The 128,345-nt window shown below is 33.9% G+C and overlaps 4 protein-coding genes across 4 annotated transcripts; 1 reads left to right on the forward strand and 3 right to left on the reverse strand.

Annotated features, from left to right (window-relative positions):
• Nucleotides 1–454: 454 nt before the first annotated feature.
• On the reverse strand, nucleotides 455–41,272 carry Alk (Anaplastic lymphoma kinase). Its single transcript, XM_090117205.1, has 29 exons — nucleotides 40,072–41,272; nucleotides 24,997–25,085; nucleotides 24,536–24,654; nucleotides 23,542–23,746; nucleotides 22,385–22,466; nucleotides 22,023–22,089; nucleotides 21,468–21,780; nucleotides 20,938–21,104; nucleotides 20,211–20,398; nucleotides 19,568–19,727; nucleotides 18,002–18,149; nucleotides 17,442–17,588; nucleotides 16,975–17,134; nucleotides 16,247–16,426; nucleotides 15,550–15,695; nucleotides 14,801–14,912; nucleotides 13,977–14,078; nucleotides 13,115–13,322; nucleotides 11,257–11,472; nucleotides 10,434–10,601; nucleotides 9,731–9,925; nucleotides 9,035–9,153; nucleotides 8,069–8,175; nucleotides 7,321–7,410; nucleotides 4,975–5,036; nucleotides 3,760–3,854; nucleotides 3,082–3,202; nucleotides 2,336–2,474; nucleotides 455–2,032 (listed from the first exon to the last, which is right to left on the reverse strand). Exons 1-29 carry the CDS (start codon nucleotides 40,790–40,792, stop codon nucleotides 1,355–1,357), a joined length of 5,304 nt encoding a protein of 1,767 aa, XP_089973331.1. The 5' UTR covers nucleotides 40,793–41,272; the 3' UTR covers nucleotides 455–1,354.
• A 780-nt stretch (nucleotides 41,273–42,052) lies between these two features.
• On the forward strand, nucleotides 42,053–59,687 carry LOC149896921 (transmembrane channel-like protein 7). Its single transcript, XM_090117300.1, has 5 exons — nucleotides 42,053–42,244; nucleotides 49,571–49,758; nucleotides 50,366–50,473; nucleotides 55,892–55,992; nucleotides 57,255–59,687. Exons 2-5 carry the CDS (start codon nucleotides 49,584–49,586, stop codon nucleotides 59,232–59,234), a joined length of 2,364 nt encoding a protein of 787 aa, XP_089973426.1. The 5' UTR covers nucleotides 42,053–42,244; nucleotides 49,571–49,583; the 3' UTR covers nucleotides 59,235–59,687.
• A 7,257-nt stretch (nucleotides 59,688–66,944) lies between these two features.
• On the reverse strand, nucleotides 66,945–71,597 carry LOC149896922 (uncharacterized). The gene is made up of 6 exons (XM_090117302.1): nucleotides 71,249–71,597; nucleotides 70,768–70,867; nucleotides 69,731–70,295; nucleotides 69,141–69,297; nucleotides 68,133–68,267; nucleotides 66,945–67,057 (listed from the first exon to the last, which is right to left on the reverse strand). Exons 1-6 carry the CDS (start codon nucleotides 71,595–71,597, stop codon nucleotides 66,945–66,947), a joined length of 1,419 nt encoding a protein of 472 aa, XP_089973428.1.
• A 566-nt stretch (nucleotides 71,598–72,163) lies between these two features.
• On the reverse strand, nucleotides 72,164–81,700 carry Tbce (Tubulin-binding cofactor E). Its single transcript, XM_090117194.1, has 7 exons — nucleotides 81,253–81,700; nucleotides 79,105–79,211; nucleotides 78,388–78,567; nucleotides 77,510–77,924; nucleotides 76,940–77,071; nucleotides 73,003–73,159; nucleotides 72,164–72,637 (listed from the first exon to the last, which is right to left on the reverse strand). Exons 1-7 carry the CDS (start codon nucleotides 81,598–81,600, stop codon nucleotides 72,324–72,326), a joined length of 1,653 nt encoding a protein of 550 aa, XP_089973320.1. The 5' UTR covers nucleotides 81,601–81,700; the 3' UTR covers nucleotides 72,164–72,323.
• Between the last annotated feature and the right edge of the window lie 46,645 nt (nucleotides 81,701–128,345).

The following is a 128,345-nucleotide window of genomic DNA, read 5'->3' on the forward strand; positions in this document are numbered from 1 at the left end:
GCACTACTGTTACAAACATAAAATATATTTAAAACTCAACTCTTCAACTCTTCTTAATCTATCTTAAAATTTAATTAAAGCATCCATTGTGATTTAACACATATCTTGATACATATATCAATAAATATTATGTATATTCGAATTTTTGACTTTAAATTGCAGGTCTGGCGGGCGTTGGCGTAGTTCAAACAAGTCAATAACTGCGTTAAAAACAACCGACTTCAAACTTGCACTTGCAACATTTACAAATACAGACAAAAATGCTCATAAAATAAAAACTACTGGGCCTATCCGAATAAAATTTTTATGGGACCAATTCGACACCATCCCGCATCGAACAAAAAAAGAATCACGTAAATCGGTTCAGAAACCACGGAGTAATCGGTGTACATACATAAAAAAAAAAAAAAAAAAAAACATACCGGCCGAATTGATAACCTCCTCCTTTTTTTTGAAGTCGGTTAATTAAAAAGAAAACACAATATTGCCGTCTCTCTCTATGCGTATACCAATGTATTGTGATAGAAAGAGACAACAATGTTTCAACTTCGTACCCGCGTAACACATAATATTACACATGCAATTAATATCTACGTTACAACTACTATGACAATCTTGTGTCTATTTTTTCACATTTTTAGGGCGGATTTACACAATTCACTACTTTTTATTTTATGTACAAATATTTTAAGCACTACTTAAATACCTATTTAATTGTGGAGATGTGCGTCGATTTGAGAAACTTCGACGATTGATAAAAATAAAATATAAAACATTAATTTCTAAACGTTTTTCAGTATTTTTTCGAAGAGTTCTCAAACCAATAATCCGTGTCATAAACGATGGAGATTTCGTCAGGCACTAATATTAAATATTTGATGCGATGTGCGTATTCGTATTGATACAAAACATTCATTTATATCTCTACACCGCTAAATAATACAAATGCTACAAGCGAATCAATGGTTATACAAAAAAGTAGAAAACAACGTACACGTAGAAAATTTTTATTGTTCTAATCTTTATGCAAAACATTGAGCAAATTGAGCGTCCACATAAAACTATTTATCTCTATAAGCAACAGGAAGCCGTCGTTTAACTTAACGATAAACAATTTGTACAATCGTTTAACAAAAATATATTATGTATCGAAATCAAAAATGATCAATCGATATTTACAACGAATCGTCTTTGCAACGGCAACACGGCGCCAACACGACACTGACAGCTGTCAAGCGGCCATCTTGGGACGTTTGACGTTTACTTTTTTTAAGTTCGGCTTTTGACATTTGACAGTTTGACGTTTGTCATGGGAGTTTGACGTTTCTTTTTTTTTAAATAACGGCAAAGGTTTTTAACAACTGATTTCGACATCGACCTTATCGCCTTCACTACCCTGTTTCTTTACTTTATTCTTGCTATTCACGATGTTAATGTCGGGATAGCTTTTGTTTCGTGAATTTCCTTGTATGCTTCCGGAACCGGATGAGGTGTTATCGCTGCTATCAGCGTATGGCACATCCGTTAGAGGTCCATTTAGTAAACTTGCAGCTGAACTTGACAGTTTTATCTTTTTATCTTCATTTTCCTCTGAAGGTAGGTCGTGAATAACTGCCTTTTTCGGGTCAATTTGAATAGTTTTTGACTCTGATAGTTTGTTTGGAGTGACAACATTTATATATGGGGGTAGGATATTCATGGTTGTTAGGTTCACAGATCCGCTGTTCTTTTTAAGTGCGTTTAGGTTTTGTTCTAGTTGTGCTGCGTCGAGACATAGAGGTTTTGGTTTTGGGATCAATTTGGGTGGTTCTTTGGCCCATGCGTTGATTCGCGGGGGGTCTGGTGAAGCGATGGGAGCGGTTTTCTTCTCAATTGTGAGGGTATTTGGCTTTTTATCTGGTATTTTATTGTCTGGTATTGGTTTGTTTTTATCGGGTGATATTTTAATGTCTGGTTTCGATTCTATGGCTAGTGAGAGCACATTTTCTGGTGGTTTCGGTGAGGTGGGAGTGATGCTGATAAGCTTTTCGACCTGTGGAAATATGGTAGGTTAGGAAGGTTGAGAAATTTAACTATGTGCTAGACTGATAGGAGAAATAAATATTCCTATACATTTTGCATAAGAAGATTTACATATTTAAACTTAGCATTACTACCAAAATTGTTAAATACGAATTAATTAATAAGAAACTTATCATCTAGAATTCCATCATTACAATCAATATTGAAACAAAATTTAGAAAAAAGAATTACCATCACAAATCTAAACATATTTTTTTTTTCAATTTTTTGCCTTTTATTACTAAAACTAGATCTAAAAAAACATTGATCTCACAGTGGGTCCAGGTTCGATGCTCGGTGCCTTCTCTGAAGCACTTTTCTTCTCGATAAACGACGTCTCCCAGATGGTCGGCTTGTCGCTGTCTGTCGGTGAGTCTTCGTCCATTGATGCCACTTCTACTGAACTTAGCAACCTGAGGATTTATGCATTCAATTATAGTTCAAAAACATATCAATATTTTACTTAATTTTTGTTACGAGTTATCGTGGTAGTTAGGACTTTATAATTAATCGAGTTTTATAAAATTAGTAACTGTTGAGATAAAATTGAAGTGTAAATGTTTCTTCCTCCCTTCTAGAGAGAAAGAACATATTGTATCTCTATCGGACATAAAATCGAAAAATGGCAGGATTAAAAAGACGATATAATTTTCAGAATCTTCAGAAATAGATAAGCATGGATCACTTATCATCAGATCGTCTACTATACTGCATTTTTCGTAACATAAAGATGAATTAAATATACTCATACCTATAAAAAATACTTTTACATTGTACCCAGCAAAATAACACACATTATGCATTTGTATGTAAACAGGTAAATACAAAAAAAGACGTGTGTCACTCGGGGACTGCCGCGGTAAAGCTATTGCATGCTATGCCTTCAAGCCACACCTCCGCGCCCGTCCCCGTGGGGAGCGTGAGGTTTTTCGTTACTAAATTTCTGGATTCGGTCCCCGCGCTCAAGGCCCGCGATAGAAGCTATGCAATAGCTTAAAAATCAAGATAATGAATACAAACCTATCGGTGGAGTTAGACGGCAGAAACTTTGTCCTCGTCTCTCCGGCGGAAACAGCGGAGCCCTCGCGACGTGCGCTCGCGCCCGCGGCTTGCGCCCGAATGTTGCCATAGCCTGGTGATGCTGGTAGAGTGCGGGTAGTTTTACATTTTGTAATTTTGTATTAAAATTTGTGTGAGAATGTTGTAATATAAATTTATTTTTGGAAGTAGCTAATTCTGTCTTTGTTGCTTTTGTATAATTTGGAATTTAATATTATAAGTTCGAATGAGAGTAAGTAGGGAGTATATTCATTCTTTCTTTCTTAACCTTGTAGTTAAAACACCTGCGGGTACTTGTGTTTAGAAACATTACAAGTTCATTGTACATGAATACGGAAAGTCTCGACATGAGTTTGGTATTTTGTAACGCTATTCCTGCGATCAACTATAAAGAGCCTGATGCACATAATATTTAATTTGTAACACCAGTGATATGAGTTACGATACAGTAAATTATATCTATCAATATAAGTTATTAAGTTTGTCTGTCTATAAGCAGTGCCTAAAATATTATTTCTCTCTGCTCTTTACTCAAGACTAGACTTTACTGATAGTCAATAATCGTTAAAAATTGTACTCAAACCACAAATAATATAATGTATTATTCAAATTCAAACTCAGAATTATTTTAAATCTTACCTTTCAGTAGAGGTGGATATGGTGAATCCTCCATTTCTTGGCTGTCCGATGTCGCCGTTGGCGCTTTGCTATGAGGTACCAACGGTTCCGTTGGGCTATAATTGATTTGATTCTATAATATCGCACTTTTATTGAACAAAAATAAACTTTAAAGCCTTTAAAAGTTGAAAAAAATGCACTGCTTGTTTAACGATTCTGACCTATGTTTAAAATTAAATTTGTAAGAATGATATAAAAGTGGGTAATTTTCAAAATTCTACCCTTCAAATGATTAAACCACCTTTTTTGTCTAGTTAAATCACTTTTAGATTAATTGTATTAGTCTGACCATTTATTTGTTAGTTTAAAGGCTGCAGGGTTTCTAGGCATTCCTGTTTGCTCTGTCATATGAGCTATATTTTCGTTTCTAAATTTTCCCAAATTTATAATTATTCGAAAATAAGTTATATCAAATCAAAATAATTTTAATTTTCATATATTGGGAAAGTTTAGTTTTATCCTATTTGCTGGGCTATCTTCTAAATTATTGATTAAACAACACACGTCTAAAGATTGTGGAAAAGATAATAAAATCTCGATTGAAAGATGCAGGAAAAAGATATCTCAGCATATCCTAGTTAGCTAAACAACATCAAATTGTAAAGGGAGTGCCAAATGTATTTGAGAATGTTATTGAATAAGAAATATTAATAGTTAATCCCGTGAAACGCTGATGACTGCCAAGAATTGATGTGTAACGTTAAATTTAATGATCATTGCCATTAGTGAAACGAAGAAATTAATGTGGACCAATGATAGATCCTTGAGGAATGCTTCATTTTCGTCTTGTAGAAATCATACAAAATATTGATCTCAAAGAAAATTAAAAGTAAAATTTGATTGTCTTGGTTATTAGAAGACTATTTCTGAACAGTAAAAATATTAGTTATGCTTTCATAATTACAGCCTTATTTTAATCACTTTTCAGAAAACTTGTTAAATTATTTTAATGTATATTTTTGTGCTTTCCAGTTTTATTATGGACAATTTGTCCAATCTCTGGAGATATAACGACTTTTTGTTCAAAAATTATCGCGAGTTTTTCTAAAAATCCTCTCTAAATAAAATGATACGACTGTTTTTTTGAAAATTATCGCGAAATTTCCCTACGCCCTTTTTTAAAATCTCATTTATCTGAAAAAAAGGCATATAATCAGCGTCCCACAACAATATTACCTATCGTCCGTCTGCTTCCCCTGCGGCACCGTCGGCACGAGGTAGTCACACGCTGACGACCGCTGCCAACACAGCGCACGTGAATATGCAGGGAGGGCGAATAGTCTATGGTCTTGTTTTAATAATTGGTGTTTGTAATCTGTGGTCTTGTGTCAGAGTGACATTGACATTGACAGTGACAGATAGAATATTGGTGTTTAACTATATGATGTACAAGCTGCGCTCATCGGTCTATTAATGTTAGTTTCTCAAGCGTGTATTATCTTCCCAACGTGACATTGGCAGAATTGTACTCAAACAAAATTGCCACCCTTCGAAAAATTGAAGCTGCGCTCCGCGGTTTCACCCGCGTGGCTCCGCTTCTGTTGGTCCTAGCATGATGATATATAGCCTATAGCCTTCCTCGATACGTGGGCTATCCAACACCGAAAGAATTTTTCAAATCGGACCAGTAGTTCTTGAGATTAGCGTTCAAACAAACAAACTAATAATAATAATATACTTATTATTCGATTCGATTCTCTGTCAAGTAATCTCTCTAGGTTTTGTGTCGATCGCGATGGCTTAGGGTGCACTCACACACATCAGTCACCGTCACGGCACGTCACCGGACAGGATTAAAAAAAAATATGTATCAATAGTTCTAGTATGACTCTGTTCCCACACGACAGTCGCCGGCACGAAATCTATCAGTGACGTCACCGGTCAGGCACGTCAAATAATCTTTCCATACATGTATCATACTTTTATCCCCACTCACCCGGTGCCGTCACGTCTCAGTTCAGTCAGCGTCATGCTACCGTCAATAATTGCTACATGTTCTCTAGCGTGACACACGTCTAATCACTGACTAACCTGATGTATGTGTTCAATGATTCAGTCAAACCGGCGACGTGACTGACGGACAACATGACGGTGACTGGTGTTTGTGGATACGTACACAAACCGTCACCGATCAGTCATCGGTGACTTGACGGTGACTGATGTGTGTGAGTGCACCCTTAAATTGTGAATTTGAATTCAGGCTTGTGTTTTTGAATCAGAAAAATTTGCTTAAAATGCGATTTTATTTAGTTATTGTTATATTATTTCTGTTTTTAACTTTTCGTAAGGTATTCGTATTCGTGTATTAAGGTCGTTTAAATGAAATGTATCCGTAAAGATACAAAATATATACCTATTGAAAATTACGATAAGTAAGACCATAGACCATTATTTTTTTGACCTCCCTATATCTTCACTTTAAAACTAGTCGTGCATTAGAAAAACATCAGGCTTTATAAAAATATTTTATTCTATTTCTCTTTAAAATGCTATTTAAATTTCATATTTAAAGTTTTATAAAGCTCGATATTATAGGGTTCAAAATACAGGTAAATTCCCGCTATAGCTACTATGCAAGTAAACAATTACTTTCTCAAAACCGATAAAAGAGATACTTTGAAAAATGAAATGGTTCGTGTTAATTCGATTTTCAAAATGACCGTTAATTTAAAAACCATGCAGTGACGTTTCAACGTATCTCTCTAACTACGGGGTTGCTATATCTATGCAATTTTATTACAAGGAAAGGGCGGGAAATTGAAAAGTTAAAAAAGAAAAAATTTAAGGCAAGTTCATGCGCCACTCCCAAGCCAATCATTTACGCTAACATCGATTTTTATATAAAAAGACGCTATTTACTTGCTTCTAGTAGCCAGAGCGAAAACGTTTGGAAGAAAAACACGGTTATCGATTAGTATGTTTAAAGTTTCATTTTAATTATTGATTAATATTAAAAGATAAGTGAATGTATTCATGATTGTATGATGTAAAAATCTGTACAGATAAAATATTAACTTGAACTGTCAAAAAATTGTGATCAAATTATTCTATTATTCATTTTGGTTTATTTCTAAAAGAACTGCTAAAGTGATTTGGTTGTTTATTATATATTATGTTCTCCTTTTCTGTGACTGGGCTGTAATTTGTTATCTATTTGAGTAACAATTACAGGTATATACTTAAAACTAAAATACCACAAAATCAATTCTTTTTTGTTAAAATTTAAATAACGTCGAAAGGACATCTTCTGTGTCTTATTTAAACATTTTACAATCTTAAACGAATGTTCTCTCTCAAACATCTATGCTTTCCTATCTCTAAATTTGTGAAAAGTCAGTTTTCTTAAAAATCATTTAATAACTAAATGGAATCACCACGGGAAACAGAAATCTAACACACTGTGAAATCCTATAACCTAAAAATTTTACCACACCGTGAAAATCTAACTTTTGACATTTATTAGCAATGTTGCCATCTAAAAAAATACCAAATCACTTTAACTCAGGATAAAGCTGTACATACCGGCATTCCGTTGAGATGGTCGAAGTAATCGTTAGTTAGAGGCATTAGTGACCTCATCATTGGTAGGGGGGCGCTTGTTATTTCTGGGTCCTAGTGAAATAATTATATATAAGATATTTATTAGGCAAAGAAGTTCCACTTCTGACACGTGTGCTTGGAACACACGGTGTTTTTTTTCGATTTTAAATGTCTTACTGAGGGGCTCTTACTGTTTCGTAAACCAACGTAAATGTAATAAACACAAAGAGAAATAAAAAGTATACCACTTTTTTCAGTAGTAAGTAATTGAGTTGTAAGAAGCATTGGAATTATTAACCAAGATCTAGTGTAGAAAGATTTATGATTATGTCATTTTAATGCGTCGTAAATGACCAAACCACATGTACATTGTACATGCAAAGAACGACAATGGTAAAGTAAAAATTCCATGAAGCATTTGTATCAATTTTTAGAAAAAGACACAATAAGAGTTCCACAAGGTTCGACTCTTGGTCCATTAATTTTTATTGATGATGTAAATGACTTTTGCAAATCTTTTTTTTTAATATCTATAAATTCCTTGACGCTAAAATTAAAAAAATATTAAACTCCCATTTGTTCGATTATTACTGGAAGATAGTTTAAACACAAGACGAATAAATAAAATATTTTAACCTTAATGTTGATTTCTTTATGTTTTTACATTAACTTGAATAAATTAAGTTCAATTTATATTTTATTTTAGATTATTTACGAATTGTGTTATTACCTGCAAGAATCTCTGCAGCCTGTCAAACATTTGCGCAAATGAAGGCCTCTCTTCGGGATTTGGATTCCAACATTCGCACATTAGACGATAAACATCTGCTGGACAACCTGCGAAAAAAGAGACGGGTTGCACTGGGGGAGTGCCGGCAGAAGTGAAAACTTGATTATTAACGTTGAGCATGTTTGTTATTTTGGAATGGTATCCGTCTTACGCTTTTTCGATCAGGTCACGTGTCCTGACGCGAGTTTAAGATTTTATTTTTACCCATTATAGAAAAAGTGCTCAATGCCGCTAAAGAAGTTTTCACTTCAAAAATTGAAACACCCCATTTGAATACATCGAAGGAATGGAGCAATAAAAATGACATTGCATAGAATGTGTTAGGTAGAATAGAAAACGTATAAAATACGACTGATAGATTTGAAGAAAAAATCTACTGCAGGTTTTATAGTAAAATATCAAAGGAGCTTCGTTGTTCATCTGTATTGTTTTTTTTTGTTGCTTATTTTTGAAATACTATTCCACTCTTATATATAACTTTTCTTACGAACATAACTATAACATTTTAATCTGAAAAAGCACATAAAACACATAACAGATAAATAAAGAAACACTGGCATACTACATAATACTCACAAATGCATATTAAAAGGCCATCAAAAAATGTGTTTAAACACCTTGTTTTGTTTTGATTATACTAAAACTCTGCCTAATACGCGCGTAGGCAGAGTTTTGCTCCGGACATTTTTTAGCGTGATTGTAAGTCCAGTTGTTTATTGTCGACTAGCTTACCGCTTTGTCTAAAACCTAATAAATTATATACTAAAACCTTCCACTTGAATCACTCTATCTATTAAAAAAACCGCATCAAATCCGTTGTGTAGTTTGAAAGATTTAAGCATACAAAGGGACATAGGGACAGAGAAAGCGACTTTGTTTTATACTATGTAGTGATGATGAACATACCATAAGGTTTATCCAGCCGCCCCCCACCAGAGACAAGTTGCATCACTTCACGGTTGGAACAGCCCGTGTAAGGCATCACACCCAGTGAGAATACCTCCCAGAGGAGTACTCCGAACGACCTATTATTTAAATAAACGGCTATAATTAAGGGTTGGAAGACTCTGAGAAAAAAAAATGTGTGCGTGTACTAGTGTACACGCATAGAAGTGAAACTTCTTTATGACCTTATTTTTCAAAAAATAATTTACTATATGCAACTTTACAGAAATACGTCGAATCACGCGTGGTAGGGATAAGAAAAAGATAAACGGAAACGATTCCGCGAAAAAGATTCCGCGTAACGGAAAAATGTTACACTAAATTTTTTTCCAACCCCGATAAAGAAGTTTCACTTCAAAAAAGACGTGTGGCACTCGGGGACTGCCGCGGTAAAGCTATTGCATGCTATGCCTTCAAGCCACACCTCCGTGACCGTCGGAGTGGGGAGCGTGAGGTTTTTCGTTACGGAATTTCTGGATTCGGTCCCCGCGCTCAAGGCCCGCGATAGAAGCTATGCAATAGCGAAAAATAAATGAAAAATTCTTATTACCACTCAAGTCAGGCACACATCCCTTTTCGGTAATTAAGTTACTTATAACAAACATACAAATATTAGAACACCCAACCATACAAATATCCAACATCCACCTTACTTACCACACATCAGTTTTGACAGTAAAAACACCATCCATATAAGCTTCTGGTGGCATCCATTTTATCGGCAACATGGCTTTCCCGCCCTTCCGGTAGTAGTCAGCGCGGTAGATATCTCGCGCCATACCGAAATCTGCGATTTTGCACACACGGCCGGGTCCGCGGGATGTTAGTAGGCAATTTCGGGCTGCTATGTCCCTGTGATACAAAAAGTCAAAATAATCCATTTTAATTAATAAAAAAAAATGGTTCTTTGATAACAAAATGTCATTTGTTATATTTTATCCCTGATATTTGCAACTGACCTAATCTATAAAAAGGTCCAATATATACACGATAACAAAATCACAACAAAGAAATTGATGGATATTAATAAGCTGTTCATGAACTTCCTTTGAAATATGAAACAGGCAATTTTACAAAATGTTTAACTTTTCATTTTTAATTACTTTCAGCATAAAACATAGAGTAAAACTAATAACTATTATATATTTATTTGTTAATGAAAAAGTCTAAAAAAACAAATCCGGCTCGAAGGACCAACCTGTGTATGAACCGCTGCGACTCCAGATATTTACATCCCTTGAACATATCCATCGAGCCCAGAAAGTCCTTCATAACTAATATAAATCTATCATATCTTCTTTTTACAAGTTAATTTACAAAAATAAAATATTAAACTACAAATCCGTCTCGAAGGACCAACCTGTGTATGAACCGCTGCGACTCCAAATATTTGCATCCCTTGCATATATCCAACGAGCATAGAATAAGGTCCTTCATTGTAAGGGCACTGGCTCTATCGGGTTTGGGTCTATTGTCCCGGAGGAATTGTTTTAGATCCCCCCCACCGAGGAGTTCTAATACTATGAACCTAAAAATAGAAAAATGTGTGCATGTACTAGTGTACACACGTAAAAAGTGAAACTTCTTTATAACCTTATTTTACAAAAAATAATTTACTATATGCAACTTTACAGAAATACGTCGAATCACGCGTGGTATGGATAAGAACAAGATGGCGCGTAACGGAAAAATGTCACGCGTAACGAAAAAATGTTACACTAAATTTTTTTCCAACCCCGATAAAGAAGTTTCACTTCAATAAATGTTAACGTAAAGATCAAAAATGCGCATTGGACGAAAAAAATTCGCATGCATTTGTTGTTAGTTTATTTTTAAGTTAGAAAGATGTTACTTGTTTCATAAAGTTTAAATCAATTTAAACTGATTCAGTATAGAAACACAAAAAGTCTAGTCTACAAACTATCGCAATGCCCACTTATAGTGTAAAACATGAATAATTACTTTTATACAATACCTTTAAATTTAGAAATTTACTTTACATTTCCTATGTAATGTAATTTAACTCATTATCTACTATCACATTTTTTACTTTATTTTTATTATGTGATATTCAATCAGTTCACCTCCGAATTCAATTTTGCAACATTTACATATAAACCATTATTTTTATTGTTTTCTCCTTCTTATATTCACATTATAAATTAATTATCTTCATAACTTACCTCGGATGTCGATCAAAACACACTCCAATAATATGCACGATATTGGGATGATTAAACTTCGCCATAATAGCGGCTTCCATCAAAAAGTCGGACTCTGCCTGACCAGTAGATAGTTCGGGCAGAGTTTTAACAGCTACCGGCATTTCTACTGTGTCACCGGGTTGGTGTTTGTAGAGGCCTTGATAGACCTCTCCGAAGGCACCCTGACCAAGAGCCCTAGGAAATTAAGGAAAAAAAGATTGGATTTTTGAAGTGAAAACTTCTTTAGCGGCGTTGAGCATTTTTTCTGTAATGGACCGTATAAAATCTTAAACTTGCGTCAGGACACGTGACCTGATCAAAAAGCGTAAGACGGATACCATTCCAAAATATCAAACATGCTCAACGTTAATAATCAAGTTTTCACTTCTGCCGGCACTCCCCCAGTGCAACCCGTCTTTTTTTTATGTAGTAGAAACTGTCCTCAATCCTAAGAAAATGACCAAAATTTTAACGTTGTAATTTTGATATTATATTTAAGATTTTCCGGGCATCTTGCTTTAATTTTTCTTATATCTTTCTTATATATTCTGTTTTACGAAAGTCTAAAAAAATTTGTCTTATTAGCGATTCCAGAAGCAATAATTATAAGTTTTATAAGTTTGCATTTCTACTGTGTCACCGGGCTGGTGTTTGTAGAGACATTGATAGACCTCGCCGAATGCACCCTCACCAAGGGCCCTAGGAATTTTGGAAGATAAATAATTGGATTTAAAAAATTTTGAAATTAAGTCAATATTTTCCCTATGCCCTAAAAAATTAACAAAAAATGTTTGTTGACCATTAAAAATTTGTAATTTTGATATATTTATGATTTTCCTGATATCTTTCTTTTGTCAGTCTTATGAAAGTCTTAGATCTTATTTTCGTCGATATAGGAACTTATAACAGCTACCGGCATTTCTACGGTATCACCGGGCTAGTGTTTGTAAAGGCCTTGATAGACCTCTACGAAGGCACCCTGACCAAGGGCCCTAGGAAAATTAATAATTATATTTTCAAAAATGTTAAAATTAACGATAATCGTCTGAGGTGCCACATGTGGGATACTAGATTGAAACAAAGTTCCTTTTGTTTTTGAAATAAGTATTATAGAAGGTATTATTACATAAATTAACAATATTTAGGAATTAAATGATAAAAAAATAAGTCAAGGAATGCTTTAATAGACTTTTGTAACACGCTCTCCGAGCGATATGAACTATAACATCATGGATATTCGTAGTCTCTAACTTAATTAACTGAACTTGTTAACTGTCTCTAATTTCTGAACGACATAATTTCACCGGACATTCCCAGACCCCAGTGCCCCATATGGGCAATACAGCTTTTATGAATTGTATCGTCCTATTCTTCTCATGCACTTAATCAACAATTGTTTTGAGTTCAATTGTAGTTTTTGTAGTTTTGTGTCTGGGGCAGAATGATTTGCTCCCGTAATTGTTGAACGCCATGCCAAGAACCCCATAGGGTATATCACTATTTATACTTGATCAACCAATTCTTCAAATTTACTTTTTAAATAACTTCAGCTATCGACCCCCAAATGGTAAAACATTTCCCTCCCGTAGTAGAGATTGAAGGGCATGTTGAGTGCCCCATAGGGGTAATATCACCATTTTAAATTTTGTCCTAATATACATATTAACTTACTTGATCAGCTTAAGTTTCTATCTAGCAACTTGGGGCAATCCCTTTACATCTACCCCCAAGGGGCAGAATGTTTCACTCCCGTAGTGGGGGTTGAGGGCCATGCCAAGAAACCCATAGGGGCAATATCATCAATCTGAACTAAAAGTCCTATTCCTCTTGTACTTACTTGATTAACTTCAGTTTTTCCCTAGCCACTTGGGGCAATCCCTTTACATCTACCCCCAAGGGGCAGAATGTTTCACTCCCGTAGTGGGGGTTGAAAGCCATGCTAAGTGCCCCATCGGGGGCAGAGGGCAAATTGTGTAATTGTACAGCTTGTTCACGGAGACGCTTTTGGTGTAATTCTGCTTCTTTCTTGCGTTGGTATTTGTTATCTGTGGAAAAGGCTTGGTTAAGAAACTGTGTAAACCTATTTTAATTTTAAATTAGGTTTAAAATTAAAATAGGTACTGATTTTATATTTGTAAGCAAATTATAATCAAGTTATAGCTGCATATTAACATATTATAAATCATTCGGTCATTCTATATGTTATGGCACTAAAAACTCTATAACATCTTTCCTTAATCCATTTGAAAATATGCGTACTTCAATAAACAATGTCACAAAAAATAAACAATTACGTTGTAATTATGTTTTTACAACTTTTAAACAACATATAAACATCTGGACCTATAACGGTACCTTGTGGAACACCTGTATATTAATTCAACTGTAATTGTCCAATAAATCTATTATAACTACGATTTTTTATATTATTATGAATATTTACACACAACTTGAACAATTTTTATTATCCGTACTAAAATAAAATCCCTACTAATATTATAAATGCGAAAGTAACTCTGTCTGTCTGTCTGTTACGCTTTCCCGCTTAAACCTCTCAACCGATTATGATGAAATTTGGCACAGACAATCTCTAGACCCTGAGAAAGAACATAGGCTACCTTTTATCAAAACACTACGCGGGCGAAGCCGCGGGCGGAAGCTACTTCCTTATAAATAATTTTTAAGCTAAATAAACTTACACAAATATAAACAAATGCATGGCACAGTGACCATACAAACAACTCCAATGACGCACAGCACGATGATCAGAAGCCACCATCCTTGGGACCAGGTTTCTTCCACTAAAATAAATATTACAGGACATTAAATAAATAAAAAGAAATATAGTTATACATTTTTATTAAAAAAAAAAATATTTTTTGGTGATATAATATGATAATACTGGATTCGATAACAGTAGCTGAAATTTACATACTGATTTTGTAGTAAATATTATAAAAAATACAGAACTGAATCATACCTAAGTATATCAAAAGGATTTGGATAAATTTTATTTTGAGAAGACAAAATGTGTTTACGAACTAAAATTATGTTTGTTAAATAAAATTATAAACATGAAATTTAGTTGTTCATTATAAAGACCTTTTCTACCTTTTCTCAAGACTCAAAACTCAAACTCAAACATTTTTTTATTCAATTAGACTTCTTTTATAAGCACTTTTGAATCGTCAGGAAATATAATATCATCTAAAAATATTTTCTTTATTTTTTTGATAAATAAGTCCCAATCTAACATAAAACTGAATCTCAAAGAAAAAAAAAGTGTGCGTGTACTAGTGTACACACGTAAGAAGTGAAACTTCTTTATGACCTTATTTTTCAAAAAACAATTTACTATATATGCAACTTTACAGAAATACGTCGAATCACGCGTGGTAGGGATAAGAAAAAGATGGCGCGTAACGGAAAAATATCACCCGTAACGAAAAAATGTTACACTAAATTTTTTTCCAACCCCGATAAAGAAGTTTCACTTCAATAATTAACTACTAAATATACTCACAAATACATTTAGTAGCATCATTAGCATCTGTAGCCCAGGACGCAGGGCAGTAGCATTTCACTTCGCTTCTATATTCGTTCATGGCTACACAGCGGTAGTTGCAACCGCAGGCCTGGAAGTATTTAGTTGTTTTGGTATTTTTGTATCTTTTACAATAATTTTGGTATTATTTTTGGATTTTTCTTCAGGTGTTGATGTTATGGGAGGAGATTTGTTTATAATTATTATAGTAGTATAGTGTTTTTAGTTTTTTTCATCAGGTATAGATTTTATGGATGAATTTATATTTGTCTAATTTTTAATGACTTGGTTGTTAGTTATTTTAAAAACATTTGAAATACAAATTCGAAGTATCATTTCTGAAATTCATTTTGACTAATGTCTTCAGAATCATAAGTATTTTCGATACTGTCTAATTAATCAAAAGGCTTTTTCAAAACCAAACCATTACTTACATTTCTACATTTTGCATAACTAATCAGCAAAAATTTAATACTGATGAATTATCAATTTAAATTATCTATATATTTGCAATTTCTTTAACTTTTACGTACTCAGCTAAAATTTGAACAAGATTACCGTCTTTCTCTTGTATTAATTTTTCATGTCTTACTAATGTTATTTCTTCTATTTCTAAATCATCTACTGCTGATATTATATCTATACTTACTATTTATAATTTTGTAAGCATGTAGAATAATTTATGTGATTGGGCATTGTGAGCAGAAATAAATAAATTAATGACTTACATGTATAGCCGGTATTATAAGTACTTCCCCTGGGCCTGTACGTAAGGCGACACCAGCAGAACTATAATCTTTGATAGCTCTTATATTATCAATATAGGACCAGCCGCCTTCACCGTGCTGGCCTACACCTTCGTGGGTGCTACCACCTGGAGAAATATGGTTTATTATTTCTTTTTTTTTTTGTTAAATAAATTGTTTATTCATAGTTCTACTATAATTTCAAACTTGTACTTGTACTTGTGTTCTGATTGGTGCTAAATAAAGTATTTTTATTGTTCTTTATTGTGTAGGTGTGTAATATATAATAGGGTATATTGTGTGTCTTTATAGTTAATTTCTGCACTTTTATCTGGTCGCTTTTTATGTAGGTACTATTATTTTTTGTTGCCTATTTTTGTGTCTGACTATTATGTCAAAAAAGGCTGTCTCTTTTTTCTTCTCTCTATTTGTTTACGTATCTTCAACGATATAAGCATCTTCATAAACTAAATCACAAGACCAATACGTTAAACAACAAAATAGATTGAAATTGGAACAAAGTAACTATTCTCACGTATTCTGATCTACATTCAATTGTTTGTTACATTTAATATAATTGTCTAAAATGGACAATAAGGCATCAATATAAACTGTTATTTAATTAATAAATGTTGTGTGTTTCTGCATTGCAATAAATGTATATTTCTACTCTACTCACCTAACCACCCTCCACCCCCTCCACCTCTCAAACACCCCCCACCCCCACCACCGAACCCCCCGTCCGCACCCCCAGTACACGCCCGACCCCCCGCACCCCCCTCCTGTAGCGCCCCCCCACGGACGATTTCGAACCCTGGGGTTAAAGGTCCCCTCCGACCTGTCCAACCCCCGCCAGCACCTAGAGAAATATAAATACACATTAAGATACATAATAATATATACAGGGTGTCCCACTATTGGTATACTAAGCGCGAAGATTGTAGTTTAATATACACTGATCACGTAAAAATACTTAAACAACAAAATTACGTCAAAAATTTATTGATAAATTTTTCCTGAAAATCCATGTTTTCTTCTCTAGCTTCGCGCAGCCGGCATATATACCACTTCGCTAAAGTGAGCATTTTGTCTATGAAAACATAATCTTAAACGATAGCTCACGTCGTTGGGCGGGTTGTTTGTTAAGGGTGTACACATAGAGTTCTAAGAATTCATCTATTTGAAAAAAATGCGTCTGGAATTTTATAAGTATTTTTTACGAACTTAGCGTATGCAAAACTATAACCTCCTTTGAGCTTAGTATAACAAAATTGTGGGACACCCTGTATAGATATATAGATGAATAAATAATCAACAAGTACAGCAATCAATCGATCAACCGCGCAATATAACAAATATTAAAAAAACTATTTTTTTTTCCAAACTCAAAAATATCTCCAAACTTACCAGAAGTCCGTCCCGGTTGTCCATACATATACCCCGATTCCGGGGTAGCGTTAGTTCTTCCCCGGGCATGTTGGGAATTATCATCCCGGAACACCCCCACGGATATCCCCCCACCCCCACCACCCACTAGGAGGGGTATGGGACGACCGTTTTTGCCCAGCTGTAATAGAAAGTTTAAAAATGTATCAAATTCGTTATATTTATTTAAATCTATACTATAATAGTAAGGTTAGGTTATTTTTTTTTCATTTAGTAAATTTACTCTTTATTTCGATCTTTTTGATGGTAACGAGATGTCATAATATGTATAGTTTCTACACCTTTGGCAATAAATGGACGTTAATTTCTAAATCTTTTTCTTACTGCACTATCAGATTTTCCTACTTGTATATTTTTACATGTTTTGTAAAACCTAATAAAAAATCTTCTTTTTCTATTTCTACATTATCTATACTACGCAAACTTACCAAAAACACATAAGTAGCACCCCCTCCCCCTCCCCCACCATCGACCACGTGCGTGTTTCTAACTTCGTGTGTTTTGCTTGTAAATATTTGGTATGTATCGTTGGAATCTCGACGAGAGCATTCGTGGCTTTCTTGAGCTGATAATGTCTATAGAAAGAAAATTGAAATTAACAGATGAATGAATGATGGATAGTTACATTATTCGTGTAAATACGAAATAAAATAACAAAATAAACACATCTTGCACAATAGACGATCTTATGGCTACATAACTATCCGGTTACAGGTTAAAAATTATGATTGAAAAAAATGAACAGAAATTATGTTACTCAATAGGGAAAATATTGCAAAAATTGTTATTTAAAGTATCAGAAACAGAATTGCACAAAAAATCAAGTTGATCCTTCGAGCCGGATCTTAAACACAATTAGACTTTAAACTGAAAATAGATCTTTATTATCTTTAAAAATTTACTCTATCCCCGACATTTTAACCAAACATAACCTAACTTAATAATATTACTTAAAATTATACTTAATTTTATCAAATTAATTTCTAACCTTTTTACAAGCATTCTGCCCCTGTTGCCCCACGAGCATATATATTTTCTCAGCGCGATGCAATTCAAATAGACCTCTTGCCTGTGCCCCGTGAGATACTCCTGCCCACATGGAGCCTAAACCACCAGATGCCCCAGTGGCTATTATCCTAGAAAAATAAGTTTAAATAAAAAAAATGAAATGATAAGTGAAAAGTGAACATTGACAGACACTAAGCATTAAGTGACAATGGATACTCTTCGCATAAGTTATTTAGAAATTTAGGTTAACTTAAAATTACTTGTTACTCTTGTTGGCTAGATTGTAATTTATATAAGGTGCTATTTTAAATTAGCAACCTTAAAAATAGAAATAAAATAATTTGGAAAATCCAAAAGTGCACGCCTCATAATTTTTTTTTAATAATTATTTATTAATTATTATTTTTGTTTATTTAATAACAATTAAACCACATCGAATCAGACCCTGAAAAATGAAAGGGTTCTATTCCTGAGCATACTCAAGCGTAAGAGAAAAAAAAAGACTCGATTAGTAAAGTATTTTGGTCGCTATCGTGTTAACAAGAAAAAGGATCCGCACATACAGACACACGGACGTCCAAGACAGAACTTTTTTAAACTGTTTTTTAACTAGTTTAAATAACAAAAATGACATCAAAAATATCATGAACGTTAAAAATAGTGTTTTTTCTTAATATATGTGTGTATGTATTATCTTACAAGTGCAATGCATGATACATAAAGACATTTTAAGTTTGAAAAATCAGATGTTTTGCGCGAAGCGACAGTAGTACCCACCTCAACGCTTCGCTTATGAGGCGTGCAATATTCTCAGAACTTAAAAAGAAACATTGTTAATACCCTGCAGTATCGTACAGATTTTGTTTTATATCGTAATCACAGTCGTAATGTATCGATATCGTAATCCATATCATACGATATTGTAGAATCGTAAATAACCTATTTTAACAATAGAACACAATAGAACAAATGAAACGTTAAGCCAAACATTTAAAACGTATACTAATAAAATATAAATAACCGTCTATTTTTAACTTAAGCTTTTTCACATAATTTGTCAACAAAAATAAGCATCAATTGCAAGTATAATTTGTTTTCCTATTAAGGGGTCCCTCAAGGATCAACACAATGTCCAAAAATATTTCTGTCATTAACTACCCATAAAATGCGGTGTACCCCAAGGTTCTACACTAGGTCCTACAAAACTTTCTTTCACTAACTTCTCATAAAATTTGGTGTCCCCCAAGGTTCAACAATAGGTCCAAAAAACTTTTTACATCTCATTTAATAATATTTTTTCGACTTACGTATACAACCCCTCATTAGGCACCTCCCACACTTGTATCCCAGCATACGGCGTACTATGTACCACGCTAACGCTTACAGTAGTATTGTTTTATGTAGTATTATACAATTATCTGTTTCATGGTGTCCCTCAAGGATCAATATTAGGACCAACAAATATTTCTATCACAACTTTGGTGTACCCCAAGGTTCTACACTAGGTCCAATCAAATTTTCTATTTCTAAATATTTTGATACTTACGTATACAATCCCTCATTAGGCACCTCCCACACTTGTATCCCAGTGTACGGCGTGGAATGTACCACACTAACACTTACAGAAGTGTTGTTATATGCTATATCACACATTGTTTGGTTCGGTCCATATCTGCCCGTCGCACCGCATGTTGTGAAACGGTACACTGTAAGGGGTTTTATTGTTAGAGGGATAAGGACTATTATTGTTTGAAAATTAATGGCAACTACAATTTTGTCTATTTGATTACTATAATATAGTGTTACAGTGTCACAATTTTGTCTGTTTGATTACTATGTATATACCTAGTAATGTTACAATGTCATAGTTACGTAATTATTTAGTAATCTATCTATTTATCTGTAACTCTACTACTTCTGTTCATTGGATTTACTTATTAAGTTGTGTAATATTTCTTATAATTATGACACTTGAATACTTTATTTTGAGATATTATTAACAGCTATACGGCTAATTTTTTTTTCAACATTAATTCACAATAACTCAACAAAGATAAATTTAACAACAAAGCAATTTCATTCTGAAAATAAATGATTTAAGTAAGTATGTCAACAATTTCTTTTTATTACCTTACAATTTATTTTATATTTTTCTGTAATATCTATTACTATATTTTTAATTAACTTACTAGTAGATTCAGCAAAATCTTCATGTGGTGTGGTTTTTTCCTCAAAAACAGGATCATAGTAATTATAATCTCCCAGTTCTGAAGCGTTTATATTTAATCCAAAACATTCGGGAGACATTGAGAAGTCGTCTATAGCTGAATCCGAATATATCCTCATTCCCATTCTTGTTTTGAATAGGAGATAGTACCTGGGAAATGAAGACAAAATAAATATAGGTAATGTAGAAATATCTACAAGAACTTTCCAGAATGAAGGCTGGAATTTTTTATAGAAATAGAGCAATTGTTTTCAATTAATTCGTGAAAAATAAAGTAAATGTGGTTGTATTTGTAGCTATTGAATCAATAAGATACCTGCAATTTAGATAAAAATACTTCTACCTTAACATGCAATTTACTTATCCACTTTTTTTTTGCATCAAGTCTAAGTTTAGTTTTATTTCTACCTACCCTCTTTCATTTGACTTTTGGTTCTTTACACTCGCAAAAAAATAATGTCAATTTTATTTTCATTACTCACAAAATTATCAATAAAATCAAATAGATCATTGTTACCATTAAATTTGAAAATAAACAACACTATTTCAGTATTCATAAGATTTGTAATTTTATTTATTGCATCATTCTAATTGTCAACATTTTTTCTAATTTTATTTATTAGACCATTCATATTGTTAGTATTAAATTTGAAAATAATAATTAAGACATCATAAATACAAAATCTCACCTGCTAGTAATATTAGGTAAGAAAATGGCGGCTCTCAACCAATTCTCCCCTTTGTCCTTAGTAGAGAACCAAAGAGAAGTAGTTATATTACCTCTAGAGGTAAGTTCTACAACGTCAACGCTTAGGGAACCGTAGTTTCGACCATTTTGTTGGTAATAGAAACGTATCTGGAGAAAATTTGGATATTTTAGAAGTAGATAATTATAAATTAGAAGTCAATGATTGATAAAAAGAAAATGCCAAAGTAGTTATCGTTATTGCATCACATACATATGCAGAGGTAAAAATTAAATTTAAGTATAGGAAAGTAGAAGTTATATCGTCATACGATTCTATAAATGGAACAGATGTTATATTGATAATAATTTCTAATAATTACAGAGCAAATTCTGAAATAAACAAAGTCAATCCAACAGCTTTACAAGATATTAAATATCTTAGAAAAGGTTGACTTAAAATTTTAATTTTTTGAACTAATCGCAAATTTTACATTTACTAAAAATAAATTCCATATCAATAAAAACACTTACCGTACAACAATTATAGTATCTCGACGTAATATTCCCATGCACTTTAGGTGGCGGATTAAAAATGACAGTTTTCATAACTGCAGTGGACGCGAAATCCGGTTTCTTTTTATTCGGCCCAGTAACATTCATATTGACGAAGAAATAATATCCCATACAGACGGATAGAGAATAATTCCTATGTGCTGGGGATAGTGGGATAATGGGACTCGCGGTCGTATATAAAATGTTTGGAGGACCACACGTGTGGTCGTAGTTTGGACCTGTTTTGTCGGTTGGTGTTGGACCACTGTGTCTGGACCATTTTAGTATTGGTCTGTAAGGGAAGGTTGAATTAACTTTATCGTTTAGAAAAGTGATTAGATTATTACTGTATAAATTATTGTTTCGGGATGTTTATTGATAAAAAGAGTCTAGGTTCAAAAAAGAGATAAAAGATTAACAAAATGTTCAAAGATTTGAAATATTCTACGTTAAAATAATTAAATTTGACATATTTTTAGTTAAATATGAGGGTATAATTGTAAAATTAAACATTAAATAGACAAAAATACTTACTGAGGGACGTTTTCGAAACCACAAGCATCTTGTTCAAAGTTACAATATGACCCATAGGGCATTTTATCTGAAATTAAAAAGTAATTAAATTCACATGAAATTACAACAACGCTTAAAATTAACACTTGTCTCATAACTTATTTCGCGTTTAAATAAACTTAAAACAATATGAATGACATCACATTCCAGGTAGGTTAACCTGATAAAAACCTTTCTTAATATCATAACAAGCCGTTTAAAAAGATGAAAAAATTTAGTACCTATTAAGTATAAAAATATACAGAAACCTCCTTTTTGAAGTCAATTAAACTTAAGTTTATATGTATTAAATAAAATTTCTTAAATAATAATTTCTAACTCACCACAACTCTGATGTTCGTCAGAGCCATCGTCACAATCCTTTACCAAATCGCATATCTGTTGCATCTTGATACATGACTCTCTCTGCAAGAATATCATTGCATTATAATGAACAACTTAATAAGAATCAGTAGATAGTATAGGTAAACCAGAATCTGATGGCAATTAGGGAAATAAAAATTTTGAGTGTGCAACCCTAGGGAAAATGGACTGAATGATCTTGATACTGCGTATTTTTTATTTTGCCCTCAATATCATTAGTCACATTACACAAGTGGATAATACTGTAATTAATAATGAGATATCCACGTAATATTATGTAGGTACTTATTACATGTATAATATACATTTACACATACCTATATTTGAATATATAATATTATTATGGCATGTGAAAATATGGATGTAATGATAATGCAAATCAAAACTTATTTACTATATTTAACGATTGTTAATATTTTTTTATAAAATAAAACAATAATAAAATAAAATCATGTTTATTTTCGTAAGTAATACACATTATAAAATTGACTTGTACACCTTGGACTTGACAAATAGCCGAATTGGAAACTCCTGTAATAAGTTTCATAAAATTATATTTTAATCAACAAACAATATTATAGTTACCTATTTATAACATTTTTAATTTAAAGTATCAAAACAGGTAAGTCCAACTTAGCAATAAAATCTTACACGCGCTTTAAAATTGAAAATTGTGATGTGTTTGACCCTTCTTCATCGAATATTTTTCTATACACATTGTAAACAACACCTATTGCTTGTGATCGCAGCGGTTTTATCGACATTTCGAAGATTTTGAAGACAAAATCCTAAAAATTAATTATCAACACAAGTAATTTGACAACCAATTTGATAGTTGTCAAATAAAGTTGCCACATGAAAATCTTTTATTTTTTAAATATAAATATGCCATCAGATTCTGGTAGACCTATACTGACCTGTATGTATCTTTTGTTTATTTGTTTGTTTATTCAAAAGTAAATTATATCAAACCAGTTACAAACTATTAAGAACTTCAATAAACGACACTTTTTACAAATTCACCAAATAGACAATATAATTCCCAATTCCGAAGCCCCCAATCATTTTACCATCGATAACTTCGTAAATATACATAAATTACAAATTTCCAACCTACCTTCATAACTCTGCATTTCACTTGTCTAAACTGACACTCCCCGTTATAAACCGGCGGTTCTGGCAAACACTCCACCATGCGAATGTTATCTATCGCTATATGCGGCAATACTTGGGACACGCTCACATAATTTGGTCGGGTTATCTCTATTATAATCCTGACCTCTTGCTGTACTTTGCCTATCATGAACCTCATTGGTAACCACCTGAGGATCAAATTTAATAATTGAATCTATTTCCTTAAAACAAAGTAAAGAAATAAACTCACAATTCAAAAAGTTTCCGAAGCAAAACTCTGCTTACGTATGTGTTGGGCAGAGTTTTCCAATTAACGATTTATGTCAATCGTCAAATGACGTATAAAAAAAATGTGTGCGTGTACTAGGTAGTGTACACACGTGAGAAGTGAAACTTCTATATGACCTTATTTTCAAAAAATAATTTACTTTAAGCAACTTTACAGAAATAATCACGCGTGGTAGGGATAAGAAAAAGATGGCGCGTAACGGAAAAATGTCACGCGTAACGAAAAAACGTTACATTACATTTTTTTTCCAACCCCGATAAAGAAGTTTCACTTCAAAAAAGATTCACAATTCAAAAAGTGTCCGAAGCAAAACTCTGCCTACGTATGTAGGTAGTTTGCGAATGAGCGATACAATAGACTTTGATCTTCACGAAATAAGGTTTAAATTACAATGAATGTTTTATACAACGCTCGGACATTTCTTGACTTGATGACTTGATTGTGAGTCTAGTTGTTTACAGTACGTCAATGTTTATAAAAAAGTTCAGAAAGTCTTTTGTATAAACAGTACCATAATTATATTTAACACCTGTTGCATCGTTACAAGAATATTATCGAAATTGCCAGATTTAATTCATAACAAATAACCATAAATGAACTCTAAATTTTTAGTAGGAAAATAATAAAAAGTCAAGACTAAAAAAACATCGGTACACTGAAATATCTTCTTATCTATTAGAAAACTCACAATTTTTCATTGTTCCCAGCATATTCCTGTAAAATCCACTGCACTTCAGAAAAAGTGGATTCGGAAACAAGTCTGATGCTTGCGTTTTGCATCTTGCTTTGATGCAATTTTACTTCGAGCTGTGAACAAGAGATTTATTAAATAATGTTTAGGATTAAATAAAGATTTGCTTTTGGTTTCGACTTATTTATAGTCTTGTATCTACAAATGTACAAAATATTTTCAAATTTTAAATCGTGATATTTCAATTGGAGACACATCCAACAAAACACAAATTATGTAAATCGGTTCTCGAGAGTGATGTTGTTTTATTATCACATGATGATTGCATGATGCCAATTATTCAAGACAAAAAATTTTCTGATATACAAACAAGAATCGATGGGACTGCAATAATTATATCTAACTGTAGGGTATTTTTAATTATTTAATTTTTCTCTTGTATATTCTCGTGACTGTACCTTGCAAAATTCACGAAGTCCCCGGAATGGCGGTGACTTTATCACCATATTCTCCATAGTTGGGTCCACGGGGAGATAAAGAAAGTGTCCTGTAAAAGAAGAAAAATATAATATACGTAAGAAGATAATTTCAATATAATCAATAATATCAATTCAATGTACAGTGGTAAAAACGTAGAATTAAAAGGCCCTCGGTTCGATTCCCAATGATCTATTTCTAATTTATTATCATCATCATCATCAATACATATAATAAAATCGTAGAAAAGTGATGTCTGTACAATGAAAATATTAAAAAAAAACTTAGCAGGTGTTATTATTAAATCGATCCTGAACCCAAAACTGTAGTTAAAAATTTTTGTCTGTTTGTCTGTTTGTCTGTATGTTCGTGCACGCTAATCTCAGAAACGGCTTATCCGATTTAGATGCGGTTTTCACTAATATATTGTGGTAAGCTTCACTTAACATTTAGTGTTTATTTCATGTCAATCGGTTCATAAATAAAAAAGTTATGACCATTTAAGTTATCACGGCGAACATTTGCTAAGGCATTCTATACATGAATAACTTACATGAATAACTTTATTACGTGAATTATACGCTAAAGTTATTCCTTGACATGTCCAGATGATCATATCGAAAGTACCGTGGGGTGGGGGGGGGTTTAGCTGAGAGGGTAGTAGGGGGATTAAAGGACCTTTATTTCGATTTTTGCTCATAAGTCTAAAACCTGCACAAATAGCATTATGGTTACTTTTAGGTAAATTTTCGAAACGAATTAGATGCGTTTTTTTTTGTTACATTAGTTGTTCTTAGGTATAGTGTATCAAAATCGGTTCATCCATTTATTATATATAGGGGTAAAAGTGGGAATGGAAAAAATGAATGTTGTCAGTTATACCCAAGTGATATCGCTGTCCTAGTTCAACAGTAAGATATCTTAAAAAAAAACAAAATTGAGATAAGTTTTGTTTCATGTGAAAAATTCGCTCTTCTGTCTGGTTCAAAACTCAGATATTTGTAAAACGCAACCAAAGTGCCCAAATTTAAATGTCTCACTGGCATATTTTTAACGACCTTTAGTTCAAGAATCTGACATCTTAAGATATCTTACAAAGTCAGGAAGATTTTTACTTTTCTTTTATTTCTACACAGAGACATCTTCAAATGTCCTTATATGGAATTATAAAAACATTTCTATGTTGAGACATCTAACTGCCAAAAAAAATTAAAATCAGCCAAAAAAACTGGTAAACCTTATACAGTCAATGAAATAGGTTACCAACAGATTTATGACTGGAAAAAACTGTCTAAAATGGGGAAAAATTTCAACTAAGACGAAAATGGACAAAAAATTGTATGGGGTGACATCAAATGTATCCAAGTAAAAATATACCGGCCGAATTGATAACCTCGTCCTTTTTTTTGAAGGCGGTTAAAAAAAGAAGATCCATACAAATTTGGCTACAAAATCTTCGCTTCACAAAGTCGCTTTCTCTGTCCCTATCTCCCTTTGTATGCTTAAATCTTTAAAAGTTAAAACTACGCAACAGATTTTGATGCGGTTTTTTTTAATAGATAGAGTGATTCAAGAGGAAGGTTTTAGTATATAATTTATTAGGTTTTAGACAAAGCGGGCGAAGCCGCGGGCGGTAAGCTAGTAATAGTTAAACTGACTTGTGCAAAAATAATAATAAGATTTTAACTTATAATATGAGACTGATTTGTGCAATTAAGATACTAGGTATAATAAATAATACATTACAAGCAAACTATTTCTCAGTTTTTAATTAATTTTCCTATCCCGTTACCAAACATTTCCGCGGATTTAGTCGGACAACTTACATTCTCAAATATCGATGTACTGTAATACTGAGATATCTTAAAATTGTGTCGATCTCAGTGGATTTTCCATAAGTTTGGAAGCTTGGTTGGATAAATCTTTAGTATTTCTTAAACAAAACAAAAAACAATAACTCTATGAATTACAATATAAACTTAATTTTTAATAAACCATTTTAGAGACAACATTAAAAATACAAAACATGTTTTATTTAGTCTGAGTTCAATATAAGGTTATCTTACTATTAAAAGCCTTAAAACTAATATTCAAATTATGTTATTAATATTGAAATATAAATAACTCCGTAACACATTAAACCAAACTATAGTTTTAAAAAATCAACCACATTTCAATAAACAACGAGTGAATTAATGACACTAAAATCATAAAAGTATGAATAACTCAAAACATACTTTGTTCAAAATATCTTACTGTTGAACTAGGGCAGCGATATAGGTATCAAATGAAAATAGACGACCTGTCAGAAACAATTAGTCAAATTTTATCAAAATCGGTTCATCCATTTATTTTATATAGGGGTAAAAGTAGGAATAAATAAATGAATTTTATCAAATATACTCAAGTGACGTATCTAATAAAAGACATGACGTGTAAAGTACAATAAGACATATTTTATCAAAATTGGTTCATCCATTTATTGGATATAGCCATAGGTATAAAAGTGGGAATAAAAAAATTAATTTTGTCAAATTGGGTATATTTGACAGTGGCATATCAAATGAAAGGGCATGACATGACGTGAGAAGTATAATGAGGCATCTAGGTATTTAATCAAAATCGGTTCATCCATTTATTGAATTATAGCGGTAAAAGTGGGAATGAATAATCGAATGTGATCAAATAATATACTCAAGCGGCATATCAATTGACGTCTGAATTACAATTAGTCATGTTTTATCAAAATCGGTTCATCTGTTTATTACATATTATAGGGCACCTTAGGGGTGATATAGTGGGGATAAATAATCCAAATGGAGCACCAAACGAAAGGATATGACGTGTAGGTACATATAGGTACAATTAGACATGGTTTACATCAAAATCGGTTCTGCCATTTACTAGGGGTGAAAGGGAAAAGTTGAAAGTCTGTGAAAGTAGAAGGATATGGGAGCGGGAGGATAGCCATACCCTGGAAATTTTGAATTCTTTTGTACCTAAGTTTTTTTAGCTCAGTTTAGTAATAAATTTTACTAACAGTTATTTTGTGTTATTATTTATTTTATTTCTTTACTGTAAAATAATCTGTAAGTACTTATAATTTAGTTGTTTATGGTAGTACGTGTTTCAAGACGTGTTTACTCAATAATTGTGTGTTAATTAGTAACTACTATGCAGTCACTATTCCACGCGGACGAAGTCGCGGGCACAGCTAGTCGTAACTATAACACAATACATAAATAGATTAACTTGGATTAACATAAAGGATAGGTTTTATCTCGGAAATCCCACGGGAACGAGAACTACGCAGGTTTTTCTAAACGCGGACGAAGCCGCGAGCGGAAAGCTGACCATCAGAATCAGGTACTAGCTGCTCCGCGCGGTTTCACCCGCGTGGGCCGTGGCTCCACTCCTGTTGGTCGTAGCGTGATGATATATAGCCTATAGCCATCCTCGATAAATGGGCTATCTAACACCGAAAGAATTTGTCAAATCGGGCCAGTAGTTCCCGAGATTAGCGCGTTCAAACAAAAAAACAAACTCTTCCGCTTTATAATATTAGTATAGATATTCCTGAACAAAAACATACAAAAACCATTTGCAGTGTAGATACAAAAACAAATCAAACGACGTTTGAATTGTACCTAAAAGCTCTAAATATAGCACAGGATTTCATTCCATACAATAGGTATCTAGTGAATGCAAATGGCCAATCCATTCCCTTTTTAGACTCATTCAGTGGCTAAAATAGATGGATCTGTGTGAAGTTAGCTGCATGTGCTTAATACGGTGAAATATGTGATATATGTATACTGTATAGTATTCCATTAATATTATAAAGTTGAAGAGTTTATTTGTTAGTTTGTTTGAACGCGCTAATCTCAGGAACTACCTACTGAGCCGATTTCAAAAATTCTTTCAGTGTTAGATAGTCCATTTATCGAGGAAGCTGTGGAGGAAGGCAGGCTATATAGGTATCATCACGCTAAGACCAACAGGAGCGGAGCAATGCGGACTACATAGTATAAAACAAAGTCGCTTTCTTTGTCCTCATGACCCTTTGTATGCTTAAATTTTTAAAACTATACGCAACGTATTTTAATGCGGTTTTTTTAAATAGATAGAGATAAGGAAGGTTTTAGTAGGTATATAATTTATTAGGTTTTAGATAAAGCGGCCGAAGCCGCGGGCGGTAAGCTAGTATAATATCTATAACTAGCTGCGCCCTGCGATTTCGCAACCGCATGGCTCCGCTCCTGTTAGTCTTAGAGTGATGATATTTAGCCTATAGCCTTCGTCGATAAATGGGCTATCTAATAATTTTTAAAAAATAATTTTTCAAATCAGAACAGTAGTTCCTTTGATTAGCATGTTCAAACAAACAAACTCTTCAGCTTTATAATATTATCATAGACTAGATTTCCGCCCGCGGCTCCGCCCGCGTTTTCAAAGGAAAACCCGCATAGTTCCCGTTCCCGTGGGATTTCCGGGATAAAACCTATCCTATGTGTTAATCCAAGTTACCCTCTAATCTCTATATGTGTGCTAATAGCTAGAGAGCTAGCGCAAAGCTACCTGTATGTATTTGACCAGACCTGCATTTTTGTGTGTTGATTCCCCTATACCTACTATACATGAGATGAGGAGTCACTAAGCCCAGAGTGGTGGACGGGGCGCGCGCTCGGGTAAGACACGTGGAAATTTTTGGCGAACTTTGAAACCATTTGACCACGTCTGCCATTTTGATATTTGAAAATAGATTATTATTACTATCGGAAAATAACAATGGCAGACCATTATCACGCGGATAACATTCTGGCAGACACTTATGAAAGTGCTGAAAAAAATACAATTTTGAAAGTATTTGACCAGATCTGCCATTCATATATTTTATTTATTAGGGTCTTAAAAACTTATTTTCGAAACGGCAGACATTTTCATTGCGTACAGACTTCAGCAGACAACAAAACTTTACAGACTTCAGCAGTCAACAAGACTTAGCTTCTACATGGTCAGATGTATATTCATCTTTGACGCCTCGGTCAAATCGTTAACATGGTCGTTGTATAAGCTCCGTATTTAATAATTATTTAGTGTTCTAAAAGTTTGTTAAAACAAGTTTTCTCTATAACATTTTTCTAAAATAAACTTATTGTGTACGAACAATAACAGTGCAACAAGTATTTAATGTGATTTCAATTAATTTAGTGAGTAAAGTAATTCTTTAACAAATAATAAAGTGTCGGGTAGTGTCCTGCGGCAGCATCTCCTTGCAAGCGATTACCGCACGTAAGTCCTGCGAGCGACCGGGTGATATCTCCGTGCGGCCGCTTGCCGTGCGCTACGAGTCGACGCGCGGCAAAGATAAGCTTCCGCAGAACTGACACGGAAGTATATTGTAAAAAGAATTACGCTGTTACAGTTAACATATTATTAAGTTAATATGAAGTGCTCCGGTTGCCTTAAATCTTTTAAAGATAACAACTTCGTCAAATGTTCGTCTGCAGTCTGTGGAAAAAATTTTTGTCCATTATGTATTGACGTGAGTGGATTATCCGCAGAACAGAAAAACATATGGGAGTGCCCTAACTGCTCCTCGGCTCAAAAGAGAGGGGGTGATAATAGTAATACCCCGGTGAGGTGCAGCGGCGATTCTCATTTTATTACGATGCGTAAAAAAGATACGACCGCTGCGACAGTGACGGGTGAAGACGTAAAGGAACTCACTACCGAAATTCGTCGTCTGACCCAGGAACTTTCCTCCGTCAAGCTGAAATTAGAAGACGCCACTCAATCGTTAATAATTTGTAACGAGCGCCTAGACAAACTTGAGGAAAAGGTTAATACTAGCGAATCGCGTATCAAACTACTGGAAAGTAACTCTAGGCAGATTGATGACCTGAAAGTCACTATATCCAATCTTCAATGCGAATTAAACTTACAAGCACAACAATATCTACGTAATGAAATTGAAATAGCCGGTATTCCGGAGACCTCTCACGAAAACCTTCAGCATATTACATTGTTAGCGGCTCGAAAAGTCGGCGTGGAACTAAGCGATGTAGACATCGACTGGGCAATGCGAGTGGGTCCCCGTATTTTGAAGGAGAAGGGCCCTAACAATACCAATAAGCTGTCCCGCCCCGTTGTTGTTCGATTTCTTCGACGTTCGAAGCGTGACGAGATATTGAAAGCCGCAAAATCAAGGAAAAACATTAGCAGTGCAGATTTTAATTTACCCGGAGATGCTTGTAAGATTTATATAAATGAAAGATTAACCAAAGATAATCGAATTTTATTTCGTGAAGCTCGAAGTCTATATAAGAACTTCGGTTATGCATTCTGTTGGTGCAGTAACGGAAATGTTTATGTTAGACAACGCGAAGGGAAAAGCGCAATTCATATCCGGTCACGAGAAGTTCTTGCCAATATTTTTAACACAGACAAACACGTCACCAGTCAGTCGTAGTAATAACATTATTGATTCGTTTTCTTTTAATTGTAAAAGTCTTAATTATTGTTCGATTAGTCTAATAAGAAACCTATTTGTCTTATATCTTCATCGAAATATGTTAACTGTGTATAACTTTGTATTATTTCACATAATTATGTATATATTACATTCTATAATTTATTTTTATATATATTTATTTTATTGTACTTATTATAAACATAAAATATTATATAATTTCACATTAATTTATGATAAAGAAAATTATAATATATTATTAATGCACTTTAGCACATACACAGATTTGCTACAATATTATCACCAGGCGAGAAAAAATATTTATCACATTTCAAAAAATTATTTTCACTTTTGTTCCCAATATATAAAAATACTCAAATGGATCTTAACAATTATTTTCAATGGCTGCGAATAACATTGCAACAGACTTAGATTCGTATAAAATAAAATGTAACACTGTTTCTAACCTTGAATCATGCAGATCTTATCTTACAAGTGAATATAATTTAAAAATCTTTTGTTTAAATATTCGTAGTATAAATAAAAACTTCGATAGTTTAATTGTAGCATTAAAACGTTTAAATATAGTGTATGATGTTATTATACTCACAGAATGTTGGCTCAATGATCTGTTGCAAATTCCTATACTACCTAATTACACTGCTTATAAAACTAGCAAGTTCATTAACCAAAACGGTGGAGTTGTGGCTTATGTTCGGAATGCCCTGAGCGTTTCAGTGTCGGAACCTTTAATCGACGATGCAAATTGTTTGCAGCTTGTGCTGGATGAAAAAACCTGCATATTAGGTATTTATCGCTCCCCGTCCTTCAGAAATCCTTCAATATTTCTTGGTTCTTTGCACATGCACCTTACAACACTAAATTTTCAATATTTGGTTTTGGCGGGTGATATCAACATCGACATTTTGCCACAGTCTGCAAACTCCTGGTGGCATGATTATTTATGTATCTTGGCAGAATTTGGTCTTGTTCCCGCGATTACACAGCCTACTAGAGAAGGGGCATGTCTCGATCATATTTTTGTCAAAACGAACAAAGCTGTCCTAGGATTAGTTTGTGGAACTGATATAACAGATCACGATACTGTCATGGTTGGCATGAGACTTGGGAAGATAAAAACTCAAGCACCAAAAATGTTTATGTTTAAAAGAAATATAGATCTCATCAAAAACGACCTAAAAACAGTAAATTGGTCCGAAGTTATGGCTATAAAGGATATACATACTTTGGTTGAGACATTTACAGAAACACTATTAACAATAATTCATAAACACACTCAAAAAATTTATTGTTCCAGGTCAAAATATATCTTAAAGCCGTGGATAACTCCTGGTCTTTTGCGTTGCATCCGTCACAGAGATCGTCTTCACATTCGAGTTAAACGAAACTCTCTTGATACAGTTTTACTCCACGTCTACCACCGTTATCGCAATTTTACTAATAATCTTTTGAAAAAGCTGAAACGCGAGTATGAAGCCAATATCCTAAGTTCTAGTGTAGGAAACCCCAAAAAGCTCTGGAATGCAGTTAAAAATATTTGTTACATAGATAACCACAAAAATAAACCTTCAGATCTTTTAAATATCAATAAAAATGGAACTACTGAATCTCTTAATATATGTAACGAACATTTCACCTCTGTTGGCGAATCATATGCTACTCGTATTTTAAATAACTTACAAATAACTCAAGATACATTAGCGTCAAGTATTAAATCGAACAATATCCCAGATAAATCATTCTTTTTGAGTCCAACAGACACATTTGAAGTTGAAAACCTTATTTTACAATTACGCAATGAAAAATCACCTGGCATTGATGGCCTTAATAATTCAATAATTAAGCAGATTCGGGAAGAAATCTTATGTCCTTTAACGTCAATTTATAATCGAAGTCTATCACTCGGTATTTTCCCTAATAGCTGGAAGGTTGCTGCAGTTTGCCCAATTTATAAATCAGGAACTCGTGACAATCCCAATAACTATAGGCCGATATCACTGTTAGGCGTTTTTTCTAAAATTCTTGAGAAAATTGTTAACTCTCGACTTACCAAGTTTCTAGAGTCCAATAATCTTCTATCTTCGCGTCAGTTCGGTTTCAGATGTCAAAAAAGTACGTCAGATGCTGTGAGCCTATTAACATCAATAGTATCTTCACATTTGGACAACAAAAACGCATGTCTCAGTGTTTTTCTAGACCTTGCGAAGGCCTTCGACACTGTTTCTATCCCACTGCTGCTTAGAAAACTTCATGATAAGGGTGTTAGGGGTCATGCATTGCTATGGTTTGAAACTTATCTCAGAGGGAGACTTCAATGTGTAAAGATTGGAGAGAGTGTTAGTGCCACGAAAGAAGTTAATTACGGTGTTCCACAGGGCAGCATCCTGGGTCCGACTCTCTTCATTCTTTACATGGATGATATTCACAACCTCCCCCTTAGCGGTGCTGATATTCTTTGTTATGCGGATGACACTGCTATCACTTTTCACGGTGGCAGTTGGGATGAGGCAGTGTTAGCTGCAAGGCAGGGAATGATACAGGTAAATTCTTGGCTCGAACGTAACTTATTGACTCTGAATCTAGACAAGACGAATTTTATCTGCTTTCATAAGACTGCTGCGTCCGCCTCTTGCCTTATAGAATTAATTAATATATCTCCTGACGGTTGTGCACCTCAATACATTAAAAGAGTTGAAGTTACCAAGTATTTGGGAGTTTTGGTAGATCAAAATCTGAGTTTTAAGAATCACATAAATCTTCTGTCTGATCGCGTGCGTAAAATCATTTTTATTATGAAGCAACTCCGCCGATCTGCCGACGTCAAATTACTTAAAACTATATATTTCGCGCTATGTCAATCTCTAATTACTTACTGCATTGGTTCGTGGGGAGGTGCCGTTAAGTCAAACCTAATTCGTATTGAAAGGGCTCAACGAGCGGTACTTAAAACTATGCTGCAAAAACCTTTTAGATACCCTACCTTTAACCTTTATAAAGACGCTAGTGTTCTTACAGTCCGCCAACTTTTCATCCTTGATAAAATTATATCTACGCACAAATGGGTGATTACCTCTCCCAATTACAAGGATTACGTAAGAAAGCGTATTTACAAAATACCAAATGTTCGTGTTAATACTTCTTTTGCTAAGCGTTTCAATCCTTTTGTTGGTATATTTATTTATAATAAAATTTGCTCCAATTGTAACATTAAAAACTGTTCTCCGAAAAAAGCAAAGATCATCGTAACTAACTTCCTTAATTCTCTGAACTACGTATCAACAGAAAATCTTCTTGCATCTTTATTTTAATTCGTGTATAATCGGCACTTATATCATTTCATAATTATTATATTTATTGTTATATGTATAGGTATATATTTATTATGTATATATTATTTTATTTATTTCATAATATATTATATTATTTATTTCATAATATATTATATTTATTTTATTTTTTAGTACCTTTAGTTTTTATTATCCTGTAGCATTAAAGTCATGGAATGCTTTTGAACGTGTTGTTATAGTTGATTATACCGAGGATACCTAGTTTTTTGTAAAATCGTCTCAGTGCCCACGATACAGGCTTGCCTAGTGTGGGTACTATTGGTAAACCTTTATTATAAACCTAGATAAAGCCAAATGTATGTAAAACGTGCAACATAAATACAATTGTAACTGTGTAAAACATATGTATGGTTTTTAAATAAATATATTTTTCATTTTTTCATTTTCATATATATGTATTACGTTCCCTGACCTTACATCAATGATTTACTTTATTAATGTTTTTAATTTTTATGGTCATTTACATTTAATTTTGAAAACTATGGAATAAAATTTATAAATTTGATGATACAAAACTAAATACATTCGTAAAGAATCTCAAATATAAAGTTGTGTTGCAAATAACAAATCATCATTTAAATATTTAGTTTATTTCTTTATTTAAGAAACAATTAACAATTACAAAACAACATAAAAAACACGCATGAATTTATTGAAATGTTCATTCATCATCACTATCGTATGGCGTTGTGTGACTCGTCTTCATAATCCATTGAATTGGATTCTGTAAAAGTAAAACGTAAATTATATAATAAAAGAAATGAGTAAAGTCAAAAATAATTATTAAAGAATTAATCATTATAAACTTACCTAGTAAGGCAATGCCTTTGATGTCGCACGATGCCGCCGCGCCGCCACTGTAGGTACTTCTGCTGCTACATGAAAATATGCAAGGGTTGCAACAAATGGGAAATAAAACAATTGTGATTATTACTATTATGATGTAATCATTTATTCATATGTACATTCAAAACAATTGCGATTATTAAATCTGATGTAATTATTTTTTCATAAATATATAATTATTATTAATTACATAATATATTGCACTGTGAAATATTTACGTATCACTTTATTTTTGATGTTCTTAATAATTAAAAGACAATTATTGTCTTTTATAAAATTTAAGTGACGCATTCGCATTGGGATCAACAATCCGATAAGAAAAGAATGGAGACAACATATACATAGCTTTGATTTCAATTCTACAGATACAAAATATACAATCTATCTAAAATGATACAACGGATGTTTCCTGCATTTTCTCGTCAAAATACCGAAAACACGTAATTATTGTATAGTAGTTGGGCGTGAAAGTAAAAAAAACAAATGAAAAGTGTTTTCCGTATGATTATTTATTAAATTTACGCGATTAAGAATAATTTCAACGATACAATTTAGTAACCGAGAATTCAGAGAAGGATTAAAGAAAATACCTGCCTGATCATTTTATCAAACTCTATAAGAATTATGGTTATTTCGCGTCACTCGGTTTATTAGTTCGGTAATAATTATTAAAGGTAGTTACAACCCTAGCCATTGAGTCGAACGGTAGGCAACACAATATCGACTTTGTGCGGGTACATATGGTACATTTCTTCTTGCTGTGATTTGTGAAGCGTAATTATTATTATGTATTAAGATTTTTTAGGCTATTTATAGCGTAGTAATTTTCACTTTTGCATGGAAGTGATGTATCTGCTAGCATCTAATCTGTACTGAAAACATCTGGCAATAACCGTTAGAGTGGGAACCGAAAAGAGGAAAGAGGTATAAAACCTAGACTATTTGAATGCTAGTAACTATATAAAATAAAAATACTATAGGCTAGAGTGAGAATAATATTGATATATATGGAAAAAAATAGCTACAGAGATAGTACTGTATGCATAGATCTGACCATGTAGTAGCTAGTTTTTGTTGTCTGCTGAAGTCTGTACGCAATGAAAATGTCTGCCGTTTCGAAAATAAGTTTTTAAGACCCTAATAAATAAAATATATGAATGGCAGATCTGGTCAAATACTTTCAAAATTGTATTTTTTTCAGCACTTTCATAAGTGTCTGCCAGAATGTTATCCGCGTGATAATGGTCTGCCATTGTTATTTTCCGATAGTAATAATAATCTATTATCAAATATCAAAATGGCAGACGTGGTCAAATGGTTTCAAAGTTCGCCAAAAATTTCCACCTGTCTTACCCGAGCGCGCGCCCCGTCCACCACTCTGGGCTTAGTGACTCCTCATCTCATGTATAGTAGGTATAGGGGAATCAACACACAAAAATCCAGGTCTGGTCAAATACATACAGGTAGCTTTGCGCTAGCTCTCTAGCTATAAATTTCATTGTAATCGGTTCAGTAGTTTTTACGTGAAAGAGTAACAAACATCCATAGGTATATCCTTACAAACTTTCGCCTTTATAATATACTAGACTAGATTTCCGCCCGCGGCTTCGCCCGCATTTTCAAGGGAAAACCCGCATAGTTCCCGTTCCCGTGGGATTTCCGGGATAAAACCTATCCTATGTGTTAATCCAAGTTACCCTCTATATGTGTGCTAAATTTCATTGTAATCGGTTCAGTAGTTTTTACGTGAAAGAGTAACAAACATCCATACATCCATACATCCTTACAAACTTTCGCCTTTATAATATATATTAGAATATTAGATATTAGATTAGATATACATATTAATGAATCTCAAAATATGTTGGTAAACGCAAAAAGCGAGAACGGCTGAACTGATTTCGTTAATTCTTCTTTTATAATAGGTACCTACTCCTTAAAGTACGAGGATGGTTCTTATGGAGAGAAAACGTACACGTGTACCACGGGTGAAGCCGGGGCAGACCGCTATTGATATAATATAATAATCCTACTAATATAAAATATTTTAAATACCTACAAAAGTTTGTGAGGAGGTATGTATGTTTGTTACTGTTTCACGCGAAAACACTTTACTTACTTATAACATATAATATCATTACAATATCATTACAATATCATTGTAATACTGTGATAATATGCTATTGAAGAAATAATATACATTATATAATTTAGAATAGAAATAATATACTTAACTAAATAAATTATAGAAATTTAACATCCGAATAACGCATACATAAATTAATAAGGCGTACTGCGTATCATCATGGTAAGATAATTACTATCATAAAATTGATGTTATTTTATGTCATTTTACCAAAGAGTTATGTATATTATGTTGCACGCGTTTAACCTAAGTAGGTACCTACCACAATGCTCGATTTAGCACAAAATATATTTTAATTTTGGACAAATTAACTATTTTAGTTATGTACTTTTGAAGTATTTTTATAATAGTATAAAGTATTCTAATTTCTAGCCTTAATTTAAAATTGTGATTAAACTTACCAAAATACTTTTAAATAGTATTATCAGAAAAATATCCATGTAGACTTCAATTTCAATGATTATTATTAATTTCAATCAAAGAGAATACAATTAGGTTATGTTATCAATGTCGAAAAAAAACTTTTAAATATCGAACATTGTAATTATTTTTAAAGAAATGCGCCGAGCTTTTTTTTTCAACTTGCCATAATTGAAATTAGGTCAATGACAGACATTGATTCGAATTAATTAAAAAAAAACAAAAGTGAAATAGTAATATAATTTTTTGTTATTTAACAGCCACATATATACACACATACAATATTTCTCTTTATTACCTGCTTGTATTTACACTACTATACCAAAAATATACAACACGGTAATCGGTAACCATAACAACGTTTCTATTAAAAAAAATACCGCTTTTTGCCGCCTTTACAAAATTGGCGGCAAACGTCAGTGTTTATTATCACATCCGATCCAATTGTCACTCGTCTGTGAGGAAATCAAGTGATATCGCCGCAATGATTCAATTTGCTACCTACTTTTATACCTTGGTAGACACAGTGAACTCTTTGTCCTATATTATACAATACCTACGATAGTTGACACAACTTTATTAAAAAAAACAATGACTTTTTTGTATCAAAGTAGCTTTTAATTAGATAGAGTGATTCAAGAGGAAGGTTTTAGTATATTATCTATAATTTATTAGGTTTTAGACAAAGCGGGCGAAGCCGCGGGCGGTAAGCTAGTTAATTATAAACCGAAACTGTAGACATCTAATTAATATAGGTTATGAACTTATCAGTCATAATTAGTATGCAAGTAAGTATATTATCATCATTTTCAAAAGTCGTGTGGGATAAAGCGTAGGGCGGTATTAGGCATATTGGGGGCGGCAAGTGGGAGACATAAAATATGTTATGTTTATACTAGCTGTGCCCCGCGGTTTTACCCGCGTTGCTCCTCTCCTGTTGGTTGTGCGTAGTGATATAAATTATAATAATAAAGCCTATAGCCTTCCTCGATATATGGGCTATCTAAGACCGAAAGAATTTTTAAAATCGGACCAGTATAGTTTCCGAAATCAGCACGTTGAAACAAACAAACAAACTCTTCAGCTTTATAATATTTATATTATTTTTATTTATATTATAAGTATAAAAGTATAGATAGTATAGATATGTAATTTCAATATTTAAGTTCCTATATACCTAGGTAGGTATAAATACCTAAGTAGGAACTTAGTGCAATTGCAATGCTTTTATTAATTTCTAGACATACCATTCGAATGCAATTTAACAAATTGAATATTTATAAAAATAATTAATGTTAGTAAGTAGCTATTTCAATATAACATAAAGAAAAATCAAATCTATATTTCATTAATTAATTGAAACGGAAACTAAGCTTGCGCGGAAATATCTTTGATAAATCTTGCACTAATTAATGAATATATATTTTTAGCATTTTCAATAAGGCAAATGGATATCGCTAACATTCAGTATAAAGAAATATTTCTGTGATACAATAGATATATTTGACCCTTGACATTTCAAGCGCGCAACAGTTTTCCTTTCCGAACGAAGCTGTTACATACGCCTTATGAAATTCGCGCTATTTTTGAATTCGGAATCGATTTGTTCTTTTGTGTAATTTTTATCTATGGCCAGTTCAATTTTGTTCAATCAAAAATATTATTGATGTTGTTGCTATCGATTTATCATAAATAATAATTCACTGAAAATGAAAGTATGCGGGTAGGTACCTAATTACGGAAAAAATATACCTACGCCTTTTTTATATCAAAAGAAGTAGATAGCATACATATTTGATCTTACCATCTTTATTATAATCCGCGTCAACCGTGGGCGCGGAGAACTTCAACCCTTGCGTCGTCCTGTTCATTTCTTCCACATCAGCTGCCGTCACAACCCTGAAGCCCAGCCCATGGCTTGAGACCGTAGAATTCCACTGCCACATGCACATATCCATAGATCCGTTCATCAGTTCAAAGTTACAAAACACACCAGTCACATGCGGCACGTATGTGTTCTTCGACAGCGCCTCATACGCGGGATCGCCCCTACGCAACTCCTTCATCTTTTTCGCCAAGGAGTTGGTGTCGTTATCGCCGATTGATTTCTGATTGATCGATACTGCGCCCTCGTTGTCGTTCATCATGTTCTCGTGCGCGCTCCTCGGGCCCAGCTGCAGCAGCTTGGTGATGTGCTGCTTCCCGCGGCGGCGGCTCTTCATCTCCTCGCTCCGGTTCATGAGGTTCGACAGCTTCTGGAAGGAGCCGCGCACGGGCTCCGGCGCCGCCGACCTCGATTTTTGCTCTTTTTTCGCCGCCAGGGCCGTCTTCGCTTTGTCTTTCGCATCGAGATCATACTGCTCCGCGCCCACGGTCGCTACCACGGCGATGAGGAGGAGGAACCTTACGAACTCCATTAGTGTCGTCTTTATTGGGGTATCGCGTGGGCTCCACTCGGCGCGGCAGGCTTTGCACGAACAACGATTAACATTTTCCGCATCAAATATATCGTCGAAACGGATCATCGGGCTCGGAGTGTCCACATTAGTTAGCGAAGACTGTCGCTACTCACGATAAATAACGTTTTGTTGGAATCCCGCCAGTGCGGAACGTTGTATCGAAACATTAACAACATAAACGTGCACATTTTACACAAAACAACTCGGACTATTCCAATAAAATTAGCACAATCCTTCTAGCCTCCATGTCCCAGGAAATCTCATAAATGGACGACGACGTAGGGACGTCGAAATCGCGACACTCGACCCGCACGGCCACTTCAACGTCTTTTAACAATTACGCGGACGATGGAAATACTTTTACTGATATTGTGAGATTTATTTCAATTTTTCAGATCTAAAATTACGTTTTAACTGGCCTGTAAAATATAAGCCGATATTTCCACTCCCGTGAATGCAGCGCCGCGACGGGAATTTGCGGAACTAAGCGGCCGTGGACCGAAATAATCATTACTTTAGATGCGATCTTGAAGGAGCGAAGGGATGCTGCGCAGGTGACAACTCGTGTACAGCGGATTCCCGGGCTTTTTGCGCAGAAAATCGCTGCGTCAAACACCGGAAATAGTATTGGCCAACACGGTATCAGTGCTCTCGTCAGACGTCGCTGATTGGTCGGCTCAGTGTTACAGAAGCATTTATTGGCAGGAATAAAAAATGCCGCGAAACTACACCAATTGATAGATTCGCAAACCGGAAATTTCATAGGGCTCCCTGTTGGAATATTTCCTTGCAGATTTATTTACGTGAACGGCAGGCTGCCGTTTACTTCTTTATTAACCTCGGAAATTCAATAAAGGACTGTTCTCTGATTCCATCCGACTTTTTACTGTACATTTTTAGAACGTTTTGAACGCCTGCTATGAAAATCAAGCAATAAAACATCAAGTATTAACAAATTTTTTGCTCATTCAATGTAAAAATAAAAGCGTCTAAAAGCTTAATTCATTAAAAGAGTTATAACTTCATTATTAATTGGCTGTAATTAAAGATAGGGTGTAAAAGGTTAATGTCCAGTGTCCACGATCCAGACAACAATAGATTGATACAAAATTAAATACACGACTACGTTCTGAAATTGATAAAAATTGTCTGCTTGCAATTAGATATTACAACAGAGATCTATTAATTTCATTTACTAGAAGAAAGGAATAAATTTAATTCGATCATCTATAAAATGATCAAAATATGTAATCAAATTATCCCACGTATACTTTACTTGTCAAGCTGTCATTAATGACAATTGACATTTGGGGCGAATTTCAGAACGCACGGCACAGCACCACTCCTTGTGGATTATTTTGGTTTGGTCGACATTTCTTGTTGGCCGTATCAATAAATAAGAATTAATTAGTTGTGAGAAATAAGAGACCCCGTAATATCATAATGTATCATTTTTATGAAGTGAACTCCTTTGTGCATTATACTCTGTGAAAATTTGGATTTTTCAACAATTGGAAGGTAAGTAATGCATCCCGTTTGTTATGAAATGAAAAATAATTAGAAAAACGGGCTAATTCTTAGTGAAAGATCGCGGTATCCGGCTTTAGTGTATAAAAACTATTTTTAAACGAAGATGAAAGAATATCGCCGTCGATTTGAATATAGAATTCTTAATTTGAATCGAAAAAACTAAACATTTTTATTTTATAGTTTTGTACGTTGTTTTAAAAAATACCTAACAAATTATGAGGAAAAACAATAACAATTAATCAAACGTTATCGCTATTCACGATAAATATGTAAGTAACAATAAAGCATCTATATTATATCGACAAAGGGCCTGTTATTATTTTATCAAGACATCTGTCAATAAAAACTTGTTTACTTTGAAATTTATACATTAATTAACATTCATAGAACTATGTAAATTAGAACATTCAATTTACGTAAAATGTTTCCTATTTTGTCCATTGCAATTCCAATTTTTATTCTATAAGGCCTGATTTTTCTATCCTTCGTTTAAAATTCATCAAGGAAATATTTAAAGTGAAACGTTTATTACATGGTCTCAAACTTTTTGGTCTGTGTAGCGCATGTCGCGTGACGGTCGAACCGTACGATAATTATCGTACAAATACGATAATTTTGTGCCTAAGTTTCACTTTTACCGTGGTTTCATAAAACCACACAACATTTTTTTATCATATTATATAAAGCATTTCACAAATGTTTTCTGTTAGATATTAGAGATGTATTAGATATTTTCATTGTATTATGTATTACTTTCCTCAATGGATATGTTTTAACTTTTAAGCATTATTGAAAAGTCAACCCTTAGGGCGTATTCAGAAAGAAAGCTTGAAACTTATAAGCGCTTATCGGCGCTTGTCATGTTCATATAAATATGACAAGCAAGACAATGAACATGACAAGCGCCGATAAGCGTTTATAAGCGCTTATAAGTTTCAAGCTTTCTTTCTGAATACGCCCTTACTAATTTCTGTACAGGTAAGGTTTACTTTTTTGACAACATTTAATTTTATACTGTACTAGCTTTCCGCTCGCGACTTAGCCTGCATTTTCAAAGAAAACCCGCATAGTTCCCGTTCCCGTGAGATTTCCGGGATAAAACCTATCCTATGTGTTTCTATATGTGTGCTAAATTTCATTGTTATCGGAAAGAGTAACAAACATACATACACATACATCCATCCTCACAATCATTCGCATTTATAATATTAGTAGAACTTCTAATATATAAAATTCCCCTGTCACAATGTTAGTTACCATACTCCTCCAAAACGGCTGGACCGATTCTCATGAAATTTTGTGTGCATATCGGGTAGGTCTGAGAATCGGCTAACATCTATTTTTCATACCCCTAAGTGATGAAGAGTAAGGTTAAGTGTTTGCCGGGACAGCAAGTATTTTATGAAAAGGCATAATCTTAGAGCGTATACGCACTATGCGGGTAGCCGCATTGCGGGTAGCCGTCCGGCTGACCGCAAGCACAATTATGTACGTAATATTCATTTCTATGCGCACTGTGCGGTCTGGGGTAGCTGCATAGTGCGTATACGCTCTTAATTTACTAGAAGTGAACAATAAATACTGTAAACTATTTTAGATTGCCAATAAAGCAATTAGAAGATTATTTTATATCAGCAAATCAGATAAGAAGGGTTTTACCGTAATAAAATACTTAATTCTTAGTAATTTATCATTATTTATTGATGAACCGCATGTTTAAATAGCTTCTATGGTTTTTGTATTACCTAGCCGTCGCCCCTGGCTTTGGCTGCTTTTTCTAAAACTTAATAAATTATATGCCATAGTCTTGATCTATTAAAAATACGCATCAAAATATGTTGCATTGTCTTAAATATTTAAGCATACATAGGGACATAGGGACAGAGAAAGCATATTTGTTTTATACTGGTAGGGATATTGTTAGTGTAATGTTGAATTATTTTCCTAGCTTTCCGCCCACGGCTTCGCCCACTGCATGCCTAATAAATTATAAACTAAATTCTAAATCCTTCCTCTTGAATCACTTCATCTATTAAAAAACAACCGCATCAAAATCTGTTGGATCGTTTTTAAGATTTAAGCATACATATTACATAGGGACAGAGAAAGCGACTTTGTTTTATACTATGTAGTGATTACGCAGAAGACACATGCAAATTGCTGGTTGTAGTATAAAAAATATTAATAGTCTGCATATAGTAACTACACCTTGCAGCTATGCCATGTAAAATATATAATTACACTAGCGGTCTGCCCCGGCTTGGCTCGCGGTACATGTTTATGTTTTCTCTCCATAAGAACCATCCTTGTACTTCAAGGAATATTATAAAAAAAAGAATAACAAAATCAGTTCAGCCATTCTCGAGTTATGCGCTTACCAACACATTTTGCGATTAATTTTTATATTATAGATTTTTGAAGTGAAACTTCTTTATCGGGGTTGGACAAAAATATAGTGTAACATTTTTGCGTTACGCCGTACGCGTGACATTTTTGCGTTACGCCGTACGCGTGACATTTTTGCGTTACGCCATACTCGTGACATTTTTAAGGTCATAAAGAAGTTTCACTTCTTACGTGTGTACTCTAGTACACGCGTACATTTTCCTTAATCACATTCCATTTTGTTTATCTGTTATCTATGTGTTTATAATGATTAAAGTATGTTGTGTTTTCCAAGAAATATATAATAGTTTTGATGTATTTTGCACTAGATAACATTCTTCTTGGAAAATAATTTTTCTTTTTAGAGTTCCGAACCACAAGAGGAAAAAAAAGGATCCTATAAAAACATAAATTTTAAAGTTACAACATAATAAACAATAGGTTTGTACGGAGCCCTTAGTGCGCGAGTCCGACTCGCACTTGGCCGGTTTTTCTTTGAAAATGCGAGCGAAGCCGCGGGCAGAAAGCTAGTTGTTTTTGTTACATTCACCTGTTCTTTACAAATGTTCAAAATTACCAAAAATAAACATGTAAAAGTTTGTTACTTTCAAGGTTAATTCTATTTAAGTACAGTTGTTTTTACGTATCAAGTTATTTACCGTTATTTTTTGTGTGAATTTTTTTTTATTGTATGCATGAATAGGGCAAAAGTGACGTCAATTTTGGCGCCAAAGTTTAAAATAAAAAATGTATTTCTAAATAAATGTAATCTTATAAAGCAGGAAATAATAATTTTACTTATAGTAATTAGATTATAAGAATTTCTAGGAATTTTAATCTTCTATACTAATATTATAAAGCTGAAGAGTTTGTTTGACCGCGCTAATCTCGGGAACTACTGGTCCGATTTGAAAAATTATTCCGGTGTTTGATAGCCCATTTATCGAGGAAGGTTATAGGCTATGTATCATCACGCTCCGACCAACAGGGGTGGAGCACCGGGGGAGAAACCGCGCGGAGAAGCTAGTATAAGATAAAATAATTTGGAAAATCCAAAAGTGCACGCCTCATAATTTTTTTTTAATAAATATTTATTAATTATTATTTTTGTTTCTTTAATAACAATTAAACCACATCGAATCAGACCCTGAAAAATGAAAGGGTTCTATTCCTGAGCATACTCAAGCGTAAGAGAAAAAAAAAGACTCGATTAGTAAAGTATTTCGGTCGCTATCGTGTTAACAAGAAAAAGGATCCGCACATACAGACACACGGACGTCCAAGACAGAACTTTTTTAAACTGTTTTTTAACTAGTTTAAATAACAAAAATGACATCAAAAATATCATGAACGTTAAAAATAGTGTTTTTTCTTAATATGTGTGTGTATGTATTATCTTACAAGTGCAATGTATGATACATAAAGACATTTTAAGTTTGAAAAATCAGATGTTTTGCGCGAAGTGACAGTAGTACCCACCTCAACGCTTCGCTTATGAGGCGTGCAATACAATGATAATAATCAATAATATTAAAGGAAATAAATCAGATTCTCACAGATATGGTTATCTTTTACAATATACATACGGTATATCTATCGATTTTTTGTGAAATGTGAAAATAATATTTCTGGATATTTTTAACCCAATTTCGTAAAACGTCAGAACGTTAATTTGGCACACAAATAGTTTACGATATACTTTCCGGTTAATGAATTTGTTTAACCCAGACAAAACCGGGGCTACTTAAATATCGTACGTAGTATAAAAAAGAGCGTGTGTGCCGAGCACACTTGTTAGAAGTGAAACTTCTTGGGCAAGATTCAAAGATACTAAAATCGTCGCCTTACTCCATGACGTGACGGTATTGCCATGATGCGACTTGAAATTTTACTCTCAACGCGCCTACAGAACGAACGTAATTTTAAAGATCTAAGCATACAGACACACAGACAACGGAAGGCGACTTTGTTTTATACTATGTAGTGATATGTCAAGTTTTAAAGCGAGCGAAGCCGCGTGTGCAAAGCTAGTCCTACTTATCCTATCCTATCCTACTCCTACTATAATCTTAATATATGTATATAAATCTCGTGTCACAATGTTTGTCCTCAATGGACTCCTAAACCACTTAACCGATTATAATAAAATTCGAACACCATGTGCAGTTCGATCATACTTGAGAGATAGGATAGTTTAAACATGTAGGTACCCCGGGTGAAGCCGGGGCGGACCGCTAGTAATATTATTAAAAATGTTTGTGATGATGTGTATGCGTGTGTTTGTTACTCTTTCACGTAAATACTACTGAACCGATTACAATGAAATTTAGCAAACATATAGAAGGTAACTTGGATTAACACATAGGATAGGTTTTATCCCGGAATTCCCACGGGAACGGGAACTATGCGGGTTTTTCTTTCAAAATGCGGGCGAAGCCGCGGGCGGAAAGCTAGTAAATAATAAACCAATGTTCGTTAAACTATTTTTATATTGAAAACACGCGAAGGGTCGTCATATGTTTTCCGGTAAAGCAGGTCACCTACATTCAACGGATCAGTGCTTATAAAATATTCTATGCCTTGCTTTAGTTTGTGAGAGTACTAGGATTACGCCGCGGATCCGCCCGAGTTGATAAATAAAAAAAAATAGAGGAATAATGAACCTTATGGTTAACAGGTGAAAGAAAGTACAATTATGAATTACTAGCTTTCCACCCGCGGCTTCGCCTGCGTTTTGAAAGAAAAACCAGCGTAGTTCCCGTTCCCGTAGGATTTCCGGGATGAAACCTATCCTATGTGTTAATCCAAGTTACCCTCTTTATGTGTGATAAATTAATTTCATTGTAATCGGTTCAGTAGTATTTGCGTGAAAGAGTATCAATCACACACACACACATCCTCACAAACTTTCGCATTTATAATATTAGGAGGAGTAGACTATATTCTAGGTTATATCTAACCTTTAAATGGAATAGATAAGGTTATTCAAAAGAAACGATACAATAAAAACTTCTTCTTTCTTTTTGGAAAATCTTTATTCACTACTGATTAAAATTAAGTCATTTAATACAATTCTATTCTACCTATCTGTAAAATAATAATGACCGCCCCCTTTGAGTCCTTGGTATAGTGGTTAACGGGTGAGGTTAGTTCGATTCCCGGTGGAGACGAAGAAAAAAAAAAATCTCGGTCTGGTAGGACACAGAAGGCTGATCACATGCTGATCACCTACTTGTCCCTAAAGAAAAATCGATCAGTGAAACAGATGTATAATGCCTGCCCCTTACCCCACTAGGGTACCTGGGACTTAACTTTATCTGTAAAATAAAATCGTTCGGCAGTTCACGTGTGACAAACATATAATATTATTTACTAAAGTTCGCAGTTTCACCGCATATTTTCCCTGGTGAAAGAATATATAAATCGCTCGAGTAGTTCTTGAGATGCATTGCGTTCAACGAAACAATCAAACAAACTCTTCCGCTTTACGTTACTATAAGTATTATGTACATGTATGTTATGTTTATTTATCTAATTCAAAAAAATTATTAATCCTAACGAGTAGTTCCCGTCATTAGCGCGTACAAACATACAAACTCCAGTTTTATATTAGTAAAGATGCAGATGGATGCACAATTTAAGCCGTCTAATGAGTAATGAGTCAAAGTGAATCAAATCTGATATTGTGACCTTGACTCTTGGAAGCGAGCTATCTCGTTGAATTTTTTATTAAAAACGAATTCCGGTTTTTTTCTGAAGCCAGAAGGAGAGTTATTTTTATGTGTATTATTGAGTTGTCTTTAATGTTTATTTAATGGAACGTTTTTCTGGAAAAAATGATTAAATAATATACGTATACTAGCTTACCACCCGCGGCTTCGCCCGCTTTGCCTAAAACCTTATAAATTGTATACTAAAACCTTCCTCTTGAATCAATCTATCTATTAAAAAAATCCGCATCAAAATCCGTTGCGTAGTTTTAAAGATTTAAGCATATACAAAGGGACATAGGGACAAAGAAAGCGACTTTGTTTTATACTATGTAGTGATTAAGAAACTGTATTTACCCATTCTATTGGTAGTATACCAATTTCTTAGTATACTACTAAGAGACCATTACGTGCTGGCCACGGACAATTCGCTATAGCGAAAATTCGCGCGGCGCGACTGGCGGCGCGTCTTGCGAATGAATCAAATGTATGGAAATGTACTGGGCATGCCACGCGCAGCGGCGACCAGCGAGACGACCGGCGAATTTCCCCGAGCGAATCGCGCGGCACGACTAGCGATCGAAACAAATGTATGAGTTATTACGGCGCAGGCCACGGAGTCGAGCGGCAGACGCGGCGACTACTCCCGGAGCGAACTTAATTTAAAATAGTTTGTTTTTTTTTTCGCGAAAATGGAGACGGAAGCTTTTATTGCAGAAATTCTAGCTAGACCAGCTATTTGGAAGTCTAGCCACCCGCAACATAATTTTTCATCATGCCTATATTTTTCATATTTTTGGTGGAATTCTCCGTCTGTAACACGATTTCTATTTAATTCGTGTACTCCACTATATCTTCCAAACATTAAATCTTGAGCAAAAAAGCTGCTACTCTCCAAACAACGTCGAGCTAACTTTGATAAAGCTATCTCGTCTCCTCGTCTACACTGGTCGCGGCGGCGAACGCAACTGCCCGTGGCATGCTTACCGCGCCGCGCGACTTGCCGCGCCGCCGGTCGCGCCGTCGGTCGCGCCGCCGGTGTCCGTGGCCAAGGTGTTAGAGCAGTGAGGATGGCGATTATGGCCAAATTGAATGACTAAATAAATGAGATTATTGCACGCTCGCTAAGATTTTTTGTAAATACCCCTCAAATTTTTAATATAAGTACATATACATAATTGAAACAATGATTTTAAATTAATATTTGTTTTTATTTCAGATAAAATGACATAATGTCAGGGGGCAACTCGAAGAGCAAGCGGTCGAAACGTCACGAGGGGTGGGAGGAGGCGGGGGGGGAGTTCTACCAGGAACTGTACCCGGGGGGGGAGCAGGAGTTATTCGATAACTTGCAAAGAGCAGATGCGGCTAAGTTGGCAACACTGCTGCCATCGAAACAGGCTCGGAGTAAGTTTTTGTCCTTTTTTCTATAGGTTTACTAGCTTTGGCTCAGACTTTACTATTTTAATGGCGGTGATTGGAATGTCTTGTCTTGTGTGTGAATGTGTCTTGCTCTTAACTAACAAAATTCTTTTTTGAAGATATTAGTTACCTATTCAAAGAGAATACAAAAAGTTCAATTGCTTTGGTCTATGCCTTACAGATTGACTATTATATTATGTAATTATGTATGTATATACATACACAGAAATTTATAATATTTATTATTTATGTACAAAAAATCTTAAAATTAAAATAATAGTATCTAACCTTCAAACAGGAAAGTGAATAAATTAGAGGAAAATATAATTACAATTTTGTAGTTCACTTGAAAAACGGTCAACAGTTTGTTCATTTTAAATAGTCTGTGAATTTTATTATTTATCTATAGTTAAGTCTCACAATCTTATGAAAAAATAATAATGTCTTAATAATTAAAATAAGAAATAATAACTATAAAATCTTATAGTCTGATTGTCTTGTCTGTCACTGCTAAACTGCTGTACCAATTTTGGTAGAATTTAAAATCATATAGCAATGTAACTAGCTTAATATTATAATTGTATTCTTACAGCGACAACAGTAAAACGCACAAGATCCCAAAATGAGAGACGACAATCAACGTTCGCTCGCACGATGCAAAGCCGGGATATACACTTGTCCATGTTACCGGATTTGTCTGGTAAGTTTAAATTGTAAGCATATATTTGCATGCAAAGCGAAACATGTTGAACAATTATCTCTTCGAAGAAATAATTAAAATAATATAATTATGCGAAGCAAAACTCTGCATAGGTGCGTATAAGGCAGAGTTTTCTAAGCGATACAATACACTGATTATTAATGCCACATAATAAGTTGTTAATTTCAATTGACGACCTTTTAATAGACTATTGTGAGTCTAGTTGCTCATAGTCAACGGTTAAAATAAAAAAAAGTATGCGTGTACTGGAGTACACAAGTAAGAAGTGAAACTTCTTTATGACCTTAAAAATGTCACGAGTATGGCGTAACGCAAAAATGACACGCGTACGGCGTAACGCAAAAATGTCACGCGTACGGCGTAACGCAAAAATGTTACACTAAATTTTTGTCCAACCCCGATAAAGAAGTTTCACTTCAAAAATGTGTGCGTGTACTAGTGTACACACGTAAGAAGTGAAACTTCTTTATGACCTTATTTTTCAAAAAATAGTTAACTATATGCAACTTTACAGAAATACGTCGAATCACGCGTGGTAGGGATAAGAAAAACATGGCGCGTAACGGAAAAATGTCACGCGTAGCGAAAAAATGTTACACAAAATTTTTTCCAACCCCGATAAAGAAGTTTCACTTCAAAAAAACTAGCTGTTACCCGCGGCTTCGACCACATGGTCAAAATAATTTAGCAAAAAGTTTGATTATTTTCAATGTAACATTTTTGATATAGCGCCATCTATCAGAATTAATAAAACTTACTAACAAAAATCAGGATAAAAAAAATATGTATCCTACTATTTCTTCGTAAAGTAAAGATGTCGATTCTACTGGTAAATGCACTTATAAAATAGGTCGGGTAGTTTTTAGCTACGAGCGGTGCGCCCCGGCTTCGGCCGTGGTACCTACATGTTTACGTTTTTTTTTCATAAGAACCATCCTCGGACTTCCAGGAATAGATTCCGCAGCGCACGCGATAACAGAATTTTTATAAAGGAATTTTTTACATTTTGGGTTACATTATTACATTTTTGGTAAGGATCTCTAATTTTTTTTGAAAATGCATATAGCCTATGTTGCTCAGTGAAGATGCAGCTTTCTAATGGTGAAAGAATTTTTGAAATCGGTCCAGCTATGCGTAAAAACCATACATACATACATAATTACAAACCTTTCCTCTTTATAATATAATATTATAAGTATAGAAAATTCTTGAAAAAATAATATTAGTATAGAATCTAAATAAAGTGTGTTTATTATTATTGAAATTCATTTATAATTACGGAACTCCAAAACTGCGTAGGTACATTGACCGATATCGCCCCATAACTGACTCTAATTACAAGCAGTTAATTTAATGAAAAACTGTTAGTTTTACTTCAGTATTAACAGTTAAAACACGTGTTATGATGTGAGAAAAACTATTATTAACCGACTGCGGAAGGAGCGTTATGTTTTTAAATGTTAAATTCGTCTTAATTTGGTCTTTATCGTGATTGACAATGGGTATGTCTTTATAAACATTATAGATATAGAAATAATAAATACGAACATTTTTGCTCTTACCTTTCATAAACATACATTTTAAAAGTATTTTGAAACTATTTATTTAAATGACTTTGACGTACGTAGCACCGAGGGGGTCCTTGGTTCGATTCCCGGTGGAGACGAAAAAAAAATGTCTCGGTCTGGCAGGACACAGAAAGCTGATCACCTACTTGTCCCTAAAGAAAATCGATCAGTGAAACAGATGTATAATGCATCTGCCCCTTACCTCACTAGGGGACATGGGACTTCACTATTTAAATGACTTCATTTACAAAATAAATGTGTCCCTTCGTCCAGCATACTCACCATGGAATCCTGATATTTCATGAATGTCAAAAAACTGTTCTGAAATAGTGCTAAAACTATTTAGCACTATTTTTTTCCTTTGGGCACTAGCCCAAAGGAAAAAAATAGTGCTCTTGTACTTGCGAAGTTATAGCCATAGTTCGATGAGTATGCTGGACGAAGGTTTCGCCCAGCATACTCACCTCCGTCCGGAGAATCTGTATACGCTTCAAACATAATTCATACTTCAAAAAATAGTTCCCAAATAGTGCCAAACGGTGCCCAAAAAGAAAAAACAGTGCTCGAATAACTTCGGAGTTATAGGCTTCGTTCAGTGAGTATGCTGGGCGTAGGTTCTACGCCCAGCATACTCACCTCAGTGCGCGAATATCGAACGAGCTATAGGTATAATTTACGTCTCAAAAAATTGTGCTTGAAATAGTGCCCAATATCAGTCCAATTTTTGCTTGACTTTTGACTTAGAAAACCATTAAATTTTAATGTAAACTTCTACATACTAACGTAAAATGGGGTACAGTCGTCGACACATGTTTTTGGACAAAAATATTAAACTTTCTAATTGTAGACTTCATGTTATTGGAAATAATTATGGTATTTTCTCACATGTCATAACTTTCGATTAAATGCATTATTATATATTTTATAAATAATAATAAATGAATGAAACTTTAAGCGTAAATGAAGTCTATTACTTCATTGCATTGTGTGTTTGTCTGAATAAAAACAGTCATTTGCAGCCAATAAATTAATATCTTGAAAAATTGTAAAAAGGAAACTATACAGTTTCTTTTTGTATATATGTTGCAGGCAAAACTTATAACCAGTCAAAACTAGTACTGTGACATAGTTATACAAATTTTTAAAACTCTTTCCAATAGTTTCATCAATGAAAGGTTTAGCAATAAAAAACATTTTTAATTACTTACGTTATTTATTACTATTTAAAGGGCCAAAGTAATCAGAATTCTAGTTAACTAGTTCACAGCTTTTGTTAACATTCATAATATAATCAATGTAAATAGAAAAAATTGTAGTTTTAATATTGTATATAATATACATATTATAAAAAAATGTTTAGCCAAATATTGGTAAAACTTTCTAAAATATACTATTATAAATTGAAATATACTTACTGATTTGGGTGCAGCTCCTATATTGATTACGTACTAGATACACAATTTTATATAGGTAAATAATGACATCACCAACACATTGTTTGGTTTTGCAACCCACTATGTAGTCAATCTCAAAAGCCGGCGTTATTATAATGATGTGCGACGAAGTAAACAAACAAAGAAACTGCGAAGCGCTTGTTCGTTTCGATTGCTTTGTGACACAAAATGGACCCTTATCACCTTCAAAATACAGATCAGTCTTGTCTAATAATCGTAAGATGTTAGGGCAGCGCCATCTAGTATTTAAACATAAACATATTCATTTGCGTCGCGGGCGCCGCGCGTCGTAAGCCCCATACCTATTGACCGTACGTGCATCCATTACTGCCACACTATATTGAACTTTATCACATGAGGAATACAGGTCAATTCCGTAAACGTTGTGGTACCGTCCTTGATCCGGAAAATGATTATTTTGAATAATTTTGTCAGTTGTAATGTAAGCATTAATAACAGCAACTTTATTTTTCATGCATGATTTACTTCATTTGATATCTTAATCCTTCAAGCGCCGTGATCTAGACAAAATATATAAAATCATTGTTCCTAGCTACCGGGGTCCCATGCGACGCGCGAAGGCTTAATCATATTATTATAAAGCATTATTAAAATAATGTGTAATTAATAATATTGCGATTCTAAAGTAAATACTCCCTTACATAGACAATTAATAATTTACACAAGACAAAAATTGTTAGAAAGAAAGTTAATAATATTGTATTCGACTGTACTCAATGTAATGTATGTAGAAGTTTACAATCAAATTTAATGGTTTTCTAGGTCAAAAGTCAAGCAAAAATTGGACTGATATTGGGCACTATTTCAAGCACAATTTTTTGAGACGTAAATTGTACCTATAGCTCGTTCGATATTCGCGCACTGAGGTGAGTATGCTGGGCGTAGGTTCTACGCCTACTTCTAGAACCTACGCCCAGCATACTCACTGAACGAAGCCTGTAACTCCGAAGTTATTCGAGCACTGTTTTTTCTTTTTGGGCACCGTTTGGCACTATTTGGGAACTATATTTTGAAGTATGAATTATGTTTGAAGCGTATACAGATTCTCTGGACGGAGGTGAGTATGCTGGGCGAAACCTTCGTCCAGCATACTCATCGAACTATGGCTATAACTTCGCAAGTACAAGAGCACTATTTTTTTCCTTTGGGCACTATTTAGCACTATTTCAGAACAGTTTTTTGACATTCATGAAATATCAGGATTCCATGGTGAGTATGCTGGACGAAGGGACACAAATAAATACGGTCTCCATACTGAAAAATAGGTTTTGATTAAATTTAAATGATGAAATTAAAAATCTATGTGGTCTCAATGAGTATATAAGTAGTTAGTATGTGAAATTGATTTGTTTAAAGTTATTTAATCACAATAAAAACTCAAAAATTTATATGAAAGGTAGAAAAAACTCGAATATTTTAATGATTAACTACTAACTTCCGCCCGCGGCTTCGCCCGCGTGGTGTTTTGATAAAAGGTAGCCTATGTTCTTACTCAGGGTCTAAAGATTGTCTGTGCCAAATTTCATCAAAATCGGTTGAGAGGTTTAAGCGGGAAAGCGTAACAGACAGACAGACAGAGTTACTTTCGCATTTATAATATTAGTAGGGATTAATCTTACTTCTAACATAATATACATTCATTGCTACGTGACTATCCCGACTATATCTATCTCTAATTCTCTATACAAAGTTTCACATAGATTCAACTGTTTTTGCCAAAAAGATGAACGTTAAAAAATTAGTAGGAAAAATTACGCTGATTTTAGTTGGATATAATATGCTAGTTTATATAATAAAGTGAAGTCCCGTGTCCCCTAGTGGGGTAAGGGGCAGATGCATTATCCATACATCTGTTTCACTGATCGATCTTCTTTAGGGACAAGTAGGTGATCAGCCTACTGTGTCCTGCCAGACCGAGACATTTTTTTTCATCGTCTCCACCGGGAATCGAACCCAGGACCCCTCGGTGCTACGCTCACGCGTCAACCACTGTACCAAGGAAGCGGTCGTAGTTTATATTATACTAATAAATCTTATATATAAAAATGAATCGCAAAATGTGTTGGTAAGCGCATAACTCGAGATCGGCTGAACCGATTTCGATAATTCTTTTTTTATTATATTCCTTGAAGTACGAGGATGGTTTTTATGTAGAGAAAACGTAAGTACCACGGGCGAAGCCGGGGCGGACCGCTAGTTATACTAATAAAATACTATGCAATTTTGGCGTTTTACATTCGATGAAGTTGATTAAAAATAAGATACTTACAATATAAGTAAACCAACCAATCTCTTCATCTCTATTTAATATAGAAACGTAAATAGCCTGTTAAATTATATATTTTTAATTTCAGAAAACCTGTCGAACGAAGAACGGACCTGGGAAGAAATTATGCAGATCAAAGCTATGCCGGTACCGATGCACCAAAAGCGAGACCTTAAGGCTAGACTTCAGGTATGTTACTTGAGTTTGAGTTAAGTAAAAGACATTTAAGTTTAAGTTTTAATTATTTTATAATATACTAGCTGCGCTCGCGGTTTCACCCGCATTGCTCCGCTCCTGTTGGTCTTAGCGTGATGATATATAGCCTATAGCCTTCCTCGATAAATGGGCTATCTAACACTGAAAGAATTTTTCAAATCGGACCAGTAGTTCCTGATATTAGCGCGTTCAAACAAACAAACTCTTCAGCTTTATAATATTAGTTTAGATTTCATATACAATTAACACAAATAGTTAATACAATATTAAGTAACTTCGTTAAAGATTAAATATAACAGATATTTTACTTGAGTTTAATATTATATAGCAAAATCGTTATAAATCACAGTGGTTAAAACTGTGTAATGAGTTTCATCTGAATCGGTATAGCCGTATTTAATTTATTGGAATAAACCATGCAAGCTAAATATATCACTACATAGTATAAAACAAAGTCGCATTCACTGTCCCTATGTCCCTATGTCCCTTTGTACGCTTAAATTTTTGAAACTACGCAACGGATTTTGATGCGGTTTTTTTTAATAGATAGAGTGATTCAAGAGGAAGGTTTATATGTATAACAACATCCATTAAATAGTGGAGAAGTACTGTTATTTTTGAGGTTTCTAATGTGATGTCGTAAAAAATTACATTTTTTCCGCTTACATTGCAAACGCAGGCTGAACCCTTCGAGTTTTATCAAAATAATGTACTAAGTATTATACACATTAAAAAGGTCTACAGAAAAGTCCGCGATGGTATATGTCTATCTCTTATGGATAACCCACAATAACTTTTTTTTGTCCTTTACTTTTTACGACAAATAATAGCTAATTTTCGAAGCGATTTTAACCAATACAGCATTAATCCTTAACCAATTAAATACCTTGAATACATTGTTCATTTAATATAGATCTATATGGCCCTTTACACCGTATGATTTAAGTGAATATTTTCGAAGATATTACAGATTTAAAAATTGCGGGACGTAGCGTTTGCGGCGGTACCGGCCGGCCACCCGGCTATATAATATTTTATACCCGTGCGAAGCCGGAGCGGGCAGCTATGTTTTTATATACAAAGTTCACAGTTTTTCTGTAGTGTATTTAGTATCAGCATTGCACCCGTGCGAAGCTGGGGCGGGTCGCTAGTAACAGCATATAAGGAAAATAATTTTTATGTAACATTTCTTGATGGTTGATAATAATAAATAAAAAATACATATTTGTTTTCAGAATGCAACAAAACTACGCCTACAAGGTTTCGAGCAACTTCAATGGCGTCAAAGGAAAGTCTGGCATCGATTTAGGATTAATTTCGCCGAAATCATGGGAAAATTGGAATTATGGCAATCCGCGTTACGGGAAATCGAGGGGAAATTCGGTACAGGGGTTGTCGCGTATTTCCTCTTCTTACGATGGCTATTTTTCCTAAACATTGCCATATCTCTATTCGTAATTTTCTTCCTAATTTTACCCAAAGTGTTGCTAGTCGAAAACACCCTAATTTGCACTGAAGATTACAATAATTCGACCATATGTTGTTCTGAGGCGTATTTTAGCAGAAATGTGACGAGAAATAATGTGATGTTAGATTTAATTCAGGGAACCGGGAGCATGGAGAGAACAATATTGTTCTACGGGGTGTACAGTAATCAGATATATTCGTATTTTTTAAGAAACTTATGGGAGGCCAAAATGTTCTATAATATGCCGATGGCATATATTCTAGTGCCAATATCTTGGGCACTTTTTTCCTTAATAGCTATAGTGAAAACCGGGGCAAAGGGCTTCAAAGAAAGGTTGGTCGAAAGTGAAGGGCAGTTCTACATGTATTGTAATTTAGTTTTCGGAGGCTGGGACTTCTGTATTCACAATGAAAAATCTGCCAAAATAAAACACAAAGCCCTGTATAATGAAATAAAAGGGTGCTTGGAAGAAGAAAGGTTCAACGAAGAGAAACAACTGCGTAGTAAAGAGAGCCATATCTTGATGCATTTACGACGCTTGCTAGTCAATATTCTAGTGCTCATAATATTAGTTGCGTCCGGTGTTTTGATTTATTTTACGTTCAATTATTCCCTAGATATGCTAGACGAACAGATATCTCAAAGCGAGTACGTTAATAGAAGCGCGGAAAGGCTTACCCTAGGTCTGTATAGAGAAAACTACACGTTTGGAAGGTTCCAGAACACTTTTCTGGAATTCCTTCCATTTATATGCATAGTGGGGCTAAATTTAATAGTCCCAGAAATATTTGGACACCTCATTAAGTATGAAAACTATAATCCCTCGCACGTAATATTGATTTCCTTGCTGAGAACTGTCTTGCTGCGACTGTCTTCATTCGCAGTATTGCTCAGTCAGATCTACATACAAGTGACTGACCCGAATCGCGTGACTTGCTCAGTATTTACTGACGACAACCGTCTCGAATGCTGGGAAACCTATGTCGGTCAGCAATTGTACAAACTGATCCTCACAGATTTTGCTGTGCAATTTGTGATGACGTTTTTCATTAACTTCCCAAGGTCGTTCATAGCGAGACATTCGCATAGCACTTGCTTAAAAATTATCGGGACTCAAGACTTCTATCTGCCAAAGCATGTGTTAGATATCGTGTACGTACAGACTATTATATGGATGGGTGCGTTTTTCTGTCCGTTCCTACCAATAATGGGGACTATTTTCTGCTTTTTAATATTCTACGTGAAAAAGTTCGCGTGTTTAGTAAATAGCACTCCCTCGCCCATAGTGTACAAAGCGTCAAAATCAAAGTCACTTTTCATGTCGGTTCTACTACTTGGTTTCGTAATATCTATAGCCCCAGTCGCGTATTCTATCGCGGAATTAATGCCCTCCATAAACTGTGGACCCTTTAGAGGGTATACAACTGTATGGGAGTACGTTGTGCTAACGTTCGAGACGTTTCCGAACATTATTCGAGAGACGATATTCCTTTTGGGCACGTCGACGTTCGCGGTGCCGGCTTTTGCGGTTTTATTGATATTTTTGTATTATTATTGGGCGGTAGCGACAGCTAATAGGCATATGGTGACAGTTTTGAAAAATCAATTGGTATTAGAAGGTCACGATAAACAGTTTTTGTTGAATCGACTTAGCGCGTTTATTCGGCAGCACCAAAAAAGATGCGATAGACGGAATAGAGCTAGTTTCGCTGATGACGATTCTTCGATACAAAATAGTTCGCGGTAAATGAAAACGGGTAATGCCATCTGTTGGCAGCTTGTCAAAGTGACGTTGACAGTTCTTTCGCGCCATTATTCATTTGCTATAAAACATTGCCATTTAAAAAATAGTTACGATAAATCGTAGTTTATGGTACTGTTTAATTGCTGCTAGCGAATAAAATACCTTTTTTTTATTTGTCGCACATAGTGGAGTTTATAAAAAAAGTGTCAAAAAAGGCTGCCAATAAATTTGTATGGATTTTTGCTCAAAATTAATCACATTTGTAATTTGCCATAAATATGAGATTCTGTCAACATTGTAAAAATTTGTGTAATATTATTATACTCCATGTAAAATGGATTATATAAATGTAATGTATTGTAAATCTATGACGTCACATAAAATTCGTAGTTAGTGTATAAATATATAGGTGCAAAATAGAAAAAAAAACAATCACAGTATAAACTAAAATGCAAAAAAAAACAATTTATTTAACACCCATCAAATCCACCCATCAATTTATTGATAATTATTCGAATTTGATTTTTTTTAATATCTGATTGTTGTAATCTTGAAATATTCGTATATATACAATTTTTTAAATAATTACTGCATTTAAATTATTCATACCATAAATTTATTTACTAGCACAATATGTAATCCCTTTTATTATACAGGTATAAAATAAATTTACAATTTTTCTTATATTAATTTAAAAAGTAGATTATTAAAACCTATTTATTTTACAATAGTGTAATTATTGCATGTATTAAGTTTGTGTTGTGTATTAGATATAAGTAAAAAATATAAATATGTATAAATATGACTTTTTTATAAAGGGTTACTTGTAAAACACCGGCAACCTCGCAGGACAAGATAACTAACATCATAACAACATTTGTTCTACGACTTTTGATAATTTGTTAGATTTTATTTTCAAACAAAAATAAATATTCATTTAATTTTCCGTTTGAATATTATAAACTCTACGCGCATCCCAAAAAATACGTAAAGCGAACGAGAGGGGGAAGAAGCGTCGTCCAATCGACGATGATTAGAACATAGACTTACAAATGTTAGGAGAGTACAATAAAAGCTTAAAAAATAATTTATTTCGTTATGCCAATAGTCGTAGAACAAATGTTATGTACTTACTAGCGGTCCGCCCCGGCTTCGCCCGTGGTACATATGAAAAATAGATGTTGGCCGATTCTCAGACTTACCCGATATGCACAGAAAATTTCATGAGAATCGGTCCACCCGTTTCGGAGGAGTATGCAGACTAACATTGTGACACGAGAATTTTATATATAAGACTAGCGGCCCGCCCCGGCTTCGCCCGTGGTACATATGAAAAATAGATGTTGGCCGATTCTCAGACTTACCCGATATGCACAGAAAATTTCATGAGAATCGGTCCACCCGTTTCGGAGGAGTATGCAGACTAACATTGTGACACGAGAATTTTATATATAAAGATAATGTTAGCTATCATGTCCTGCGAGGTTGCTGGTGTTTTACAAGTAACCCTGTATAATGACAATGTAATAGAACTCTTTAGCACAATTATTATTTTTATCTTGTATTTTTAGTTTTTTGCGACTACGCATTCCAGTCTTGTCCAATTAGAAAAAATAGGTCAATTATACAACTTTATTTAGACTTTTTCAATTCGCTATGAATAGATAGAGAATATCATAGACAAAAAAATACAAAATATCTAAATTCTGCTCTTTTTGTTTTAACTACAAAGTTATTAAGTTTCTAAAGCTCGCTATAATATGTTAGAGATGATCTAATCTAAAACTGAACGCCCCTCCACTGTGTTTACGCTCTCAAAGTAGGTGTATAGACGCAATACACACAAATTGGTCTGCCTCATTGGTCGTTCAGTCGCCAGCTAGACACGAATAAAAGAAAAACCGGACCAGTTGGCCAACTAGTGCATAAATGCCATATGCCATATTAATGCTAGGCAACTGAACTGATCGCCCGATAAACGTCAAAGTTTGCTGTAGAATCGCCGCACGCACACAGATAAAGTGGTTCAATAATTATTTGCTCTCACACATTGAAACAATTAGGTTTAGTGGAGGGGCGTTCAGTTTTAGATCATCTCTACTAAAATTTAATTTTCCACAGCAATTTATTGTAACTTGTAAAAAATCTATAATTCTTTAGTCAGTTAATCCAGTGCATTTACATCTAACGAACATAGAGCTAAAGCTAGAGCAAGTACATTATTTCGTGATCTTTTCACTCGTATTCAATGTTGTTCATTTTGAGAACATTGCATATAATCTTTTCGAACGCATTAAGAACAAAATAATGCCCTACACCTGTTTACACTAAAATAATTTGACATAGTGGGGTTAGAATGAGCATTCGTTTGATGTAAATGCACTATTAGAAAAACATTTTAGCCAACCATTGGCTGATAATAATCGCTCCTACTCACACACACACACAGGCTTACGAAAAATTGAATTTTTACGCTATTGCATAGCTTTTATCTCAGACTTTGAGCGCAGCAACCGAATGTAAAAATTTCGTAACGAAAAAAAACCTAACACCTCCCACTCCAACCGGCACAGTGATGCGATGCTATACAATAGCTTTACCGCGGCAGTCCTCGAGTGTCACACGTATTTTTTTTAATATAGAAATAAATTAATATGTGCCTTCAAAAAGCATCACATTTTTTTATACATTTTGCCAAAAATTAAATTATTTTTTAATTAAATACAAGTCTATAATATTCTCTATCTAAAGCCTTTTTTAGATTAGTGATCTCACACGTTTACCTGATTGTCTTATGAAATGTTTGTAAATGTCTTCCTTTATTCCAATTTATTTGATCCAAAGTTCCTAGACTGAAATGAAATTAAATGCTCACGCGTCCTTTTTTATTCATTTATATTATTCTTGTCACAAATAATTATAAGTTTACGGTTCGAAATATGTATTGAATCGCTATTGTTGTCTCTTTCACTCTAATGTCAGTTTTAAGCAGAATGAATGAGATAGCATATTCAATATGGCGGATTAATACGTTTATAAAATGTCGCAGTCAATTGGTTAAATCAGTCGTTTGGTAAATAGCCTAGGCTCTTTATTATTTTAATCGATACGTCGCTATATAAAAGCTGCATATCACTCAGGTGATTTATGAACAAGCCGTTTAATTAACAAACTAGGCTATTCATGAAACGGCGGATTTTACCAGTTGGCTGCAAAATATATAGAGAACCGTTAGAGTAAATATAGTATAAGATTATTTATTGTTATTATGAAGATCTCGTTCGTTTGCTAAAATGATCTTTCTTTAAAAAAACTTGTGTATAGTTTTGTTTAAAATTTAGTAAGATTCCAAATTGTATGCATCTAAAGTCTAAACTATGTATAATTTTTTGGGTACACGCAGTTGTAAATAAAAATTTAGATCCAAATACACCAATTCCAATAAAAATCTCACTGACCGCATTATTATTAAAAATGTCTCGTTATTATTTTAACAGACGAACGACTATTGAGATTACCTTTTTATGTGAAAACGCCAAAATATCCAATTGTATCCTAGTTGCCATAGTTTTGATACAAGTAGTATTATTAGCATTTATAGATTTAACCCAATAATGCAATAGAAATGTAGTTAAAAGTGAGTTAAAACTATGATTTTTTTTTTGTGGCAACTCTAATTTATGTATCGGTCAAAACCAGTGTCACATTATTTTGTTAATTTAAAAAAAAAACGGTTAGAATGTATTGGACAAGTTTAAAAATGTTGCAGCATGAAATATTTATTTGAAAAATTGTAACAGGTGCGACACTGCCAGTACTAATTATTATATAATATATTTATATTGTGAAATAAATGAGTGTAGAAAATTTTGCTGTTTTATTTTCGTCGATACCTAATTTTAGTTATTGTCACATGTTCACGTGAAGCGTTGAACTAATATATATATACTATACCTACCTAAGAAAAGTCTTTAAAGACCATTTCATTTTTACACATTCAACAAGAAGGGAAGAAAGAATTTATTTTCCTCAACATATAAATACCACACATAAACTGATTACCAAACATAAAAATATCACAATACTGTGCGGCTCATTACTTGGTGACAAAAACTAACAAACTACAGAATCAAACTAATATCACAAGTTACATGTACCATATAAGTTGAATAATTAGGGAGCCGTAGAAATTAGAATAGTAAAAAATACAACTATACACAATTTTTATAACAAGAACTACCATAGACATGCGCCAGGACATTATTTTAGGAAGCTTTCAATAAAACCAACTATAATTTTAAGCTAGCCTATGTCTCAAACATTCCAGTAGGTATCTACTCATTTAAAAATTCGGTTCAGCCAAAGAATTGACTTTTTACAAAAAATCCTTAACTAATTGTACTTGTATGAAACCATTCCCATAAAAAATATTAGTTTCTAGCATGTTAAAATTCAACAACACAATATTGTGTCATGTTGCTTTTAAACGAATGGTTCAGTCTGTAAAATGAAATTAAACAAAACAGAATCTGATTCTCATTTATTTATTTTATTGGCATTTCAACAGCTATCACGCTACTCATTATGACCACAGCTACTCACCCTACCCAGAGCCCTACGTTCAAACGATGTCGTTGTTTTTTATACAGAATCGGTGTTTTGCAGGATTCGGTTTAGTGGTACAGGTATTTCAATGAAAGCGTTCACAAATGCATTCAGTTTCAAGACACGGCAAAAGAGAATCTTGCTGAAGTTCAAATTCGATTTTGCGACTACAAACCGATCCGGCCGTACTGCAAAATTTCAGATCAGGTGCAGTGGTATAGTGCATTCAATACACGACACACACGCGCTCTTGCAAAAAAAGAAGCGAAATGTGTTTAAAAGTCAGGCAGAAATTTTGTAGTTCCCTGAATGAGTGCGTTCAAATCGTACGCAATATCTCATATATTTACAGTCGAAGGCAAATATGTAGTATGATTTTGGCGTCGTCACCTGTTAACAAACGCAGAAAGAATTCGGAATCAGGAATTTTTGATCAGGTTAGGCAAGAACCAAAATTTAAAACGGAGATTTGAGAAAGTAAATTTTTGCATGATACATTACTGCGAGTGTTTTTAATCGGCAATATTATAGAATTTGTCTGCGATTGTAAATTAATGAGATAGTACTGCGTGCGATTTCAGCGTGTGCGTGTTTTTTTTTTTTCTTTTTTTCATTTTTATCCTTATTGTGTCTGTCAGTGTGCACTGTATGTTTAAAAATCTACTCTTGTTTTTCTGATGAATGATAGAAATAATGTTTCATGTGAATCTGAGATGTGTGACCTTTTTCATGAAAAAAAAACGAATGTTTATCGAAGTAAATTATTTTTTCATATAGGTAACTTTATGAAGATAATTTAATGATGTCTCCTGTATAGTATTTTGTTGTGTAATAAAATTATCTCCCACCTACTTATACCTACTTATACTTATAAATAGGGAAGAATAAAATAAAACACAAAATATTTTTAATCATTTATTAATAAACTTCGTATTCAAAATACAAAACTAAATTACTATTTAATATATTCTTTAAACATTTACATTTTCAACGTTTTGAAATACAAATTTGTATTTCTTAACTAATAGATATAAATACATATTATAGGCCCTTGCTTTACTCGGGTTATATATTAATTTCTATTCTTTCTTCAGAAATAGGATCTTATACATTTAGGGCCGATTTTTCAATCATAACTATGGTAGTTATACGCTATTCGACGAATAAATTTTAACCAAGAATTGATAAATCAGCCCTTAGATATAATATTTGTACTATTTTTATTAATTTTTCTATTAAATCAAGCTTTTACATAACTTTTCCTCTTTTACAATATTAATAATTATAGTACTTACACAAAAATTTGACGATAAATTTCTAAAATAGTTTAAAATATAATATTAAACTTACTATATAGTAAAAATTCGATGTGCTTTCAACTTCAGTACAAATATAAATTTTGTTTCGTGAATATTTTTCAATACCCTGTTTTATTATTAATCAATACGTAAGTGTGAAAGATTTTTCAAACAAAATGTTTACTTTGATCCCAAAAATGATTCATAATAACTTAAATACACAATAATTTTACTTTTTCTAGTTTCTGACATTTTTATAGTACATATGTACAGTACGATTAACGAAAGTGACCACAAATGGCGGCCGTCTGCGTCACACTCATGAAGAAAAGACTTTTAAGCTATTGCATAGCTTCTATCGCGGGCCTTGAGCGCGGGGACCGAATCGAGAAATTCCGTAACGAAAAACCTCACGCTCCCCACGGGGACGGGCGCGGAGGTGTGGCTTGAAGGCATAGCATGCAATAGCTTTACCGCGGCAGTCCCCGAGTGACACACGTCTTTTTTGGTTTTGCATAACCAGCGTTTATAACATTACACAAATTATTTAAAAAACATTAAAATATTATTTTGTATGTCTTTTTTCATGAGTGTAAGTGCGCAGACGGCCGCCATTTGTGATCATCTTTCGTTAATCGTACTATACTTATATTTGTATTAAATTATTATTGGTCCCAGATATAACAAAATATAAGTGTCCCAAAATTTAACTTCTAATGACAATATAACAATTACTTATGTAATAAATTGGAATAATAATTTCTAAAAAGCTCTATTTTAAATATTGCGTGAATTTTGGAACACCCTGTATTAAAAGACAACAAAAAATTTACTCTTACGGTCTTACTAATAAAATGTTACCCATTCCCTATTCAATGGATTAGTTATTGCAATAACCTGTCTTGTTTTTATGATTGACGTTTCATGTGAGCAAGAGCAGGACACAGCTATGGTAGAAAATGGTAGAAATTTATCCATTGTTTAACTTTTTATAAGTAAGGCCGTTATATAAAATCATCTAAACAGAAAACAAATCTTTGACTTATAATAAAAATTAAAATTAATTAATAGACTTCGCTTGTAGTAAGAAATACCATCTGAAAAAATACAAAATTAAATATCTATGTAGTGATACACAAATAAATAAATTAAAATGTATGCAATGTTAAAAGACTTTATGGCATATAACATAACAATGATTTAAGATAAAACTTTAAATGATCTACGAAAGGGCTGGACCGATTTTGAGGGATTTTGCTAGCAGATAGCTGAAGTTATAAGAAAAATGTTAGTCATCAAAATGTACACATTTGTAGTAATATATTAAACTAGCTGTGCCCCGCAGTTTTACCTGCAGTGCGGGTTTTACCTTCTCCTGTTGGTCTTAGCGCGATGATATATAGCCTATAGCCTCAATGGGCTATCTAACACTGAAAAGAATTTTTCAAATCGGACTCGTTCCTGAGATAAGCGCGTTTAAACAAACAAACAAACAAACTTTAGCTTTACAATATTAGTATAGATTACACAATACACATCCATAGTGAGTAAAATTCCTTCAAAAATAAGTTAAAACAATATAATTTACAATTACATAGAATCGAATAAATACACTAAGGGCTGATTTTTCAATCATTGGTTAATACTTATTCGTTGAATAACGTACTAAACTACCATTTCAAAAATGTATTCTTTGGCTGTATTTGACAGTTTACGTGACATTTTAATATTATCGTGCAATACTTTATTGGGCGGATAAGTTTTAACCATGGATTGAAAAATCGGCCCTAAATATTAAATCTTACCAATTTCAATTAATGGTGGCGGCATGTTCAAAATCACCTTTATCCAGTTGTTTCTGTTTCGTCGGTTCGTATAGCAACATGGACGTACGCTCCGGGCTTGTTTTGTTTCGTTGCATATCTGTTATATTAATATAAATATAATTTTAATAATTTAATTTAATATTCCAATATTTAGAAGCTAATAAAGAACTAAAAAGAGGTAATGTATCATTGATATATGTAAGAAAGAGCAATGGTCCAAGAATAGATCCTTGTGGTACTCCAAAGCTATTCATACAAGATTTAAATAAAAATCAATTAAAGATTAAATTGAATGGTTGCAATAAGATTTTATAAATCATAATTATAATAATGACCGGTTGGCTTGGTTGGTAGTGGCCCTGCCTTCCAATGCAGAGGTCGTGGGTTCGATTCCCACCCGGGGCAAATATTTGTGTGATGAACATAGATGTTTGCACTGTGTCTGGGTGTTAATTATCTATATAAGTATTTATTTAAAATTATATATGTATGTTTATCAGCCATCTGGTTTCCATAACACAAGCGAAAGCTTAGTATGGGATCAGATCGTGCCGTGTGTGAAAATTGTCCTGAAATATTTATTTTATTTATTTATTTATTCATTGTATATTTAAAAAAGTGAAGTCTCATGTCCCCAAGTAGGGTAAGGGGCAGATGCATTATACATCTGTTTCACTGATCGATTTTCTATAGGGACAAGTAGGTAGCCTTCTGTATCCTACCAGACCAAGACATTTTTTTTCTTCGTCTCCACCGGGAATCGAACCCAGGATCCCTCGGTGTTACGCTCACGCGTCAACCACTGTACCGAGGAGGCGGTCACAGTAGAAATACTGTATATTTAGGTGTAGATTAAACAGTTTTAGGCCGCGTTTCCAATTGCAAGAAAAATTCCGCAAGAAATGTCTGACAGTCTGTCCGACAGCAGCTTGCAAGTCGAATTCCGCGTTTCCACCTGCAAGTAGACTTGCAAGCTGCTGTCAGACGGACTGTCGGACATTTCTTGCTCAAGTTTTCTTGCATATGGAAAGGCGGCCTTAGTGTGATTTGCCGGTTCGTATGGGCACTAACATCTCAAGCCGAGTCATAGTGTTTTATTTGATCCGTGTATTTTGGTTTTAGTTCGGAAAGTATATTTTGGTTTTGTTTTTAGTTCTATTTCACGCACTAACATCTCAAACTGAGTCTCCGTCGCTGTTGCGAGGATATCTCCAGTTGTCTGCGAACCGACTGCGACGCGGAGGCGGGTCGGGCGCTGAGTGGGAACCGGACACTTGTTATTGTGTCCGATAGAGCTTTTGGGTGTTCTGGAAGATAAATATTAGTATTGTAGGTCAATTTCGTTAATTTTATTTATTTATTTAACCATTTATTGTACCACACCATAATTATATATATAATAAACTAGCGGTCCGCCCCGGCTTCGCCCGTGGTACCTACATGTTTAAACTTTAAACTATCCTATCTCTCAAGTTGGATCGAACTGCACATGGTGTGCGAATTTTATTATAATCGGTTAAGTGATTTAGGAGTCCATTGAGGACATTGTGACACAGGATTTATATATATTAAGATAAATATATAATTTTTTTATGAAGAACTAGCTTTCCGCCCGCTTTGTCTAAAAACGAATCTATATTATACTAGCGGTCCGCCCCAGCTTAGCCCGTGGTACTCATTTATGTTTTCTCTACATAAGAACCATGCTGGTACTTCAAGGAATATAATAAAAAAAGAATTATCGAAATCGGTCCACCCGTTCTCGAGTTATGCGCTTACCAACACATTTTGCGATTCATTTTTATATTATAGATAATATTATAAAGCTGAAGAGTTTGTTTGTTTGTTTGAACGCGCTAATATCGATCCGATTTGTTATATTCTTTCGATGTTATATTATAGCCCATTTATCGAGGAAGGCTATAGGTTATACATATAACATCACGCTAAGACCAACAGGAACGGAGCCACGCATGTGAAACCACAGAGCGCAGCTAGTAAATTATATACTTTTCCGAGTTTTCGATATATAAATATAGGGATAATTTATGAAATACTAGCCGTCTAAAACCAAATAAATTATATAATCAAATCTTCCTCTTGAATCAATCTATCTATTAAATTATAATTAACGGTATTCACAGTTTTACGGTAACATAAATATAAAATTATTTATTTACCTTGTTCAGTGAGCACAATCTCTCGATGCATCTGCATAAGTTCAATATCGTTGACCAAAACCCGATGCTTCTTAGAGTCCAGGGTTCGAGTCCCTTCTGTGACACTGTCCTTTGTGATCTTATCTTCTATGAGCGAGGAGTTTTTGCTAAGCGGTAGCTGAAATGGTTGTATATTTTAATTTTAGACGTTTTTTTTTGTGTCGCTAAATTTTCTTTAATTGTTACTTAGGAAAATTGAAATAATATATGTATGTATGTAATTTTTTTTTTGAAGTCACTTATAATTTGATATCTGATTAGATTTGGACTACCCTCAATTATTTTAAAAGTTGAAATTGTTGAGGGTAGTTGTAAAACATAGACATATAAATATACTGATGCTATACTGATTATTATATCTTTTTATTTCTTCATGATGATTTCCATTTTCCACACGAATACACATCAGGTGTAATGATAGAAGTTTTTTTTAAATACACGTCACTTTTCATAACAAATACATAATTTCAGATTTAAATTTAACCCCTATTTCTATGGTACTACTGATCTCTTTTGGATAACATAAAAAATTATAATAAACAGTAAAATACCGTATTTTTCTTATACGTAGGGCTGGACTGCGGCCGATTCTTAAAATCTATATGATTCACACCCCTATTCCTAACAATCGGCGATAACTTCCTAAATTCACTCCTAGTTTCCAACTCCACTTTAATTTCACTAGAATTACTTTCTTCTGCTTCCCTTTTACCAAATAACGGAGATAATTTTGGCTTAACGGACGTACTATCTGAATCCAAACTTTCTATAGTAATCGTTGAATCATTGTTCACTTTGATCGGCTTGACCACTATTAATCCATTGTCTTTTTGGCTAGGTATTTCATAGTTCGGGTTCTCAAAGCCAGTTTGAGTGGCTATATCATCACTTAGCGCTGTGAAAGTTTGGGAACCTCTGTTCGATCTCGTCATACGACGTCTGCGTTCGAGTTCTGTGTGTATGTCTGTCTGTACGCGCAGGTTTATATCTCCGTAACGTCGCACTATATAGTTTAGCAGCCAGTGGTAGCCCTTTTTAAGGCCCGGATCGATCTTTTTAGATTTTGATGGCGTCGCTTCCGCAGTGTAGGATTCGACTAGGGTCGGGCATCTGTATCTGTAAAGGGTGTTTTAAATTGCGTAATAGACATTAATTCATTCATTACATAGGCATGGGCGCGTGTGCGTGTGTGTTTCTGCGTGTGTGCGTGTTTGTGTGAGTGTGTGTGTGTATGCATGCGCATATATGTACATCTTCATATCTGTCTGTCTTTTTGTACTGTGTAAGCTAGTATTTGAACACCTTACACCTGAGATAATATTTTATGGAATAATGCTTAGTGTATAACATCTTAAAATAACATTGCAAAATAATCTTCATTAAAAAAGTCATAACACAGAAAACTTTTTGCTTCAATAATCTAAAATGTAAGTATATATCTTTCCAAACTAAATATCATATAACTTTCCTATTAGAATAGAAATTACCAAACCAATTGGAAATTGAATGAATCAGAGTTTTGATATTTATTTTACTAGTTTGTATCTATATTATTTTTATAGTCACTAGTATAATATTTTATACTTACTTATTAACTAACGGTTCAATATTAAGTTTCTCCACCACATCTATGTCATCCAACGCACCTGTTTTGTCCTGTTTGTTCGCCAACACTAGTACAGGCTTCCCTATAATTAAATTTATTAAATTATTAAAGAAATTAAGAAATCATGTATCAAAAGTTGATTCAGGAGTATTCTAGAATTAATGTTCTTGTAAATGAATTAAATATTAATGACCAAAAGAAACTAGATACATAGAAATTTTCTAATTAGAAAAATATTTTCTATGCCTAATTTATATTAAATGAATTGTCAATAAATGATTTTATACATAAAAAAGGAACGAAAGAACGAAGTATATAGTATACTAATTAAATTCTTAGATTAAATTGAATAATGTAGGTATGCTAAAAAAACTTTTAATTAATATGAAAGCCAGCGGCATGGCAAATCCAATTATTTCTCCATAACACCACTGATAAGGGATATACTATACAATAAACGTACCTGATATTTTATCGTGCGATAATACCTCTTCTAATACTACTTTACACTCATCCAAGCGCGAATAATCGCTTGAATCTATCACAAATATAACACCATGAACTTCACTATAGTATTGAGACCATATTTGCCGAAACTGCGGCCCACCACCCAAATCGTAAATAGTTACAGGCGTATCTTTATGTACTAAATTCACAGCCTTAAAACCAACCGTGGGTAAAACTTTATCTTCATTTTCTCCAGCTAAATTATTCACAGTTTTCGTCTTACCCGCGTTGTCTAAACCTATCAATATGAGCACAATATGACGACGTATTCGACGCCGACGGAACACGCCCCAACAATTACCCATATTTAATAACTTATAACACTAAATTGGCGATAGTATCACTGATTTTCATCACAAAATTTTCAATCAACTTTGAATTTGTCGCTCGCCGCCATTCCTGTGTATACTTTTTTTTTGTTGACACAACGGTTACCAATGGCGATCGAGTTATAAGTGGCCAGTGTTATGTCAAAATAAACATTGACAAACGATTAAAAAAAAAGATTGCTAAAAATATATTTTAATTGTTATTTTAATCGATATAATTCTTTCTACTTTTAATAATACAATAATTGATGCTTTAACTATATCACGATGAATATGATAATCTCATTCACAAATTGAAACAATAAGTTCGTCTCCAAGGTGACATGTGTTTATGCAAGGTAATTTGAAAATAAAAGAAAATCATAACCTTAACAATATTATGAAGGTCAACAAATTATTAACGGTCGACACACAAGTAATATTTAAACTTGTAATCATTATTATTTTGTAACAGTATAGCTGAAATAATATTTGTAGTTTTGGAGGGAAAATCCTACATCATGCCATACCATTTAGCAAATGAAATAAAAGACAAGTTTAAAAATACATAGGACATTTATTTTCAAAATAAAATAATAAATACAGGTACAATTTCTGTTTATTTACAAAGCTAACTTTGAAAATAATATTTTTAAATTACGCGCCAATAATAACGATGCAGCCATATTGAGTGTTGCTAGTACCATAAATCAAATTTGCACATTATCTGAATCTGACGATAATTTTGTCGCCATTTTTAATTGAGAAGAATGCTAAATCTTTCATAACATTGTCGAGTTGTATTTCCGCGCCTTGCATTTGGTCGTCCATTATATATAATTTAGGTGATCCCGTAAAACCTTTTGCGAATAGCCTTTGCGCTAGTGTTACCAGTTTCTGAACTGCCATAGTTGAGGGAAACTTTTTCTTGATGATTTTACCGTTTTCATCTTGTAGTGTGATTTCTAATAGTTGAGATGTAAGTGTTACTGTTTTTTGCTGTTTCACGAGAAGACTGTCGTCTGGGATGCCGTATTCTGTTAAAAATACGATTTATATTATATTTGTAATATCATTGTTTTAAAAAAATTACGACATTGCAAGGGTATTCTGTTAAAAATACGATTTATATTATATTTGTAATATCATTGTTTAAAAAAATTACGACATTGCAAGGTTAATGATTCAAACATAGGCTCAGATCTGAAGCTGTTTTAGCGCGAATTATCAATACTCATTTTATTTATTAATATAAAAGATATTCTATGCAGGATGAGATGTGACAATTTAAAAATAAATTAAAGACATGCTTTTTTGTCCAATCTAAATTGTACAAGTTTACAATTATAACAATTTTTCAGTTAGATTTTGAATAAAAAATTGAAAAACTTTAAATACTCACTATCAATTAACTCCTGGAATCTACAGTGTTCCAAATCGAATGCTTTCTTAGTGTTAACGTCATTTTGCGCCAATTTCCATTCTGCGCCGTACCGTTTCATATAATCATATTCTGCCCCTCTACGCAATTCCCGTGTTATTGTTGATCCGTTTAATTCCTGTAATTAAACAGACATTTATTTATTTATTTATTTTACTAACTAAACAGACTTACATACTAAAACATACAAAAATAAAAGCAAGGAGCAGTTTAGTGTATTTGGCGGCTTTATCACTTAGTAGTGATCTCTTCCAGGCAACCAGGGCAGAAGGTAATCAGCACATTTAATATTAGGTTTGTACGCTAATAAGCAAAAACCACTAAACAGATTTAAATGCCGAAGTTTCAGCTCATTTTGTTAGAGGGAGAAACCGCGGGGCACAGATGATTTACAAATATTTTAGATTTTTAATAGTGCTATAGCACTCAGGGATCACATACTGTATATTGCAACTAGCCTTCCGCCCGCGGCTTCGCCCGAGAAGTAAAAGCAAATCACCCAGCATAGAAAAATCCCCGATTTTGAAACCATGGGTCTTAGCGTGATGATATATAGCCTATATAGCCTTCCTCGATAAAATATGTGCTATCTAACACCGAAATAATTTTTCAACTCGGACCAGTAGTTCCTGAGATTAGCGCGTTCAAACAAACAAACTCTTCAGCTTTATAATATTTATTTTTTATTTTATTTTTACACTTTATTGTACAATACCAGTAATAAAAAACATAATATATAATTTAACATAGAGAACATGAATATGGTAAGTGCACAATTGGCGGCCTTATTGCTTAAAGCAATCTCTTCCAGGCAACCGTAAAAATAAAGGACATGTACGATGCTGGTTAAACGCGAAGGCGCAATCAAAAAGAAAAAAAAAAAAAGAATAAATAAAATCAAGGATAAGAAAACAAAATCAAAAACTATCGAAAATATTATATAAATAACAATGCATACAAAACTCAATAATATCAATATTACATACATACTACATCAATACTTAAAAAATAATAATAAATACAATTATATATAAGATATATATCTTATATATAAATATAAGATACATAAATATGCCAATAAATAAAATATAATATACTATACATAATATTAAACATTGTATATACAATACAAATACAAAATCATATAAATACATACATATACATAAGATAAAAAAGGTAACTAAATAGTGGAAAAAAAGTGCTCTTTGACAAGTGCTTTGAACATATGCGGTGATTTGGCGCGTCTGATAGTCTCAGGGAGAGAGTTCCACAGTCGAATTGCTAGGACGGTATAGGATGAGTTAAAAAAATTGGAATGGTGAATAGGGGTGGATAGGAGAAGGAGATCAGAAGAACGGAGGGAAAGGGAACTATTGGAATGTAAATATTGGAACTGATTCTTAAGGTAGATAGGAGTTTTCGGGTCAAACAGGATAGAGTACAGGAGTTGAAGGATGTGAGTATTCCGGCGAAGACGAATAGGGAGCCAGTGAAGTCTTTTGCGAAAATCAGAAACATGATCGAACTTGCGTAAGCCGAAGATGAATCTGATGCAAAAGTTTTGCAGCCTTTCGAGAGCGTCCAGTTGATATTCGTGAAGATCGGGATAACAGGAGTCGGCATAATCCAGGAAAGGGAGTAAAAGGGATTGTGACAACGCAATTTTGGTAGAAATCGGAAGGAAGTTGCGCAACCGACGAAGAGAAGAAGCAGAGGCATATACTTTTTTCTGCACTTCTTTAATTTGATCACACCAGGATAGGTTTTCGTCCAAGTGCAAACCAAGACTTTTCACCTTTTTACTGAAGGGAATCATCGTGCCGTCTACCGTAACACTAGGTAGATCTTCCCAGTTAATTCGACTTGTGAGCTGCCTACTTCCCAAAACAATAACCTTGGTTTTTTCAGGATTGATTTTTAAACCATGGTCTTTACTCCATTTAACGATGGCAGCTAGCTCAGTATTTAAGCGAAAAATCTCGTTCGGTAGTTCAGATAAAGAGGCGTGCGAATATAATTGGAAATCGTCTGCATACATATGATAGGGAGAATTAATATTACTGGAAATAGAGTTAATAAAAATTGAAAATAAGAGAGGAGACAACACGCCACCTTGCGGAACGCCAGCATTTACGTTACACCAAGAAGAAGACAAGTCTTCAACCATGACACGCTGCCGACGTCCAAACAAGTAACTATGAAACCAGTCAATAACCGTTGGAGATATGTTGAGAGAGCGTAGCATTGCTAACAAAACATCATGATCGACGGTGTTAAATGCGTTGCTAAAGTCAAGTAGAGAAAGTAATGTTAGCTGCTTGTTGTCAAACCCCCGGCGAATGTCGTCTGTGATTTTGATAAGAGCAGTAGTTGTGCTGTGACCTGGTCGGAAGCCAGATTGAAAAGGATTGAGGAGATCGTGAGTATTGAGGAAGCGACTTAGTTGCTCTTGTACTAAGCGTTCTAAAACTTTAGACAGGAAGGGTAGAATAGCAATAGGACGGAAGTCTGAAAGGGCAGATGGTTTAGGATTCTTAGGAAGAGGAAAAATGTGAGCATTTTTCCAATTATCAGGAAATTGGCCAGAGGAGATGGAAAAATTTAAAATATGAGTGATAATCGGGATAATGATAGGAAGGATGGGAATGATCATGTTCCGACCAATACAGTCACTTCCAACCGCCTTAGAGGTGATTGACATTATACTCTTCTCAACACCACAATCGGTAAACTGACGCAAAACAAACGGAGGAATATCAGGAGAAGGTAAGGAGTTAAGGTAATTTAATGTACGGGATTTAGAGTTAGCGTCAAAGTCCAAAAAAGGACTAGAGAAATGAGAATTTAGATCATCAATATTAACTGATGATGGAAAAGATTTTTGCGTTTTCTTGCCAATACCAAGAGTTTTTAGGAATTTCCACACTTTAGAGGGGTCGCCGTTTTCGACAGATTGGGATATGTGACGTCGTTGTGCATCCCTACATAATGTATTGCAGCGATTTCGAATTTTCTGAAATTTTTCACGATTAGTATCCGAGTCTGTGGAGTTTAATTTTGCCTTAGCACGAGCCTTTTTTTTTAACAACGATTTAAGTTCAGCCGTCATCCAAGGAGCAGGAAGCTGCTTCAACTTGACTGGACGTATTGGAGCATGAATATCAAATAAGTTCAGTAGTAAAGAGTTGAAGAGAGCCACCTTATCGTTAATGGAATTTTCAGCGTAAACAGCCGACCAATCAATCTTGAGAGCATCTTCACGCAGTCGATCATGATCGATTCTACCAAAATTGCGTTGCATGACAATTTTAGGTTTAGTTTTGGGTGGTTTCACTGAATAAGAGAGGAAAATGAGGTCATGATAGGAGAACAAGGAACCAGGGCATTGACCATGCTTAGCAACATGCTCAGGAGAGGAAACTATGATGAGATCAAGGAGAGAAGGTGAACAGTTAGGAAGGGAGTGGGTAGCTAGAAGAGGAAGGATGTTAAGGTTATATGAATCAACAACGGATATCAACTTTCTACTTCGATGGTCATTTTTGAGGAGGCAAGTGTTGAAGTCACCCATAAAAATTACATGTTTATAGAGAGGAGAAAAAGAGTCAAGAGTACAGTCAAAAGAAGAAAAGAAATCAACACGAAGGTTAGGCGAATAAAAAACTCCTAAAAGAATTTTGGCGTTAGATAAGGTGACTTCAACAAGAAGATGCTCGGCCGCATCAGAAGGCGGGGGTTGGGGAGAACAACTAACAATAGAAAAAGGAATATGATTATTAGTATAGGAATATTAGTATAGAAGTATAGATATTTATAGATATTTCGAAATTGGTCCAGTAGTTCTTGAGACTAACGCATTCAAACAAACAAACATTTCATTAGAATGGATTTATGTTACCTGTAAATTTCCAATTTTCGCAATAATCAGTTGTGACGCAGAGTCGTAGTCTTCAGTATTTTGCACTGGGTTCTTTAAGAAGTATAGCTTTTTGAGATTCTTTAGTTTGTCCAATTCGCTGACTGACCGCCACTGAAAATAAATTTGTATATTAAAAATACATTTTAATTAGGTAAAGTAAATAATATTGGTTTATATAGGATTTTGAAGTATATTTTGTTTATTGATATGTTTTATTTATTTATTTAAACTCTTTATTATGCTACCAAAATACAAACAAAACTTATTCTAAAAGAAAAACAGCACAGAAGGCGGCCTTATCACTTAAGAGTGATCTCTTCCAGGCAACCAACAGATAGAAGGATAAATAATAAACTAGAAATAGTTTTAGTTTATTTTGAGTATAATTCGTGTGGTATTCTTTAATAACTAAGAATTATTATAAAATATTTATGATATGGATACAATAATCTACTTAAGTATATGAAAGAAAGTCTTTTAAACTGTGAAATAATTCGAATTAAATGAAAAAAAAAATGTTTTTTTTTTTAATATGTAGTCTATACTTACATCACGGATCCTATTCCTGTTCAAAAACAGCACTTCCAAATTTTCAAAAACATCGACCTTCGCGTTTCCCGGGTCGTCGTTAAACCGTATATCCTCAATGAAGCAATCGTTCAAACTTAGAACTGTCAAATTTGACAAACAGCCCAGATTCAAAATTTCCCGCCAACAATCTATGGGGTTGCCATCTAACCGCAGAACTGTCAATGTGCTCAAAGTGTCATGTGGCGGTGTTATTTTTTTAATTCTGTTATATGCGGCTATGATTTCGTTTATATTCGGCCAGAGGTGGGATAGCGCAAGGAGGTCGGACCATTCGTAATCGCATACGGAAATGTTCAGTTTTTCAAGGTTGGCAAAGTTTTTCGATAGTTGGATCATAGTTTCTGTCGGCATGTCGATGGCCATGCGGTTTTTGCTGTAAATAGAATAAAGGTTTCGTAAATTATTGTTTTATTCAAAAATATGTTTTTTTTATTCACTAAAATAAAAAGGAAAGAAAGATGAGATAAAAAAAAATTAGGATTAAAAGAAGTTATGTATTTGGTCAATTTCAAGAATCTTGAAAATGACTACTATCTGTCTGTTTGTTCCAGCTAACCTCCTGTACGGCTAGACCGATTTTGATGGGACTTTTACTGACACATAACCAATGTAATAAGAACTAACTTAGACTATTTTTTTCTGATATTTCATAAGGATTAGGAACATTAGGATAAAAAGGGAAAAATTTACGCGGATGAAACCGCAGGACACAGCTAAGAAATATCAGAAAAATGTAGCCTAAGTTACTTCTTATAACATTGATTATCTGCAAGTGAAAGTCCCATAAAAATCTAGCTGGAACAGACAGAGCGGTCAAGCTATGTATTTTCACTCACCTCACATCAAACTCCCTCAAATCCGGCAGTTGAGCGCTCAAAGTGATCACTTCCCGCCAATTCGAGAACAGATTCTGCGACACATCCAAGCTTCTTACATTGGGGCATAGAGAGAATACATCGCCCGACTTTGCTATGGCTTGATCGTGGACGCACACTTCGAGGAGGCGGTCGAATTTTCTGGAACGTGTGTGTAGAATAAATATATGATTGTCATTGACTTGATGACTTATTTTTTTTCAAATCTATATATATAAAACTCAAAGGTGACTGATATAGTGATCTATCAACGCACAGCCCAAACCACTGGACATATCGGGCTGAAATTTGGCATGCAGGTAGATGTTAGGACGTAGGCATCGGCTAAGAAAGGATTTCCTGAAATTCTTGCGGGAACGGGGAAAAACGGGGATGCACGTACAAAGTCGTGGGCGGAAGCTAGTTCTTCATAAAATTGGAATCCAAGATTGTCAAATCATTTTGATCTTATGATCAAAAATATTTTAACATGATAGTTGTAAAATTGCATTTTATGCCTAAAAGTAAGTGTCGATTTATTATTTGTAATACTGCTGGTTGTTAAAATAGTTTAAATTTGTAAATTTGAAAAGTTTTATTCAACAAACTAATTGCTGGAATGGTAGGTTTTAATTTAAACATTATTTTTGTATATAATAGTCACTATGCTATTTTAAATTGCTAATTAAATTCACATACTGTTTCTGGTGAATCTTCTCGAAGCCAACCATTTCAATAAACGGAGCACCCATTTCTCGCTTCCATTCATTGATGACTGTCCTGCGATGAGCTGCTACGGTTTCATCCTGAAATATAATAAAAGTATTTTGTTGTACATTTATTTATGACCCTGAATTCCTATAAATCTCTCTTACATAATGCTTTCTTTATGAAAGGAATTTTTTCTAAAAAGAGCGGTCACAAACCAGAATGTTCTGGTTTCATAAAACCAGGAAAGACATATTTTTTAAATTTTCAAAGTTATTTTTTTGATTCAAATATTTTTTGCATCACTGGATCGCCCGCCCTACAAGTCTCAATACATTCATAACTAAGTACTGAATGTTCTATGAACAGATTGCATTTACACATACATAAAAAAAAAAAAATTTTTGATATTGCTCTTAAGTATATGATGATTACCTAATGGTAAAAACAAATTGATTACAATAATTGGCAGTACTTATCTAAATAAAATATTATACCAAATACAATTTATAGGTCTACCAGAATCTGATGGCATATTTATATTTAAGAAATAAAAGATTTTCATGTGGCAACTTATTTGACAACTATCAAATTGGTTGTCAAATTATTTGTCTTTTTTGCAGTTGATGAATAATTTTTAGGATTTTGTCTAAAAAATCTTCGTAAATGTCGAAAAAGCCGCTGCGATCACAAGCAAGAGGTGTTGTTTATAATGTATAGAAAAACATTCGATGAATAAGGGTCAAACACATCACAATTTTCAATTTTGAAGATTTTATTGGTTAATTGGACTTACCCGTTTTGATGCTTAAAATTAAAAAAAAATATTATATGTAGGTAACTATAATATTGTTTGTTGATTAGAATATAATTTTATGAATACTTATTACAGGAGTTTCCAATACGGCTATTGGTCAAGTCCAAGCTGTCCAAGTCAATTTTATAATGTGTGTTATTTTATAAGTTAATACTTACGAAAATAAACATAGTTTTATTTTATTTTATAAAAAATTATAAGCAGTTTTGATCTACATTATCATTATATCGATATTTTCTCATGGCATACTGGTAATGAATATACAAATATAGGTATGTGTAAATAATAATATGTATTACCTGTATAAAAGTAATATGTATAATTGTATATTATACATGTAAGTATGTACCTACATAATACTAAGTGGATATCTCATTATTAAGTACACTTATGTAATGTGACTAATGATATTGAGGACAAAATAGAAAATAAGCAGTATCAAGATCGTTCAGTCCATTTTCCCCAGGGTTGCACACTCAAAATTTTGATTTCCCTAATTGCCATCAGATTCTGGTTTACCTATAATTATTAATTGTTTGTTTCTTATGATTTAACTCAAAAACTACCCCACCTTGACATTGATAAATATTGTCATTGTTTCGTCTTATTCACTTTTAAGATATTTTAGATAAGAATGAAAGAAAAAATAAGTACATTCCAAATGGAATAGCTGCTTTCCAAGCCGGTGGTAAATGGTAAAAATATGTTATGGCAATTCAAAAGTGCTTCTAAAAGAAGTCTAGTCAAGTAAATAAATTGTTGAGCTTGAAAGTTAGATTTACTTTTAATATACACTAAACATGTCAGCTAAAACATAATTTATAGCTATGTATGTATATTATCTGAACATCTAAAAAAAGTTTATTGAAAATTCTTTTGAGTATTAACTTCTGAATCCAAACAGATAACAATATATAAGTTCAAGTTCATAATTTCAGTTATTTATGGTATTTGAACTTTTATAATAATAAAATTCATGTTTAATTGAAATTATTATGCATCACACGAGCCAAATACATGACACATGCTTTTTTATGTTTATTAAACTAAAGTAATAAATGCCTCGATTTTTTTTAATTATTTTTTTTTTTATGTAATAAAAACATACGAAAGTTAACTTGAAACATACTTTTAGCCTACATTATAAATAAAATGTTAACAGTTGTTAATAAAACAATAACAACACTTATCAAAACAGTCTTTTGTGTGGGTGTGGATGATTCATAATTCAATTGTATGTATATGGAACATTATGACAAAGTTTTATAACTTTAATGGTGTATTCAAATTAAAAATATAAGTAATTTTATGTTAGATTTTACCTCGCGATCTCCGTAATACTTCTGTATAGCTTCTGCACAAGTTATCATGGGAGAAATTTTGTTCGGGCGCACGAAAGAGCCCGCTCCAGGCTTCGTCGCTTTAAAGTACTGGATCCCATCAACACATCCATCGTGTTTCCCGCGCTCAACATTATCCCACTCGACTCCGTACCAAATCCCCTTATATCCCTGAACTTCACCAATGTATTTCACAGTACCAAAATCGTCATTACTTTTTACCCTACTACCAATGGTCACTTGAATTTCGTTCTCATCGGAACCGTTACGACTATCCATCGCGCCGTTACAAAATTTTGGTATTAAATTTACAGGCATAGCGCCCACCATTATTTTTATGTTTTCGAAAAAGGAACTATTTATCAAAAGAAAAACAGATTGATCTCTTTTCGGAAAGCTCTGCGTGTGACAACTGTCAAGCTGACATTTAACAAAGGAGTCAATAGACTGTCGTTATGGGGTGGGGCTGCCATAAATAGTATTTCCTTTGCAAGTAATGCTTATTCATTGGGAAAATAAATTATACATTTCACCTAAGTATACCTTCTAAGAAGTCTAATGTTCTGACATAGGAAATAGATATATTATAAGTAATCAAGAGAAGTTATTATGTAATATTGTTATGATATAAACCATGAACTTAATTTTAATAACATTAGCCCTACTAATATTATAGTTTTATAAAGTCTAGAGAATTATTGTGCACTATATCAATTGAGTTGAAATTTTGCCGAAATTTATACGTTTGCCAAATTATGAACAGACTAGGTATTGAATAACATTATTGGTTTGTCTTTAATTTCATATAAATTTATAAGAACGATCATGTAATATATAGTATTTTAAGCAAGGTTAAAGGATAATTTGTAATACATACAAATAATCATCTTAATAATATCCAAATTATGACGATGTTGAAATTTTAGAAACATGCTTTGCTAGGCTAAAATGCCGTAGAAAGCGGCAATAGTTTAATTTATGGCAGCCCTGTTATAAAATAAAGTTTTTTTACAAGTTTCTTAACTTCACAGATATTCAATAGATGGCAGCACTTGGATGATTTTATGCTTTTTATGTCAGTTTCAACTAACTTGATTGGTCGGTCATTGTTCAGCTATAACGCGACCCCGATAAAGAGGCTCTAAATAAGGACGAAAATTATAATATATGTCCGGTTTTATATTAAAATAAATCTACATTTTGCAAATAAGATCGAAGTTAATTTCCTTATGATAGTCAAGTAATTTAGTATGTGAAATAAAGTTAAATATAGCCACGCTGGTGAATTTTAAAAATAATATAACATTTTGTACGGATGTTACCAGCGTTCCCAACCGTACGATAATTATCGTACAAACACGATAATTTGGTGCCTACGTACGATGTACGATAGCATGTTATTATCGTACGCTGATTTTACGATAATTTCTATCAGGCAAAATTCGAGAATTTACATTATTTCACCCATAAAAATATGAAATTTTGACGTGTTTCATATCGAACTTTCATGGGAACAGTGAAATTTTGTCAGATTGAATTTTAAACTTGGCGCGTTTATTGAACATAAAGTGGAAATGGAATCGGTTCAGGTCTGTAGTCTGTACCACGCGTAAAACCAAAGAGTATAATGAATATTAAGGCACGTAAAACGTTTGGGTTTCAGTATCCCGTTGATTTGACAGCGGTAGTTAAACAAAGATTAACTATAGAGAACTTGCATACTTATCAATATTACAATTTATATGATTTATTTATTTATAATTGACTTTATTCTAAAAAGTACGATAATTTCGAACCAAAAACGCCTAATGTACGATAATTTTACGCCCCTGGTACGATAATCAGCTCACTTCAGGTTGCTAACACTGGATGTTACTCTAAATGGGAGGTGTATGACCGGCAGATCTCGGTGATTTTTTTTAATTCGCTACTGTCGTCGGCTTGCAGTGCTAGCGTCCTCTCGCACAAATATTCGCCGAAAAGTGAGAAAATCGGAACGTAAACGAAAAAAACAGACAGTGCTTTTGATTTTTGACAAAAATGGCCACCCTCAAAGTGCCAGCCGTGTATCTGAGTCGATAATTTTGAAATGTTCGCGTGTGTTTGTGAAAATATGCTGTTTTTAAGTGAACAATTGTTCCGTGCTGTGCAATAGTGCATCAGAATTGATTTTGACAAAGGATACATAATAAAAATGAGGTATGTACATTTCGTAGAGCTTTCGCGACGAAAACAAATAAATAATGTCTAATATGAGCTCGCACGCGTCGATCTATAATTAAACTTTAATATTTACCCTTTCTCGTCCATCTGTTTGTTCTCTAGCTAGGTTTTTGACCGAGTTAATATAACGTAAACAGACATCCCTGTCATGGTACATCGATCAAGTAATTATGCTCATAATTATAGTTTTATGAATGAAATTGTATAAAGCTCTGTGTTTTATGTAAATACCTTGTTACGGTATACGATGAATGAAAAATGTACTCGATTGCAATTATTATTGATTTTTGTTTCTCGTAATGGGTATTGTACCCCACACGTTGGTTTTATAGATTATTTTCGTTTCTCCCTAGGGCTGAACATGCAGAGTTGACCTTGAATTTGGGAATCAATTTATGAGAATGACTCTGTAAGGACGACACGTAATTTTTCTTTGAATTAGGGTGAGCTCAATGAGAAGGGAAAGTCGGTGTGACTAACGCCCTCGTTGCTATTAAATCGAAATATTTATTCTGTATATTTATCAAATCGAACTCATTTTCATTGGATAGGGAAGGTGAATAACTGATAACAGTTTTATAGGAAATAAATGTAATTTTCGTAATTTATTACGATTTATGATATGCAACAAATAGGAATAAAAATAAATAAAGAATAGTCTGTAACTGAAAACAAACATTTTATGAAACATGATTTAGCATTTTTCTTATTGTTTGCCAATTTTTCACATATTTATCAGTTATCTATACCCACATTGTACAATTATTGCATTACTAATTTTCATGGAAAACATTATTTCCAAATTGAATCATACATTGTCAAGTTTAATCTATTCTATGAATAATTTGTGTAATAAAGTACAAGTTATTAATGTAATGGCTGTTTTGAACTTTAGACAATAGAATTTTAACAAAACATTATTTTTATACACAATCTTTTTGCCCCGGCTCCTGGGTAGATATTTTTTTTTTGGCTTTTCAATTTCTTATAACATAATCTTCTATAATATAAAAATGAATCCCAAAATGTGTTGGTAAGCGCATAACTTGAGAACGGCTGAACCAATTTCGATAATTCTTTTTTTATTATATTCCTTGAAGTACGAGGATGGTTCTTATGTAGAGAAAACGTAAACATGTACCACGGGCGAAGCCGGGGCGGACCGCTAGTACCTTAATACAAATATAGTGATGTCCTGTGTCTCCACCCCTAGTGTGGGCACCACCCATGGGGCAGATGCATTATACATACATCTGTTTCACTGATCAATTTTCATTAATATCAAGTAGCCTTTTGTGTCCTGCCAGATTAAGACATTATTTTTCCCTTCAAACTCAAACATTTATTTATTCAATTAGACTTCTTCTAGAAGCTCTTTTAAATCGTCCTAACATATTTTTAACATTTACCACCGATTCGGAAAGCAGTATCTATGGAGAAGAACCGGCAAGAAACTCCATAGTTGCTCTTGAAAATCATGTCTCTGTCTCCACCGGGAATTGAATCCAGGACCGCACATTCTACGCTCATGCATTAACCACTGCACTGTGCTGAAGAGGCGGCCTTAATATGAATAGATTAAAAAATTAAATTAAAAACTACTCTATTGTTGTTATCATTAATTAATTGTTATGCTAGGTCATGTCCTACACAATACAATTAACCTATGACTTAATTTAGCAAATGGTTGTGTTCTAATACAATTTAATGTCTCTTGAGTATTCATTTAATAGTTAATACATTTAATAAATTGTTTTTAAAGTTATATCATACTAGCTTACCGCCCGCGGCTTCGCCCGCTTTGTCTAAAACCCAATAAATTATATACTAAAACCTTCCTCTTGAATCACTCTATCTATTAAAAAAAACCGCATCCAAATCCGTTGCATAGTTTTAAAGATTTAATCATACAAAGGGACATAGGGACAGAGAAAGCGACTTTGTTTTATACTATGTAGTGATGTTTTTTTAGTACAGTAGAACTCCAATTATCCGAACTCCGACTATCCGAATCGCCGATTATCCGAATCACAAAAAAAAGTCCAAAAAAAGTCAAAGTGCGCTATAATTCTTCCCCTAACAAGAATATGGAGAGGATGATGATGATAAAGATGCGTTTTCACTAGAGGAAATAAGAAAAATGATTGCAAAAATAATGTGAAACATGTGAAAATTTCCTGTTTCTTTCATTTAATTCAATAAAAAAATAGTGCAATATCAAAACGTAGCTTTTATTCTCCCCAATGGCAATATTTTTTTTTAAATCCGATTATCCCGAATACTTGATTATCCGAATGGGTCCCGGTCCCCATTAATTCGGATAATTGGAGTTCTACTGTAGATGGTCTATCTTTCAAAATAATTTATACTAATACTAGCAGTCCACACCGGCTTCTACTTCAAGGAATATTATAAAAAATATTATTCTCCAGTTTTGCGCTTACCAACACATTTAGCGATTAATTTTTATTATATAGATTAGAATATTATTCACTAATATTATTAATGCAAAAGTTTATCTATTAACTTTAATTGCAGAGGCTTAGAAAGCACATTAGCAATTTCGATGAAATTTAGAAAAATAGTTGAAGACCCATATATACTGTTTGAATTTTTCAAAGGCACCTCCACCCACATTAAAAAAATGCTGATTTAAATGTTCAAAACCTTCATATAATTTAAATATTGAGTTATGATGTGATGTCAGCTGTGGCCTGTTAAAAAGCTTTAAAAGGATTAAGGATTGTACTTGAACTAGATGTTTAATAATATATTCATTACGAATGTGTAAAATTTGCAATTAAGTAAATTAAAAAACGGTAGCTTCACAAAGTACTAAGTAATAAGACTTGATAATTGACGAGATACATCATAATAATTTTAAATTTTTCTAGAGCAACTTTTTGTATAAAATTTATCGAACCATACTAACGCATATATCTTGTATCTTGCAGGACTAGTAATATCAAGGTTGATATATTTTTTCAATAAAACATTTTGCGTCCATTCAGTTTAACATTACACACCGGATATGCTCATTTTAATGTACATTAAATTATTCAGCCGTTTAAGTCGCTGTTCGTCATTTTCAAGGTAATCTGCTATAAATAATTTATAGATAGTGCATATTGCATGTTCGCTTATGCTATTTGAGGATGGCCTCAGTTACATATGTATACATATATGACTAAGTTTGACATTATAACAGTATAATGATTTGAATGGTGAGGGATGGATATTGATTTTTGTATGGCGTTTATGATTGAAGGTGAGACTGATTGCTGGTGAAGTTGATTTAGTTTCGAAATACGATGATATTACTGAAATTTAAAAGTGAATGGAAGATGCAAAACCTAATTGTATGCGTTGGTAAATGGCTAGTTTTTTTCCCTGTTTTTGCTCACTTTCACAATCTTATCATGATATCCATTATTACAATCGCATATTTTTGTATTGTTTCGGCGACAGTTTACGAAATCGTATTTATTATGATTATTACTTGAATCTATTGCTTTAAAAAAACTTATCCATTCCCATTCAGCAATTTAAGCATTTAAATATTATATTACAGAGGGATTTTTACTATGTAAGTTATTCGCTCTTTCCATAGGGATGAAGCAAGTAGTTGCTTCACGAAGCTTCATAGTAAGCAACGATCGTGACGTCACAACATAAATAATGTTGGTAGCGTTTTCTAAATTGTCACCTAAATTACAACGTCCTACCGACAAATATAATTTACACGCATGCAACAATTGGTGACAATTATATTTTGAAATCGCCCTATAGGACGCGACCGCTAATGAGTTTACCGCGTGCGGCGTAGTTGTTTTCATTATTTTTCTTAATTAAATATGTAGTGGGGTTGTTTTCTTGTTATTTTTTTGCTTTATGTGTTTACTAGCTGTAAGCTGTTCGTGGTAAAAGGAAATCCCGCATATTTCCCGTTTCCTTGGGATTTTCGTGATCCTATGTGTTAATCTAAGTTACTCTCCATGTGCCAAATTGCATGAAAATCGGTTCAGCAGTTTTTGCGTGAAGGAGTGACAAACAAATATGTAACAGAAAATGTAGATGTTTTGAAACGGCTTTTAATGGACTTAAAAAAAAGAGGAGCTTCTTTCTATTTAGACATAGGTAGTCTTCTTGAAGTATTCTAACGAGCTGTTTATTTTAGGGCTGATTTTTCAATCCTTGGTTAATACTTATTCGTCGAATAACGTATTAAACTACCATTTCAAAAATATATTCTTTCCCGTCTTTGACAGTTTACGGGTGACATTTTAATATAATCGTGTAATACTTTATTGGGCGGATAAGTTTTAACTATGGATTGAAAAATCGGCCTTTAAATGAAAAACAACGATAAAGATAAAAATTCCCATTCATAACGGAGGTGCGATAATTCTCCACATTTATCATACTGTTCCAATGACTAATCTTTCATCAATGCAATTATTGGATTATTAAATGATTACGTATTACGCATGAGTGATTAATTATACACTTGTGAATGTAGTTTACTATATTTGCAATCTAGGATATTATATAGGTACAATCGTTTTATAATCTGTTTTATCCTATCCTATCCTACTATTAATATTATAAATGCGAAAGTTTGTGAGGATGGGTGTATGTGTATGTATGTTTATTACTCTTTCACGCAAATACTACTGAACAGATTACAATGAAATTTAGCACATAGAGGGTAACTTGGATTATCACATAGGATAGGTTTTATCCCGGAAATCCCAAGGGAACGGGAACTATGCAGGTTTTTCTTTGAAAATGCAAACGAAGCCGCGGGCGGAAAGGTAGTGTCAATACATTTTGTCTCGTCTCTTAAAATAAGTGAAAGCACTTAACTAACTAGCAGTAAGTATATATTTGCGACATTAGCCCATGTTATGTCTCTCTACAAGGTCTCTCAACTATCTCTGTTGCAAAATTCCTCTGAATGCACTTTAGCGTCGGCTACACAGACAATTTCTCAATTATAATACAAACGTAGTATATTAGTTTTAAATCATACATTTATTATTATTAAACACTAGTCTTTTGTATGTAATTGTCTCCGTGTAAGATGTAAAAAATTCCATCACATGTTCTTCGTGAGACCTCTAATAATCGATGAAAATTGCATTTGTTTCCAGTGGTATTTGGGTGATACGTACAAACATACAGCCTGTATGCCTACAGGTGTTGTAATAATATAATATAATAATCGAGATAATAATTGATTGTTTAAATATTATATTTTGTTTAAGATCTTTTCGAAGTGAAGTACCAACCAACCAAGTACCAACTAAATACCTAATATTACAGCTAATATCATTACGTATGGTACTCTGATGATACCAAGAAATAAGCAATGATAGAAGATGTAGGTAGGTATGACGAGTAAGTGTGACATCCGCATTTCAACCATTATTTCATTTGTTTCCCGTCATGTGATCGACGTTGGAAATTGAAATTAAATCGACTGTTGGACACGCAGGTCTCTACACGTTGGTCTTATACCAAGGAATTAATAAGAATGAACGAACCTTATGGAATGTGCTAGGTTCTATCCCGGATAGTTACATAAAAGTAAAAACAATAAATTTATTAGTCTTAATTTCTTGATAATTTTCAGATAATTAATAATAAGAGCTTTTAGCTCGAAGGGTGGATGCGAAGCGTAAGTGGCGAGTGGGCACGTGATGCTGGACCCTCAGGGAGCGCGTGATCGTAGTTTAAAGTCCAGGGACGCCTCTCCACCCTTAGCTGCTCACAATATGTTGCCCCCTTGTCGCACTATTGCAGCGACTTATTTCGGGGGCCCATACAGTGAGAGGGCGAGTCACCACCTGCCAACATATTTTTACTTTCTTTTAGTAGAAAGGCAGGTGCCATAGTTTCCCATAGTCCTCAGTACCAGTCCATTTAGCATCCCAATCCATAGCCCAATCATTAAATTTCCATACCCTGCAATAGTCCTACATCGGCCGCGGACTGCCCAGGGCTGTATCTCTATAGTGCAGTCATGGGCAGGCTGCGGCTGGTGTCCCACAACACATTAAAATTCTCGAAAGGGCCTCTGCGTGTTGGATCCGTGTCCCCACGTAAGCCTTCCAAAGATCCGGGTACTGTCCTTCTGGTGGTACCCGAGTATTATGGAAATGATTAACATCTTATTTTATATCGAATTTTGCGATGCGATTTGCGAGTCGTGATCAATGCGAAAAAATATCTTAGATATTTCTTGTGTACTTAAATATTGTTGTAAGTTGGTACTGACGTATTTTTAGGCAAGTTGACAGTCGAATAAAGGTGCTATAATAAATAACCTCGTTAAAAGTCAAGTAGAATTCACAAACAACTATACGGTCGAAATTATAGCTAATTTTTGGATTAAATTTCTAGGAAAGCCATTAACTAATAAGAATTCTATGAATATTTCAATTAGGACAGTACCTAGTTGAATAACACCATAGATACATAGAATATGTACAAAATACAAATGTTTTATACACACGATTTTGTTTTTGTATCTATGTCGTGGCCATATCGTAGATTTGCTCATTTCATAAAATGATTGATCATTTCCTCAATACCGAATATATAGGAAATCTTTCCCGTCGGAAAGTCGTTTATGAATAAAGCCGTCATTTTGTTTCGAGCGAAGACGGTATAAGGAGGCTAAGCTTTGCAAAAAATAAAATTAATACCAAGTATAGTCTCACTCAAGTCTAAGTGTGGTAACGGAATTTCTTGTGAATAAAATGTCGTTTTATGTGACGCTTTTGCGACGTGAGTCACCCGGGTTTGCTCACGCTTTGAATCGCTGCGCGCGCGCATGGTGAGATGTTTTAGCGGGAAATAAGTAATACTGTTTAATTTTAAGATTAGTATGGTGTTTTTTTTATGAAGACGAGTTTTGCGAATGACTGGATAGTTATACTATGACGATTTATTAGGAAACAAAATTCATTTTTGTTATGCCGGGTCCAGACTGGTGAAACGTAACATGCAATGTAACATGCAATGAAAGAATTCACCGTCCACATTGCTGCAATGTATCATGAAAGGTAACACACTTTGTAACAATTTCTCATAGTTTGGACGTCTTGCGCGCGCGAATTGTGCATTACACGCGCATGCTACGAGCATTACAAGCCGCGCGCGGAGCGATCCGAAATTTGTCGGTTTTTCGACGAACACAAAGGGGCAAGGAACACGACTACGGGAGGTTCGTAGTGAATGCGCGTTATGAGCGCGCTATGCGTCCACACCAGCAGCGAACATGCAATGAAAGGCAGAATGTTACATTGCATGTTACGTTTCACCAGTCTGGACCCGGCATTAGTTGTAGCACAGACTAATAATAATATACTACGGTTGTAGCATAGTACTTTTATATATTCTGTGGTTGTAGATATTTGTTTCCGGCTTCCGAAAAATGTTAGTTCTCAAATAGGCTATTAAATCCTTCTTATAACATAAGGATTCTCAGTCTCTAACTCTCTAGTTAAGATAAATTATTAATTTAATTTACTTACTTAAAAAAATAGGATTCGTTTCCCAATAGGGCTGATTTTTCCATCCTTAGTTAAAAGTTATTCTTTGAATATCGTGTTACTAGTTACTAGTTGTTATTTATTATGTTATTCTTTTAAATTCAAGATACATATTCCATTAATTAACATCGTAGGTACATATAGTTTGACTATTTTGCATTGTCCAAAGAAAGTCACAAATATAAACAGTTATTCCAACCAAAACAGACAATCGTCTATTGTCCACAAAATGGTCCAGCGTTGTAGATCCTTTTGTTCAATAAATGTACACGACTTTTAACTTCGCACTATGGTCTACGGTAGGTGACGTTTGAATTTTGGTGACGCGTTGTCGCGAATTGCTTTTGAGGGTGAATTGTGGAGTGTGGTTGTGTGAAGCGTGGCATGATAGTTTTGTATGCATTTATTTTTAGTCTATGTTGGTAAAATGTTGTGGTAAGTCAAATGATAGCAAGTGAATCTTGTTTGGTTAACACGAAAATGTCCTGAAGGCAGGGCGTCTGAATATAGGGTTACGTTTTGAAAGGATACACACAAACTTAATTGGTTTCAGAAGTTTCGATAATGATTCGATAATTAATAAAATAGATAAGATGACATAAAACACAGTTAAAAAAATATCTAGTGACAAATCAAGGCAAGTTAAACGATTTTCATTTAATACATAAAGACGGTTATATAATATATTATCCAGATTTCAGACGTATCTGTTCTGATCTTAGAGCGTATACGCACTATGCGGGTAGCCGCATTGCGGGTAGCCGTCCGGCTGACCGCAAGCACAATTATGTACGTAATATTCATTTTAAGAGCGTATACGCACTATGCGGGTAGCCGCATTGCGGGTAGCCGTCCGGCTGACCGCAAGCACAATTATGTACGTAATATTCATTTTAAGAGCGTATACGCACTATGCGGGTAGCCGCATTGCGGGTAGCCGTCCGGCTGACCGCAAGCACAATTATGTACGTAATATTCATTTTAAGAGCGTATACGCACTATGCGGGTAGCCGCATTGCGGGTAGCCGTCCGGCTGACCGCAAGCACAATTATGTACGTAATATTCATTTTAAGAGCGTATACGCACTATGCGGGTAGCCGCATTGCGGGTAGCCGTCCGGCTGACCGCAAGCACAATTATGTACGTAATATTCATTTTAAGAGCGTATACGCACTATGCGGGTAGCCGCATTGCGGGTAGCCGTCCGGCTGACCGCAAGCACAATTATGTACGTAATATTCATTTCTATGCGCACTGTGCGGTCTGCGGTAGCCGCATCGCAGTGCGCATAGAAATGAATATTACGTACATAATTGTGCTTGCGGTCAGCCGGACGGCTACCCGCATAGTGCGTATACGCTCTTATGCGCACTGTGCGGTCTGCGGTAGCCGCATCGCAGTGCGCAGAAATGAATATTACGTACATAATTGTGCTTGCGGTCAGCCGGACGGCTACCCGCAATGCGGCTACCCGCATAGTGCGTATACGCTCTTAGAGTATATATTACAGTAGTATAATACTCTAAGGTTCTGATATTGAGTAGTTATGCAATATAACTATAACTACGAATAAGGAAATTCGTATCATTCCTAATTATTGCGCTATATCTTCTCAATGTCAGAATAGATTTCAATGTATGTAGGGAGTGTAGTAGAATTGTATCCATTGTAATATGAAATACCTAGGATGAAATGCAGCTGTATCTTTTGCTTTTGAATGGTTATCTAGATATATATTCCTTTTGTATTGTCTGTTACAGAAAATTTGCAATTTTGCATGCTTTATAAAATATGAGTCGAATTTGGACGATTAGATGGTTATGAATGAAGATCTGTTCAATCTTATGGCTGGCGTCCACTAGGCGGATCGGGCCGGGCCGCATCGCAACGCAAAAATACGCCGGCCTATGTTTTGTATGAAACATCGTCCATTAGCGACGGATCGGGCCGGGGCGGGCCGCAACGCATTGGCGGATATCGCTTCGCAGGCGGATTTCTGCCGGCGGTGCGCTGCGGCCCGGCCCGCCCCGACCCGTCTAGTGGACGCAGGCAGGCGGATGTGAGCGGCGAGCGTCTGTTAGATAAAATCCGCCTAGGCGGTCCGCCGCGCCCCGTACAGGTGGACGCAGGAGCAAACAGCGCGTCCATTAGAGACGGCCCGTTGCGATGCGGCCCGGCCCGATCCGCCTCTAATGGACGCCTAGCATTATATCGCCTTTGATGTAATATATACCTATGTGTGTAAAAGGTAAAAATAATTAACTACATCTTGTAACATTTAGGATTATTACAATCTCATTTTTGTCTATGGCCTACATTTTACTATTTTACAACCATGACGATCTTTAAATCGATTGAATAAGATTGAGTTGGATTATGCAATGACTGGCTCCGTAAGCCTTGCCTTACTGACGTCGTCTGGAACGATTTTTGTAATATTACGAAAGTTGATTTATGTTAATATGAGATGTTACACCATGACGCATAAAATATTGAAGCATTTTTAATGATGACCGAATCAATCAATGACTTACTACGATGGATGGTCTGGATGTCGAAATTCGACCTTCACACAGTAACGTCTCTTGCCCGCGTTCCACTGCACGTATCGCGATGGAACACACATTTGACAAATCCGCATTTTGATACGGGAACCACGATATAATACACTCACCGGCACGGAATCTTGGCCACTTACAAATTTGCCGATAAAAAAAGTTTGAAGTGTTTTTCACGATTTTTTTGTATGCAGATATGTTAACATATTATTTGTTAAATTTTATGGTAAGAAATCATTAAGTTTGAGAGTAATCTTTTACCACTTTTTAAGAGTTACTCGAAATTTGTGATTTGTGCGGTTAAGCCGAAGTTACGAATTGTTCGTTTTAAACTTTTTTAGATATCGTTTATGCCGTTTTAAGATATTGTTATAGTTGTACTGTAGTCAATGATCATAACAAACAATAAAAAATGCCGTTAACATCTGAACAACCTGCTCAGGCCATCACAATGTTAGACCAATGACTGCCGCAATGTAAAGTACCTAATGTACAGTACGTACCACGTTCAGCGGTGCACTATGCATGGAGAAGATACCAGGAGACTGGCAGCTATACGTGCAGACCAGGAAATGAAGGCGTGAGGTGCACATCAGCTCGAGAAGACCCGTTAATTGTTCAAGAGATACTTAGAAATGGCTTTCTGACAGTTTTCGAGATACGCCACCGGCTCTAAAACACCAGGATATTAAATGTTAGTGAGCAATCCGTGAGAAGACTAATGAAGGAACTTAATTTGAAGGTTTGCAGACCAGCACGCCGTCCAGAACTCCTCAGACATCTCAGAGAAGCACGTCTTCCTTTTGCACGAGAACAAGAAAACTGGACCCACAGCCAGTGCGCTCGTGAGGTGTTCACAGATGACTGCTAAGGCACTTTACGAGCTTATGATAGCCAAGAGTCATTATAGAGGAGACAAAAAGAGAGGTTTTCACCCATCACCACACTCAAACTGTGATTTTTCATTTAGAGTCAATAATGGTATGGGGAGGTATAATTTCCGATGCTCGCACGGAGTTAGTTATCGTAGATAATGGCTTAAATTTGATCAGGTACATCGAGGAAATTCTCCAGGAACATGTTCAGCCCTATTACAGGTTTATCAGTGAAGAAAATTTGCTACTAATACACTATAACGCACGTCCGCGTGACGTACGATGCGTATAAGAGTACCTTCAAGAGGTTATTATTGAAAAATTGGAGTGACCAGCTCGTAGCCCGGATCTTAATCCAATAGAACACATCTGGGACATGCTTAAAAGAAACATAAAGTTCGATTCCAACCCAGCACCAATGTTAGATGAGCTTAGAAATACAGCTGGGGCCGTTTGGTACACTATAGGTAAAGTGGACATCAAAAATGTCTTCTGGAGTATGTCAGACTGGATGCAAACAGCGTTAAAGGCAGGAGAAAGAAACACCCTATATTAAAAGGTTCAATTTATTTTTATGGAAACGTTATTTCTAATTTTTGTGCATTTTTTAAGAAATCATTTAAATTTCACAGGAAAAGCGTAAATTCTTGTTTAATTCATATCTACGCGGTAGTACTTCTTATAAACTTCCAATTATTACTAAAAGTTAGTAAAAACATTAAAGTAACTAGTTTTGATTAAATTTTTATTGAATTTTGTAGTAGAAAAGAAATAGTGTTATTTTACGCAAAAATTTGCAGTGGCCAAGATTCCGTGCCGGTGAGTGTATGTAGCCAAGCGATACGTGGAGGGAACACTTTAAAATATCTACGATACGATTTTTTTTATGACGAACTATGTAGGTAGATACCTAATTAGTTAATAATCATTTTCTGATGTACTCTAAATAAATATGATTCTGTATTTTCTAAGCATTAGTTTCTGTTGACTTTTTAAAGAAAGTTCGTTTTGATCACCTGCTTGCACATACAAGACAAGTTATCAGTGAAACAGATGTGACATGCATCTGCCCTAGGAAATACGATTTCTCTTAAATCAGAAAATAAAAGAAATACATAGTACATATTTTTATGGTTGATAATAACAATCAGTAAAGTTATGTGATATTAGCCTATGTTACGGTTAAAATTTAGTTTTCATGTTTTCAAATGCTTAAATTTTTTTTAGGAAAATCATAATTTAACAAAAAATATGTTTCCATAATTAGTTTGGATTACGTATTCTTTGCTTCCAGTTAAGTTCCAGTGTAATTGCGCCAGCGCAGATTAAATAGTAAATAACTAATTAATTAATGAAGGCGTGATCAACGGGCGTGTAAGTAGTTTTTATAAGGTTCAGAGCAGTAGCGGTATGTGACGGACAGGTTTTAGTTTTAGTTTTCTGTATATCTATACTAATATTATAAAGCTGAAGAGTTTGTTTGTTTTTGAATGCGCTAATCTCGGGAACTACTGGTCCGATTTAAAAAAAATATTTCGGTGTTAGATAGCCTATTTATCGAGGAAGGTATATAATATAGTCTTATATATAAAATTCTCATGTCACAATGTTAGTCTGCATACTCCTCCGAAACGGGTGGACCGATTCTCATGAAATTTTCTGTGCATATCGGGTAAGTCTGAGAATCGGCCAACATCTATTTTTCATATGTACCACGGGCGAAGCCGGGGCGGGCCGCTAGTATCTATATAATTATCATCACACTACGACCAATAGGAGTGGAGTCACGGGGGTGAAACCGCGCGGAGCAGCTAGTATATTATAATACCTATTTATGGTTTAGATTTATTTTGAACTAGCTAAAAAACCCGGCTTCGCCCGGGAGTTGATATGAGATGACGTGGTAGAGTCGAAATAAAAAAATAAACTATGACGTAAAAAGTAAAAAAAAAGTTTATTGAAAACGTTTTCTCATTATTTATAATACTTGTTTATAAACAACATTTTTCATTTTATTGTCCGGAGTATATATATACATAAATTTTTCGGATTTCCTACTCTTGAGCAAGCTACATATAGCTGACCGTGAGAGAAGCAGGATTCTTTGAGGTTAATGCCACAATATTTTAAAGTTTATCCTTGCGCTTTGTTAATTGTAAAACTAAAGGCTAATTTTATTGGAAACTACAGTCTTTTAAATTGAAATGGCAATTCCGAAGAGATCAGTGGTATTCTAGGTATAAATACTGTCTGTCCTTTGGTCTTTCCAGAAATAAGTTCAGCTTCAATGATATTATTCGATAGCTGTTTTACGATCATTCTAGTTCCATTACATAATTTTGGGGAGTTGAGATTTCTGAGTAGTATGATTGGAGTTCCAATTTTCAGACGAAGGCAGTGTAATGGCATTCCTGGTACTTGTAAAGAGTTTAGAAATTCAGTGGGGAAGTTGACACTTTCTTCAATAGATACCATCGTGTCGATCGATTTATATATTTTCTCTTCACCAGGTATTTTCTTCAGAATATTAAAATTGATATCGTCAACGATATTATTTTTAGTGGCCAAAATTGCTCTTTGAAATAACCACTCTGCATTAGTATAGTTCTGAATAATATTTGGATAAATTTTGTCGATTAGTTCGTCTTCAGTAGTGGCTATATTACAGAAATCACTATTAAGTTCAATGAGGCCGGTCGTTTGGTCAGTAGGATATGTACCTTCGCCGATTTGTAAAAGTATTTTAGCAAATTGTGCTGTTGTTTCATCTCTTGATAATTCAACTCTCATGTTTTTTGTTAATTGCAGTATTTGGACTTGTGGCCAGAGATGTGATTTTTTCAAGCATGCATTGATCTCGTCTGCTGATGTTGTCTTGGGAATAACTGGAAGTGTTTGTCGAAAATCACCTGAGAGTATGAGTAGAGCTCCTCCCATTATTTCAGAGTTTTTTCGCAATTCTTGTAATGTTTTGTCCATGGCTTCTATAAATTTTTTATGGGCCATGGTGCATTCATCCCAGATGAAAATTTTAGCTTGTTTTAGAATTTGACCACGTCCAGATTTTCCTGAAATTTTACATACCGGGAATTGTTGTTCGGCTATATTCAATGGTATTTGTAAGGCAGAATGGGCAGATCGTCCTCCTTCCATAAGTGTGGCTGCAATGCCAGATGATGCTAGTGCCAGTGCGATGAGTTTTTTAGCACGTATTTCCGCCAGTATTAGATTTATGAGAAACGTTTTACCGGTGCCTCCTGGTGCGTCCAAGTAAATAATTCCACCAATATTGTTATTTATCCGGCTCATTATAACGTCGTAAACTTTTTTTTTATTGTCATTGAGAGTTGTGAGCAATGTATTCAAGTAGTTCATTGATGTTGTAACTTTTTTCCTTCATAATTTCGTAGTTTAGCACACTAAAAGCATTTCTTTGTGGTGCTGGCATTCCAAGTTCTACTTAGGCTTGATTATTTATTGCTAAACATTTATCTTCTAAGCGAATGAGTGTTTCATTGAAGATCTCGTCATTGAATTCTATAGTCAGTTCAGGATTAGCTTGTCGGACTTGGTACAATATATCATCACTCATACTCCTTTTGAAAGAGTCCCATAGCTGTTTTGGGTTTGATGGGTTACATGTTGTTAATATTATAGGGAAATTTCACGAAAAAAACCCACAAATAACTTTTTTCTATTTCGTTTCAAAATCGAGAGTTAATTAAACACACTATTAAAAATACTCACACGTGATACTTCTAAATAAAGGCTCACAGATAACTTCTCTTCTTTTCGTTTTGAAATCGCTCGTTTCGCTGTTCAAATTAAACTAACTCTGGTGAGCGACACCGGGCTCTTATATATTCAGAGAGCTAGGCTCTAGAATATTCGAGAAAAGTTGAAAATATTTTCCCTCTCACACCTTCTAGAGTATTCTGGTCACTATCGTCCGCCATAATAAAAGGTTCTATAGCGGTAGCATTTGTACTAAAAGCGCGAAATTTTAAAACCTAAATTTTTTAATGTTTTGAGAACTAATTTGGATAACTAAATGTCGCTTTAACTCCAAAATATAAGTTAGCTAATGACGTACAAATACACAAAATTTAATAACTTTATTATAGCAACAAATTAAATTTAAGACTTTATTGAAATTGGAATTTTAAAATAATTTCGTGTCACTACTACACATGCTACAATTGCTCGCAACGCTTTTGGAAATGCAACCTAAACAATCGTTGTCCTGAATGAAGTTCAAATATTCGATAACAGATGGCGCCACTATGTAGGGTTGGAAAGTTCCTTATATCTTTAGAAACACGCCCTTAGATTAAAACGGGAACTTTCTAGCTTCTGTAGCGGTAGCGTATGTAGTAAAGGCGCGAAATTTAAAAACCTAAATTTTTAAATATTTTGAGAATTAATTTGGATAACTAAAATTATGTCACTTTAACTCCAAAATATACGTTAAATAATGACGTATAAATACACAAAATTTAAATTTAAGATTTTATTGAAATCGGAATTTTAAATTTCGCGCCACTACTACACATGCTGCAATGGCTCACAACTATGGAGACTATACACTATGTCTATTGGAGTGTAATATAGTCTCCGAAGTTCAAATATTCGATAACAGATGGCGCCACTGCACTTAATTTCCAAGTTGAAGGGTCGGAAAGTCCCTTATATCTTTAAAAACATGCCCTTTAGATTAAAACGGGAACTTTCTTGTTCGAGGGGGGATAAAGGGCTATCACACCACATAAGTCCCTTTATCGTGTCGGGACTCCTTTTTAAGTTTTATCGGCACGCACATTTTATCGACTTAGTTTTATTATATATATAGATGTATTGAAAATTTAAAATGTTAAGATGGAAAGTTTACTTGGAGATTATGTAAGTAATTATGGGGGTAATTATGTGGTCTAATAATTACCCGTATAATATATTTTAATCTCAGTTGACGCATACGCGTTGCATAAAAAGCTAAATCGTTATAATTTAGATTAAACTAGCTTTCCACCCGCGGCTTCGCCTGCTTTGACTAAAACCTAATAAATGTATACTAAAACCTTCATCCAGAATCACTCTATCTATTAAAAAAAATCCGTTGCGTAGTTTTAAAGATACATACAAATGGACATAGGGACAGAGAAACCGACTTTGTTTTATACTATGTAGTGATGTTGTAATTTCTTTAAATTCAAGAACTATAGGTAACTAGTAGTCCGCCCCGGCTTCGCCCGTGGTACATATTTCACAATAAAAGGTAGGCTATGTCCTTTCTCGGGTATCAAAATAGGTATCTCCATACCAAATTTCATGCAAATTGGTTCAGTAGTTTAGGCGTGATTGAGTAACAGACAGACAGAGTTACTTTCGCATTTATAATATTAGTATGGATTTAAAAACATGATATGAAATAGTTAGAACAAACTAACAGTTTTATTTGCCCTACAAAATATTTACTTAAACTCAAACATTGATTTAATTAGACTTCTATAGAAGCACTTTCGAATCGAATCGTCATTACTCATTACATATTAGTTGCTTAGTTGCCCAGTTTTTATAACAATACAAAGAAGAAAACAGAATTTGCAATATCTTTAATCTTTCAACACAATGAACAGTTAGGCCGTGACCACGTTAGTTCGTAATAATTCGTATGTATAATTTAATGCATCCGTCCGTTCGCGGGCATTAACCGGCCAAATTGAGACGGTCGGTGACGTCATTGTGCGTAAAGGTGGTAAAGGTTCGTACATATGATGTGCGTTGTTTGTGGTGTATTTTTTGTATGAATTTTTTATGAATAGTAAGTATTAGGTTCATTTATTGTATTGTGCGATACGGTTATGGTAATTTATTAATTTATTAATTAAATATGCGTGAATAAAGTACCTACTGTGTATATGAATTCTTTCCGGTGTTAGTAATAGAAAAAATGTACAAGATTTTTTTGGTGTAATTTTTATTTAAATTCGGTTGAACTTTATGTACTACCTACAATTCTATTTAATATCCCACAATTAATATAGCATATTTAATGTTTTTACCATTTAAAATTAATAAATATATGTACTTAAAATAATGAAGCCGCAACTTTTAAGCATCGTTTTATTGTTTTCAAGGTTAAAACAAATTATAAACATCGTTAATGATTGGCCGGTGTAAATAGCATTTACTTAATATAATAAGGTACTTCGATTTGAAATGTGTCATTTTCCCGTCCAGAAAGTAGCAATTAAAGAAATAAAGTATATTTTTAAAACAGCTGATTAAAATAAAATCAATCAATAAATGTTTAAACCATTGTGCACACGGCCTTATATGGAAGTAGGCTAACCGACCAAATTAAGGTGGCGCACGCGCTTCCAAGTGACATTTACACGTATTGTATGCAAATGTGTGCGTGGACTAGGGTTGCCACCTGTACTGTATTATGTATAGTATGTTCACTATATTATACAGTATCGCGCTATATTTAACTCTATTTATGTTATAGAAAAATAATATAGTATGAATGATATACGTAATTGAACTTTTTTAAGTCCAATAACAAATAGTAAATATATAATTATGTACATAGAAAATTAATAATAATTCCCAAAAATATAGGTGTACTTTAACTTTCCTTGACTTTCCCAATAGCATTATTTTTTGCAATGTTTTCAAAAATATACTATTTTATCTTTAAGAAAAGGTGGCAACCCTATCGTGGACTTTTTTGGTATTGGTGGGTGCTATGGCAAGTTATTGTTATTGCATACGGATGCTGTTGTATAAGGTTGTACGCTTATAGGTCAGTAATTATTGATTTGATTGGTGATTGTGTTTTGTTTTTTGATAGACCGTGTGAGGCGTGAGAGTGTAAAGTGTTGTTCTTTTGCGAATGTTTGAATGAAGTAGGTAGGATGGATTTTAAGCTATATATATAGCTAACATAGGTTTAAAAATAAAAAATATAAGTAGTTTTAAACTGAGATATCTTAAAATTTAAATGAACATCTTCAATATCTAAGATATCCACATATCTTATATGTTACAACGTTTATCTATTTATATAATTTTAGCGATTCGAGAAAATAAAACTAGAAACTAACTAAGCTATGGTTCAAACTTCAAAGTTGTCTCGAAAAGAAATTATGTAATCGTTTTTATACAATGCCCTCTACGTATCAAAATATTGAAGTAATTTAGTTATTTTTAATAATTTATTGAAATCTGACGTCATTGTTTTGTACAATAATACTAGTCAAATAATATTCTAGTTTTCTATCAACATTTTTTTTTAACAAAAGGGTCAGCTTTTTTCTCTCGCAAAGAAATCTTAGCAATTTAACCATACGTATGTTAGAACACAAGACCACATGAAACAGATGGTGTCACCGGAGCCGGCGCTGCGCGAGCGCACCCGCCAACTGTGAAAAATTGTTTGGGAAACCTTATTGTGTAGGTGGCAGATGTTTGGTCGCGTAGTGTGATGGTATTTGTGTTTCGGCGCTAATATTGTTAAAGGGTTTTGGATTGGTTAGTTTTTTGGTTGAGTTTGAGAATTATTTTCGCATTTCGCTTTCGAATAAGTATAAAATCTTCGCTGAGTAATTCGTTTTCTAGCTAATATTGCAAGGAATTTTATTTTTTGATTGGTTTGAAATTTGAATTAATTCGGAAGAAGTTTAGAAATTATACTTACTTTCTAGATCTTTGCTGACTGAAAATACGAAACTGGACAGGCTTCTAGTCTATACCTACTATTTAAGCCTATCGATTTTAAAATTTATTTTACAATTATTTTAAAATATGTATTTATTGTAATTTTAAAATTAAAATCTACCTACATCTTTACGGAGTAGACGTATTTTAAAAGATGATTTCAAGTTTATTTTGCGTTGTTCTGCTTACACCGTTATTTATTTGTTTTCATTTCCACTGAAAGCACGATTCAGCCATCTTGGCTCTAGCCGCGGCTACGCTATCAGCGCGTAGCCGCCGGCGATTGCCGCTCTTGTATATTTAATGCTACACCCATTGTTGCTACGCGGGTGCAATGTTCTGGATAGGGCTGGCACTCGCTCGAAATTAGGGCTCTAGTAGCAGCCAGTTACAAATTTAAGGATTCTACGAACTTAATACAATTTGGCAGCTCTGTATATTTAAGAAATATTCTTGTATATTTAAAGTCGGGTCTATTGTTGCTACGCGGCCCGCGGGTGCAATGTTCTGGATAGGGCTGGCACTCGCTGGAAATTAGGGCTGCCACTTGATGTAAATTAGGGCTGGAGTCTCTACAAATCAAGAGACTACACTCTTGTAATACTTTTGGGCAACTCTGACTTCAAAAATAGTTGAACTCAAATATTTAATTATTAATTATACTAAAGTTCTTTTAGAAGGGCCTTTGAATGTTTTATACTTGTGTTCATACGATTAATACCTATTTGTGCTGAATGTGTGGCTTTATAAAAATGCAATTTTTTTTTCTATTCTGTGACAACCATGTATGTAGTAAGTGGACAATATTTCATAAAATTGCAAATGCATTGTGAGAATAGTAATTAGCCTTTTAATTCTAGTAGTTATAATTCAAAGAAGAAATTATTTATTTACTACTATTTCTTATGTGTGGTATTACATGTATATATATTTATTTTACATCATAACATAGGGGAAATGGGTTCGGTTCCCGGTGGAGAATAAGAAAAAACGTCTCAATCTAGATGTATTTCTAAGGACTGCTTCATCTAGAATAACCAATTGCTTATAAAGAATATATCGACCAGATAAAGCCGCAAAAACATATCATACGTTCACAAAATAACGACCCATTAAATTTATTCACTTCAGCATAATAACGCAGTTATTCCTCGTAAAAAGCTATACTGTGGCTCAAGTGTCAATGTAATTTAAAAATGATTTCACCCCAGCCTCTCATAAGGTCGGATGTAGGGCAGTCGGCGACCCAATTTGTGCCTAGGCTTTTCCGATCTGCCTATACACTATACTCTGTGGTGTAAAAAGCGGGTAGTTTATGAATTGGACTGTGAGAGGCAAATGTTTTGATGGCAATGTTAATGTGTATTAGGGTTTTTTTTCACCCATAACTTGCGAGAATGTGTAACGAGGAACCACGGAGGACCAATCATATAATTGAAGTGAAACTTCTTTATCGGGGTTGGAGAAAAATTTAGTGTAACATTTTTTCGTTACGCGTGACATTTTTCCTTTACGCGCCATCTTTTTCTTATCCCTACCACGCGTGATTCGACGTATTTCTGTAAAGTTGCATATAGTAAATTATTTTTTTAAAAAATAAGGTCATAAAGAAGTTTCACTTCTTACGTGTGTACACTAGTACACGCACATATTTGTTTTTTCATTTAGTTTGAAGTTTGAAGCGATACTTATATTGTTTACTAGCTGCTCCGCGCGGTTTCACTCCCGTGGCTCCACTCCTGTTGCCCGAAGCGTGATGAAATATAGCCTATAACCTTCCTCGATAAATGGGCTATCTAACACCGAAAGAATTTTTCAAATCGGATCAGTAGTTCCCGAGATTAGTGCGTTCAAACAAACAAACAAACAAACTCTACAGCTTTATAATATTAACGGTCCGTTGAATTATTATTAATTCAACGGACGGATAAATGTCTCCTGTAACACAGGACATTTCCTAGCATAGGAGACATTGTTCAAATATTGCAATTAATTGTACCTACAGCTACGGTTTATGTTTTACTTATATGTAAGTTATCCTATAATTGCATGTACATGTATATTTTTTGTTGTCAAATAAAGAATTTATTTATTATTTATTTATTTATTTATTTATTAGTATAGATTGACAAACACATTCCTCGCTACACATCCTCGCACATTATTAGTGGAAAAGACCTCTTAATCTACGATAATTAAAATGAAATATGTATATAGTGGACCACCTTCCGTCAGGTGTTTCAATGTTTTCTGCATGCGGGAAAATATTTTTGAAGCGAAAACTTCTTTAGCGGCGTTGAGCACTTTTTCTGTAATGGGTATAAAATGTTAAACTCGCGTCAGAACACGTGACCTGATCGAAAAAGCGTAAGACGGATGGATATCAAACATGTTCAACGTTAATAATCAAGTTTTCACTTCTGCCGGCACTCCCGGAGTGCAACCCGTCTTTTTTTTTCAATAGGTTTGGTAAACAAATAAACAGATCCATATACTTCCTTAGTTATATTTTGTAATCGCTAATCATTTATTTGCTTACAAATAATGTTTGTTTGTTACAGGTAATTATAAACATCAGACTATCTGCTTATACTACAGGCTTAGTATATTAGTATATCTGCTTAGACTTCATAATCCAGCATGATTGACAACACTACTGTATTTTAAAATTTTTTACTACTTATATTTTAATTATTGCACGCCTCATGCGAAGCGTTGAGGTGGGTACTACTGTCACTTCGCGCAAAACATCTGATTTTTCAAACTTAAAATGTCTTTATGTTACATTGCACTTGTAAGATAATACATACACACACATATTAAGAGAAAACACTATTTTTAACATTCATGATATTTTTGATGTCATTTTTGTTATTTAAACTAGTTAAAAAACAGTTTAAAAAAGTTCTGTCTTGGACGTCCGTGTGTCTGTATGTGCGGATCCTTTTTCTTGTTAACACGATAGCGACCGAAATACTTTACTAATCGAGTCTTTTTTTTTCTCTTACGCTTGAGTATGCTCAGGAATAGAACCCTTTCATTTTTCAGGGTCTGATTCGATGTGGTTTAATTGTTATTAAATAAACAAAAAAAAAAATAATTAATAAATAATTATTAAAAAAAAATTATGAGGCGTGCACTTTTGGATTTTCCAAACTATTTAATATTTACTATTACTTAACAAACTTCAAACAGTGAGTTTAACCTATAAGTGAAAATAGAAAAGAATTTAGTTAAAGATATTTTAATGAAGTAAGCACTATCAGCGCTTGATAAACGCTATCTAAAGCGCTGCAGCGATTAAGTTGTCACTTTAGTGTTGAGATTGTAGTAATGTGGTTACTGTTTACGCTTTTTAGGGGTCTATGTGACCAATAAAAAACTACTGAAATAAATATGAGTGAAAAATGCTTTATAACAATTATAAAATCAAATGGTTTAGGTACCTAATATCAAAATCAAATAATTTTTAAAAGCAAAGGACCCTAACCTTCCATCCCTATTGGTTTATTTTGCCATAATAAATATCGTTAGGTTAAATTTATTTTAGCAACTTCCCTAATCCAGTATTTTGTTTTTTCTAAAATTAATAATAGTTTCAATTCCAAAGCTTCTCGCCTAGACGTACTCAATAGTCTTATTTCTTAAAAATTATTACGTAAACAGTTTTTTTAATACGATTGAGTTTTTATCTCCAGTAAGTCGTAAGATTTAATTTCTTTCACTTGATTACTTAGCGGTACTTAACTGTCTGAAACTTACACGCAGAATATCTCAATAATGACTTGTCATGTGGTAGACGTCATAGATTAGTTATACCAGATGTGACAGTCTTTTTGTGTTAAATGCCTATAAACTTAAAGAGAACTTATAAGTTATACCAGTGGTGGAAATTGAAACCACTTGATTATGATGATGATGAAGTATGTATTGTATTTAAGGGAACAGTTGTAGATGTGATATTTAAACTGAGGAAAACATTAATAGTGGCATTGGAAATGGCGTCATTAGCGCCATTTGCTGTCATTGACTATTGGATAGATGGAGTACTGTAAGAATTGACTCACTTTTCGTTCAAAAAATAGCTTTATTAATCGTATTAGTATTGTAAAGTGATTTCATGTTATTTTATCGCTAGTGAATATATGTGGATACCTACGCGTGAAGGCTTAATAAAATCCGAGTGGTCATAGCTTTTCAAAGTTTATACAGGTTGGCCTTAATTTGAGCTCGTCATAAGCGAAGCTGCATTGCAGTAGTTGAACGGTTCAAATGTGCTTTTGTTATTGGATTAATGTAACTCAGGGCTGTCTAAAAGAGAGCTGATGTAGGGTTGGCAACAAGTTATTTATTTTTTATATTATTCTATAAAAATTATATTTAGAATGGCGGTAGTTTGCAATTGTGTAAATTTGTGCCATACCAAATCAAAGAAAAATCAAAACAACGATTTTTTAGTTCTTGAGATTTAATAAAAAACGTTCTTTGGACAGCCCTGCTGTAACTTACAATAAAATGTTTAGAAACGCACTCTTTATAAGTTATAACTTGACTTGCGTACCTTTCAAGTTGATGTTTTTTTAGAACTGAGTGAAGTTTTTCCTACTTATGTATGCCATGTTTCAAAGTTTAGACTTTAATACTTGATACGAATGCATAGTGCATAAAATACATGCTTGAATATTGAAAGTTGTATGAAGTTGTTCAGTTTACGTCATGTTCAAAGTATTGAAAGGATCTTGCATGTTTTACTTTGAAAGGAATGAAGTTTTGTTAGGGACTCAAAAGTATAGCAAGAAAAGTGGTTTATTTCGTGATGCGTAATGGAAGTTATGGAGGCATTTTTTTAAACAAACACCATATTATGTAAATGTTCATAATCTACAGGTTACGTTACGTTATGTTGTTACTAGTTTTCCGCTAGTTCCCGTTCCCGTGGGATTTCCGGGATTGCGTCATTTTCCCGTAATAAAAAGTAGCCTATGTCCTTTTTCGGGTATCAAAATATCTCCATACCAAATTTCATGAAAATTGGTTCAGCAGTTTAGGCGTGATTGAGTAACAGACAGACAGAGTTAATTTCGCATTTATAATATTATAGTATGGATAAGGTGTAAATTATAAAAATTATCGTGATATTAATCGAATACGCTTCGAATTCACCTTTAAAAAAAATAATGTAAATGGTTTCTAAAACTACTCTAAAAGAGTGCAAACCAAGGTTCTAGCCGAGTTTCAAGTTCTAATTTTCAAAGATAAAACTAGGTAACGGTTAGTCGGGAATAGATTTCGCTGGAGAACTCGATAAAACTTTCATCAAAGATATAAGGTTACTCCAAGTTTTCTTTTTAAAGTTCAGCAGCTTATCCTTCAGAACGTTTCCAGTTACCTTTAAGCACGGATTAAGTTTAGTTAATCTTAAGTATAAATTACAGAACTATTGTTGACAGTGTTGTGTTTGTAATGATGTATTCATTCTTCTGGGATCTCTATTTATATTAACTTATATTTTGCCCGCGACTACGTCCGGGTTTAGCTTTAAAAACGAAAGAGTTTCATATGCATTATTTACTATCTTCCTATTTTTTATATATGTCTATTTGTATCTTATCTCACAATCGTTACGCTTGCAAACTCATCTAATATCTAATATTCTAATATGTATGGATGTTTGTTACTCTTTCACGTAAAAACTACTGAACCGATTACAATGAAATTTAGCACACATATAGAGGGTAACTTGGATTAACACATAGGATAGTTTTTATCCCGGAAATCCCACGGGAACGGGCACTATGCGGGTTTTCCTTTGCAAACGCGGGCGAAGCCGCGGGCGGTAATCTAGTTACTTATACATGTTTTCACCTCCATCATTAAATCATAATATTTATCAATACGAGTGTTCCTATATTTTCCTTTAAAACATATAGGCATAAGGTTTCATTCATTATTTATCAAAAAGGAGCCTGACCGCTTTCACTGTCAATACATCAAAACGCGTCCTCTGAAAATCATTGAATCAAATCTTACTCAATGGGTGACCTTTTCTGACATATAAGATGCTTATTTTTACACTTGATACTTTAATTCGAATTCTTGAACATAAATATGTTTGTTTTCAATTATATTTATTGCATCTATTTTAGTGTACACTTTTTCGTCCAAGTCACTAGTGTAGATAATCTAAAAATCATATTCCACATCTACTTTCAAGATATTTTAAACATCAAAATCAAATAAGTTGAACGCAGAGGAGTATCTGTATTAATAAATTAATTAATCTATGCCCCGCTATACAAACAGTCCTTTGACACCGCATAAACAAATCACTGTACGTCCCGCTCTCGCAACGATATCCGTCCCTTTTTCGCGTTGTTTACAGTTTCCCCTGCAAGATCTAGTTAATCGCGGATCGTGCGCACGCGTCGACGCATCGATCATTGATCCATAGATCATACGACTGTTTGTTATGATATAATAGTTTGACAATAGTTTATTGTGTCGTATATGTGTGGAATGCATTGTGCTGTGGTCGGTAATCGTTGAATTATTTTTGATGGGTTCTTTTATTGTGTATATTGAGATCAATGCGGTCCTTTTACAAGTGAAGTATTTCTTTTATTAGGTGATGATGCAGTTTTTTATTGTACTGAAAAAAGTTGGCTACGTTTTTCGGAGTTCTACAATTTATTTCTCCAGTAATTCTATCGTTATTCGTTATATTATAACGATGGTTTATTTTTTAAATGTTCTTTAATCTGATTTATCTTTGATTATTTATTAATTACTATTATTTGTCTGAGAAAATTATTTATTCTGATATATTTTTAGTGTTACAATGATAATATATTAGATTGGTGGTACACAGGACACTAAAGAAAGAAATATTTTTTCGGAATTAAATCAAGCAAAGTGGCAATTAGAATTTATACATCACCATAAATTATCTGAACTAAAGAAAATAAGTTGCGGTACAGAAAATATTATGAATATTCAAATAAAAAATTATTAATTTAATGTGGTATTTTTAAGACAGGTGGCTGTACAGCTGGTAACTAACTGTAGTTATGTTAACTGATGCAGTTTTACTTAACCGTGGTAATGTTAACTGTATAATGACGATAAAGGTCGTAAAAATATGTATTTTTTTTTATAATGGTCACATTTACACTGTGTTGAGGATTTTCGTGTTCTGTAGGTTTATGTTCAGGTCAGAATAGAGTTTAAAGGATTCAAAAGATGTTGTAATTTCTGTAAAATATGTGCGAAATTGGTGGTCCTTAATAAAGATTAATTAGATATGCATTTCAACAAGAATAAAAACAAAACTAAGAAATTAAACTATGTACTAAGACAGTGCGCGCACGAGCAACTTTGTCTCCGCAACTATTTTGTCTGTCCCACCTATGGGCTAGTATGAAAGTGCGCGCACGTAGCGACGCAACTCCCCATACAAATTGATGGGAGAGACAAAATAGTTGCGGAGACAAAGTTGCTCGTGAGCGCTAGCTCTAACTGTTTAACTTAGAATAATTTACTTGAACACTTTAAATATAAAACTATGTAAAACTATATATGTATTTAATTAAGGAAATAAAAGGCTTTTTTATTTTTTATTTATGTGCAAAATATTTAACAACGTTAACGGTGTCCATCTGCAAAAACAATTACATTGACCAATATTAATTAAAAAGACTGTTCTCTCAAAACTAAATAATCTCCTCGAGTAATCGATTAACATAGAAATAGTAGAATAATAAATATTACAATCAAAAAGCAATATTTTTGATTGTTTTTTGAACAATTTTAATGATAACTATCTCTTTCAGCTTTTATTATTGTAAACAAGTATTGTTTTTGTTCATTAAAATAATGTCCTTTGTGAATTGAATAATTATGGAAATACATACCTACTAGCTTTCCGCCCGCGGCTTCGCCCGCGCAGTCAAAGAAAAACCCGCATAGTTCCCGTTCCCGTGGGATTTCCGGGATTGCGTCATTTTCCCGGGATAAAAAGTAGCCTATGTCCTTTCTCGGGTATCAAAATATCTCTATACCAAATTTCATTAAAATTGGTTCAGTAGTTTAGGCGTGATTGAGCAACAGACAGACAGACAGAGTTACTTTCGCATTTATAATATTAGTATGGATTATTACTATAACGGTACATTTCCACACCATATAATATAATAACTATACATACACAATTATACATTAAATGCTATATTCATTATTGATAAGACTACAGTCAACATGACTCTGTTCAAATTGTTTGTTTTGATATCTGCCTGTGGTTTCGATGTTTTCATGTACTGTTTTAGTACCTATTGGTAAATAACAAGTGGGGTGGAAGTACAATTTGGTTGGTTGAAATTGGTGGGATTATGAATTTTTATGGGACTTGTATTAGTTATGCACGGTAATTAAAAAAAGATTGTGGCACTCGGGGACTGCCGCGGTAAAGCTATTGCATGCTATGCCTTCAAGCCACACCTCCGTGCCCGTCGGAGTGGGGAGCGTGAGGTTTTTTCGTTACGGAATTTCTCGATTCGGTCCCCGCGCTCAAGGCCCGCGATAGAAGCTATGCAATAGCTTAAAAAATCTATGTTTATTTGGATATTGATCTGCAGCATTATTGTAAATGCGAAAGTAACTCAGTATGAGTAGATACTCACTTAGATAAGTGCGATGTCTAAAATATTATGAATAAGAGAATGATTGTACTTATATTATATACTAGCTTACCACCCGCGGCTTCGCCCGCTTTGTCTAAAACCTAATGAATTATATTATACTAAAACCTTAGTCGAGAATCATTCTATCTATTAAAAAAAACCGCATCAAAATCTGTTGCGTAGTTTTAAAGATTTAAGCATACAAAGGGACATAGGGACAGAGAAAGCGACTTTGTTTTATACTATGTAGTGATAATACAAATAGATTGACTGTTTTCCAAAATCTCATCAATCTTTGACCGTCATCAGAGGTCAGAGGTCATCAGATCCAAACTAAACTCGAAAGAAGTTGGGAATTTTTGTAGTTTATTCATATTTAATCATTTGTAATACATATAGGATGTTTATTTATTCAATGCCTTTACTCATATCAATGTTTTAATTTACATAACATATTTTAAATGTTTGTTGTTCCAAATACACAGACTAGGTATACGTAGCTACTTATCGTTTTTTTTATTGAAGTGAAACTTCTTTAGGCGCATTGAGAGTAAAATTTCAAAGTCGCGTCACGGCAATACCGTCACGTCATTACTCGATGACGACGGCGACGATTTTGATATCTTTGAATCTTGCCAAAGAAGTTTCACTTCTGAGTTCTGACACGTGTGCTCGGCGCACACACTATTTTTTATTTAAAACTAGCGGTCCGCCCCGGCTTCGCCCGTGGTACATATTTACGTTTTCTCTACATTAAAACCATCCTCGTACTTCAAGGAATATAATAAAAAAAGAATTATCAAAATCGGTTCAGCCGTTCTCGAGTTATGCGCTTACCAACACATTTTGCGATTCATTTTTATATATAAGACTAGCGGTCCGCCCCGGCTTCGCCCGTGGTACATAATATTTACGTTTTCTCTACATAAGAACCATCCTCGTACTTCAAGGAATATAATAAAAAAAGAATTATCGAAATCGGTTCAGCCGTTCTCGAGTTATGCGCTTACCAACACATTTTGCGATTCATTTTTATATATAAGAAGAAGAAGAAGAAGATAAAAAATAGCTACTCCATTAGATTTTTCACACGTATTTTGATACAAAAACTATCTATTCACTAGCAGTGAAATGATTGCTTTTCCTACAGTAAAAAGGTTTTATTACATAGAAATGAGTTTTTAATAACGGAAAACAATTTCCTGTTGTCCACGTCCTATTTACGGGATCGTGTGCCGGCGGCCATCTTGGATTTTAGATAAACTAGTTTTGTAGTGCGGCTTCGCTTGTGCATTAGAAGTACCCGGATAAAAAGTAGTCTATGTGTTAGGTTATACTGATACTAAAAGCTGAAGAGTTTCTTTGAATGCACTTATTCCAGGAATTACTGGGTCGAATGAAAAATAATTTTTGTGTTGAATAGTCCATTTATCGAAGAAAGCTAGGTATATAGGCTATAGGTAACATGACCTTAAGGCCAATAGGAGCAGAATAGCATAGAAAATGTTCCGAAAATATTATTTTCGAACTTGCGTGTGTCAAGTAGTTCAGACTATAATCTATTGCAATACCAAATTTCACACAGATCCGATCAGCTGTTTTCGCGTGAAAGAGTAACAAACATACAACAAACCTCACATACCTACTTGCGCGTTTATAATGGTCGAAGGAAGTAAGATAGGAAGTTGTCAATCGTGTGGTTTAATTTTAACAATTTTAGTGCCTGTTTGGAATATCGGAATAAAAGATTTTCGTATGAAAGGATATACCGGTTCACATCAACGATTATTATGATTATGGTGATATTTTCTGTCTGTTTGTCGCTCCGGAAACGAATTGTATATATATATAAAACTTTTAGTAGGTGGGTTTGTATGTTCAGTCTGGTTTACATACAAAACTGTTGGGCTTGAAATGATGGGATTAACAAGCAGATGTTAGATTGTATATATGTATTATATAGATAGGGCCTTGCTAAATAAGTTTGAGAAATTTCGATCGAAAAATTCGATCACGAGGCAGGATTCGAACCTGCGTCTTTCGCCACGTAAGGCACCTCGTAATATATTTTATCCTAATATTTAAAATTTTCTCATTTATGAATTTAGAGTGAACAGGTACATTCTATAGGGAAGCGCGCTCTATCTTAGGCCACATCTTAGCTTACCATCAGGCGAGATTGTGACCAAGCAACGTAGCTCCCCTATGGTAAAATAAAAAAAAAATCATTAGAATGCTATAAAACTTAATATCAAAGTTAATTAGGGTTGTCAAAATTTCATTGAATATCAATCAAGTAATTCAGTTCAAGAAAAAATAATGCCATGTCCAGTAACTATTGTGTCCAATGATCCAGTTTTTCATACATTCCTTTGATATAGTAGGACCGAGTGCGGTGCGGTTTTGACCGCAAACGTACCGCGGTTACTGTGATATCTACGTTCAAGGTTTGTAACCGTTTCCGTGATGGATTTTTATTGTAACAATTGTAGGTATGGAGTGAGGAAGGTATGGTAGTTGGGACTATGGAGTTTCTGACTGAGTCGTCTGCGTAGAAATTGTTTTGTGAGCTTTCCACCCGCGACTCTACCTGCTATTACCTCTATTCCTCCTATACCTCTATTCTGCTACCCAGCTACAAATTAATGAGCACATCAAAGAGGCAGATTACCTAATAAAGTTAAGCAATGAAAATATGGATCGTTTTGAGTCTCTGACCAATAACTATGTATGCAAGTGTTCCATAAGTGACAATGAGCAACCGTCGCCCCATAAGCCCATTGACTGCACTGACATACATAGTATTCCATCCACGGCAACAATTTCATCTAGTAAAACAAAACATCTTTCCACGCAGGAAATTATTGTGTTGTCAGATAACATTGGTCAGGGATTTGGCGCTTTGCTTAACAACTTAGGGCATAAAGTAACTAATTTTTGTACTCCTAATAGTTCATTTACATATATCATAAATTCATTAGATAATTTTAGTTTTAATGAAAATAGTATTGTTATTATATTATATGGAGATAGTTTCAATTTAAGAAAACATGACATTGATATAGGATTTCAAAAAATGTTGAAAATTAGTAGTGAGACAAAATGCAAATTTATGTTGTGTACATTGCCATATTTGCCTGGTTTGACACAAAATCAAAACAAATTTATCTATAATATTAACTTAAAATTATATAATTTAACAAATCATCATAGTGATGCATTTATATATTTTGACATAAATTCTTGTACAAAATCTTTTTGTTTGACAAAGAATACAGTGTATCTGCCATCTAGATATAAGAGAGAACTTGCTATGTTAATAGCATATAAAATTATTAACCAGTCTGATACATGTTCAGTAGCAGACCATCGATCTACTATAATTTTATGTAGTAGTAATTATATACATCAACCTAGGTTAAGTGTTGATAGACAAACTAGCCCTAAGCTAGATTTAAACTAGTATGTAAGACAACAGCTAAGCAGCCTTTTTCCATTGTACATCAAAATATTCAAGGCTTGGCTAGCAAATTATTAGAAATAGAATTATTTTTAAATCATAATAGAATTAAAATATTTTGTGTAACAGAACATTGGCTTAAACAATGTCAGTTGTTAATAAATATTGATAATTATAAATTAAAAAGTATATACTTTAGGACAAATGCAATTCATGGAGGTTCTCTTATTTTTGTACACAATAGTTTAAAATGCAAGGAACGAACTGACATTGTTAGCCTTTCTGTAGAACGCACCATTGAACTGTCCTGTGTTGAGCTTGAGCGTTACATTATTGTTTGCGTATACAGACCTCCTTCCAGTGACTATAATTTGTTTGAGACAGTCATGGAAGAAATATTAAAGCGTTTAGGCAGGAGTAAAAAGAAGGTAATAGTATGTGGTGATTTTAATATTGATTTACTTTCACACACACAAACGGCAACAAGAATAGTTAATTTATTTCATTCATTTAATCTGTATAAACTTTTTGATGAGCCCACACGAATAACACCTACTTCTGCAACTTGTATTGATAATATATACTGTGATTGCAAATGTTTGGAAAAATATATTCTCAACACGCTAACTTCGGATCACTGTGGCCAGAAAGTAGTTTTTGAATGGGATTATATACCTACATTTAAAAGAATTAATGTTAGGCCAATAACTAGAAAAGGCATTCAAACATTTAGAAATAATATTGATAATAAACTACCTGACCTGAATAATCAATCCTTTCATAAAAATCCTTGTGAAATGTTTACAAATCTTTTTAAGTTCATTCATAGTGAATATGAAAAAATATTTAAAATTAAATCTTTAACTATTACCAAGGATTTGCCATTCAGCCAATGGGCAACTCCTAGTATACACAGATGCAGGAACGTTCTTTACGAGTTATATGGTATGAAACAATATAACAAAGACTTGTCATTTCTTAGTTATGTTAGAAATTATTCAAAAACATTTAAAAAAGTTTGTTTCACTGCCAAGAGTTTGTATATCAGAGACAAAATACGCAACTCTGACAATAAAGTTAAAACGGTTTGGACAATTATTAATGGCGAATTGGGCAAAATCCGATCAAACGATAGTACCATAAAACTTGTCAACTCTGGTAGGGTCATTGACAAAAGTGCTGATGTTGCGCTTGCTTTTGAAGATTTCTTTAGTAGTGTCCCTGCTAGTTTAACTAAGAATTTAAATTCGTCTTCAGCGCTTGCAGAGTCTTTATTGAGGGATCACGTTGCTGAGTGTAACAAATTATTTGAATTGCGACACGTGACTGCTGATGAAATTGTTAAAAACTTTAAAACATTAAATTTAAAAAAGACATGTGATCTCTGGGGTATGTCTGTAAATTTAGTAAATAATATCATAGAAAACATTGCCAATCAACTAGCGTTTATATTTAATCAGTGTTGCGACTGTGGTATATTCCCTGATTTACTAAAGTTTAGCAAAGTTATTCCTTTATTTAAAAGTGGTGACCAAGAAGACAGTAATAACTATAGGCCAATTTCCATATTACCAACTTTGAGCAAAGTCTTCGAGAAACTAATTTTAAACCAATTAAATAGTCATTTTGCATCAAATGGTTTACTGCACGCCAAACAGTATGGTTTCACAAAGGGGCGCTCTACCACTGATGCCGGAGTAGCTCTTTTGTCACATATATACAAAGCATGGGAAAATTCAAAGAATGCTTTGGGGATATTCTGCGACCTTTCTAAGGCTTTCGACTGTGTAGAACATTCCACTCTATTACGGAAACTAAATTTTTATGGTATCAAAGGTTTAGCTCAGGATCTCATAGCTTCATATCTTCAGAACAGGGTACAAACCGTTGTCGTTAATGGAGAGAAATCTCGCGGTGCGCCGATTAACATAGGTGTTCCGCAGGGATCTATCTTAGGACCGTTTTTATTCTTAGTGTATATTAATGACCTACCTTATTATTTGCAGGATATGTGTGAAATAGTACTGTTTGCAGATGACACCTCATTAATTTTTAATGTGGATAGACATGACACAAATGTTGACGAAGTAAACTCTGCTCTTTTACGCATATCCAATTGGTTTAATGCTAATAATTTACTATTAAATACAAAAAAAACAAATTGTGTAGAATTTATCCTCCCAAATGTAAAAAAGGTGAAAAGGAATATTATTTTAAACGGGGAGGTATTATACCCTGTGGAATCGACTGTTTTTCTTGGTTTGACATTAGATGAGAAGCTTCAATGGGGGGCCCATGTTACCACCACCGCTGCTAAGCTCAGCTCAGCTGCATATGCAGTTAGAAGAATAAGGCATCTCACCGATGAAGAAACAGCTAGATTGGTTTACTTTAGCTACTTTCATAGCATAATGTCCTATGGAATTCTGCTATGGGGCAGGGCTGCAGATATAGAAACTATATTTATATTACAGAAAAGAGCCATACGCTCTGTATATAATTTGCGTGCTCGAGACTCACTAAGAGATCTCTTTAAGAATACTGGTATCCTTACTGTACCGTCGCAGTATATATTTAATAATATTTTATATGTACATAATAACGCTTACTTACACACAAAAGTAGGAGATAGACATTGTTATGACACAAGAAACAGAAATAAAATTGAAATGCCATTATTCCGGCTAGCTAAAGTTAAAAATTCATTTATGGGCCAAGGTATACGCTTTTACAACAGAATTCCTCATAATATTAAAGAGTTTAGTAGTTCTAAATTTAAATCTTATATAAAAAATGTACTTGTCAAGAGAGCCTATTACAGTATTAAGGAATATATGGAAGATAAAAACCCATGGAGGGTTGTCGCGTAAAAACCACAGGACAGTTCTTTGGCATATTATGATATTACATATATGTAATTTGTAAAATTGTAAATCTGACATGATTAAAAAGAGCAACTATGGAGTTTCTTGCCGATTCTTCTCCGTAGATACTGCTTTCCGAATCGGTGGTAAATGTTAAAAATATGTACTTAATGACGTTTCAAAAGTGCTTCTAGAAGAAGTCTAATTGAATAAATAAATGTTTGAGTTTGAGTTTGACTTCGCCCGCGTTTTCAAAGAAAAACCCGTTCCAGCAGGATTTCCGGGATAGAACCTATCCTATGTCCTTTCTCGGGTATCAAAATATCTCTATACCAAATTTCATGCAAATTGGTTCAGAAGTTAAGGCGTGATTGAGTAACAGACAGACAGACAGAGTTACTTTCGCATTTATAATATTAAGTATGGATTTCAATGATACAAAAGTGCTTCTAAAAGAAGTATAGTTGGATAAATAAAATGTTTGAGTTTGAAAATAGGTACAGTGTTAAGTTTCGGCTGTAAGGAAATATCGGAGTGTCTTTGTTGAAAGTAAATAAGTTTTTTGTACGTTGTGATCGATTCGCGTTTTTATAATAATGTTATATTGTACTGGGATATGGTTGAGTTGTTTTACTGTATTCGGTGTTGGACGAGAGTCGATAAAATATTAAGGGCCGATTTTTCAATCCTTGGTTAACACCTTGACCACGGCACGAATCGCGGCCCGATCGGGCCGCGACACAATAGATTTTCTATTGTGTCTGTGATTCCGGGGACTGAGGGATTAAAATTTATCCGTCCAATAAAGTATTTGACAGTTTACAGGTGACATTTTAAAATGTCACCTGTAAACTGTCAAATACGGACAATAAGAATACATTTTTGAAATGGTAGTTTAATACGTTATTCGATGAATAAGTTTTAACCAAGGATTGAAAAATCAGCCCTTGGAAGCAAAGACTATTTCAAATTTCAATGTCTGCAGTATTGTGCCGCGTTCAGACGCTTGCGTTCAAAGTGACGTTCAACGAGCAGAAGCATGGGCAAATGCATGTAAACATGTTGCTTGTGCATGCGTCCGTGTTTATTTGTTTGTACCATAAGCACACGGGCTGCTTGCTGGGCTACTTGCCGGGCTGCTTGCCAGCCTGCTTGCCAGCCTGCTTGCCACGCGTCTGATCGTACCATTATATGTATTAATAGCCATTTCAATCCTTGCTTAAAATTTTTATTCTATTTTATAAGCATAATAGGTCCACTTTTCTCTAAAAGTGGACCTATTATGCTTATAAAAATATTTAACCATGTTCCTAAATGCATAAGAAACCAAACATTGAATGTGTTTAAAAATAAGTTAAAGAAATGGCTGATTATTAATAGTTTTTATAGCCTAAAAGAATTTTTTGACCTAAAATGATAATTGTTAAATCGATTGTATAATATGCATGTGTAGTTTATTAGATCTAGTACCTATCTGTTTTACGCATATATTTGCATGCTTTATACAAAGCGAAACATGTTGAACAATTATCTCTTCACACCTCTCTGTACCATGTTTTTGGCAAATAAATGTTATTTTATTTTATTTTTTATTTTCAATATAATTTACGAATAGTCGTTATATAGTATTATAATGCCTTATGATTTTAATTGGACCGACTACTTACTCAGACTTTTAATTTGTTTGTGCCCTTAATACGAAAAAAATGGAATATTTTAAAAATACAGAAAACAACTTTATAAAGCACTTCGAAGTTAGCTAACTTTTAAAACTTTTAATAATATTTAATAATATTTTTCCACTTGACAATAAAAGGTCACGGTACGTCATTTGTTTTTCAAATGAATTAAAAACACCTTTCTAAAAAGCTTAACCTACGCTTTATTTTTAATGTGGGTAGAACTAAACAATCGCATGAAACATATAAGGCCGGGTCAGTCGCGCGTTGGCGGCTGAAGCGCACGGACGTGTCCTTATTTAGAAACGGCGCTAATTAAATAGAGAAAACACCTTTTTAGCTATCGCTAAAATGTGTTTTTTATTAACAATGACTAATATTTAATTGGTAGGTGTTTTGGTGAAACTTGTTAGTTTTAATGTTGTTTTATTGTATTATGATAGTTTTACGGTGATTATTTTGACATTAAATATATAATGATGATTTATCTATAACTATTAAAATAGGATTATTTCCTCAGTAAAAACTAAAATGCCATAATGTTCAGTCTCAATGTAATAAAATATTTATTCTATTACATCTTAGCTAAAATGTAAAAAAAATCAGTGTCAATAAACATATTCTATTCTACTACTTTCTATATAGATTGCGTATGTTTAGATGAATGTGAGACAAGCTAGATTAACAGATAGCTTTTTCTCAATCCATTACTGGTTTTTTTGTATGTTTCAGTATTGCAATTAAGTAAGCAGGTGATGGTAATTAGAATTAGAATTTAGAAGGTGGAATTTCGACCACTTATGTTAGTACTAGTTAAATAATGCAATATTTGCGGTTAATTAATGTTGCATATGATTAAATCAGTGACAGCTGTCATGTTAATATTTGGTACGTATATCAATCATTGATTTAATATAGTAGATATCGTATGGTTAAGCTTTAAAGTGTTCCGGAGAATAAATGCTTCAACGCGATGTACTTTTTTATGATATTTTTTGTTGTCAGTCAGTATCTTCTTGAATTCTACAGTATCTTCTATAGCGTTATCATTGCATTTAGTGCACCATAATATTGCTTGCACCTTGATGTTTTTAATTTTTTTTTGTATTTATTACGTCACGTCACGTCACAATGCCCGTGAACGATACATACAATGTCACGCGATTGCCGCACAGTTTCTCACGTCGACGGTCACGCGTGCCGATGTTGCGTCGGAACGAATTGTATAGCTTAACATTCCGACTAATGTTGTGGTGTTATTTATTTTTATTTATTTATTTCATTCGACAATGTAGTTAAAGTTAAAATATCTTAAATTACGCTTCATATGACCACGCCACGTTTTTGTACTTTTTAAGTTTGTCGGATTATAGTTTGGAAATACGGGATATCTTGTGCCGTGATGCCGTGGGTGTAGAGAATTTGATCTTAATACTATTATAAAGGCGAAAGTTTGTAAGGATGTATGGATGTATGGATGTTTGTTACTCTTTCACGTAAAAACTACTGAACCGATTACAATGAAATTTAGCACACATATAGAGGGTAACTTGGATTAACACATAGGATAGGTTTTATCCCGGAAATCCCACGGGAACGGGAACAATGCGGGTTTTCCTTTGAAAACGCGGGCGAAGCCGCGGGCGGAAATCTAGTATTACATAAGACATCATGGTAATCCACCAGGATAAACACATATATATACATCTACATCATAATAATTTTACTCCTGTCCTTTAGTTTACCTTTACCTGTTGAGAACCGTGATAAAATCAGTCAAGAGACAAGAATTGAACATAGCTTTTTCTGGTGTAGGTCTAACTTTTACAAAATATCAAATCGTTCCTCTTTACAGTACCTACCTATTAGTGTAGATTAATTATCATTACACCCACGCAAATCCGGGCTACTAGCTTGTACACGCAATAAATCCCTTTCAGACTGACTGTAGATAACCTCGATGGACAAACGATCTTTTCCTCTACTATATACATATAGCTTAGATTACAAAATAAAAGACAGATGGAGCGTTGCCGAACTAAACCGAATAATTTATCGTCATTTCCATAAAGCTATGTGTGCTGTCATTTCGCCGTTGCACTGTACGTACACGGTGCTTCTGTGTGGGTGTTATGTTACCAGATATTGAAAATTTTCCCAAAATTTTGCCCGACTACGGAAGAAAGAGGATTATGTTTTTCGAGTGTAGGTATGTATGTATAATATTTCTTTGACACGCCCTGCAGTATAAACTGTTGGATCGATTTTGAGTTGTGACTTGTGAGGTGTCATTGCAATCATCTGAATTATGAAGGTAGCTGTGGTGGTAGTGACGTAGGCTACATAAATTATTAGCAGTCATGTTTTAATTTTTATTTTAATATAAATTCGGGTTTTTGATATTATTTTATAATATTGTAAAAATTATTTTATCACCTATCTACTAAAGTTATACATGGACAAAATAATTTTATTCAATTTTTATTAAATAAATTACATTAAATTTATTAAATAAATTACATTAAAAAAAGTTTTTATTTTTCAAAACATATGAATGCGAATAGCGGTAGTTTTTAGTCGAGAATGCGGGACATTTTATTTTCATCATATCCATCATGTGTTCACATGAATTAAATCGCAAGCGAAAACGACGCTTTTTATAAAAGTAACAAAAAAATGTATAATGCTTTAAAATAATCTAATAATGACCATGAACTTTTATTGCACTATACAATTCATTATATACAATTCACTATACAATTATTGCACTATACTATTCAATCATTCACGATCGAAAAATCCAACAGCACTACCCCGAATATCTTTTAACCATTTTACCCCTAAAAATGGGAAATTCATTTTCAAAATACTGGCAGCATACGTTGAAGTTTTGAATTCCTTCGTATTTGTAAAATTATTATTTGTATACAAAATTAAATAAGCCAAATAATCTACAGAAAATCTGTAAAACGATGTTTTATCTTTTTGTTTGTTTTCGGGAACAAGTTTTACAGCGTTTTAATATCACAAGACAGCATTTTTTTACTAAAATATCAAACCCATTTTGACGTATTGCATGACACTAGAATCGCTATAGCACTAGCGGAGGAACTTGGGAGGAACGTATTCGTTTTTGATTTCGTATTTTCTTTGACAAGGGCGATGAATGATTGACATGCTCCATCTGTATTTTATTTTGTAATCTAAGACATATAGTATATATATTTTTCCTCACTGTTACATGTTGCATCCTTTAGGTATATATGTCATTGGATTAGCGGACAGGAAAGTTATTATGTACCTACTAGCGGTCCGCCCCGGCTTCGCCCGTGGTACATATTTACGTTTTCTCTACATAAAAACCATCCTCGTACTTCAAGGAATATAATAAAAAAAGAATTATCGAAATCGGTTCAGCCGTTCTCGAGTTATGCGCTTACCAAAACATTTTTCGATTCATTTTTATATATAAGATTTGTGTAGGTAATTATTTTGTTTATTTAAAACTAGCTATCCACCCGCGGCTTCGACCGCGCAGTCAAAGAAAAACCCGCATAGTTCCCGTTCCCGTGGGATTTCCGGGATAAAACCTATCCTATTTCCCGGGGTAAAAAGTAGCCTATGTCCTTTCTCGGGTATCAAAATATCTCTATACCAAATTTCATGCAAATTGGTTGAGTAGTTAAGGCGTGATTGAATAACAGACAGTTACTTTCGCATTTATAATATTAAGTATGGATTGTTCCAACTACCTTCATATATAAAAAAATCTTATACCTACACTCTACAGGTAACATTTTGTTTAGTAAGTATTTGTTTCTTTCTATATATGTATTATACTAATGTTATAAAAAAGGAGAGATTTGATTGTTTGTTCATTTGTTATGATTTATATCAAAAAATTGTAAAAAGAATTTGATAATTCTTATACCATAAGAAAGCTACACCGTTACATACGAGCAAATTTTATTTTAAAATCTGTGGTGAACTCGGTCGAAGCCGAGACATGCGGCTAGTATAAAATATTTGGTAGTTACGCAGATAGAAGTCAGACCAATGTTACCTTCTTATTGCATTTTATAAGAGTAACTAGCTGCGCTCCGCGGTTTCACCCGCGTGTCTCCGCTTCTGTTGGTCTTAGCCTGATGATATTATATAGCATATAGCCATCCTAGATAAATGGGCTATCCAACACCGAAATAATTTTTCAAATCGGACCAGTAGTTCTTGAGATTAGCACGTTCAAACAAAGAAACAAACTGTTCAGCTTTATAATATTAGTATAGACTAGCTTTCCACCCGCGGCTTCGCCCGCGTTTCCAAAGAAAAACCTGCATAGTTCCCGTTCCCGTGGGATTTCCGGGATAAAACCTATCCTATGTGTTATTCTGATGTATAAGCTATATTGTGGTAAAGTTTTATTCAAATCGATTCAGTAGTTTTTACGTGAAAGAGTAACAAACATCCATACATCCATACAAACTTTCGCCTTTAAAATAGTAAGTAGGATAATAAACAAGGTTGTTTAGGGCCGATTTTTCAATGCTTGGTTAAAACTTATCCGTCCAGTAAAGTATTACACGATAATATTAAAATGTCACGTAAACTGTCAAATACGGGCAATTAGAATACGTTTTTAAAATGGTAGTTTTATACATTATTCGACGAATAAGTTTTATCCAAGCATTGAAAAATCGGCCCTTAATCTTATACATTTTTTATGTTATAAATTGTGCATATGCATTATGCACTACCAGTATAAATAGTTGCAATTTCCCAATCCTAACCACCTGTATATTATGTTGTGGGTTTTGTAATGAAATAAGAGATTTGGTGAACACAAAACGTGCCAATTTTATAAACAGCGAACGGTGATTCATAAGCATATAATAATATAACAGATTATGCACTTGTATTTTTGCACTATGATCCATGTTTTGAATTTTCCCGACAAAGAATGTCAATCATTTCTAATTATAATTGTCTTTAAAGTATATTGTAAAGAAATAAAAGTTTTGAAATACATGTACAATGTACATGTACCCATCTACTATATAACAATAAGTCGGGTCTTCCTGACGCTATACAGAGTCCCCAGAACGCACAAACCGATTTCCACGGTTTTGCATTCGTTGGAAAGGTCGCGGGCTCCGTGAGGTTTATAGCAAAGAAAAGGTGTCTCTGGTGGAGAAACGGAGTTCGCCCGGTTTGCTAGTTTATTAATATATTTTGTTATTTGTATTGATTAGGAACGTCGATCTTACTGAAAAAAGTCGCAGAAACAAAAGAAACTAGGAACCTAATTCTTTTGATGGTATGTTGCCATACCTAGAAGACACGTAAATAGTATCTATCGTATTTATAATTTTTAATACTAAGAACTTCACCTGGTTTCACTCGGGTTGAACGCACGGTATAAAATATTACCTACCTTACTCGAAAAGATTCTAGCTTACTATGATTTGTGTTAAACTGTAACAAACATACAAACAAATTTTTCCCTTTTAACAGTAGTATAGCATAGATGGACATTAGATAAAACTACTAGCAAAGTATTATAATTATCTGTGACTAGCTGCGCCCCGCGGCTTCACCCGCGTTGCTCCGCTCCTTGGTCTTAGCGTGATGATATTATGTAGCCTATATATAGCCTTCCTCGATAAATAGGCTATCTAACACCGAAAGAATTTTTCAAATCGGACCAGTAGTTCCTGACATTAGCGCGTTCAAACAAACAAACTCTTCAGCTTTATAAAATTAGTATAGATAAAACGTAAAAATAGCAAAACGAAAGTCGAAAGGTCTCGCACAATGGAAAAGTCAAAGCACAATAGATCATATTTCACGTAACGTTTGAGTTTGAGTTTGAGTTGAGGCACATTGTTGTGGTAACAATGCGAAATCCATTGTACTGGGTTGTTAGGTTACCTAGATTCTAAATTGGGCACTAGATTGGTATGGAAGGTGATTAGTTTTGTATAAGGTTGTGTGTGTGGTAGTAAAAATGTATCGCATTGATTTGAATTTTATTTGCCACGTATTCGTCTGGGTTTGATGAGGAATACTGGCTATTGTTCTTATCGTGATGATATAGCCTTCCTCTATAAATGTAACAGTGAAATAATTTTTCAAATCGGCCCGTGCTTCCTGAGATTAGCGCGTACAAACAAAAAAAAGGCCATTGTAAGCGAATTTCTATCGTCAATTACTCGATAAATTCGTTCAAAAAGTACACAATTTGAAAGCCTCTACTAAAAACTATAATTGAAAAGAAAGTACAGTTAAATGAGCAATTGATTTGTTCACTTTAACGGTAGTGTGGCCGGACATGGCACGGGAAGCGGCCAATCAAGGGTTTTAATATTGGTTGATAATTAAACTCGGATTAAGTCTTATGGAGTGTGGTTTAACTTGGTTTAGCTTGATGTATGATCAGTATGAATGATATTGCAGACTACACACATACATACATACATTTTTTGCTAATCTGTAGTCCCTTTTTACTATAGGAATAATTACTTAAATTGGCTTTTTCATATAACTAAGCAATTAATAAATGAATTTTGAATTTTGAATTTTTAAGATTGGAAGAAACTTTTTTTAATATGGAAGAAACAGACAACTTGTTTAAGTTTTTTTTTTACCAAACGTAGGTAGTTTTAGAAATTTAAGGCTTGATGGATTTAAAATGTGATTCATTATTTTTTCATTTTTATTCTTTGGTTATATACTTACTGGTCTTTTTAGACCTTATAAGTTTATAACATCGAACATTAAAAATTTGTGCGAAAAATGTTTCAATTTTAATTATGATTATAAATTATATTGACCTTAACTCGGTATTGAACCAGTAGCCTCATTCCAACCGATACACTAACCACTAAACCGCAAGGAGAGGTCAATGCGAGATATTATTATTATTAAGTTGAACTTTGTGGAGTTGCTTCTTGATGACATTTTGGAGTTTTAGATTTTTTAATTTTTAACTTATTACAAAACTGAGGCTATACTTATAATTAATTGAATTAAAAATTTACTTCGGAATGAAATGAAATCCGTTTTCCTTGGTCACGGCATCACGCGTGAACGGGTGGACCGATTTCGATAATTCTTTTTTTATTATATTCCTTGAAGTACGAGGATGGTTCTTATGTAGAGAAAACCTAAATATGTATCACTGGCGAAGCCGGGGCGGACCGCTAGTATTTTAAAAATTTGTCTCTCGGAGACAATTACGAATTTCCGAGAATCCCAATTAAGAACATACGAAGTAACAACGAAAGACGATAGTTTTATAAACACATTATGTATGTATGTATGTGTGATTGTGTGACGTGGGAATATTATGTTCGAAGATGGTTATTGTTTATCAACCGTTAACTACATAGGATGTGATCTCACGTAGATAGTGTAGATGTTGGATGATAGTCTAGACTCTAGATGTATGTATGTTAGTATGTATGCACCTGTTGGTAATGTTGTGTTAGATAAAATAGGTTTATGTGCTGTTTAAATTTAATTTGAAATACGATTTTTCTAATTTAGTTTATCTTTTTGCCTGATCTATCATCTATGAAACGATTATTTTAGTAGATGCGATAGTCAGAAACAGAAAATAGTTTAAAAGTAAGTCTCATAAGCATTCCGAACACAACCTAAAATTATATCTTTCAAATAAATATGCCACAAAATTAATAAATAAACAATAACAGACCTTATCAAAGTCGGTTAACTCTAAAGCGCCAAATAAAAATAACTGTGTAGTTATATGTTATCGTATTACAGCGGTTGCACTTCCGGTTCCTGGTGATAATGTCGCGTGATGCGGGAGTATACGGTTTGTTTGGCAGATTAAATATTAAACTCAAACTCAAACTCAGAAATGAACTCAAACTTAAAGTATCTCTAGCTCGGGCTTAATCTTAAACATTACGTTAATTATTCAATTAGACTTCTCTGAGCGCTTTTGTATGGTCAAAATAAAGACATTATTTAATACTAGCTTTCCGCCCGCGGCTTCGCCCGCGTTTTCAAAGAAAAACCCGTTCCCGTAGGATTTCCGGGATAAAACCTATCCTATGTCCTTTCTCGGGTATCAAAATATCTCTATACCAAATTTCATGCAAATTGGTTCAGTAGTTCAGGCGTGATTGAGTAACAGACAGACAGACAGAGTTACTTTCGCATTTATAATATTAGTAGGGATTCGTTCTGAAATCAGTTTTTACAAATCAACAGTTGGCAAGATTCTGTAGTAGGTAGGTACCTACTCGGGTATGTAGTTACCAACAATAGAGATGTCCACAGGTATATGTTTCACCGACTTCCGCATATCAAGTTAATATTAAATGAATCACAAATACGCGAAATGGTTTTTATCTGTCCTGTCTACGGCAGTGCCCTTTTATTGAGTCAATCGAGCGTTCTGAGAAACTTTGTTAGGTAGCAATATGGTGATGGGCATTGGGCGGTAGCGGGAGCGGAAGCGTTTTAATAATGTTAGTTTTTAGGTTATGTTTTTAATTTGAGTTACTAAATGTAGATGAGACTAGATGGTAATGTTATGAATTTAACAATGCTGTTTATTAAATGAATGTAATATTCTTTATTGCACACTAAATACAGTACTACAAAAACATATAGAAGTTAAGAATACCGTGATTAATGCATTCCATTCATTATTCAATAGTCGATATTGTAAATTTCATCTTATGTATGTTTAAATATTTGTTACGTGTTACGAAACGGTCGAACAAAAGTGTAACCGCCTAGCTTCTGAACGTGTTCAATACCTTAACAGAATCTAGATTACCTTTCTATCACTGACCCGTTGTTACAACGATTTCTCTTCTCCCTTGTTACAGTGTGCAATAAATATAATTATATAGGTAATATAGGTATATGGATATATTTATATGGTTTTCTTGGGGTTTTGTTTAAACGACGGTTAAGATGCTAAACTTTGGTTAACATAGCAATATAATTGGGTTGTTGGATTATGTGGTAGTATATGTGTTTCTCTCGGTATTTGTCTTGTGTGTGTGTTTACGAATTTGGATAGGTACAGTACAGTAACACGTACAAGAGCAGACTCTTGTACGTATCTACGTAGAATCGCTGTGTGATAGTTTTGAGAAATTAACTAAATACTCTCACAACAAGAGAACACAATCAATTTTTGTTTAGTATCATTAGAAAGAGGTACATAACAAATCGCCATACAATTATTAATTACAATTAGTGTACCTATTTTCAGGTATAATATGTAAATTTAAATGTATTTGAATAAACGAAAATAACTAAAGGACCATTAAAATTTTGCGCGTTAATAACCAACTATTCAATGAAATGGCAACACAAAGTCAACTGTAAAATGAATACGAGTGACCCCAATTGTTAAAGATTCGTTTTAATTGTATCAATCAACTGTCTCTGAGATGGGAGGCTGTATCGTTTGTCGTT

Source organism: Colias eurytheme, chromosome 27, assembly GCF_061535395.1.
Source record: "Colias eurytheme isolate Ceu_HAF_F1 chromosome 27, ilColEury1 Martin Lab GWU primary, whole genome shotgun sequence".
NCBI classification, from domain to species: domain Eukaryota; kingdom Metazoa; phylum Arthropoda; class Insecta; order Lepidoptera; family Pieridae; genus Colias; species Colias eurytheme.

Coding starts and splice junctions, on each gene's coding strand:
- Alk (XM_090117205.1), bottom strand. CDS start 40,792: ATGATCCGTTTCGACGATATATTTGATGCGGAAAATGTTAATCGTTGT. Junction 23,747..24,535: donor GCTGGGAACAATGAAAAATT/GTGAGTTTTCTA, acceptor TTTGATCCTCAG/GTGGTTACCAATGAGGTTCA. Junction 16,427..16,974: donor ACAACCGGGACGGACTTCTG/GTAAGTTTGGAG, acceptor ATATTTCTCTAG/GTGCTGGCGGGGGTTGGACA.
- LOC149896921 (XM_090117300.1), top strand. CDS start 49,584: ATGTCAGGGGGCAACTCGAAGAGCAAGCGGTCGAAACGTCACGAGGGG. Junction 50,474..55,891: donor CATGTTACCGGATTTGTCTG/GTAAGTTTAAAT, acceptor TTTTAATTTCAG/AAAACCTGTCGAACGAAGAA. Junction 55,993..57,254: donor ACCTTAAGGCTAGACTTCAG/GTATGTTACTTG, acceptor ATTTGTTTTCAG/AATGCAACAAAACTACGCCT.
- LOC149896922 (XM_090117302.1), bottom strand. CDS start 71,597: ATGGGTAATTGTTGGGGCGTGTTCCGTCGGCGTCGAATACGTCGTCAT. Junction 69,298..69,730: donor CTACGTATAAGAAAAATACG/GTATTTTACTGT, acceptor CAACCATTTCAG/CTACCGCTTAGCAAAAACTC. Junction 67,058..68,132: donor ACGGAGACTCAGTTTGAGAT/GTTAGTGCGTGA, acceptor TTAATATAACAG/ATATGCAACGAAACAAAACA.
- Tbce (XM_090117194.1), bottom strand. CDS start 81,600: ATGGTGGGCGCTATGCCTGTAAATTTAATACCAAAATTTTGTAACGGC. Junction 77,072..77,509: donor ACAGGAATAGGATCCGTGAT/GTAAGTATAGAC, acceptor ATTTATTTTCAG/TGGCGGTCAGTCAGCGAATT. Junction 72,638..73,002: donor ATTCCAGGAGTTAATTGATA/GTGAGTATTTAA, acceptor TATTTTTAACAG/AATACGGCATCCCAGACGAC.